At 37.0% G+C, this 140,921-nt stretch overlaps 3 protein-coding genes, 2 long non-coding RNA genes and 1 other non-coding gene across 7 annotated transcripts; 5 read left to right on the top strand and 1 right to left on the bottom strand.

Annotated features, from left to right (window-relative positions):
- Window positions 1-12,878: 12,878 nt before the first annotated feature.
- On the bottom strand, window positions 12,879-24,070 carry LOC140169989 (uncharacterized). The gene is made up of 7 exons (XM_072193303.1): window positions 23,936-24,070; window positions 18,508-19,319; window positions 17,386-17,457; window positions 16,640-16,855; window positions 15,588-15,902; window positions 14,769-14,943; window positions 12,879-14,138 (listed from the first exon to the last, which is right to left on the bottom strand). The coding sequence occupies exons 2-7, from the start codon at window positions 19,295-19,297 to the stop codon at window positions 14,129-14,131; spliced, it is 1,578 nt and encodes a 525-aa protein (XP_072049404.1). The 5' UTR covers window positions 19,298-19,319; window positions 23,936-24,070; the 3' UTR covers window positions 12,879-14,128.
- A 170-nt stretch (window positions 24,071-24,240) lies between these two features.
- On the top strand, window positions 24,241-42,818 carry LOC140169370 (mitogen-activated protein kinase kinase kinase 20-like). The gene is made up of 6 exons (XM_072192628.1): window positions 24,241-24,327; window positions 38,275-39,156; window positions 39,771-39,842; window positions 40,338-40,586; window positions 41,433-41,530; window positions 42,681-42,818. The coding sequence occupies exons 2-6, from the start codon at window positions 38,322-38,324 to the stop codon at window positions 42,816-42,818; spliced, it is 1,392 nt and encodes a 463-aa protein (XP_072048729.1). The 5' UTR covers window positions 24,241-24,327; window positions 38,275-38,321.
- Window positions 42,819-45,283: 2,465 nt separating this feature from the next.
- On the top strand, window positions 45,284-51,907 carry LOC140169981 (uncharacterized). Its single transcript, XM_072193294.1, has 5 exons — window positions 45,284-45,634; window positions 45,789-45,887; window positions 46,262-46,360; window positions 46,518-46,616; window positions 51,281-51,907. The coding sequence occupies exons 1-5, from the start codon at window positions 45,404-45,406 to the stop codon at window positions 51,389-51,391; spliced, it is 639 nt and encodes a 212-aa protein (XP_072049395.1). The 5' UTR covers window positions 45,284-45,403; the 3' UTR covers window positions 51,392-51,907.
- A 13,270-nt stretch (window positions 51,908-65,177) lies between these two features.
- Window positions 65,178-65,251, top strand: Trnam-cau (transfer RNA methionine (anticodon CAU)). Its single transcript has one exon. It is a non-coding gene; the product is annotated as a tRNA-Met (tRNA).
- Window positions 65,252-70,640: 5,389 nt separating this feature from the next.
- On the top strand, window positions 70,641-98,234 carry LOC140169983 (uncharacterized). Of its 2 annotated transcripts, XR_011861449.1 has the most exons (6): window positions 70,641-70,663; window positions 78,834-79,018; window positions 80,548-80,634; window positions 97,125-97,203; window positions 97,615-97,703; window positions 98,113-98,234. It is a non-coding gene; the product is annotated as an uncharacterized lncRNA (long non-coding RNA). The 2 variants fall into 2 exon arrangements; XR_011861448.1 differs by lacking the exon at window positions 70,641-70,663 and having other exon boundaries at window positions 78,385-79,018.
- Window positions 98,235-112,986: 14,752 nt separating this feature from the next.
- LOC140169006 (uncharacterized) lies at window positions 112,987-115,446 on the top strand. Its single transcript, XR_011861315.1, has 3 exons — window positions 112,987-113,383; window positions 114,697-114,832; window positions 115,352-115,446. It is a non-coding gene; the product is annotated as an uncharacterized lncRNA (long non-coding RNA).
- Window positions 115,447-140,921: the final 25,475 nt, after the last annotated feature.

Raw genomic sequence — 140,921 nt, forward strand, 5'->3', positions numbered from 1 at the left:
GGTTTGCAGACTTAACACGGTTTGGAAATAATTTCTTCATATTTTTTTGGTGTTATCTGTCGTTTACATATCATTCCTAAAACACCAAAGTACGAATATTTCCAAACATCTAAATTAGCTAAAAATTTAGGACATGTTACAAAACTATATTGTCTAGAATTTTAGAAGAGTACTTTTAATATTGGCCGGTTATTTTTCACACAGCGACGTTAACTAGACATATCCCCATACTTTTAACGTAGGCTATTTGTAGAGGTCACGCGTCAATGGGAAAGAGCACTGTGTATTATCAGTACGACGGCAACTTCGTGACCTCTTTTGTTCGATAGAAAAATTTTACGGGTTGGTGAACACGGGTTACGTAACTAAATGTTGAACATTTGGCCGGCAAACATGTTTTAGCGAAATAGCTCCAGAAATGGGAGACACGGGTCGTTTTTTGCTTAAATTGTGTACCATGATCACGGATAAGATACCAAACATTTGTGCAAAGAACAAAAAACGAGTAAAAGTTGAATAATATTGAAAATAAAGAAGCTTGAACATGTCCAAAGTGGCCGGGAAAATGAGAAAAATTGCATGTCACGATCACCAAAATGGTTATATCTACAACTATGAGCAAACTTTGCATCATTTCAACATATTTTCATGACTTACGGTATAATATTCAGTTTGTAAAGAATAAGAAATATGACTAATGGTGAATTTATGACTTCGCGATTTATCGTGATTTAATTAGTCATTTACGTGCATTACTAATTGATTACTGATTGAATGACTAATAAAATGACGAATTATTTATCAAAAATCTGACAAGTAATAAATCAACCACAAACATTTGAAACAAAACTATTTACAGTGCCAGTTTCATTTTAAATGAACTGTTCAGGACAATGATAAGATCAATTAAGTACAGCACAAATAGGTAAGGCCAAGTAAAATAAAAAACATGTTTCACGTCCGGGTTTTTGAAAAAAAAGGAGGAAGAGGGGGCTTTTTATTTTATTTTTTTATCGCAAATTCAGTGTACATAAATACCCATAATTAGAGCTGTTTTAGCGTATACAATAATGCCTGGAAAAAGGAGGAGGCCTCTTTTTATTTGTTGTTCTGAGAGATAGGCCCCTCTAACTATCACAAAATCTTATCAAAGTGTTTCTTGTATATTAGCAAGGCTATAGAAAGCATCTCTACTTCCTAGACATATTTTTTGTAAAGTTATAACTGAATTTCAAAAAATAAAAATAAAATTGAAGAAACCTCAAAAAGGAAGCGGGAGGGACGTGAAACATGTTTATTTTTTTATTTGGCCTAATCATGGTAAATAAAAGCAATATTACAGAAACAAGTGAAAAGGCTTACGCATCGAACACTGGAACTGGAACATAGAAACATTACCATTTTAAAACTTTGACCTCTGTATAAAAACGTTTTGACAGTATAAAGCCCTGCACTCTAAATTACAAGGATTTGAGAATAAATCCTTAAGGATTGTAATTAGGGACCAATCAATTTTAGATTTAAAATTAATCTTATAGATTTGAATTTTAAAATTTTAAAGATTTAATTTTAAATCTGTAAGATTTAACTTTTAATCTGTAAGATTTAAATTTAAATCTAATACTTGATTGGTCCTTAATCACAATCCTTTAGGATTTATTTTAAATTCCTTGAAATATAGAATGTGAATCATGATGCAGTCATGTCTACAGTAGAATTCAATTCGACCTTTGCAGGACTTAAACCCCATTAAAAGCTATTAAACCAAGATAACACTCATTGAAAACAGCTCAACTGATTAAATCATATCTTCTCTGGTTAAATACACACATCATATGTTTCTGCGTTTACACGTACAATGGAGCAATGCGCTGGGATTATAGTTTCAGTTGGGTGAACGATAAAGCGAGCGCTAGAGAACAATTGTGTGTGGTCTTTGTTTACGAAATGAGACAATACGTGCTTATTGTTAACCAGCGTTCTTGAAAATGAGAAACATGGTGGTTTGCAGACTTAACACGGTTTGGAAATAATTTCTTCATATTTTTTGGTGTTATCTGTCGTTTACATATCATTCCTAAAACACCAAAGTACGAATATTTCCAAACATCTAAATTAGCTAAAAATTTAGGACATGTTACAAAACTATATTGTCTAGAATTTTAGAAGAGTACTTTTAATATTGGCCGGTTATTTTTCACACAGCGACGTTAACTAGACATATCCCCATACTTTTAACGTAGGCTATTTGTAGAGGTCACGCGTCAATGGGAAAGAGCACTGTGTATTATCAGTACGACGGCAACTTCGTGACCTCTTTTGTTCGATAGAAAAATTTTACGGGTTGGTGAACACGGGTTACGTAACTAAATGTTGAACATTTGGCCGGCAAACATGTTTTAGCGAAATAGCTCCAGAAATGGGAGACACGGGTCGTTGTTTGCTTAAATTGTGTACCATGATCACGGATAAGATACCAAACATTTGTGCAAAGAACAAAAACGAGTAAAAGTTGAATAATATTGAAAATAAAGAAGCTTGAACATGTCCAAAGTGGCCGGGAAAATGAGAAAAATTGCATGTCACGATCACCAAAATGGTTATATCTACAACTATGAGCAAACGCCGGTCTTATGCTTTTCTGTAATGATAGATATTAACTAACTTGAGCTTGTATTAAATTTTCAGCGAAAATGATTGGTGGAACAATCGAGTCGTAGGTTGGAAAGTTACTCTCAAAACGGCCCGTGTCTCAATCGTGCGTGTCCCGTTAGTGACAAGTGTCACTAGCAAAATAGCAGCCGGCCTTGTCATTATATCGAATATTAATCGTCAGAATCGTCCAGTTGACTCCAGTGATATTTCTTTATTCAAGTAAAATACTGCATTGACTTACAAAATATTGAAGTCAATATAAAGAGTAATATCACCTCATTTGACTGAACTTAAAAGCAGTTTTAAAAATATTATTGTTGATCGAGTCCCTGAATGAGAAATAAGATACGAAAAAGATACGAGTATGTTACAGCAGGTTGTGATGGTCTAGTGGTTGACGCCGTGGTTTGAAGTGCGAGAGGTTGAAGGTTCGAATCCTACATCATTTCGATTTTTTTTAGCGTCAGCCATAATTTACGAATTTCAAACCTGATATTTTGGCATAATATTATTTGTAATTTTTACACCGTTCTTACACCATACCCAGACATACACATAATTGGAATCAGCGTTTCGTTGTCTAGAGTAACTTTAATTATCTTCAATAGAACACCACCACAAGCGGTCAAGATAAAAAAAATGCTTTCTTTCATTTTACCTCATTATTTCTGCTTCAAATGATCAGAAACCCTTCCTGAAAGTTGTTTTGTAATATCATAAATATTTTCAACAAAAAAAAAAACCCGCTATGGTAGGGTTCGAACTTCCAACCTCACGCACTTCAGACACGGACTTAGCCACTAGACCATCACAACCTGCTAACTTATTCTCGTACCTTTTGCAATCTTATTTCTAATTCAGTGTCTCGTTCAACAATAATCTTTTATAAACTGTTTGTAAGTTCAGTCAAATGGCTTGAAATTACGTTTTATATTGACTTCGATATTTTGTATGACAGGGCAGTATTTTGTATGAATAAATAAATATCACTGTAGTCAACTGGACGATCCTGACAATTATTAATCGATTATATGGACAAGGCCGGCTGTTAATTTTCCTGCTGACACTGGTCACTTATGGTCACGCACGATTGCGAGGGAAGCCGTTTTGAAAGCAACTTTCCAACCTACGACTCGATTGTTCCACCAATCATTTTCGCTGAAAATTTAATACAAGCTCAAGTTAGCTAATATCTATCATTACAGAAAAGCATACGACCGGCGTTGGCTCATAGCCCGGGGGGGCACTCACATTTCCCAACTATACGGGTATGTGCCGCGGCGCGCACACCGTCATCATCCCTATATCTTCGTGTTAAAAATTGCCGTGGTAGTACGATAAATCCTCACGTTTTTCAACAACTACGCATGGTGATTTTGTTCGAGATAGGCCGTGCGACTCAGGCTATGCATACAATTTGAGATTTTGAGAGCCGGCCACACTGTTTCTATTCTATGTTTTACGATTTTCGCATGATCAGTATATGGCTGGCCGTAACCGCCACAACGTGGAGCTGCTACGCGTAGCTTACTTTTCGCTTCGCGGAGCTAAATTGACCAATCATGTTAGATCTTTTCATTACGCGGAGCCAGTTGATGCATCATCGTTCCAGAGAGAAAACTCTTGCCAAAATTAATGTTTACTATGTGGATTTTAAATGAATCGAATGTAAATAAACCACCAACAGTTGTACAGGATCAATACCAACGTTTGATTAGTGTATAGTCAATGTTACCTTGCATGCATGTGCCATGTGTGTGGCGTGTTTGTTTGTTTTTCTACTGTGTCAGGCCAGGATCACTGACACCCACGGTACTGATACTGTCATACAATCACGGTGATCATATTGTTGAATGTTGTTGACTTTAAAATAATCATGATGCAGTCATGTCTACAGTAGAATTCACCACGCCCTTTGAAGGACTTAAACCCCATTAAAAGCTATTAAACCAAGATAACACTCAATGAAAACAGCTCAACTATGTTACATCAGATCTTCTCTGGTTAAATACACACTGCACTTGTGTCTGTTTTACCTGTGCAATGAACAATGAGCTGGTATTATAGTTTCAGTTGGGTGAATGATTATAAAGCGAACGCAAGGTAACAATACTGTCTGGGCTTTTGTTTACGAAATGAGACAATAGTCTGCTTATTGTTAACCAGCGTTCTTGAAAATGAGAAGCATAATGGTTTGCAGACTTAACACGGTTTAGAAATAATTTGTTCATATTTTTTGGTGTTATCTGTCGTTTACATATCCTTCCTAAAACACAAAAGTACCAATATTTCCAAACACCTAAATTAGCTAAAATTTAGGAAATGTTACAAAACTATATTTTCTAGAATTTCAGAGAATACTTTAAATATTGACTGGTTATTTTTTACACAGTGACGTCATATAGGCAATGGTATAATACTTCTAACATACACTAGGTCACGCGTCAATGGTGAGCGCACTGAGTATTGTGTATAGGAAAACGGGCAGTACCGTAACTACAGTATGTATGGCCTACTACTAGCACAAAGTAAATCCGAACTGGTTTGCTGAAGGTCGAATTCCGCAGGCCACGCCGCGCAATATGTACAAATCAGCTCCCGGCGATACACTGCAGATCGCAGAATTGTGTGCATGGTTTACCACCACTCTGCCTAGCTATATAGTTGTGTACAATACTGTATGAGTTTCTTGTGAGTGCATGTCCATCTTAATAATAAGTCGGTTCGTACTTTTCATAAATTACTTTTTGAATCATAACTATCGTGACCGAGGATATCTTGCAACTACGTGAAGCTCGTCTGGCAAATTCTTAATGACTAAATTCGCTTCACGTAATGAGTAAGTCGTACTTGATTGGTCAGTTTTACCTCCGAGTAATGAAAAACTCTAACATGATTGGTCAATTTGGCTCCACGGAACAAAAGTCAGCTACGCGTAGCAGCTCCACGTTGTGGCGGTTGCGGCCTACCATATCAGTATCCCATATGATATTTCTATTGTAAGAAAATTTTATTTGTTGTCACAGGTTTCGTTTAAATGTACTAACTGGAAATTAAATGTACTAATTAGTGAGGACCGGTATTTTGCTGTGGATATGTTTAACTGCAATTTTGATGTAAAACATTTGAAATCCGCTGTAAAAATTTTGATAATATTTAACTCTTTGAGAAAATTATTTTATAAAGGAATGCTGGTAAAACCAGGTGCAATACAATGTACATTATTGACACACTATCACGCTCTTTATCTTCGTCAATAATAGAATAATCGATTTCAATCGAATTGAATGCATGAGTTTGTAGTTGACTACTGAGCGACCTAAGCGATCGATTGCTAGCCAATCAGATAGAACTCCTTTTCTTGCGTTCAGTGAAATACCACTCGCCTGTCGCTCACTACCACTCGCCCGTCGCTCACCAACGGAGTATTAAATTTATATTTATCGTATAGGACGTCGACGGTGTGCGGCGACGACCCCCTTTTTCAGAGCCACTGGCCGTTCCTTAGACCCTCTGAATTCATGGTTTGCCCGCTCTGAAGCCCCAAAATTTTTCTAGCCGTTCCATAGACCCTCAGATCATCGATTTCCGCTCTCATCGGCATCTTGAGAGACATGTTTTCTGTCCTACTATTTCAAGCCCAAAAGCAGACCCAAAAGCTACTTTTGCGAGCCCAAAAACTTCAAAGGGAATTTTCCATTAATTTCTTCCCCATTGAAACACATTGTAAGGAATAAGGTGAACTTTGGGTGGGATTTTGGGCTCCTTTAGTAGTGGCAACACTGGTTGACTGATAATAAATAAACATTGCAGCAATGCCGATCGCGAGAGTCCAGCTGGTGAACATTTAGCTAGAAATAAATGATTTTGAGATCTCTTTTTGGAATAAAATTGCCAAATATGAGGAAAAGTACCTTAATAATTATGTACACATCCTTGCAGCTCTCCATAAACAATGAATTAAAAGGTAATTTACGATCTACTGGTCTAGTAAAATCGGGAGTGGAATGGCTGTCAAATTCTGCACACTTCACTCAATCATCTCATGGTATAAGCATGACAGTTCAATGTAGTCTAAATGTTTTTCTATTCGGCACTGAAAAAAATAATTCTTGTGGGTTTGTTTTTTATGGTGGGCTTTTGTAATGCTGCTATAATTATCAGTAGGCTAATAGCATAGATTGTAGGTCTGCAGGGTCTAGTAATTTTGATTTGAATGCTGTTTTGCTTTGTTGAGGTTTCCATCCCAGTAATGGGCCAAACCAGACCTATTTTGCATTAATGATTTTCCTGATTAATAATTTAATGCACAATTCAAAGTGAAATCGATTCCTTCAAAAATCTGTGGCAAAAACGCAACAAAATTGAACCCTGGTTTGGCCTGCGGGTTTAGTTTCCGAGATTTTTCAGATTTTGGCGGCCGATCAGTTCCCAAGACCCCCTTTTGGCCAGTCAATCAGTTCCCTAGACCCTCCTTTTTGGCTGGCCGATCAGTTCCTTAGACCTCAAGTTCGAAACAGGCGGTGGCACACCCCTACCAAAAAAAATTCGAGTGCCCCCGGGGCTCATAGTTGCAGATATAACCATTTTGGTGATCGTGACATGCATTTTTAAAAAATTTTTAGGCTACTTCGCGCACAATAAACATTCATTTTCTCCACAATAATTGGACTTTTACACGTTACTGTTTGCCTTATACTCATGTTTCATATCTTATCTATGGGCTCAATATGGAAATGAAGGAGAACCACTCGTGTATTCCATTTTTTGATGTTTTCTGAAAAACTGTATTTGCCACCTGATTTTCAACATTACGTTACGTAACAGCAAAGGTCACGCCGGTAAAAATTACCGGAAGTGAGCTAAGTTGCTGTCGTACTGTTATGTATAGACGAATCCAAATACACGCATTCCTACACCTGACTAGCAGCCTTTAGTTGGGTAGCCGTCGGCTACAATGCACTCAAAATGTGAAATGATTCGGCCTTGGCGGAAATTTTAAACTGCATTCCATCACCCGTTTTACACCTTCCGCGAAAACACAGGCACACAAAAGAATCACACAATACAGTTCCCTTCGACAAAACACACGGCATGGTCTATTCGCTGTTGAAGTGACATAATAATCGGATTAACTACACGCGGTATCTATGCATTGATGTACTTGCGAACAAAAGGACTATATGTATGAATAGATGCGACGAGATTACCTGCGGAATTATCTCCATTATATATATTATTAGCTATTATTCTATTAACCCTCCTCGTCCTTCTCTAGGTGTCAGGCGGCTTTTATTTGCACAATTGGACGCTCAAAGCACCAGGTTGGTGCTAGCGGCTACCCAAAGATGTCCGACCAAATCCTGACCATGACTTGGCTACTTGGATTCGTCTATAGGAAAAACGGACAGTAACTGCAGTATGTTAAGGATACGATACATGATTTACCAACAAGTGACTCATTTCGGAATGCGATCATGAATTTTGAAGAAAAAAAGTTTCCACAGGCTTCGTTGGGACTCGAACCAGCGATTCTAAACTTCCTTCGATTACGCGTCTAGCGCTTTACCGCTCGGCCAACGTGGCAGTTGAGCAGATGAGTGTAATGATAAAAGATAAATCCAGTCATAATGCCATCTTTAGCCTTTTGTTTACTAAAAAAAGACGCGTTTTGTAAAGATAGAATAGCCGTTTCATGCATAAATAGCACGAACGTTTGGGAAAGGTTTCAAACAAGTAATAAAGACACTGATGTGATGCTGAAATTGCGTAAGTCGGGAATTATCTGCGTCGCAATGTTTTGTTTTGGTTTTAGGAATTTGACCTTAAAATTTACGACTTCATGACATTATCATTCGAAATCAACAAAATATATTTCAACACTATATGTCCTCATTCTTTCTCTAGAATGTTTTGTACATGTATGTGAAATAGCTTCAACAATGGTTCGCTGCATAATGGTAAAAATAGCCTTGACCTGAAAAAGGGGCGAGAGGTACCATATTTACGGATTCAGGCTAAATTTAAAATTGATATAAAACGTTTGTTTTTGATCGATTCCAAAATTAATTTTTGTCGTATAAAGAAATTGTATCTGGCGTGAATTACACCACACCACAGTTTTTATTCCTAGGGCTCTTTGACTTCTTCAAATAATTTTTTTAATGATAGAGCATGGCCAACCATGGCCAATGGAAGATAAATCACTGTGATAGCCATTAACCATCACCTTTATCTGGCCCCTATTATGCCCCGTCCACCAAAGTACCCTTGCGGTGAATGCTTCAAAGCGTGCTCTTATAGTTACCGTGGCGCCAAGGCAAGCATCCTGTGTGAATTGTGCAACTTTTGGTTTCACTCTGATTGTGTGGGACTGTCTGAATCAGCCTTGGATATCCTTGGTCATAGTGATTTGCCATGGGAATGTCACAAGTGTGGAATGCCCAACTTTTCAACAGGGATCTTCAACTCCACTTGATAAGTCCTTGTCTGAGAGCAATTCGTCCAACTCTCGTAACCTCTCATCTAGTTCCACTTCCTCAAGCCATCCTGGTTCTCCTCTTGCCAAATCATCGCCTAGCAAGACATGTAGGCCCTAGCCAACGCTCCTTTCAGAACCTGCGCCTCTTGGAAGTGAACTTCCAAAGTGTTTTCTCCAAACGCTTCGAGTTCTGGCATCTTCTTGAAAAAGTTAAACCCGATGTCATATACGGGTGTGAGACGTGGCTAAACCCCAGCATATCAAATGGAGAGATCTTTCCACCTGGTTATTGTGTCTACCGCAGCGATAGGAAAGATGGCCATGGAGGCGCTCTTCTTGGTATTGATGCTACACTCGTTAGCCATCAAATTGATCTTGAGTGTGAAGTGGACTGAGTGACCACGACATCGTCTATATGGATGCTAATGTTAGAGCAAACAGAAGGAAACCAGTCCAGCGGAAAATTCTCCTGTGGAGGAAAGCTGATCTTGTGGATATTCGTCTGAGAGCAAGCACAGTGTCAGATAACTTCACGGCTGAACACAACACCTCAACACCTGTGGAGAAACTGGCTAGCGTGCTCCAGGAGGAATTGGACAAGATCATAGTAGACTGCGTACCATCTAAACTGCGAACATCCTTAACAGACAGTTCACATCTGTGTTCTCCAGAGATAACGGCGCTCCAACCCCCGACCTGGGAGACAGCCAGCATCCCTCTATGGATGACATTGATGCAAGTCTCAACGGAGTTATCAAGCTTCTAAGAAATTTGAAACCTCACTCTGCATCCGGACCAGATGGAATTCCAAACATGCTACTGAAGGAAGCAGCTGAAGAGATCGCACCAGCAGTTACTTTGCTATTCCAGGCGTCGATCAACCAAGGTAGTGTTCCATCCAGTTGGAAGAAGGCGCATATCGTCCCCCTCTATAAGAAGGGAAGTCGTTCAGAGGCTGCTAACTATCGCCCAATCTCCTTAACGTCTGTGCTGTGCAAATTATGTGAGCACGTAATTCACTGTGCCATAATCCGCCACTTTTCTACCAACAACATCTTATCTGATGCTCAACATGGGTTTCGTCAACGAAGATCGTGCGAGGATTTAGCCAAGGGGCTGGACAACAAGGCGCAAATCGACCTAGTACTGCTCGATTATGAGAAAGCATTTGATAAAGTATCGCATCGCCACCTTCTGAAGAAGATCGACCATTATGGTGTTAGAGGCCGGACCCTGAAGTGGATCACCAACTTCCTTCAGAATCGCACTCAATCTGTTCGTGTCGATGGCCAGAGTAGTACTGATTCAATTGTCTCATCAGGTGTGCCTCAGGGTAGCGTTCTTGGGCCCCTCCTCTTCTTGGCTTACAATAATGACCTGTCTGACTGTGTCTCCTCATCAACCACCAGACTCTTTGCTGATGACAGTGTTATTTATCGCTTCATCTCTACTACAGATGACTCTACTAGTCTTCAGCAAGATCTAGATGCCCTTCAGGAATGGGAGCGTAAGTGGCTCATGAGTTTCAATGCCTCCAAGTGTCAGGTTCTACAGATCACCAATAAGCGTAGTCCAATCCCAGCCAATTACACCATCCATGGCCAGAATCTTGAAGTTGTCAACTCTGCCAAGTATCTTGGAGTCAGTCTAGATTCTCGGTTGAGCTTCAATACCCATGTTGACACAATCACAAAAAAAGCTAACAGCACCAGAGCCTTCTTTTCAAGAAACCTGAGTCACAGCAGACACAAGGTTAAAGAAGCTGTGTACACTACCTTCATCCGCCCAACAGTTGAATATGCTGCCACCTCATGGGACCCCCACACACAGAGGAATACAAGCAAACTGGAGCAAGTCCAATGTAGCTCAGGTCGGTATGTCATGGGTGATTACAGCAAGTACAGTAGTGTCACCGCCATGCTGAAACATCTTAGCTGGACTTCACTTCAGGAACGCCGCCGCAATAGTAGACTAAACATGATGTACAAAATCCGGTTCAACCTGGTCGGCATCCCCTGGAACCACTACATGTCTCAGCTTACATCAACCACCAGAGGCCACAGCTAGGTTCTTTATTCCACACACCCACTCTTCAACGTATGCCAGCTCGTTCTTCCCTCGCACCATCCGGGAATGGAACCGTCTACCAGTAGACCCTGCTGCATGCCCATCCCTCAACTGCTTCAAGACTGCTGTGAGGGATGTTCGTCTGAAGTAGGCGCCACCAGACTTTTTACTTGCAAATGTTTATATTCGCACCTATATTCCAATTTTCTTGTCGTCTTAAGGTCCGTTCATACTACCACCGCATTTGCGATGCGTTGCTTTGCGATGCCGATATATCGATTACGTTTTGCCGCAACTCAACGCAACTCGTCGCATTTCCAAGTTAAAATGTATTTAAGTTCATTGCGATATCGCAATGCAGTAGTTTGCAGTACGATGCAGTGCGGCACCGCACCGCATCGCAAAGCAACGCATCGCAAATGCGGTGGTAGTATGAACGGACCTTTACGCGACGCATGCCCACAACACATTGTGCGTTTATTCTCGACCAAATGAGAGCTGCACAGTATTGGAAGGAAGGAAGGAAGGAAGGAAGGAAGGAAGAGTGACTCCCCTGGCTCTCTATAATTACGCACAAAAGATCGAGTCCCCTTAAGTACCGTACATTATGACAATTAACTTGTCTATTCCTAGCAACGAGAGAATCAATAGATACATTACAACATGATGGGGACAGGGAACCATTGTCAAGTTTTCGCCCCATATTGTGACATTCGATCCCTTGTAGGAAACCATATAAAAATGGAGCCAATCTTATTTTTTATCAGTTCATTATGTAACAAATAACACCTCAAATACACCAAACCATGTACTTTCGACATGTAATATGATTAAAGTTGATTACAATTACGATTATTCATTCTCAAAACCAAAAGTTTAAACGGTTTTGAGAGCGCTGTTCAAAATGTGCAGTTTATTTCCGTAACAAAGTCGGGCTTGTAAAAATTTTGTCGGGCTTGATCACTTTTTAAAGTAACAAACCCGACTGGCTATAGTGCCTCCTAATGCATGGTCCAGCCCTGAATTCTATGTTCTACGGTTTTCCGACGTTAGATTTATAGAGAAGTAAACCGAAGTCTTTGCCAACGTAGTCCTAATCAATAATTTAAACGCGTATCACTTGTTAGGAGGGAAATTGAATCATAATGTACGCATACTGAGATGTTGATCCATCTAAAGGTTCGTTCATACTACCACCGCATTTGCGATGCGTTGCTTTGCGATGCGGTGCGATGCGGCACTGCTCCGTACTGCAAACTACTGCACTGCGATATCGCAACGAAGTTAAATACATTTTAACTCGGAAATGCGACGAGTTGCGTTGAGTTGCGGCAAAAAGTAATCGATATATCGGTATCGCAAAGCAACGCATCGCAAATGCGGTGGTAGTATGAACGAACCTTAATGCATGAGGTCCGTTCATAAGCTTTCATATACCAACGCATTTGCGATGCGTTGCTTTGCGATGCCGATATATCGATTACTTTTTGCCGCAACTCAACGCAACTCGTCGCATAATTTCCAAGTTAAAGGTCCGTTCATACTACCAACGCATTTGCGATGCGTTACTTTGCGATGCCGATATATCGATTACTTTTTGCCACAACTCAACCAACTCGTCGCATTTCCAATTAAAATGTAACGAACGGACCTTAAAACGTATTTTTAAATAGTTAAAACTTTATTGCGATATCGCAATGCAGTAGTTTGCAGTACGATGCAGTGCGGCAACGCACCGCATCGCAAAGCAACGCATCGCAAATGCGGTGGTAGTATGAACGGACCTTAAGGGGGGAGTGCATTAGACGCATCAACATCTCACTACAAGTGCATTATTTTGTACCATTTCTCGAGCAACATGTGTACGCTGTTTTTTTATAGCAAAATTATCACTAAAAATATTGGAAAATAGAACCAAATATAAATGCATCCATCCGCCCGAAAATGAATCAATCCTAAGCGACGCGAACGAGTACGAAAGCACTACGAGTAGTATAATACTGTTAACACAGGGTGCCACTCCGCGTACTTTTTTAACCGCTTTTCTGATTGGCTGCTTTGATATAGGAGTGTATGAAATGTACGTACATTAACATGATCCAATATTTAATACAATCAGATATAAAGCACGAAATATTATATGTAAATCGTCATGGTTATCGCATATTGACGAATAGTAAACCGTCCATAACCACACTCATTTATATGACTACAGACTACTCTGTAGCAAAGAGGGCGGTTTGACCGATTTATTTTTCTTTTCAAGCTGCATGCGCTTGGTGAACTGTGTAAGGCAGTCTTCTCCGTTTTTATATCCTTCATTAATTTATACATTCTTGTTCATTGATTGGTTGAAAGTGTCTCACGTGATCACAAATAAATGTACATTGGCCTCCATACACAGCTAATAAGATTACGCCTTTCAAAAATGTCAAAATCTAAATGAATTACTAATACTAGCAAGCCATATGTATAAATGAGCCCGGTGATCAGCAGACAGTCGGTCATGCTAAGGAGTATTCGCCAGTGAAGTGTTACGTGTAATCCTATTTTCACCATGCCAACTGGATCACGCTTTTGAGTTCTGCACCACGATCGAAATTATCGCAACACAAAGTCTATGGCATGTACTACCAATTCCAAAAGGTGCGTGATCCAGTTACCAGGTAGTTACGTAACCACTTCGCTGGCGAATTCCATAATTAGTCTTATAATTGATATTCGGTATTATAACGATTAGAAATACATGAATTGATTACAGTAATCAAACGTCCCGCGCGAAATTAACTGTCGACTGTGGCGCCACAACTAGGGCCAAACACGGGAAACGTTCATCAGACCTTAAGTCTCTACTTCAATAATTGCATACACGTCGAGTGATAGATTCCACGAATATAGTAGACTCCTTTCTGACAGCTACTTCACCTACCAGTATCTGAAATTAATAAGATTTTTGTCATTATTAATACTGCGAAATCACAGATAATTATAGTTCTACCGGGCTAGTAATATTTTTATTGGTTACCTGAACCACTGGTAGTGAAAAAAATCGGTATACAACAAGCTCCGTAATTGCCCACAATTGTAACAGATCAAAATAATATTGTATAATTTAATTGCCTCAATAATTTTTGTAATTATTCCGTTTTTCACAAAAGGGTAATAAATAAAATCAGAAACGGTCTCACCGGGTTTCAAAAAACCAATGAGATATAGTATCTTGTTCAAAGATACAACACCGTGTTGGCTATGTCAGGGTTCGAACCCACAACCCTTGCCAAAATGGGTCTTTCGCCCTAACTATTAAACCACTGCGTGCTCTCATAAATACGTATGTGCGTACTTTATGTGTCCTACCTTTATACATCCCGGTTTTGTCTTCAAGTTTCTAACTGGCACGGTTTACTATTGTTTCGAAATGCAAAAATCTGAATATGGGTGAATTGAAGGGCGTTCTGACACAGGAGAAATCAGTGGTTGTCGCTTGTGAAATTTGCTTAAAGTGTGCACCTATCCACCGAAGTATTTAAAATTTTCAGCGATTTTTGTTCATATACGTTTTTACCTATATTCAATGGTAGTCTCGTGTGTGATCCCATAGAAGCCCAATGACTTGCCATCATCGTCAAGGGCTTGGTCTTTGACGTACAGTGGTAACTCGTAGTTAACAAGACCAAAGATGTGCTTCAAATCGCTGATGGTCAAGCTTGGTACGACAAGATGGGTTCTATGTGGAGACCCTGAAAATTATCATTAGTACAAATTTTTGGATTTATAATTATTGTGTATAGTCCTACATAATGTAAAATTCAAGTGTTCTCATCGTTTATAAAACGACACGTTCGTTTATTCCCCAAATCGGTCGAAAATACGGGAGCTGAACTTCGTTTGCATTTTGATTGTTGTATGCAAAATTTAAAAAATTCATCTCTCATGAACAGCATGTCAACTCAAATGTTGCTTTTAGTGTACCAGTAGGGCATATGGGTAAAAAACACCAACACGCAACAACAGAACGTAGAAAACTCGGGAACAGCCTGTTTGTACGAAGGGTCATTATAGTCCGAAAAGGGTTGACGTTAGAGTTTAGGGTGATTAGGGTTAGGATTAAGGTTAGAATTAGTGTCATTGTTAGGATAGTTAGGTTTAAGATTAGGGTTAAGGTTTAATATAGGGTGAGGATTGAGGTAAGAATTAGGGTTTATAACGAGCCTTAATGATTCTTCGGACTATCGCCCTGTAAGCGAAATTTCTACAGAAAATATACGCTAGTAAACACCTCACACAGCCCACTTACACACTCACACCCAATGTGCACACCTCACGCACACCCCCACTTCACAAACATTTGCAAGTTACATTATAAGAATTCAATGTGACTTACAGCCTCTTAGTTCATGAAGTTCAAAAACACACCGTGTGTCAACAAGACACAGAACATCATTGAGCTGCAGCGCATTCACGGCAGACAAGGCAGTAGAATCACTGATCGCTGCAACTTGAAGTTCGCCTGACAATTTCTCTTTGCCAAGTGGTTCTTGTGAGAAGCGTGTCTTTTTGAATTTCCCAATAATAGCAAGCAGTGTATCTCGACCAATCAGATGATGTGTATCACATGGAGTCCCAGTCTGTTGCTGTATCGTTTGTTTAACAGCTGCCACAGTTTCACTTGGGGAAACTTCACACTGTACAAGTTCACCTGTAACCATAGTAACGATTTATTAAAAAGAATACCAACTTCCCAAAAAGTTCATTTCACGTATTCATACTTCATTGCCATTGGTTGTTTTGTGATATATTAGGTCTGCTATCGACTCGTAAGTATAGAATGCATCTTATTTCACTATGTTTATTCTTTATTCTGCTAATTATCACTGCCGCTCCCTCAGGGTTTAGGGTTAGGATTAAGGTTATATGGTTTGGATTAGTTTTAGGACTAGGATTATGGTTGGCGGCAGTGATAATACAGTTGCTTCGTAGTATCATACGTAATTGAAAACATCGTAATAATACCCCTTAAAACAGTCTGATTAATCTGGTTAATTTCCATTAAAACCATATGATATGATAATTCTATAATTAATCACATTTTACATGGTATCACATTTATTTTACGAGCTTCTATCCTCGCAGGACAAAAACCTTCAAAAATAGTAACATATTGCATTAAAAACATATTGCGAGATGGAAAAAAATTAAATTAAAAATGCAACGTAATTCATTATTTTATCACATACAGACGAATAGTAGATAACTATAAATTGCTCCTTTCTATCATAAGAGGGCGGCGTGCAATCGTTTTAGCTATTGTCGTGAGTAACGCTGCCCGCTAGGGCCCACATGGCGTTTCACGGGATGTATACCATAGAGATGGTTTATAAGAATTCGTTATTCGTCATTTTGTGGACATCGTGGCGATAAAAATTAAGTTCATACCAGTCTCATTTCTGACGTGTAGATCTATGAATGGTTTGAATTGGACTGTGAACCCATCATCTATACGGTAGTCTGATAACGTGCGGTTGTTGTCTAATTCCAGCTCGTTGTGATATGCTTTCATCTTGGCTGAAGATACCATGGGCGTCTGTGGCAGCATACTCTTGATGCCTGCAATCGTTGTACCATGGTATACTTGTAGTTGAGTACTAGAACCTGTTTGTTTTAAATAATGATAATGATGATGATGATGATGATAATAATAATAATCTACTATAACTAAAATAACCAGCGAAGTGTGTCTGTCTGTCTGACTGTCCGGCTCCGGGTCCGGCTATGCGTTTCACCACACTTCGACGCATCGATCCGATATTTCGGATGAGGTCAAAGGTCATCTAGGGGGGAAATGTAAATGATTCCCTCAATTGGATACCATGAAGCAATGAAGCAGTGCATAAAAAGAAAAGTAGAAATATTTGGCCACCTGTCCCAGCTGTCAAACATTTCACAACAGTGACCACCGCAATGTCTTCCAAGCATTCATAGCTGAAAATGATTTCTAAATTTCAGACCCATGTCATCTAGGGCCAAAGGTCATATAGAGGGCATTTTAAAACCACCCTGTACTGCATAGTGTTGATAACGTTATCGAAGAAAAAAAAAAGAATCCAGGTTACTCCAAATCCATGTGAAGAGAATGATAAATTCAAGACTCATGCATGCATTTGGCTTTTTTTCTGACTCACCGCCAACTTTCCCATTGATCCTTGTGTATGGTAGTATACTCGGTAAGTCAGCTCCTTCGTTGACATACTTTGCTGTAATGAACAAGAAAATATTGATATTGAAAATCTAATGTAATGGACCTTAGAATAATATAATAATATTATTTTGAGTGACAATAAAAATTATATCTTCCTGTCACAATGGACGTAAGCGCAAAAGTTGCTCGTTTCATCTGCTGCGTCTGAACATGTGGAATAAATTCGACTGTTGAATTCGACTACTTACGCAAATGCTAACTTGCACGTACGTCAGGTAATACCTGACGTACGTGCAAGTGACAGGTAAATCACTCGAAAAACAATGATTTAATCGTCGTATGCGTACAAGTAAGCATTGGCCTAAGAAATTGTAACTTCTCATTACGTTTCACTACCTGGAGAGAATTGATCAAAAATTGAATGCCCTCCTGAGGTTTGTATCTGTCAATGAGTTGACCAGATCACAAGGATTTCATTATAGCTAGAGGCAGTTTATAAAACACAAATGGGTCAATGAGTTACATAAAAATGACCTTGTGTGGTATTTGGTTCCCAGGAAGTGAGTTTTGCCGTAGGTAATTTGTTAAAATGTGCCTTAAGTAATTTGTTAAATGTTGATCCCTCACTACAAGAGTTATTACCGTCGATTTGGTTGAAAAAGGAGGTGAGACATGATCAAATCTCTCCGGTAACAAAACGTAATGTCAATTATGCACTAAAGACCTTCTTGCAGCTGACGAATTTAGGGAACAAACCAAAAGATCGATGACGTCTTATAAACGAAACTAGTTTCGTTTAGGGGGAGGGGGTAAAAATACTCGATTACATTTGTACAAAAACATCGGTCTGAAGAATGTGTTGTTATTATTATTATTATGTCAAAATTTTCAACATTTCATTATTACGTTTCTGGCAAGGAGGGAGGGGGTCGGCTGAGAAACGAAACTATAGTTACGTTTATAGGACGTCATCGATCTTTTGGTTTGTTCCCTTACTTTGCACGGGGCTGAAACGAAACTTTGTCAAAGTCTCAGGTAAATTACGTTTCTAACATGTCTTTCTCATATTTGTGCGTTTGTTTGAATATCTTGTTTAATCACTGACCTTGAACTTTGAGTCGGTAGTTGCATACAATGTGTATGACTTCTGCAACATCTGGTCTTTCACGCCTATCTTCTTGCCAACAGCGCTGAAGCAATATCGATATCTCTTGAGGACAATTTCCTGGGATTGGTGGCCGTTCTTTCTTGGTACACACCCTAAACATGATGTTTGGATACTCAACACCGGGGAATGGGATTTTCCCCGTCAGAATTTCCCACAGCACCGTCGCGTATGAGAATATATCCGACTTAGGTGAAATGTGCTCTTCTGAAAAGACTTCTGGCGCCGTCCATCCCCAGGTTCCTTTCACTTCTGTCGTCACCGTCTTGGCAGACGTCTTCGATATTCCAAAATCACAAAGCTTCAGATTCTTTGACTTGAGATTAGTTATCAAATAATTACTGGATTTAACATCCCTGTGAATCACGTGGCATTGTTGAAGATATTCAATGGCTTTCGCAGCTTGCTCTCCCCAGGACAAACATAGAAGTTCATGAACGGGAATGTTGCTCTTTTTGTTCAGGTAATCTCGTAAAGAACCACCATCGCACAACTCAAGAACCAAAAAGAAATCAGGCCGTTGATCAACAACCCCATGGAGACTCGCAATATTTGGATGTTTCAGTTTAGACAAAATTTGTAGTTCATTTGTATCAGGGCGATTAAGTCTCTTAATAGCGACGGGTGTTGTATTCCATTTCCCTTTGTAGACGGTACTATAACCACCGTGTCCAATTGGATCACGATTGAATTCAATATCTCTTCGACCAATCATGAACACGTCAGACATTATTGTTGCGTGTATAACTTATCTGTTAAAATTATAGACATAACATATTTTACATTATTTGATTTAAGATGTCTTTTGGGGGCTCCATCTACGGAGGGCCCCGTTATTGTCTTGAAGTTGACAATTGCTGCATTGTTGAAGAGGATAATAGGCTTCTACCTATGTCTATAGAATTCTTTAATAGATCTAGTCTTTGTTTGCTTTGGCTAAATCCTTTTCAAGTGGTGGGTTACAAAGCATTGTATTTTGTCTTGATATGTATAACCAACAATTAACAATGAGAGGACATTTCTGAACCTCGTTGACTCGGGGATGATTTGAAATGACAATTATGACTGTTAGATATTTATTACCAGCAAATGTGGGAAAAGAGACACATGATTAATTGGTGATAAACATCAGAGTTTCCCCCACTGTAGATAGTTTCAAGAGTAACCTAAAAACTCACTTGTACTGATTGTTGCTGTTTTTAAGCCCTTTTTTTTTCTTTTTCTTTTCAGGTATTACATGTTTTTGTATCTTTTGTTTAATTTGTATCTTTGTAAAGTGCTTTGATCAGGTTGGAAAAGCGCTATATTAAGTGCTGTTATTATTATTATATTATGTAGAACCGAAAAAGGTACCATTTTGTTGAAGGAGCAAAGTTCAACAACAAACCATATAAACCCCGCTTCTGGATATCGTTTGAAGTCAAATGATATACCATTTTTTTAAATGGTAAAGCTTATGATATATATTTTCTAAACACGAAATAAAACAAAATTGACCGAGACCGATTTTACGGCTCATTCGTGGTGTACGATCACATAATGTATGAAAACTGTTTCTTAGTGTTCAGAACACCTTCTTGTACTATTTGTACTTCACATTTTGGGTAAAAACGAGTCCAATGTTATACGTCAATATGTAAAAGATATGAAAAATACCATAAACATAGGATAAAGTGTTTCACATAGGGAAAAAGCGCATCACATAGTGGCGTCCCGGGGGCACTCCAACTTTGGAGGTGACGCGTATGTAGGGCTGTTAAGGCAGCTGTGTACTCTCAGACATGCATGTAGTAAAAGTGCCATAACTTTGTAATTATTCACGCAAGACATATAAAAGCATACATTTTTATAAAGGCAATACATCAATGAATCTTAATATAAATACAGATTTGGTGTAAAAACAACAATTATGAAGAAAATCACAAAAAAGTGAGTTTTTGGCAATTTTTGTTCGGTACATCATAACAAAAAAACACTCTTTCTTTTCTTAATCTTGAGACACCATTCCAAAAACAGTTTTTTTAGTTTTTTGATATTGGCCTTATTTTTGAGATATTGACCATATAAGGCATCAAAATGAACTTTTTAAAATTCACAAACGCCTATTTGCACAAAATGATGCCTAAAATCGGAAATAGACCAAAATATAAAAAAATGAGAAAATCGTTTCTTAAGTCGATCATGCTTTTTATGATGAGCATAATTGCTTACCTATAGATGATGTATTTATTGAGTTATCGTGTACCTAAATCGTCATTTTACCGAGAAAATGAACATTGAAATAAAGGCCGTTGAAGTTTAAAGTGGTCACATTTTGCACTTTGATCGAAGCTCACAGGAGAATGCGGCAGTTCTCGTTTTTCTATCTTACATTACTACGAACATCGGGTAAATCCACAGCCTCTTGAGAAGTTTGGGCGAAATCTATTCATATCTTGATATTTAAATCGGGGGAAAGAACTCACATTTTATCAGCTAAAACGGAGCCATTTGACCGCTAGGTTTTTATGAAATCAGTGCTTCCGTGGTGCTTCCATAAGATGCGCCGCGCATGCAGATAAGCGTTGCGTATGCGTAGCGTATCTGTGCGTTAACAAATTTCGCGTCTACAAAACGCGATGCGTTGTCGCGGGCGTATACCCCGATGGTACAACAAAGATTTTCTTTCCTTTTAAATTGCGGAAACGAGTGAAATAGTGAAATAAAATCCATAAAATAAAGCAGTTGGAGTTAAGGGATCCAAAATGAGCGTTTATTGCGTTTCGACAGTATTTTTTGTGGGACATGAGAGCACCTCAGACCTATCGAATTGCATTCTGAATACGAAGCATGTCTTTCTGATATCAAATAATTTTCATTTTTTTAAATCACAATATAATACAAATTTTATGACAAAAGTAAATACATTTCAAAAAGCTCAATTTCATGAAAGAAACAATGTCTTGAGTACACAGCCGCGTTAAGACCCCTTTTTCAGCATCGCTGTCACCCAAAGACCCTTACAAGTTCAATTTGAACAGCAACTTTCATTGATTTTGTTACTTATTTCTTTAAAAACAATGACATTTGAAGCCATTTTAACTAGAAATTCGATTCCATTTAAAAAAAGGTCACTTATGTTCTCACCCAATGACCCCATATTTTTTACATTTTGCTCTCACCGAATGCCCCTTAGTGCGAAAGTGCCAGCCCTACACCTATATCCATTTCATATTGAAGTGTCCCTCCCCCCTGATTACGCCACTATGTGATACACTTTTTATTTGTTGCTCGAGAAATTGTACAAAATGATGCACTTGTACTGAGATGTTGATATGTTTAATGCACTCCCAACTTCGGGACTCGTGCATTAGACGCATCAAAGTCTCAGTACGCGTGCATTATTTTATACAATTTTAATCCCAACAAGTTATACGCATTTATTAATCTATCATCATGGCGTTGTCTTTTTAAGACAGTTCTTGTTCACGCTAATGTACTAAAATCTCATGATGCAGTCATGGTCCATGGCAAAGGCGATTCGACCTTTGTGGCATTAAACCCAGTTAACAGGAAATTAATCCAGTAAATCGATTCAGTAAAGCAAATAAGCTCATGCATTCGATCACTAACGGCAACCAGCTTCGGTCGATTACCCCAGCTGCAGCGTGTGTAAACTCTAATTTGCATAGAGGCTGTACGTGAAATTATTGATTGGCTCCAAACAAAGGATTTGAACCGATGCACGTAATCATGGCGCAGTGCAGTCCATTCAATCAAATGTTGTCATCAACCTATTTGATCGCAGTGCATTGTTATGTGTGAGACGAACTGTCGCGGTTGATTGCAATCAAACAAACGATGTCTTATGTATTACTTTGTTCCGTGATGAAAATCGTGATGTTTTATTTAATCACTCTCGAAAAATGTATTTCTTTTGTAGGCCTATTACTTTGTTTTGTGATGAAAATCGTGATGTTTTATTTCATCACGCTTTAAAACAAACGATTTCTCATGTATTACTTTGTTTCGTGATGACAATTTTGATGTTTTATTTCATCACTCACGAAAAATTGATTTCTTATGTATTACTTTGTTTCGGGATGAAAATCGTGATGTTTTATTTCATCATCACGCTCTAAAACAAACGATTTCTTATGCATTATATTTGTTTTGTGATGAAAATCGTGATGTTTTATTTCATCACGCTCTAAACAATAATTATAGTTACATGCATTTCAAGAAAAAACTTATTAAAACGGTAGGCCCTATGTTGTTTAGAAAAAATGTAGAAAGTGATGATGATGATGATGTCGATGATGATGATGATGATGATGATGATGATGATGATGATGATGATGATGATGTCTCCAAAAGTGTCCCGGTTTGTTTTTCTTGCCCTAAATCGTGCGTATCTATTAATAAGGCACTTCAATAATCAATAATCAGTCCCGTGACGGCCTCCACTAACTAGCTACTAACTTGGGTTTATGGGCGCTGATATTTCATGTTCACTGTCACTTATTTATCAGAAAAGTGCGACCCTTTGTCAATCACCTACAGTACCCAATTTCGGCATACTATATAAGAAACTCATCATAATGATTGCCAGAGAATAGCTAAAATGTAGCTTGTACCGTTTTTTTGTGGCATCCTTCAGTAGTGAGCGGTCCGATACCAATATTTTCGGTCAAATCTCCATTCAATTAACACGGGAGTTGGCTAGCTATGCCTTGCCCTCACTCATATTTTACAAAAGTGCGACTATTTCTGAACATCTAACCTAGCTGTAATTTTAGGTCATGTTAGAGAAATATATTTGCTAGAAGTTTGGAGAATAGCTAACATATTGGCTGGTTATTTTTCACACAGTGATGTTAACTAGGCAAGTGCCCATTCTTCCAACGTACATCATTTGTAAAGGTCACGCGTCAATGGTGAGAGCACTGTGTATTGTGTGTAGGAAAACGGACAGTAACTGCAGTATGTCACGCATTGTCAAAATGTCAGTTAGTTGTAGTCTTTTTACCGGGACTTTTTACCCCTAGATTAAGGCGTGAATAGCTGAAAGCGCCAACAAATCAGAACAAAACAAACCAAAAACAAACATGCATATGTTTTGAGTAGAACTCATATAATGTAAAACAAAATCCTGAACCAAACGGTGAAAAAGCTTAAAAAACGCTATTGGACCAATTGTCCATTTATATAATCTCGGCCTCGGGTTGAATGAACGCAACATTACACTGACATAGCATGATTAGTAGACCCACGTTACCCGGTCTCTGTGTTATTTCAGTGTTGTTTTTCATGATAGTACAAATATATTAAAGCTAATGTAAATGATAATATTACAATAAAACGTTTAATATAATTTCAAATCACTTACTATTGTTAACAATAACACTACAGCTAAAATACACCACACAGCAATTTCGAATGTATTAAATGAAAAAGGAAACAATGGGGAAATCCGATATCAAAATAGAACAGGGATTTTTGTCAATTCCAAAAATCCCGTACAATACAGTCGTGCACTTTAACCATGATAGGGATTTCCCATTTCTATTTGTACATGGCCTTCAACCTCGTCGATTAGACTGCTTCAACAATATTATATTCACAAGTTCATTATTACAAAACGGAATGTGTGTTCGTTACTCATCATATTATGCGCGGAAGTGGTAGCTGATACATGTACGGGGATTTTGAGGATAAATATCATTGTTAGAGATATTCATAATCAAATAAATCCAGCAGTTTAGACAAGCTGAATTTCAGGTAAGTTCATTAACATTACGTGAGTATTGTATATAACTGGTACTGCCAAGCCAATTAAAGCAATATTATAACATTTTCATACAAAATAGATTAGCATTTCTTTGCCATAAAATGTTAGTGTTTACTGTCAGATATATCCCCTTTTATTTTTGAGCCGAACAACTACGGCAAAGCAAAGAAAATTGGAATTTACCACCAGCGCATATCATGGTCGCCAATACATACCACTCCTTCGGTCATGTTATGGTACGACCCTTTGTTGTGTAGATCACCGTCCCGCACGCCGTGTACGTACTGTGTATTATGAACATCGTGTACGCGTTCGACTAATAATTATTCCATCGTAATAATAAAACGCCGAATCCGGCGTTTTATTCAAAAGCTCGGATTTTGACAAAACTACAGCACCTAGAGTCTTGATTTTTGCAGGGTATATTGGTTTAATAAAAGCTAATAAAGTACAATATAATCGTGTAAAAAATGAATTTAAAAAAATCAGTGAGGGCGTCCTCCTAAGCAAATGTTATAATATGGCTTTAAGTGTCTATGGTATATTATATTAACGAAGGCAGGAGTATTATACAGCCCAAACATGTCATTTGTTTTCATTTTGTTGTTGTTGCACTTTTTTGGTAACATTGGACACATGCTCATTCCAAGACAGGTCAGCAGACAGATACCTGAACCCCAAGGAGATGTAAACTAGAAACTTCTGAAAGCTGGATATCCGTTAACAAAACATTGTATCTTTATATCTTGATGAAATGCATTATTTTGGGGATTTTATTCAATTTTAAATTTTACACGGTAAATCATGGTCAACAGGTATCGTACCATTAATATGAATAAATGTTAATCATGGTAACTTCCTTGGTGATAATTATGATTTGATCTTCCCTTTTAAGGCCATAATCATGATAATTGCGGAAAGTAAAAAGGCAAAAATATTAAGGTACACCCACTTTCTCAAGCTCTCACGCATCGTCAAAATGTAGTTTTAGAAAACCGAATTTTTGTTCCTATATCCCCCTAGAGATAAAGGTTCAAATAGCTGAAAGCGCCAACAAATCGAAATAAAAACCAACAAACATACATGTGTTTCGAGTAGAGCTCGTAGATGTAAACTTATGACGTATGACAAATGCCTGGACCAAACGGTAGCGCGCCAATTTTTCGTAGAATTGTACATTTGTGACTACACCACGAATGAGCCGTAAATGTCCTAAAGTGTGTACAGTGTAAAATGTGCATGAAGGTCGTATTCATAGGTACCTCAAGTTGGTGTGACATGTATCTCATTTTGAACCAATCAATAATCCTATTGTTGAAGAGGATAATTGGCTTCTACATTAGATGTGTATAGAATTCTTAATAGCTCTGGTCTTTGCTTTGGCTAAATCCTGTTCAAGTGGTGGATTACAAAGCATTGTATTTTGGGTTTTTTAGGTGTGTATAACCAACAATTAACAATGAGAGCACATTCTTGAACCTCGTTGACTTGGGGATTATTTGAAATGACCACCAATTATGACTGTTTGATATTTATTACCAGTAATGTGGAAAAAGAGACACATGTAGAAACGAAAAAAGGTACCTATTTATAACTCGGTACGGGTTGAATGAACGCAACGTTACTATTATATAGACCTAGTTAAGTTACACGGTTTCTGTATCAGTGTTATTTTTACGAAGGCTACTGATCAAAGAGCTTTTAATAAATATAGAGTGGCAATAGATTACGTAATGCTTTGTTCGTTTGATACCGATTAGATTTTGCGACAGGCTGTTCATAAAAGTGGTACCATTGTTTCGAACAAAGGAAAGAAAGAAAGAAAGAAAGAAAGAAAGAAAGAAAGAAAGAAAGAAAGAAAGAAAGAAAGAAAGAAAGAAAGAAAGAAAGAAAGAAAGAAAGAAAGAAAGAAAGAAAGAAAGAAAGAAAGAAAGAAAGAAAGAAAGAAAGAAGAACTTGAAGAAGGGAAGAGAGAAGGAGGGCGAGGGAGTGATAAAGTTAGTGCAGGCCTAGGAAAGAATAAGTACGGGGAAAGGAAACAAAGGAATGATAAATAAATGTAATAATAATTATTATAGAAATTAAACACATTAATTAATGTCGTTATGCGTAACGTAATTAAAACACCCATTCAGATTTATTTCGCACCTGCCAAACACAAGTCACCCAATTTCGAAAACTGGACGTCGAATGAACACTCTCATGAATTGGCACCATTTTCCAATATGTCAGCGCTCTAATCGGAAACAATAGAACAATAAACCCTGTAAAGCGTTGCTAATGATAATATAACATAAACAAGATATTCCTGAAAAAAATTGGTGTCAGTTCAAATTTACAATGTAATTATTATTTGAATGTAATGTTAAAGATGGAATTACATGAGAAGTTTTGCACTGCAGCACTGACAGGAACATTTAGTGGTAGTTCATTTAACATTAAATAATTATACACTTACATACGTGTTTTGGCGCAGTGTCAGCCTTCTATTCTAGCTAAAAACGTTTTAAAAATTAAAAATATGCAAATGAGGTAGCTAATTTGCACATTTTGCGACAAAAATCACATGGGATATACCATTGCTTACCACCATCCCACCAAGTTAAATCTCTATACGCCTCACCAGTTCTAATAAATGGCAAAAAGCCTTTTAAAAATAAACAAATATGCAAATGAGGTGGCTAATTTGAATATTTTGCGACAAAAATCACGTGGGATCTTAAGACTGCCCTTTACCACCACCATACCAAGTTACATCTATATACCCCTACCAGTTCCGAAAATGGCAAAAAGCGTTTTTAAAAATAGATAAAAAAGGAAAATGAGGTGGCTGATTTGCATATTTTGTGACAAAATAGCATCTGATCTTAAGACTGCTCTTAACCATCACCCCACCAAATTACATTTCTATATGCCTCACCAGTTCCGAAAAATCGCCAAAAGCAATTCGACAAATAAAAAAAATAGGCAAATGCGGTGACTTATTTGCATATCTTGCGACAAAAATTGCATCGGATCTTACGACTGCCACTTACCACAATCTCATCAAGTTACATCCCTATACGCCTCACCAGTTCTTCGAAATGGCAAAAAAACACCCAAAAACAATTTTAAGTTAAATATGCAAATTAGCTACCTAATTTGCGCCAAAAATTGCATCAAGTCTTAGGGCAGCCACTTACCACCACCCTACCAAGTTATACCCCAATACACCTCACCAGCTCCGAGAAACTGCCGCTTACCACAACCCCGGGACCACAACCTCATCAAGTTACATCCCTATACGCCTCACCAGTTCTTCGAAATGGCAAACAAACAAAAAAAAAAAAAAAAACAATTTTAAGTTAAATATGCAAATTAGCTACCTAATTTGCATATTTTGCGCCAAAATGCATCAAGTCTTAGGGCAGCCACTTACCACCACCCTACCAAGTTACACCCAGATACACCTCACCAGCTCCGAGAAACTAACCTGGAAGCCAAAGGCATGCAAAAACAAAGTTCACACAATACAAATGTATAAGACCCCATTATTTTATCATGATTAATTGATTATAGCATAAGGCAATTTATAAGTCATTTTAAATGATTTTAAATGTGACGTATAAAATTTGTCTATAACACAGGGAGATATAAAATGTAGGGATTTGGGTACTTTTTGTTCAATTTTCACAGAAATTGAAGGATTTTGACCTATGTTTTTGTTTGTCTGTTTACCCCTGGGTCGCTGAAACAAAGAGTTATATTTATTAAATCACCTAATTTATAATTAATAAAGGACAAAGAAAGATAAAAGAAAAAGTGTGCTTCATTTAGTTAAAACAATAGTAACATCCCTGTTGTGTACAAAAATATAACTCTATACGACAATGCAAATCAGGATCAATTCATGGACTAAGTGCACAGGGAAATGTTGAGTATGTAAATTAAATGGAACAGCCAAAATGCTAATGGGTATGTAATTTAACTAGAACCGCCTTAAATTGATATCGATATTAATATTGACGTCACAGATTCGATTTGTCACGTGATCGTCAAACCTGTACTAAAGGTGTCAGTTCTGCAGGAACTGACACAAAAAATTGTAATTTGAAATCACTTACTATAGTTCAAACTGCAGCTAAAATACACCACACAAAGTAATATCGAATGTATTCAATGAAATAGAAAACAATTGGGGAATTCCGATATCAAAATAGAACAGGGAAATTTGCCAATTCAAACAAACCCGTACAATACGTAGAGTCACACTTCACTATGATAACACGGATTTCCTATATCTATATTAATTTTTACATGACCTCCAACCTACGAAGCGTTTAAAGTGCCATTAGATGGCAACATATTTATCTTGACAAGTCGACATATTATCAACATTATGTCGACATAGTCACATATTTTTCTCACCTTCTTGACTTAAACAGTTTTATTAGTCGTCATGGCGAGATAGAGATCTTATCAAGTAGACTTCACAAAAAGTACATGTCATCATGGCGAGATAGATTATCTTGCCAAGTTGACCTCACAAAACGTAGATGTGGTTATGGCGAGATAAGTTGACTTCACAAAATGTAGATGTCGTCATGACGAGATAGGTTATCTTGCCAAGTTGACTTCACAAAACGTAGATGTGGTCATGGCGAGATAAGTTGACTTCACAAAATGTAGATGTCGTCATGACGAGATAGGTTATCTTGCCAAGTTGACTTCACAAAACGTAGATGTGGTCATGGCGAGATAAGTTGACTTCACAAAAAGTAGATTATCTTGCCAAGTTGACTTCACAAAAAGTAGATGTCATCATGACAAGCTAGATTAATTTGCCAAGTTGAATTCACAAAAAGTAGATGTCGTCATGACAAGGTAGATTAATTTGCCAAGTTGAATTCACAAAAAGTAGATGTTGTCATGACGAGATAGATTATTTTGTCAAGTTGAATTCACAAAAAATAGATGTCGTCATGGTGAAATACATTATCTTGCCAAGTTGACTTCACAAAAAATAGATGTCGTCATGGTGAAATACATTATCTTGCCAAGTTGACTTCACAAAAAGTAGACGTCGTCATGGCGAGATAGATTATCATGCCAAATTGACTTCACAAAAAGTAGATGTCGTCTTGGCACCGGTAGGTGGTCTAAAAACCAAGATGCGAGGTAAGTAATATTTATTTTTAGTAAGGCCTATTATTACTATTTTAATGCCTCAAACCAAACCAAGTGGTACGCCAAGTCACTTGCAAGTCATGCTTGACCGAAAAATAATAATTTTACATCATTGATTTTGGTTGCCCCAACCCACCCCCTTCATATCAAAACACTGACTACGCCACTGACCGGAAACTATTTGTTTCTTTTTAGGTCTAAGGTTACTTGTAATATTAATGAGGCTAAAAAATGTTTGTTTCCGGTAGCAAGCTTTAAAAGTTAAATGCGAAATGCGGGTTTTTATTTCTATTTTTGTTTTTAAATTATAATATTTAAATTCCACTGCCATTTTTTTACCCAAGCACAGCACACAGGACACCCGTACGGCCTGTAAAATGTTGCCCGAGGTGAGTGCTACTGGGTGATATTCATTTTGTCATTTTTCAGCACTGCTGCAGTCCTGACACAATTCACCCAACGCCCAATGGTGCTCAGTTTCGGTGCTTAAAGCAATTCTTTGTTTCCATATTCGTTTGTTCCTGGCTCCAGATTTTTTAAGTGATGAAGGAAGAAAAAATAAACAAATGCGCAAGAATCAACATCAAAATGACATTCACTTTTTATGAAGACAACTTGGCAAGATAATCTATCTCGCCATGACGATATCTACTTTTGTGAAGTCGATTTGGCAAGATAATTTAGCTCGCCATGACGACATCTACGTTTTGTGAAGTCAACTTGGCAAGATAATCTATCTCGTCAAGACGACATCTATGTTTTGTGAAGTCGATTTGGCAAGATAGTCTATCTCGCCAAGACGAAATCTTCGTTTTGTGAAGTCAACTTGGAAAGATAATCTATCTCGTCAAGACGATATCTACTTTTTGTGAAGTCAACTTGGCAAATTAATCTAGCTTGTCATGACGACATCTATTTTTTGTGAAGTCAACTTGGCAAAATAATCTATCTCGCCATGACGACATCTACGTTTTGTGAAGTCGATTTGGCAAAATAATCTATCTTGCCATGACGACATTTGCGTTTTGTGAAGTCAACTTGGCAAGATAATCTATCTCGTCAAGACGACATCTGCGTTTTGTGAAGTCAACTTGGCAAGATAATCTATTTCGCCATGACGACTAATAAAGACGTTTATGTCGACATGACGAAATAAATTATCTTGCCAAGGCAACTTAGCAAAGATTGTATGTCAACATGAGTCTGCTTAGCAAAAAATTGATGTTGACATGGCAAGATAAATGATATTACTATGTCAACATAATGTTGATAATATGTCGACATGTCAAGATAAATGAGATAACTATGTCGACATAATGTTGATAATATGTCGACTTGTCCAGATAAATATGTTGCCATCTTATGGCACTTAAAACGCTCCGTAGTTTACAGTACTAAGTCAAATCATCATAATATAATCTATTGTTAAGGATACGATACATGATTTACCGACAAGTGACTCATTTCGGAATGCGATCATGAATTTTGAAGAAAAAAAAAGTTTCCACAGGCTTCGTCGGGACTCGAACCAGCGATTCTAAACTTCCTTCGATTACGCGTCTAGCGCTTTGCCGCTCGGCCACCGTGGCAGTTGAGCGGAGGAGTGTGATGATAAAAGATAAATCTCATAATGCCATCTTTAGCCTTTTGTTTACTAAAAAAAGACGCGTTTTGTAAAGATAGATTATCCGTTTTATGCATAAATAGCACGAACGTTTGGGAAAGGTTTCAAACAAATAATAAAGACACTGATGTGATGAAGAAATTGCGTAAGTCGGGAATTATCTGCATCGCAATGTTTTGTTTTGGTTTTAGGAATGTGACCTTAAAATTTACGACTTCATAACATTATCATTCGAAATCAACAAAAGATATTTCAACACTATAAGTCCTAATTCTTTCTCTAGAATGTTTTGTACATGTATGTGAAATAGCTTCAACAATGGTTCGCTGCATAATGGTAAAAATAGCCTTGACCTAAAAAAAGGGCGAGAGGTACCATATTTACGGATTCAGGCTAAATTTAAAATTGATATAAAACGTTTGTTTTTGATCGATTACAAAAATTAATTTTGTCGTATAAAGAAATTGTATCTGGTGTGAATTACACTACAGTTTTTATTCCTAGGGCTATTTGACTTCTTCAAATAATTTTTTTAATGATAGAGTGAATCCCCTGGCCCTCTATAATTACGCACAAAAGATCGACCCCCCCCCCTTAAAGCTGGCCAGTCGATGAGGTTGGTACGGAAGCGTCTAAGTGCCATACGACATGGCGAGATAAATTATCATGACATGTCAACTTATTATTAATATTATGTCGACATGGTCAGATAAATTATTACGCCAAGTCGACATGCCAAAATTGTCAACATACAATTTTTCCATAAAATAGAACAGGGAATTTGTCAATTATCCACATACAAAAAAGTCGCAAGTCGTACACTTAAAGCCATATTATAACATTTGCTGAGGAAGACGCCCTCACTGAATTTTTAAAATTCCGTTTTTTACACGATTAAATTGTACTTTATTAAACCAATATACCCTGCAAAAATCAAGACTCTAAGTGCTGTAGTTTTGTCAAAATCCGTGATTTTGAATTAAAGGCTGATTCAGCGCTTTATTATTACGATGGAATTATTAGTCGAACGCATACACGATGTTCATAACACACAGTACGTCACGGCGTGCGGGACGGTGATATACACAACAAAGGGTCGTACCACAACATGACCGAAGGAGTGGTACGTATTGGCGACATGTGCGCTGGTAGTAAATTCAATTTTCTTTGCTTTGCCGTAGTTGTTCGGCTCAAAAATAAAGGGATATATCTGACAGTAAAAGCTAACATTTTATGGCAAAGAAATGCTAATCTATTTTGTTTGAAAATGTTATAATATTGCTTTAACCATATATGATAGGGATTTCCTATTTCTATATCAATTTGTACATGAATTTCAACCTTATCGACTAGCCACCAGCTTCAACAATAGATATTCAAAGTTCACCGATAGTATGTACGTTACTAAATTATGTGCGGAAGTGATAGCTGGTATACGTTACTAAATAGAGTTTGGGGATAAATATCATTCATATTCACAATCAAATAGAATCAGAAGTTTAAACTGAATTTCAGGTAAGTGCATTAACATTACGAATATTCATGAATATTGTATGTAATTGGCACTGCCGAGCCAACTAAGCAATAGAGAGCCATCGTAAGTGTCTTAAAAAAGCATTAGTATATATATACAGCCATATATCAATGCAACTTCTTAGAGAATGGAATGAATGAGCATTACATGGGGATGAGTTGTAATTTCATGTATGATTATGAAGTAAATAATGGGATATGAAGCTTTTTTAGCATTTAAGTTTCCCACGATCATGATGATCATAAAAACTTCAACTTCAATGACTTTTAAAGTTTGTCTTTTGTAGAGTTGGATGATGACTTGTGTTATAGAGGTTATGCGTGAAATTATCGATTGGCTCCAAACAAAGGATTTGAACCGGTGTCCTTCACCGTAATCATGGCGCAGTGTAGTCCATTCGATCAAATGTTGTTATCAACCTATTTGATTGTATTGCATTTGTTATATGGGTCTTTTTATCTTTTCAGTTTCGGGAGCTCTATTGTTCAGAAACGAAAACGCAAGGGATTATGTGAGTTGATCTGTAATTTGAATTCATTGAAGTTTGAAGTATCAGTCAGCTTAGGGAACAAACCAAAAGATCGATGACGTCCTATAAACGTAACTAGTTTCGTTTCTCAGCCGACCCCCTCCCTCCCTGCCAGAAACGTAATAATGAAATGTTGAAAATTTTGACATAATAATAATAATAACACATACTTCAGACCGATGTTTTTGTACAAACGTAATCGAGTATTTTTACCCCCTCCCCCCTAAACGAAACTAGTTTCGTTTATAGGACGTCATCGATCTTTTGGTTTGTTCCCTTAATATTTCAATAGAGGTAGATGCCTGCTGTCAATCAAGGCTGGATAAGACAAGATTATATTTATAGAACACACATGTGGAACACCTGTGTTTTTAGTGGTCTAGCGCCCCTCTCGCTTTTATGTCCTCTAGTACCTATAATAGGCATTTGATGTCGTTAAAGTGGTTCACATTAATGTGATAAATTGCCAATTCGAATGAGGGTCTCCACATTTTCTGTAAAAACTTTGAAAAGCAGCCCTTACATCACAAAAGGTCCGCTTTTGAGCCGATCGCACCCAAGAAATCCTGGCTACGGGCCCGTGTCGCCCTTCCCTCCTGACTTTTTTTGAATGTAGCACTTCCTCCCTCCCCCCTCCGAATCAGTATCCCCTCTCCCTCTCCGGCAATCTCTCTTCTCTCATTCTCCCTCGCCTCTCCCCTGCCCGACAAAAATCAGCTCTGCAAAAATAAACATTTAGAATAAACTCGAGTCTCGCATATAGGTCCAACCAATGATCAGATTAGCATTTGCCATTGTTACGAACGAATAGAATAAATTATCGTCACCAATGCAATTCTTTTGTATTGCATTTCAATAAAACATGATGACCAAATCGCTACTTGCACGCCTCATTGGGATATATTTGGCTATTTCAGACGCTCGTTTCATCGCCAATATGAAAGACTTTTGCTTATAACATAGCAACATGGTCAGTATATATTTCAATGCTAGGCTATTTTCACGAGCCACTCCCGCCAAGACGGAAGTGCCTATACACCAAACGCAAGTCAATTGAAGTCAACTTATCGCGAATTTACAACCGTAAAATTTAGACACTTCTTTTGTCTAGATTGGCACCAATACAACCCTCCCATCTCACGTTTTCATGTCAAAATAATATTAATATAACTCACCAAACCGAAAACAGAATTGTATTCGTTCAACTTTTCAGTGAGCAACAAAAGACTAGAATAAAAGGATTGTTCACACGTACATTGAAACAGGAACCGAAACTGAATAGATAAGAAGACCCTATGTGTGAGAGGCACTGTCGCGATAGATTGCAATCATGCTTTTGTTAAATGCATTTGAGTAATCCGCCATATTTACGACATATGCACAGCCTCTATTATGTTCTGACTGGTTTTTGTAGCTCACAAAATTTGAGAAGCCCAGTTTTTCCGTATTCCGACTCCCCCAGTGCTACTGTAAATCATGAATCTGTTCACCTTGAGTAAAGCATGAATGCTATAAACGACGTCTTAGTTCTAAGATATCCCACATGTTATGATCAAGTTATTTTTTCCAACTCAAGTCTTGGTTGCACATCATATGTGCAAAAGGCAAGTCCTGTGCCAGTGATTCTTAGCACAGATATTGGAACACAATAGCATCTTCTACTCTTGGCTCATCACAAAATCACAGCCGCTCCCGCGATCCCGTGGGCAGGGAGTGGACTTAAGAGCTGATGTGACGTAGGGCCATTCCATACTCTGTGCTGCCATAGTGTTTGAGGAGTTGTGAGGCTGTAGTAGCCTTGCGCCAGCAACCGTAGCTTTCCAAAATGTTTTAACATTTAAAGAGATCGAAGTCCAGTCTTAAACTGAATACTTGGCTCATAGTCTAAAGTAGCCTTGAGGCTTGAGAAGCCAACTGTTAAACCGCGCGTCATGCCTTTGGTTGGTTCGTAACTTTATAACAATTTGTATTGTTACGAGTCGTACTTGACTCAAGGCCAAAATCACCTTTTACCCGAACTCACACGAATGCACAACACAAATACACTGTTTGATTAAGCTAACAAAGCTAATCTAAGTCTTTAATTGAAAGCAAGTTATGATTGGTACAATATATGACAACAAATGCACATTGCACATACACAATAATCAATTATAATCACTCTTTAACTATTTAGTACTTAGCCAGCATTCTTTTTCTTGGTGATCATAAAGAGTTCTTGCAATGTTCTGGACGGCTGATGTATATCCTTATTCTCTTGCCCTGCGAAAATCAGCGAAGTCCTTTGTACACTTGCATTGATAAATATCCTTGCGAATAAAATCCTCATACAAAAATGGCGTTGCTGTCTCCAAACCGTTATCTCCTTGCGCTGCTTTCTGAAAACTTAACTCCTTGCGCTGCTTTCTGAAAACTTAACTCCTTGCGCTGCTTTCTCCAAAAGTTGTGCTATTTCCACCTTTCACACAATATCTCCAGGACTGCGATGCAGTTGTCCCCACTTATATTGACAGTTGCGTTGGATAAAAAAACACCAGACTTCAGCAAGTCGACAGAAGATTATATATTCCTTTCTTGGAAGAAGTACGTTCTTTGACGTATTCTAGATCTTCTCCGACAACACTGGCAGGCAGTAGTACATTAACTACAAAATATATTTCTGGTTTGCAATTTCCTTTCTTTGAAGGAATTGGACTGTCCGCAGTGAGACCATATGTCTTACTTTGGTCCATTTTCGTAGCTCCGAAATAATAACCGTAATCTCAGCATGTCGTTGAGGACAAAACAATTGCCGTGTGGGCAAACAACGGTATCCGCACTTGACGAGGTCCATCTACATAATCTTCATCGCTCAAAGGCTGAACTTGCCACACTTTGTAATACTCTTTGAGTATCCAGAATAACTGGTTAACATTAAATACTCTCTTTTTGAGAGCTATAGCTACATCCATCCACATTACAATCATATCGATACAGGTCTGCCTAGAATTATTATTAACATTGTGTTTTATCCCCCATCTGGGATTTTCCCAATGTTCTAATAATAGACATTGCCATCATTGTTCATTATTACAACATACTGATACCAGGGGATTTTCCCCATGACATAAATATAGTCTTGATTAATGATGTTGTTATTGCCATTATAGGGGTTTTCCAGAAAAGTCATAATAAACAAACTATTGCATGATTATAAAGGTAACTTCCCCTATTTCATGATACAGGATTATACAGGGTACATCACAGTATGTAGGGCCTAAGTGTCATACATAGTTTCTAGTTCACCACGAAACCTATATACAGCTACATAGAAACAATGTGTTGTTGTTGTTGTTGTTTGTTTTGGTTTTTGTGTTGTTTTTTGGGGGGTGGTCAGGAAATCAAAACGAGGCTCACCCTTCATGGAGAATGATATACCTACACAATGAACCGGTCAATAACTATAACTTGTCAAAACGATGGTTTACATTATCCGAAGGTCGCAGGTTCGAATTCGGCCGCGTGCACGTGTATATGCGCCGACGACTATGGTTGGCTATTCGGGTCATTACGTGTATTAATACGTGTATTCGAAATTTCGAATACGCGTAATAGAATAGGCCAATCAGCGTTGAGTTTCGAGAACGTGGGAGGGAATTTTTAAAGCCCGTGTATTTAAATCGAGGCACGTAAACAACCTCGTTCACTGCAGATAAAAATTCGGAAATGATTTTAATCCTCACCGTGCTACATCACGCCGTTTTTTGTAAGAAATGACGGGAATGAACAGAACATGCTAAAAGATCAGAGAATAAAGTCGTTTTTGGTATTTTCATATCTTTTTAGGGGAGAAGGGTTAAAGGTAGGCCTATCGGCTTCCTTTATACAAAATGCTTTTTCAAAAATTCTCTTGGGGGAATTAAAATGCATTTATTCCGTGTTGAAATATTTTCTAATGTAACAAATAATAGATAGGATACACTCCACTATACCAACTTATTCCGTCCTGGAATAAAAACATTTTAAACAGCGGATAGTGTATGTAACAAATGAATTAGCAATATCTGTATATATCTGTCTCCACACTGAATCCTAAAGTATTAGGCTAGGCTACATATAAATTATAATAGGAATTATTCTTTGAAAGTAGAGAATATTAGAACAGTGACCGTATCCTGCCCCTAAAGCGGCCGATACCGAACAACACATACACAGCCATGCCCTTGACCTGCATGCGGTTCTCTAAATTCTGAGGGATTTGCATGCTGGTCAGGTACAAGATAAATATACAGAGTGACCTTCAACTTCTCCGTGTTTGGTCAGACCTACTGTATAGGCGTATGCTGCATGGGGTATATCCTGCATAAGTTAGTGTTCATGTATGTTCAAACCTGAAACTAGTATAGGCCTACCTCAGGTTCAAACACATGTTTCACACTTAAGTGTACGCTGCATAACTGTATGTTTCTGTTTTCAGGGATAATTATCCTAATGTCTAATAAATGATGGGGGACAGTAATTTGGTAGTATGCACCCTTACAACACACATCGCGCGGTGTTTCTTATGCAAAATAAAAGTTATGCAAAACATCATACTTTGTAAGTATGTAGAAATGAATGCTATATCGGGTCCGTTTCAAAAAGCTTCAAAATAATCTTCATTCATATTCTTCTGCCGCTTCTTATAGTTTATTCTTATGATAATTATAAGCTTTTTGATTATTAAGTGAAGTTTGTTATTAGTGCACGAGGACAAGTGCCAATTACGTTGATATCACATGCGGGCAGTCTCACGAGGTCGAAATTGTAACCCACGTTCTCGAATCTAAACGCTGATTGGTTGATTCCATTACGCGTATTCGAAATTTCGAATACACGTATTAGTACACGTTATGACCTGCTTAGCCAACCATAGACGACTTTGGGACAAGATGCTAAAAACATGTAAATCCTAATCACGCAGGACACTATTGTCTTTATCTATGCCATATCAAAGTTAGAATAACAACAAGCGAGATTTTACTCTTTTAAGTAGTCAACAAAAATATTAAAAATGTAATAATATTTATTAATGTCATATTTTATGTATTTCATACCATTTACAGAGTATTTACTTTGTCGACTAATGTTTATCTGATCAATTCGGTGTCTCATGGCACTCCATCAAATCACATATTTGAACAGAGACGACTTAGAGTTCATAGATCAAATTGGCGAGGGTGGATTCAGTACTGTATGGAAGGTTAAATGGAACCGTAAAGAACGTCAGGAACCCTCAGATAATTTAGTTCACTGCAGCAGACAGCCAATTGAAGCTGCAGCTAAAATTTTAAACAAAATCAATACACCAGAACTTCAATTCTTGGCTAAACTCGCACATCCACATGTTGTCAAACTTCTTGGTGTTGTTGACGAGGTCCCGGATTTTCATCTGATTCTAGAGCTGTGTGAACGTGGGTCTTTAGATTCTTATCTTGAAAAGCGTGCTGATGAGGACCTCCACCCTTGTCTACTGTATTGTTGGGGTGAACAAGGCGCAAGGGCAATAGAGTATCTCCATAAGATAAATGTTATTCACCGTGACATTAAATCGGCCAATTTTTTGATCACCCTGAATCTGAACATAAAGTTATGCGACTTTGGTCTTGCGAAAGATGCTGATGGCACTGTTACCACGAAAATTAAAGGAACATGGGGTTGGACTGCTCCCGAAATATTCCAGGAAAGTCATCTATCTCCATACTCGGATATATTTGCATTTGGCACGGTACTATGGGAACTTCTGACTAGGAAGATTCCATTTAAAGGAGTACGATTTCAGGAGGTGAAACGAAGAGTGTGTAATGGAGAGCGTATGCCCATACCTCAAGAATGTCCTCAAGAATTCCGTGAATTGATTGAAGCATGCTGGAGCGGAGGCCGCAGGAATCGACCTGATATTACTTATGTTCTTCAGGTTATCTGCAGAGTCAGAGCTAGAAGCTTTGGTAGGTTCTATTTTATTATTAATATTATTTCAATAACGTAATAATAATAATTGATGAGATAACATCATGTATCATCAATTTAAAAAATAACAAAATAAAAGGTGAATTGACCGTGTAGTGAACTTCAAAATAACATAATAATTATATTCTGTGAGAAACACCATTAAAGGAGACACATGGCATGTATGGTGAGAAGAAGAATATAATATATCCAAATACCTTTTAATTTGAAGTTTAGATTTACCATAATTTTATATCAAGAATTAGTAGTTTGACAGTAGATTTTACTTGTATTTTAGCAAAGGAATTGTGTCCCAGGGTATGTCACATACAGCCCTATGAAAGAGCTTGATGGCATCACCAGTACAGCGCTATTGTTGACCAGGCTTCTCATCCGTCCGCCGTTAACGCCAGGCTTTAGTTAGAATTTGTTTTTATGAAAATATATTAGCTGGCATTGGTATGAATTTTGAATTTTGATAAAAACTTCCAATTCATTTAGCATTTAGATACAGTTGGATCATGGTCTGAATATTTATTTTCATAAGCTCCTCGACCTTTAAGTGTACAATTGGATAATAAATAAGAAATATTGTTACTGTCTCGTCTTGCAGAAATGTGCAGAGTCAACCATAGCATGAAGAAAGATGTACCATTCACTAAGGTTTACATTACAACATCACAAGGTAATAGAGTAGTTTTCTTAGTAGTTAATTAAAATCTTATCCGAGAGTTCAGTTGTTCCGAGAAAAAAGTGTTTTTCGGCACACCCTAATGTACAGATCAATAGAAACTAATAATGGTGCTTGAATGATGAATCAGGTTGATGTCTTTCTACTGATAGGCCTAGTCAACTAACCCCGAATGCAATGTTGACATTTGCTCCTTGATACAGACAGTTGAGAACTTCTACAATATTTCTAGTCGTACATGCTGTGGTCAATCTTGGCAATATATCTGAAAATTGTTGTTAAAAATATAGTAGGAATATGAACATGTAGTTTGGCTTAAAGCCAAAGCCGTAAATCCAAAGACAAAACTGAAGACCTAAAAATTATCGAAAAATTTCAAATAGAGTATATGCATGCAAGCATCAACTTAGGAGTATAAACCTATTAAAAAATCATCCTATAATAGTATATCCTAACTACTTCATGTTATTGAAAAATAACTTTTCACAGGCGATTCTGGTTCTCAGGGATACCAAGTGTCCCTTGATGTTTGTCATGGTGCTCCTGTGGCAACCATCAAGTCCCGTCTACTAGGATCAAGCGGTGCTCTGGACCACGAGTACCAACTATACCATGGACACCGAAGTCTCGATGACAACATGACTTTGTTAGATTACAATATTTTTGATGATGAATGCCTGTTGATAAAACCAAGCAAGAATTACACGACTGTATCTGGAAATGAAAGCACAAATGAAGGTATGATGCGTAGGTTATTTGTAGGCTAAGACTTACTGAAGGCAGCTTTCCAGTCTTTATAAGGCCAAATAAAAAATAAACATGTTTCACGTCCCCTCCCGCTTCCTTTTTGAGGTTTCTTGAAATATATTTTTTATTTTTTGAAATTCACTTATAACTTTTCAAAAAATATGTCTAGGAAATTGGGATGCTTTCTGTAGCCTTGTTAAGGGGGTACTACACCCCTCGATAAATTTGTGTCTATTTTTGAATTTTTCTCAAAAACTAATAACACAGTTGTAACAAAAGTTATGTATATTATAGGGGCAAGGAATCCAATTACTACACTGGAATTTCAGTGACCCAAGACAAGCGGTTTGGTATTTATGATCAGAAATAAGGTACCGCTAGGATGTACCTCGTTGCCTATCATATATACTGAACCGCTTGTCTTGAGCCACTGAAATTTCAGTGTAGTAATTGGATTCCTTGCCCCAATAATATACATAACTTTTGTTACCAGTGTGTAATTTTTTTTTGAGAAAAATGCAAAAATAGTCACAAATTTACCACATGGGTGTAGTACCCCCTTAAGACACAAGAAACATTGTATGTACGCTAAAACAGCTCTAAGTATTGGTATTTACATCAATTTTGCAATAAAAATAGAAAATAAAAAGCCCCCTCTTCCTCCTTTTTTTTGAAAACCCGAACGTGAAACATGTTTTATTTTTTACTTGGCCTAATACAGACACATTCCGCAATACTTTGGTAAGTTCTCAATCTATCTATTATTGTTAATTTTGATGATAAATAAATGATGCATATTGTTCATATTCCTACTATATTTTTAACAACAATTTTCAGATATATTGCCAAGATTGACCACTGCATGTACGACTGGAAATATTGTAGAAGTTCTCAACTGTCTGTATCAAGGAGCAAATGTCAACATTGCATTCGGGGTTAGTTGACTAGGCCTATCAGTAGAAAGACATCAACCTGATTCATCATTCAAGCACCATTATTAGTTTCTATTGATCTGTACATTAGGATGTACCGAAAAACGCTTTTTTTCTCGGAACAACTGAACTCTCGGATAATTTTACTAAGGTAGGGGAGACCTGGGCAAAATATTTTTGTCAACCCCAAACAAGGCAGGGCAAAACTTTAGGTTTATAATCTCTATCTCACCTTAGGACTGCAACGAACAAATGACATTAATAAAGCGGTTTTATTAAATGGCGTCACTTGAAAAAGTCGTTCCGCTTTGCCCCAGGTTTTTTGGGCTGGGATAGAATGAAACGAGGAGAGGGCTTTATAGAAATGCATCCCCTTCAGGTGTGCCTTCATTGTCAACACCACTTAGGGCCTACCTCCTGGTATATCAGTATACTATGGCCGGATACATTTGTATTGCCTAGTTCTGAGTGGGGTCAGTTTTAGGTGTTCCACTTTGCCCCATCTATTTTGGACTATTGTCCACTTTGCCCCGTACCACTTTGCCCCGACCACATGAGATTTCTCCCGACATGCATTACTCTCATGTACGCTTATGTATGCTAGCCCTGTTACCGTGCATAGAGTAGGCTTAAGGCCATTTGTCATAAATATGGCTATCGAAGTAATTCAGCAAAAGCACAGTGCTTTGGCAGATAATTATTATATATTTTAATTTCTATATATTTTCAGATTAAACATATGAAAAACAACCATTTCCTGTAAAAAGCACAAATACCTGACTCACACGGACACCGCTATCACAAACAATGCTTGATCCATGCTGTGTTCTAAATACATGAGTTTGGGGATTGAGGGCAGCATAATACATAAGTTAATGGGTGTTTCGTTTTGCCCCTTGGTCCACTTTGCCCCGGTCTCCCCTACATACTATCGTGCTGAACTGTGAGTAACATTTGAGCATGTATCCCCAAGGCAGTAGATTTTCACAAAATCCTTACTTATTTGCTATTTCTTACTGTATGCAGAGAAATCAGTAGGAACAAGCTGGGAAACGTAAGTATTCAAATGACATCATAGCCAATATTGAACACATTGGGTACTTCTTTCAGACCCTCAGGAATTACTAGTTGTTATGTTTTCATTATATCATAGGATGGTGATACTCTTCTTCACCTAGCTGCCAAGAATGGACATCAAGAAGCATGTGATGTGTTATTGAAAGCTGGCGCAGATATACATAGGAAAAGCAGGGCATGTATAACATATATAACCCTAAATGAAATATGTTAAGCACTATGAAATTATATTATTTACCTTACAAGCAACACTTATACATTTCCTGCACATTATTGTGCCTTCAACACTCAAGCTGGTGCAGTACATAGCAAAAACAAGGCGTGTACACATATCATATGTGATCCTTAAAGTAATATGCTATGCACTGTAAAATGTATATCACTTATAACCCTAAATGGAATAATTATGTGAAGCACTATGAAATTATATTATATATTTAGCTTACATTCATCAAGCGACAATTACATTCCCAATGCATTATTGTGTGTTAGACAGTTTATTTACAAGCTGTATGTTTTCATTGTATCATAGAATGGTGATACTCCTCTTCATTATGCTGCCATGAATGGACATCAAGAAGCATGTGATGTGTTATTGAAAGCTGGCGCAGATGTACATAGCAAAAGCAAGGCATGTATATATGATATATGTTAAGCACTATGAAATTATATTATTTAGCTTACATTCATCAAGCAACAATTACATTCCCAATGCATTATTGTGTGTTAGACAGTTTATTTACAAGCTGTATGTTTTCATTGTATCATAGAATGGTGATACTCCTCTTCATTATGCTGCCGAGAATGGACATCAAGAAGCATGTGATGTGTTACTGAAAGCTGGTGCAGATGTACATAGCAACTATATGGCAAGTTTATCACATACCCCTAAATGCAATAATATTAAGCACTATGAAATTCTATTATTTAACTTGCATTCAATAAGCAACACTTATACATTTCCTGTACATTATTGTGCCTTCAACACTCAATATTTACAAGCTGTATATATTCTCGTTGCATCATAGAATGGTGATACTCCACTTCACCTTGCTGCTGGGAATGGATATCAAAAAGCATGTGATGTGCTACTGAAAGCTGGTGCAGATGTACATAGCAAAAACAAGGCATGTATACCATATGTGATCCTTAAAGTAATATGTTATGCACTGTAAAATGTATGTCACTCATAACCCTAAATGCAATATGTTAAGCACTATGAAATTATATTATTTAGCTTACATACATCAAGCAACAATTACATTCCCAATGCATTGTTTGTTAGACAGTTTATTTACAAGCTGTATGTTATTAATGTTTCATAGATTGGACGTACTCCTCTTCATTATGCTGCCGAGAATGGACATCAAGAAGCATGTGATGTGTTACTGAAAGCTGGTGCAGATGTACATAGCAAATATATGGCAAGTTTATCACATACCCCTAAATGCAATAATATTAAGCACTATGAAATTCTATTATTTAACTTGCATTCAATAAGCAACACTTATACATTTCCTGTACATTATTGTGCCTTCAACACTCAATATTTACAAGCTGTATATATTCTCGTTGCATCATAGAATGGTGATACTCCACTTCACCTTGCTGCTAGGAATGGATATCAAAAAGCATGTGATGTGTTACTGAAAGCTGGTGCAGATGTACATAGCAAAAACAAGGCATGTATACCATATGTGATCCTTAAAGTAATATGCTATGCACTGTAAAATGTATGTCACTCATAACCCTAAATGCAATATGTTAAGCACTATGAAATTATATTATTTAGCTTACATACATCAAGCAACAATTACATTCCCAATGCATTGTTTGTTAGACAGTTTATTTACAAGCTGTATGTTATTAATGTTTCATAGATTGGACGTACTCCTCTTCATTATGCTGCCGAGAATGGACATCAAGAAGCATGTGATGTGTTACTGAAAGCTGGTGCAGATGTACATTGCACAAACAAGACATATATATCACATAGAACCCTAAATGCAATATGTTAAGCACTATGAAATTCTATTATTTAACTTGCATTCAATAAGCAACACTTATACATTTCCTGTACATTATTGTGCCTTCAACACTCAATATTTACAAGCTGTATATATTCTCGTTGCATCATAGAATGGTGATACTCCACTTCCACACATTGCTAGGAAGGCGTGTAGTGGTACCCCCGGTGAGAGCCAAGAGCTCACTTCTACTATAACAACCCATTATATCAGTTTCACAATCAATAAAGATTTGTATTGATGACTTCAGAGATAAATTGTCAACAATGAAATTATCTGTCCCATCAATTGATGTTGTTGATAGAAAAGTTAATGATGTGCGACTGACTCTGTGGGTACCCAGTACCCATAAAAGAGTAGTTAGGAGTATTAACAACCAGCTTCTTGTACTAGCCATGGACAGTGTTTAGATCAAATCCCAGAAACAGTAGTAAACAAAAATCACTTTCCTTTAAATTCTGCTAAAAAGACAGCACAGAAATCTTCCAAAAGTGACCAGTAGATTCCTTGATGTTACTGCTGAAGCTCTGTAAATGCAGTCTAGACTAAAGATGGTGTAGTCCAGAAAAATGGCCAAGTTTGTCAGGAGGGGCAACCAAAAGTTGCACACAGCAACAAAAATCAATATGTTTCATAGATGTTTCATAGATTGGACGTACTCCTCTTCATTATGCTGCCGAGAATGGACATCAAGAAGCATGTGATGTGTTACTGAAAGCTGGTGCAGATGTACATTGCACAAACAAGACATATATATCACATAGAACCCTAAATGCAATATGTTAAGCACTATGAAATTATATTATTTAGCTTACATTCATCAAGCAACAATTACATTCCCAATGCATTATTGTTTGTTAGACAGTTTATTTACAAGTTGTATGTTTTCATTGAATTACAGTTTGGGAATTATACTCCTCTTCAACTAGCTGCCATGAATGGACATCAAGAATCATGTGATGTGCTCCTGAAAGCTGGTGCAGATGTATATAGCAAAGACGAGGCATGTATATCACATATACCCCTAAATGCAATATGTTAAGCACTATGAAATTATATTATTTAGCTTACATTCATCAAGCAACAATTACATTCCCAATGCATTATTGTGTGTTAGGCAGTTTATTTACAAGTTGTATGTTATTAATGTATCATAGATTGGGTATACTCCTCTTCATTATGCTGCCAGGAATGGACATCAAGAAGCATGTGATGTGTTACTGAAAGCTGGTGCAGATGTACATAGCAAAGACGAGGCATGTATATCACTTATAACCCTAAATGCAATATGTTAAGCACTGTGAAATTATATTATTTAACTTACATTCAATAAGCAACACTTATACATTTCCTGTACATTATTGTGCCTTCAACACTCAATATTTACAAGCTGTATATATTTTCGTTGTATCATAGAATGGTGATACTCCACTTCACCTTGCTGCTAGGAATGGATATCAAAAAGCATGTGATGTGTTACTTATATCACATAGAACCCTAAATGCAATGTGTTAAGCACTATGAAATTATATTATTTAGCTTACATTCATCAAGCAACAATTACATTCCCCATGCATTATTGTGTATTAGACAGTTTATTTACAAGCTGTATGTTTTCATTGTATCATAGATTGGGTATACACCCCTTCATTATGCTGCCGAGGATGGATATCATGAAGCATGTGATGTGCTACTGAAAGCTGGTGCAAATGTACATAGCAAAAACATGGCAAGTTTAACATATATACCCCTAAATGTAATGTATGAAATTCTATTATTTAGCTTACATTCAATAAATAAGCAACACTTTATATACATTTCCGGTACATTATTGTGCCTTCAACACTCAATATTTACAAGCTGTATATATTTTCGTTGTATCATAGAATGGTGATACTCCACTTCACCGTGCTGCTAGGAATGGATATCAAGAAGCATGCGATGCGTTACTGAAAGCTGGTGCAGATATACATAGCAACAACCAGGTATGTATATTGCATATAACCCTAAATGAAATATGTTAAGCACTGTGAGATTATATCATTTAGCTTTGCAGCATTTTTGGCAGGTTGAAATATGTGGCAAACGATTTTTAGCACGGGTAATTTGAGTCATCATCATCGGTCGGCTGCGGAGCTTACAAGCTTTCTCCAACTATTGCGGTCTTGCGCAAGCGTAACAATTTTGTTTGGCTGCAGCATCCCTTGAGTATCTCCCAGGATGTGCTGGACATACTGTAAGTACAGTGTGCGTGGCCGTCCCGGTTTCCTCTTCTCATGTGATGGAATATAAAGGGCATATTCTTGCACAGGCTCTTCAAGACGAGAAATTTGAGTTGATGAATCTTGACTCTGGCAACAAGTGGAGTAATGTTGGTCAGATTGTAGATGGTTTCATTTGGAATCCGATCCATACGCTTGATGTTTAACATGACTCTGTAGCAAGATGATCTTGTTTTCCATGACCTTGGTGATTACATATAACTCACACCCGTACAGAAAGACAGTCTCAAACAGCTTGATATTTGTTTGGCAGGGATGGGCTTCTCCAAAGGCGTTCCAGTTTCCAGAAAGCTGCCCAGGCTAGTGCTTTTCTTCTTTTTAGGTCTCCAGCACTGGATCTTGTTGTACACTTTTGCGGCAATGTACATAAGCGAAATCACGGTCATGAGAGAGAGGTCGCCTTTCTTTGGTGGAGAAAAAAATACATTTGTGACCCATTGACGTGGCGGTGTCAGCGTTGAGAATACTTCCATACAGAATTCGAGAATCATATAAATCATGCTATCCCTCCTCCCTGAAGTGCTTCCGCAGTTATAGCACAGTCCATTGCTGCTGTCTTGTTGGTCTTCATGGCTGCTATTGCTTCGACTACTTCAAGGGTTGGGGCTCAGTGATGATAGGAAGATCTTCAACAGCTGGTGCAGGAAGTTCTGAAGCTGCTGTACCATTGTAGCTGTTAAGGAGTGAGCTCAAATATTCCTCACATTCCTCAAGCAGTTCATTGTCACTGGTTGCGGCTGTTCCATCCCTCTTTTTAAATTTCACTCCTTTCCTTGAGTTCTTCCCAAAAAGCGAGTGTATGATTTTCCAGGTGGTGGTGTAATTCCCCATCTCGTCGGCCAGCTTCAGGTCTTCCATAATCTGCCTATTGCGGGTAGCAAGCTCGTCAACTTTATAAGAGATGTTAAGGCTGGTGTTCAAGTTCCTCCATCTTTCTCTAACTTGACGAGACTTTGAAATGGAGCCCCGTTATTTACCTCATCCCTTTTAAGTTTAAGTCTGATGGTTGAATCTGATACCAACGTGGCAGTCCGCATGGCTCTTGCTTTGCAATAACTTTCCCAGCAACTTCGCGTACCGCTGTTTCAAAGGTCTCATACCTATCAGAGATGGGTGTGGCGTCATCAATTTTGGTCTCTTGCAAGGTTTTCCTTTGCTTCTTCGCAGACTGGCAGCTAAACCGACGCTCACAATACGATGATCGGAGTCCACTTCTACTGAGTTATTTTATCGACAGTTGCGGAGAGAATTTACCCACTTGCTGTTAATTAGAATGTGATCTAACTGTGCATGGGTTGATCCAGCTGGATGGGTCCAAGTCCAGAGACGGATCCTGGGTTGGGGGAATCTCATCTGGGCCGGTCTGAGATTGTACTCCTGGCAAGTAATGACCAGACGCTCACCATTGTCATTGTTTGAATCATGGTAGCAGTATGGACCAATGACCCAAGGCTGGGAAAGATGATTATCTGTTCCTATTCTGGCATTAAAATCGCCGAGGATGAGATGCATGATGTGCCTTTTCATACCATCTAGGTGGTCAGGTAGAGATGAAAAGAATTCTTCCTTGTCAGAAGATGTTGAGCACTCAGTGGGTGCATATACAACAGTGATGCTAAGCTGAGGGTTACCATGGAATGTTGCAAATATATAGTATCCTCTCGGAAACAGCTTCAACACTCTAAAGACATCTGTGAATGTGCTTGGACGTGACCAGACCCACTCCTCCGTGCCTTTGCTTGGTAGCAGAACTGAATTTTAAAACCCAGTTCCTATCGTCTGACCAAAGTTCATAAGTTGGGCTTAGTGTAATGAGACGATGTTCTTGAATTCCGGCAATGTCAATACCTGCATCAGCACAGCCCATGAATAGCTGATGGATTTTCCCTTGTTGATTAACAGTACGGACATTACGACGTATAAGTAGATATTACAAGAGGTTTGAAGGTAGACAGGCGACAATAATCAGGGCCAACAGTTCGTGATGGTGTGCCGAGTTCCCGCTGGTCCGTCATGAAGTCAACAGTAAACTCCCGCTCATCTACCCTCGGTATTTTTGAAGATTTGCTTGTAGTTTTCGTAATCGTAGAGTTTGCTGGGAATTTCCCTGCACTGGGGGGGGGCAAATAGACTATTTTTGCCAGGCTGCCCTTCTCTCCTCTCTCTCTCTCTTTTCCTCTTTCTCCTCCTTTTCCTCTTTCTCCCTCCTTTTTCCTCTTTTTTCCTTGCACTAGGGGGCGGGGCCCAAATAGACAATTTTTGCCAGGGCAATTTTTGCCCCCCGGCAGCTACGCCACTGATATGCAGTAGTTCACCCCTGATCTGGAACATGTTGGTCAGTGTTGGAAGGTTGACCCAGATTGAAGGTTGACCAATTTGAGTATCATTTCGATATTGCGTCTTAAAAGTGTAGATAAATGTTAGGAACATATTCAAATATGACAAATTTCCCGGACGCTGCCCTTGCATCACATTTTAAAATCTTAGGAAATTATAATTTTTACACCTGAAAAGTCAATTTTGATACGCTACGGTAGACAAGTGTCGACTTTGACATCTGACGAAATTCATAACTGATGCCTGGCAAGATTGAGGGCATGTTCTTTAGTAGATTTGAAAGAAAGAAAAAGAAAGAAAGAAAGAAAGAAAGAAAGAAAGAAAGAAAGAAAGAAAGAAAGAAAGAAAGAAAGAAAAGAAAGAAAGAAAGAAAGAAAGAAAGAAAGAAAGAAAAAGAAAGAAAGAAAGAAAGAAAGAAAGAAAGAAAGAAAGAAAGAAAGAAAGAAAGAAAGAAAGAAAGAAAGAAAGAAAGAAAGAAAGAAAGAAAGAAAGAAAGAAAGAAAGAAAGAAAAGAGAAAAAAGAGAAAAGAGGAAAAGAGAAAAAGAAAAAAGAAAAGAAAAAAAAAAAAAAAAAAAAAAAAGAAAAAAAAAAAAAAAAAAAAAAAAAAAAAAAAAAAGAAAGAAAGAAAGAGAAAGAAAGAAAGAAATTTAAAAGGAACATATAATTAATTTTCCTTCAACACACATTCGTTAGAAGATATAGAGGTCATGTTCTTGAGTAGATTTGAAAGAAAGAAAAGAACGAAAGAAACGAACAAAAGAACGAAAAAAGAAATTTAAACGTAACATATAATTGATTTTCCTTCAACAAACATTCGTTAGAAGATATACATGAATTGAAATAGATTGAATAACGAATAATTGTTGAACAACTATTTTATGTGGAATATTGTCGAATATTTGGAGTCTGTGTGGCCCTTGCCTACTTCTGCACTCAATATATATCCAATAACCAATATATCTCCTTTCACTTATTTATTACAGGATTTCTGAATGGATTAAAATATTGCTGGTAATACTAACGAATGGAGGTATATGTCGGTGTGCACGAGTGCCCTCTTTGATATAAACAAGCATTCACATGTATTATTTAAATATAAAGTATTTACCTTATAGACGAATCCAACGAGCCAAGTCATGGTCAGGATTTGGTCGGACATCTTTGGGTAGCCGCTAGCACCAACCTAGTGTTTTGAGCGTCCAATTGTGCAAATATAAGTCGCCTAACACCTACAGAAGATGCAAGGACGAGAAGTACATCAAAGCATGGATACCGCGTGTATAGTTAATCCGATTATTATGTATTAAGGTGTAAAACCTGTGATGGAATGCAGTTTAAAATTTCCGCCAAGGCCGAATCATTTCACATTTTGAGTGCATTGTAGCCGACGGCTACCCAACTAAAGGCTGCTAGTCAGGTGTAGGAATGCGTGAATTTAGATTCGTCTATAGACGAATCCAACTAGCCAAGTCATGGTCAGGATTTGGTCGGCCATCTTTGGGTAGCCGCTAGCACCAACCTGGTGTTTTGAGTGCCCAATTGTGCAAATAAAAGCCGCCTAACACCTAGAGAAGATGCAAGGATGAGGCGGGTTAATAGAATAATATATACAATAGAGATAATTCCGCAGGTAATCCCGTCGCACATGATCTATTCTTATAGTCATTTTGTTCGCAAGTACATCCATTTGTAGCGTTTGATATGGTGTATGCATAGATACCGCGTGTAGTTAATCCGATTATTATATGGCACTTCAACAGCGAATAGACCATGTAGAAGCTGTGTGTTTTGCCGAAGGGAATTGTATTGTGTTGTATAATCATTCATTTGTCTACCTGTGTTTTCGGGGAAGGTGTAACACGGGTGATGGAATGCAGTTTAAAATTTCCGCCAAGGCCGAATCATTTCACATTTTGGGTGTATTGTAGCCGACGGCTACCCGACTAAAGGCTGCTAGTCAGGTGTAGGAATGCGTGGATTTGGATTCGTCTATAGAATAACGTTTTTCCTTTATTTTGTTCTGTTGCAGGAAGGAAAAATGCCTATTGATGTAGTGGGACATGGATGGCGCATTTTGTCTCAACACAGATTTGAGAAATTGAAGCAAACACTTCAAGTGGCAATAGACAATACTCACTGATAATTACCTCTAAAGTTAACAAAGGATTAGAAATTAGAGTATCCTTTAAAACAAATTGAAATACCATAATGGGCCGATTTATAATTGATTTGCTTTTTTACAGTGAATTTTTGAACAGTTCTTGTTTTTATGCATTCAAGAGTTGAAACCATGTCAGAAACAGTACACTCTCAGAAAAAAAAGGTGTTACTTAGAACCTTTTTTTGTCCTGTATGTAGAACCCTAAGCAGTAATGAGGTTCTAAAAAGAACCTTAAAAAGTTCTATAAAGAACCATAACGATTTAAATAGGCCTGGGGACATTCTAATTCATTCATTCAGGGACTCATCACAAAGTTAAGAAAAGTAAAACGTAGTGTTAACCCTTTTTGGTACTAAAAAACCTTTTTTTCTGTTCTACTAAGAACCCTTTGAGGGTTCTTTCTTTAAGATTCCTTAAAAGTTCTTCAAGCTTAAGGTTCTACAAAGAACCCCTTTCTTGGCTACAGAACCTTTTTTGGTTCTACAAAGAACCGGCATCGGGTTTCAATTGGGTTCTTTGAAGAACCAAAAAAGGTTCTGTAGCCAAGAAAAGGGTTCTTTGTAGAACCTTATTACTGCTTAGGGTTCTACATACAGGACAAAAAAAAAAGGTTCTAAGTAGCACCTTTTTTTCTGAGAGTGTATCATAAGCCCGGGGGATCACTCACATAAATGGTCTGTACGCATGCTGACCAAAAAAATAGGGAAAAGGGGGTGTTTTTTTTAGGCAAGGCAAGTTACTCGCGTGACGCGTTTAGGGTCTAAAAAACAGTGATTTTCAAGAATAAGGGTAGTTTTCTGAAACTGGACAACTTGTTTAGGGTACCTTTTCAAATTGTTGGTCAATTGTGAAAAAAAAAGGGTACATTTGTTGCATTTTCACCAGCCAAAAACTCATTAGGGGGTAAATTCTACACTAAATTACCTTATTAAGGGGCTAAATTTGCTGGTAGGGTAAAACTCGTTTAGAAAAAAAAAAAAAAAAATTTGGTCACGCATGCGTACACTGTCATATTTGAGTGCCCCCCCCCCGGGATCATAAGTTTGCAACCCAGGAAATGTTACTTTATCATCCATTTCATTTCAACTATATTACACCAACCAACTAAAATATGCACCTCCTACATCATTGTACAGGTGACATTTCTTTATATAATTGCAAGAATACATCCCGGAATACATTGCCCATTTTCATAGATTTGTAGACATAATAGCTTTGTTTGTGCTTGGTTTTCAAGCAGCAGTAAAATGTAAAGAGTTTGTATCTGAAATTGGAATGTGTAGTTTCCAGTAATACAAAACATCATCAGCCTCTTCATATTATTATGAAACCAAAAAAAAGGTTAGTAAATATCAAATGTTTGTATGTAGTAGATAAAGGGTGAGAAACAGACCATTACCATAGATAATCGGTGTCTTGTTGAGGTATGGTGAGCATGTTAGTCGCTCGGAAGGCGAGACCCCGAAGGGGTCGAGCCTTCAGAGCGACTAACATGCGAACCATACCTCAACAAGACACCGATTATCTATGGTGATGGTCTGTTTTGAACCGTTTATCTTACATATACGGCGAGCAAAAATAAAAGAATTTGTTGTAAAAGACTAGCGTATTAATTTTCCAAAAAACAAAATGGAAAAAACTGATGTATTATTTTGTAAAAGTTGTGGGTTTTCCCCAAAATAAAAACACCTCAAGATAGTGTAATATTCTTCCCATGTGTCCTGCGTGCGAGTCTATTTAATGACAAATGCAAGAGATTTAATCAAATCAATACAGAATTGATCTCAATTGACAATTGTATTTGAAGTGGTTTGGTAGGTTATTCACTTGCTTTAATCCGCTGGAGTTTATTCACCCCGTGACCATTGTTATTCAAATGATTAATGAATAATGCAAATTATATAGAGTTTGGACTACAATCTGTTTCAACACCATGAAATTTATATCTTAGAAAAATGTGAGTATAAGCAGATATTTGAAAGACCTAGTAACGTTGTGTCCAATGGTGCTCCCCATTATGGGTAGGTCAAAGTAAGGTTTTGCACCCCCAGCCTCTTGACTTGTAATGAGTACCGCAGGTTAGTTTGCGAAGCTCCCCTGGTCGGGTACTATCCGGGGGGTTCTTGCCTAGCAGCTGATTTACATGGACCGTTGAGCGTTTTGGGTTGGGCAAGGATAAAGGCAGATTCCCTTCTAAAACCAATGGCAAGTTTATATACATGTACTGAGTTTACATTCAACGAAACGGTTACTTTTTATTTATGAATATTTACTTCGTTATGCTAATTAAAATTTAATTTGCATAAATCTAACTGAGCACCAGTGGTGGTATATGAATTACTGTTATACGGACTGCAGGAGCCCTCTATAATTTTCTCTTGCCATGTAACATTTGCATTTAAATCGAGCTGTAAATGCATTTTTTTCCAAAATTCTATCTGAGACTAGTAACCAATTCAGATTCTACATGTATGTTGTGATCCTTTCCATAGTGTTTCTAGAATGCCCACAGGGAACCTCTATCATTTTATATCGGGAATTTCCTGTTACACATGATCGCACACAAGGTCGTAGGCAATTGGTCGGACCTCATCTGCCCAGAACATATTGACCCAGGTCAGCATACCGCCATATCCTTCCCGACATGCTTAGTAGCCAAGTCCGTAGAAGAGTGGATCCACACACTGCCTCATTTCAAATATATAGTTTTAGTTTTGGTTTTGGTTTTGGTCACGTGGTTTCCTATTGTCCTGCCTAACCACTTGAATCATAAGATATCGAACTCATTGTTTCTACCTTTTGTTTAAAACCGAACATTTGTGTCAGTCAGTTTCGGTTTTGGTTTCAGTTTCTTATAAGTGGTGTGGGTCGTTAAATTATTAGATTTGAAGTTACCTACTCTAAGTATACAAAAGAAATGTTTAAATTTCGCAGTGCAATATTCACGAGCAGAGAAGTCGAACAAAGCAGTCTACATTTGAAAGCATTGATTTAGTTTGAAAGCATTGACTTGAGACTACGAATTAGCCTAAGCTGATTTCACTGTGAAAATATGTAGACCATCGAAATATTTCCGCAGACATTACAATAGCCACTTGACAGATTATGACTTCATTGATATCAACACTATTATACATAACTCTATTTATGTGCATGTCGCATGACGGAAGATCAATATCATAGACAGCTGGTTTAAACTAACTTTTATTCAATTTATTTATTGGAGAATAGAGAGAGAGAGAGAGATAGAAGAGATCGCCAGGGAAAGAGGGTAGGGGTGTGTGTGTGAGGGGGGAGGGGGTAAGGGTAAGGGAGAAAGAGGAGAGAGCAATGGAAGTGGGAAGGGAAGGAGGGGGAGAGGGGGGGGCTCAAGAGTGGAGTGGAAAAATGGAAGAGTCGATATCGAGTGTGGGGAGGGGGAGGGAGGAGGTTATATATAGGTGGTGGAGGGAACATAGGTAAGAGGTATGGGTTGTGCTTTCCGGGGAATAATCTAATTCATAATCAAATCATCTACATCATCATGCATCGTTTATATTTCAGACAAATAAACAAAACACCCCCCACCCCTCAATATATGCACATGATTTCTACAGGTAGGCCTAGGTCTCGTATATATCCATCATTTGTGTCTCAACGATGTGTAATTTTATGGTGTCATGGAAGTGTGCCACCTACGGCAAAAGTCGCCCGCGTTGATAGATATCGATAATGAAAATGTTAGCACAATAGGCTATTATATACGTATGGTTATAGGCCATTATACTTTTGATTATATATACCCTCTTGTGTCCTCCCAGCACAATAGTGTTATGATTGCATACCAGTTCATCTCCATATTTTAATCCCTTGATTTTTGGTTTCTGAACAATAGAGAAACCAAAACTATATATTTGAAATGAGGGACTATGTACACAAATATACATTTGGCCACATTTTATTATACGATTAATACGAATTTATTAAACATGGTAACAAATATTCTCTAGCAAATCGGTTATAGATGGAACTGGTAGGCATATTATAAATTCGGGATATTAAATATCTTCCTGACCAGCCAGATCTGCGCATGGTCAAAGACGACTATCAGACCGACGCAAACTGGCTTAGTCTCCACATCAGCCAGTTTGGTTCCGCCCCTCCACAGGGAGCGTAACCTGTGTAGGAGACTCGGTCGGACCTGGTCGGACCTCATCTCTCCCCATCGATTGTGTCCTATAATCCCCGACATTGCCCTTATGAAGTCACATCGCACTGATGCCCATGGTATTCCTTTTGTTTAGCTCGCTGCCCGAGACCGTTATCTTGAGCTATTGTGTTGATAACGGTCTCTGGGCAGCTAGCTACCTCCATTACTCTAGGTAATGGTCGAGGCAACGAACCTCAAACAAAAGGAATACAATGGATAATCTGTGAATAGAAAAGGGCTAGACGTATATATATAAATAATATGCAAATAAGGTCAATAATATTCATAAACGTACAAATAACATGGTACACGTTATACAGCATGCACAAGAGGTGATCATATACTCTATTATCCTACTTAGTTAATCAATAATAAGTGTAAGTTGTACTCGCTATTCCAGAAAAATACAGTACTAATTTTTTGGAATTAAAAACAGTATTATCTTGTTTTGCCAAATGAAATTTTGCTAAATTCTTATCATTTAGTTAGTTATAACCAAAGAGCTTTTAAATAGAAATAGAGTCGCAATAGATTATATAATCTTTTGTTCGTTTGATGCCGATTAGAAGTTGCGACAGGCTATTCATAAAAGTGGTACCATTGTTTCGAATAAAGGGTTCCGCCATTAAATTGGTCACTGATCCGGCATCATATTAACGCTCTACACAACAGGTGAGTATCAATAAGTGACCACACTACAGTCATGTGTAAGGGCAGTCGTGTGTAAAGTGGTACCATTGTACTCACGTATCCCAAATGTGTGCTTGTGTGGTTCTGAAATCTATAAGGAGGCTTTATCTGTCGATGCAATCATCTTTACCTCCCACCTGACGTTAGGCGTTTCATTTAAATAAATTGAATGCTCTTGTTGATCGATTACACATTAGAATGTATGAAGGCTGCCATGTCCAGTCCATATATCTATATTACACTATAATGGTAATCGCTATACGTACAGGGTGTATCAAAATGATTGGTACCGACGACTTTTCATTTTTTGCCGAATTATTTTACTATTTTGTGTACAAGTTTGGGGTTAATTGTTTAAATATTTGTAATGATAATAGTTTTATCTAAGAATTTTAGATCATAAAGATAGCACATTCTTGTCAGAAGTTACGTGATTCTAAAGGAAAGTAGGTATTTTTACATTTTCATCGCAACGCTGGATCAGTAGCGCACCATTTTCAAAGCTCTATTTTGCTACAGATACCTTGTGTGAATGATATGTTGAAAATCATGGAAATGCTTTTTTCCCTTAGCTATTTCTTCATTCATAATATTATATAAATGTTCTAATCATTGGTTGAGAGTAATATTATTGACTTTGTGTATCAACGGCTTCCAGGGCGGTAATTTAAATTGTAGTATTGAGGTTACTAAGTAGATGGTGTGGCAGAATGGCTATAGACTGTAGACAGTGTAGGTTAGGTTAGACCTGGTAAAAGTTATTGGAATGGCTCCACAGTATTCCACACTTCAGCATGCTTTCATAGTAAAGAATCACTGGTTGACACGAAGCTATGGAGGAGTGCAGAGAAGATTTAGAAGACAGTTTCCAAGAGCAAGGAGTATCCCATGCAAACTTGCTATAATTTGCAATGTTTCAAAATTTGATATGGGCAGTTACAGAATGGATCCATCCCAGGTGTTAAGATCATTCAAGATAGAGCTTCACCTCACACTGCCAGAGTCGTAAGACAGGGACTTCAGGAACTGTCTTTCTAAAAGCATGTGTAAAGCAATTTTATGTTATGTAGACTCAGATATTGAAGAGCATGAATGCAATAAATAAGCAGTGAACCTATCCATTTTGTGTTGTGTAAGTAAAACCATGATTACGTCGATCTTCGTTTAAATGACAATAGCTCCCAGATGCATCAACCTATCATCTCCATATTATTAGATCGATAAGTTAACATATGATCCTTTCTATTTATTGTAAAAAAACTATATTTATTAGCAATTTTATATTTTTGATATATTTTTGAAAATGTCACATAGCCCGGTACCAATCATTTTGATACACCCTGTATACATATAAGTATAAGTATAGGCCTATAAAGGTTGTTTTTAAGAAATGTCCATTTAATTTTATTTTAAGAAGGAGATTGGTATAGAAATAGTGGCGTACCCAAAGAGGGGAGGGGGTTGGGGAGGGGCAGATTCATCTCTGTGAGAAGTCTTGGGAGGGGAGGAGGGAGGAAGAGGTGATGAGGGGATATGGAGAATGAGAGAGGGCTGGAGGAAGGGAGAAATAAAAAGATATAATAAAGACAAGTAGATAAATAGAAATATAAGGAAAATGATGGGAATGAGAGAGGGAGGGTGAGAGGGGATGGGACAATGAGAGCGAGGGAGTGATAAAGTGTAGGCCTAGGAAAGAATAAGTACAGAGAAGGGAAAAGAAAGGAATGATGAATACATTTAATAATAATTATTAGGCCTATATAATAACTAAACACATAACAGCACTTGGCAGCCATTCGATGATTTCAATGCCTTTATTCGTTACGTAATTAAAACGCCCAGTCAGATGTATTTCACACCTACCAAACACAACTCACCCAATTTCGCAAACTGGACGTTGAATGTACACTCTCATGAATATTGATTGGCAACATTTTCCAATATGTCAGCGCTCTAATCGGAAACAATAGACCCTGCAGAGCGTTGGTTATAACTGCCAATAAAAGTCCAACTTTAATATTTAGACAATTTGAGGGAAAATGCCTAGTAATCAAAATCTTGATTATAGGGTAATAGTGAGCTTAAAATTTTAATATTTATGTTATTTTTGATAATTGGTTATTGAAAATATTATAAAATTAGAATGCATAACTTGAAATTAGTCTCTATAGAAGTCTTTCGACTCACAGCATACGAAAACCACTCTAAAACCCCCCGGGGGCACCCATTTACTAAAAGAAGGGGTGTTTTCTAAGGACGGTCCTCGCTAGGGTAGAAATTTAGAGTTATGAATGAGAGAGTTGACGAAAAGTTGTAAGAGTTAAATTGTTATGGAATGGGTGTAAGCGCGAAAATATTGAATGTCAGATCAAAGTCATCCGAGGTGAATTAAGTATAGATTGTCAGATTGTCGATCACAATTCTGTGCCAAAAGTGTTAAAGGTCATCTGAGATCGACTAAGTATATATTATTGCATTGTCAGAATTTTCAAAGTCGTGTCATAAAAAGTAATCACAATTAAGCATTAAAACCATCAAGGTCATATCAAAGTTAACAGTTACTGATAATAGATATTCGGATTGTCATGACTGGTTATGATCACCGGCAGCAAACATTCTTAAGGTCGTCTGAATATAGATTGTTGGATTGATACGAAACTCTGTGGATGTGATTTACATTGATCCCTTTGTTGTACAAGTATAAATTAAATGTAGACCTATAGCACACACTTTTCAATTCAGCTTTCATCATAAAAATTCTTAAGAATTTCCTATAGCATGTCATTGGTGTTAATAATAATCCCACCCGGTTAGTTGTATCGGAGCCGGCTTCAATAGCGCCAGTTTTAAGCTTACCGATATCATCAGTGTCTCTGAATGACACTCTACCGACACCCGGGACCGACATCCGCAATGTCTGTCCTTGTTTAGGGCAAACTTCAAATCAATTCCTCACTTTTTATATTGTCTATCCTTATTTAGGGGTCAATATCAAACCAATTCCTCGCTTAGGGTGTTTTTATTTGAGTAAAATCCTTGTTTAGGGTTAGTTTGACAAATTTTCGACATCCTAGCTTAGGGTCATTTTTGGAAGTCAATTCACGCGGATGCTTACAATTTTTACACATGAGTGGCCCCCGGGCTAAAAACGCATGTTGTGGGCCCTTATTTCCAAAAATTGACCACACATTAAAATTTAACTTCCATTGCCAGTTAGAACTAAATAAAGGATTAGGATTTAGCTATGTTTCATTTGGCAAAACGGGATATAATATTTTCTTAATTGAAAGAAATTAGTGCTGTATTTTTTTCTGGAATAGGGAGTAGAGAGTAATTGAATTTCAGACAAAATATGAGAATAACTTGAATAAGCCCCGGAATAAGCTCATTAAGGTTACACGAAGAAACGTATAAAAGACGTATAAAAGACGTATAAAGTTGTTCTCTAAAACCGCGTTTTCTCAGGAATCAAATATCGCAGTGAGTCAAATGTTGGTGCATGGATGTATCTTTACATTATTTTTGTGTGTTTATACACATTTTAGAATCCGTTTGAAAATCCTTCGTTTAAATCATTTTTACGCACCATGTTCACAAGATCAAAAACACGTTCCATGCAGTTTTTTTCAAATGTTCGCTCCGTATAAAACCACGCAGAGTGATTTTTTTCTCCTTTTTTGTATTGTACTACAAATCGACCAAAGACATAATGTTGCCATGGGGAAGAACCAAATACAGTACCGATTAAATTTTATTAGCCCGTTTTTGGGAACAATTTTCGAGAATCTTATACCACAAAACACGAATATGTTACATTATCGATATCTGGATTGTGGAACGTTAATTTTGATTTCTAACTGCCTACATTATTTCTCAAATGTCTATCCCTTACTTTACCATTTGAATTTCACTCTAAATTGAAGCTACTTTTGCAAAAAACCGAGGTTTTTCGCCATCGATACCTCCAACATTTACAGCGGTGATGAGCTTGTTTATCATAAGAGCCTGTTATGCACTATTCCATAATAGTCAGTTTGAGATCAATCAATTTCATAATGTCCCCCAATGGCTCAATCGGTTAGCGCGCTGGACTCACGTTTGACTATATAATACTATAGTTTTGAGCTGGAAAACTTTGGTACGTGTTCGAGTCCCCATGTGGTCCATTCCATTTATTTTATTTACCTAGCTGGGGGTTTACACCCCCCAGCTAGGTATTGTAATCGTTCGGGTTCTTCCGCTGGCAACAAACCACTGTAATCTTCCCGTTTTCTTCCGCTGGCAACAAAGTGAAATTGCACATGTTTTACCTAGCTGGGGGGTTTACACCCCCCCCCAGCTAGGTATTGTAATCGTTCGGGTTCTTCCGCTGGTAACAAACCACTGTGAAACCCTCACTTTATGCTATGTAAGAATTATTATATCTTGTGAAGATATGGTTTGGCCTTTTTGAATCATTGTTTTTAGCTGCGCGTGTTAGCTGCGGGTAGCAGCTCTATTAATAAGTCACCATGTCTCTCCGTCTGTTAGTCCGTCCGTCCGTTAGTAACAAACGCTAAAAAATGCTGTTACGTCTACATTGTTTGTCGCATGGCTATGATACTTGGTGAGGGGGAGGGCCTATACCGGCCCCATACTGGAAAAGAGTTTCGTCCCGAAATTTGGGAAAATGAGGGGAAATTGAGGGAAGTTAAGGGAAATTGAAGAGAATTAAGGGAAATTGGGATTTTTTTTGAAGAGAATGAAGGAAATAGAAATTTTTGTTCTTTTTTTTCCGTTTTTTTTTGAAATTGTTTTTTCCGAAATTATTTTTTTTCTGAAATTTTTTTTTCCAAAATTTTTTTTTTAATTTTTTTTTCCGAAATTTTTTTTTTTGGTGAAATTTTTTTTTCCGAAATTTTTTTTTTCCGAATTTTTTTTTTTTTTTTTTTTTTTTTCCGAATTTTTTTTTTTTCCGAAATTTTTTTTTTTTTGAAATTTTTTTTTTTTTTAATTTTTTTTTTTTTTTAATTTTTTTTTTTTTTAAATTTTTTTTTTTTTTTTTTTTTTTTTTTTTTTTTCCGAAATTTTTTTTTCAAATTTTTTTTTTTTCCGAAATTTTTTTTTTTCCGAATTTTTTTTCCCGAATTTTTTTTTTTTCCCGAATTTTTTTATCAAACTCAGTGACAATAAACTTGATGAGAAGAGTAACATTTTGGAATATTTTGCATGGATCAGGTCAAAGGTCAGCTGGGGTGAAATCTTCGAATTTCAATATCTGGACATCTGTAAGGGTACGGGGCTCAATCTCGGCGACAACCTCATGACCAGGGGAACATGTTGGAACATTTTGCAGGGGGCAGGTCAAAGGTCAGCTGGGGTCAAATCTTCGAATTTCAATATCTGGACATCTGTAAGGGTACGGGGCTCAATCTCGGTGACAACCTCATGACCTGTGGAACATATTGGAACATTTTGCACGGGTCAGCTCAAAAGACATCATTCTGGGGCCAAATCTTAGAATTGCGTTATCTGGACATCTGTAAGAGGTACAGGGCTCAAACTCGGTGACAACTCATGACCAGGGGTGAATTATGGAACATCTTGCAGGGGTCAGGTCAAAGGTCATCTGGGTCAAATCTTAGAATTGCATTTTCTGGACATCTGTGAGGAGTACCGGACTCAAAACTCGGTGACAACAAGCCTCATGACAGGGGAACATTTTTGGAACATTTTGCAGGGGTCAGATACCTCCACAACACCAACATGCCTAGCTAGGTTTGTGGTCTATGACCACCATTTGCCTCTAGTTTATTTTTCTCTCACTTTTTTTCTTTTTTCTTGTTCGTTTCTTTCTTTCTGACTGCAGCGATTGATTGTTTTTGCCCGTTTTTTTTTTTTTCAAATATAATTCAGGAATTTTTAGGCTAAACTATAGTCTAAATAGGCGCGGCCTATGAATATATTTTTACAAATTATATTAACAAAATATTTGTTGTTGGTTTTGTTATTGTTGTTGTAGTTATTATTGTAGGCCTATAGATTGCATAATCATGGTATAAATAGGCCTACTAGGCCTATTATAGCCTATAGAAGCATTGATTTATTTCACGACAGATATCATCCAGGATAATTTTAAAAATTGAAAATTTAGAAAATCCAAAGGAAAATTGCCGAAAACGGCTACCCACAATCAACCCATATGGTCCTATCATGGTCGCCCCCTCCCTATCCCTGCAACATATAGGATGACTTACGAGCTTGTCCGTGGCCCTAGTTCAGATTGATACACTATTGTACGCGTGAGTTTATTCTTTTCTGCATGGCTATTTCCATTATTAACTTACGCCCCTCTGGAATCAAGCCTTGAAAATCAATTGCATTTAACCTTAATATTCATAAACATGCAAATAGCATGATGAAAAATTATAGAGAACAAAGAGGTGGCCATACTTACTCTTATCACCCCCAATAAGTTGAGAAGTCATTGCATGTAAGCTGCAATTTGATTAATGATGGCGCTTCCGCCCAACCGGACGGACAGACAGACAGCGAACCAATCTACACCATAACATAAGGCAAACAAGACGCATTGTTGTGGACCCAAACACTCGGGATCCAGGTTTTATTAATGTCAACCATAATCATCAGTTATCAATATTTAGGTAACGCTGACAACCAGGATATAATATAATACTAGTTCCTGCCGAAATACCAGTAAATACACTTATTTTTGCTACGATAGTTTCAAGACACTGCTTTGGTTTAATAATAACTCAAAATTATATTTTCCAAGTATCATTCTATGTATAAAAGCTTATAGAACCACCCTTTGGCTTCACTGAATAGATTCATCAGGTTTGAAGATAAATAAATATATAATTTCTTCTAAACAAAACCAAATTTACTCACTAGTTTGACGGTTTCGCTTTTCATGGTCGAAAAGCATCATCAGAATATTGATTGTTGATCACTTCTTTCGGTTGGACGATTCCTGACCACAGAGGGTGTAGAACTGTCACTCAGTAGAGTCATATACATGACTTCCGCGGCACTATTTTATAAACAACGATTTGGTGCTGCGATGAGTAGTCCCGTATCCCCGGTTGTAGCCAATCTCTACATGGAGTTTTTAGAACAAAAGGCCATAGCATCTGCCCATAAACCGCATCTGCATAAACCAAGATAACACTCAGCTCAACTGATTAAATCAGATCTTCTCTGGTTGTGCACAAGTGTCTGTTTTACATGTGCGACATCGCAATAAAGCTGGTATTATAGCTTCAGTTGGGTAACCGATTATAAAGGAAACGAAAGGAAACAATGGTATGTGTACCTTTGTTCACGAAATGAAACAATGACCTGCTTTTTGTTATTAAACCAGCATTCTTCAAAATGAGCAACATAATGATTGTTGACTTAACACGGTTTGGAAATAATTTCTTCATATTTTTGGTGTTATCTGTCGTTTACATATCCTTCCTAAAACACAAAAGTGCGACCCTCTCCAAACATCTAAATTAGCTAAAAATTTAGGACATGTTACAAAACTATATTTTCTAGAACCTATTTAGAATAGTTTAAATGTAGCTTGTACCGTTTTTTGTGGCATCCTTCAGAACGGAGCGGTCCGTTACCAATATAGCTCAATATTTTCGGTCAAATCTCCATTCAATTAACACGGGGAGTTGGCTAGCTATGAGCTAGCTATGCTTTGCCCTCACTCATATTCTACGAAAGTGCGACCCCTTCTGAACATCTAACCTAGCTGTAATTTTAGGTCATGTTAGAGAAATATATTTGCTAGAAGTTTGGAGAATAGTTAAAATATTGGCCGCTTATTTTTCACACAGTGATGTTAACTAGGCAATGCCCATATACCTATAACATACACTGTTTGTAGAGGTCACGCGTCAATGGTGAGAGCACTGTGTATTGTGTATAGGAAAATGGACAGTAACTGCAGTATGTTTTGTTTGTTTGTTGGATGGTTTTATTAACAAAAGAGACAAAAGGCAGACACCCTCCACAAGAATATTACAATAGATTGAAACTGAAAAAATAACATCATAGTTTGCTTATTCCCGTCGAAAAAAGCCACTGTTTTTTTATGTTATGTTCCTCTACAGTGAGGACGGCATTATTTACGTTTGTCAAGCCCGAGCCACATTGGGATGACTTGCACGAAGGAGGTAGGGTTAAGGGATCTAAAATGAGCGTTTATTGCGTTTCGACAGTATTTTTTGTGGGACATGAGACCACCTCAGACCTATCGAATTGCATTCTGAATACGAAGCATGTCTTTCTGATATAAAATAATTTTCATTTTTGAAAATCACAATATAATACAAATTTTATGACAAATTATAAAAATTTGATATTTTTCAAATTTTTGATATATAACAGTCCTTAAAGTAAATCATATAAATCTAATGATATATTCTTAAAGTGTATGTAGCACGGAGGAAAAGCCGACGGTCAATTGAAAATTTTGACCGTTCATATTGAAGATATGGATTTTTTCCCAAAAGACCTAATTTTTTTGGTGTTTTGGGAAAAAATCCATATCTTCAATACGAAAGGTCAAAATTTTCAATTGATCGTCGGCTTTTCATCCCACCTACATACACTGCAAGTATAAATCATCAGATTTATAAAGTTTACTTCAAGTACTGTTAAATATCAAAAATATCAATTTTCAATGTGATTTGCCATAAAATGTGTATTAAATTGCGAATTTCAAAAATCAAAATTATTTGATATCAGAATGACATTCTTCGTATTCAGAATGCAATTCGATATGTCTGATGTGCTCTAATGTCCCAAAATAAATACTGTCCAAACGTTCATACCCCAGCCCTTAAGTGACCGCTTATAGCTGGAATTCCCAGTCTGCCTAATCATGAAGCTCCCGTGGCCAAGTGGTTAAGGCGCTGGTCTCATAAACCAGAGGTCCTGGGTTCAATTACCGGGCGGGATCACTTTTCCTATTTCCTCCTTTAACCCTCGACGGCGAAACTGAAAAAATTGTATCATAGTTTGCTTATTCCCGTCGAAAAAAGTCACTGTTTTTTTCATATTACAATAGATTGGTCAGCCGCCTGTATCAATAATATAGTTGCTCGAACTCCAAGTAATGTTTTTGTGGAGGGTGTCTGCCTTTTCGTCTCATTTGTAAAAACCACTCATTTATCGGCATTATATGCTTGTAGGTGGAACTCTACGATATTGGAATTTGTTGTTCCAGTGTCACACCTTTTAAAATAAGTTTTATAATATTTAACGCTTCAGTATTACCTGGAAAAATACTTCGTGCTACTTTTCAACCAAATGATCACAAGCATTTGGATCACTCGATCATGGCAGCTCAGGCTTACTTTGCAAATGCAGAACATCTACTGCGAACACACGGCATGGTCTTATATTAAACGTGATTTGCCTTTGAATTAACATAGCAATAAATTGATCATCCTATGATAGCTAAAAAAGAGAGTCCGGTATTTATAATTGAACACTGAAGTAAAAAGACTAGTTTGCGTATGACGTCCTGTTAAGTAGACCAAATATACTGTACTGCGCAGGTCAGCAACAAATCAAACCGCGCCTTTGCCCTGACGTCAGACGCATGCTTTTCTTAAACTTAATGACAAGAACACGGCTAATGCATGTGCGATGTTTCGTTTTGTCATCGTTGCTGCACACACTCGGTGCCACCTATGACATTTATAATAATAAGATTTTGTCACTGTGAGAACAAGAAATGTCTTTAAAAAAGACAATGCCTCCAAGATACCAGTGGGCACCTTTTGTTATTAGTTAAGGAGACACTTATAATGCTAGCTTTAAGGTAACGCTATTGGATATAGATTTTTGTCTGATTGAAATATGTGAGTCCATTCTCTCCTGATTACAAGACTGAAAATTTTATTTTAATCGGATATTCGGTTACCAAAATATATGGCCTGTCAAAATGGCGCGAAACCAAGAAGTTGGCAACAAATTTCTTTTATTTTTGATATGCAATGATGTCAGGTAGGCCTTATTTTCTAATTATATATGCAAGAATTGTACAAAGTAGAATGTTCAGATCGGCTACAAAATAAGATATAAAACCCATGAATGCCTTTTTTCCATGCAAATTTCCATTTGCATAATTAATTAGGGCCCTAATCAACTTTTCTAATAAGTGGCCCAAATTAATTATGCAAATTGAAATTTGCCAAAACGCAACCGTAATTTTGTAGTAGGTCTACAGTGTGTGTTCTACCCATGTACCATGCCTCAGTAGGCCTACTATAGCTCTTTTAATTGTATCTGAAATCTTTACTTTGCATAATTCATACATGTAATTAGAAAATCATCTGGCAACTGGACTTGTCAAAAATATAGAAAATAAAAAGAAAGTTGTTGCCAATTTTTTGTTTTGGGTTCGCACCATTTTGACAGGCCATATCTCAAGAACCGAATGTAATCTACAGGGCATAAGCTTTAACATATTATTTAAATAGAAAGAAAATCTAAATTTGTGCATTAGCCAATAGGGCCACGGTCACCTAAAGCCATCTTGCAATCTTGCAGATAATTCTGATGTATGAAATAAGACCTTCAAACTTTCAGATATGAAGAGTTCCAGATGCAGGCAGCCGTTTCTGTTTTTTAAATGCATATATGCCTAAGTTGTAGGCCCCTATCAAGAGTCATTTCTCGTGGATTTTTTGACTGAAAATTACGATTGTAACGTTTCAGATTTTTTTAATGCTTGTTTATTATATTTTGTATTCAGGACTAAAATAATATTAATATTATTATATTTAGGGGGTCTTTTATAGGTCATTACTCTTTTGTATGTGTAGATTGAATAAAAAATAAAAAACATTGTTTTGTTTTGTTTCCTTCATTTGTGCTTTGTCTTGCATCGAAAGGGCCAATATCAACACCTTGTTTGTAAGAAGTATTGTGTGGGGAAAGATGATTCTTGCATTTGATTTTTGATTTTTATCTTAACAAACAAAAAGCAAATTTCTCAGTCAAAGTCTTGAAACGGTCATGGGTATGCATGCAAAAATATTGCAACAGTACTCAGTAGAACATAAAACACAACCACGCATGGGAATTGGGGAAGCAAATACTTTAAAACGAATTATTCCGAATTATATCAACGCAATAAAATTGCAATACTTTAGTACATGTATTTGAACAGCAATGCCCGGGCAGCAATGAAGCCGGCCATAGGCGCGGCTAGGCGTATCATACCATACATTGCAGTTCAAATGCATCGGATCATGATTGTGGCCTAGTCGAGCCTAGCATGCATGCCAGTCGGTCTGCTGACTCGCCGTGGCACAAAAATACCTCCAATTTTGCACAAAACAATCCATGATGTCAAATTATCACATCCAAAGTGTCGCCATGAACTTCAGCTTCAACTTCTCCAGCCAAAGTTTTTGCATTAATAATCAGGTTTCATGTAATCATGAAATTAAACCTTGTTTGAGGTGTATTCCCATTGCCACAGCATAACGGTTTTCCAACTTGTCTTCAACGATAAAGCTGCTGATCACACCGAAGGCATTGAGGTGGTGTGGCTGCTGATGAGCGCTGAGGCTACAACCTATAATTAAAGACAGAATTAAAAAAGACTAGTTTGCGTCTGACGTCATGACAAAGGCGCGCCGTGATTGGTTGCTGACCTGCGCAGTATGGCATTTTTGGTCTGGTTTACAGGACGGCATACGCAAGCTAGTCTTTTTTAATTCGGTCTTCAATTATACAACATATGAGTTTGAAAATATTCTAATGCATAATTCATTAACTTGATAGACCCACGCCATTGGCGCCACGTGCTAGGCGTTTCTAGAATCCCTATAGAATAAGATTAATTTTAAAGCTAATTTATTGCACATGCTGAGGAAGCGTGATTACCTTTTTGAACATTCGGAAATGGCGATAGGCGAATTTATGTATGGCGCAAAGAGGTGGGGGATATATATTGGGCTCTCGATATTGGGCGGAAATTAGAGTACTTGTCAGAATATAAATTTGTACAATCGGCCTACATGCCGCGCAATGTGCGGCATTTTAGGTGTAAATTTCAAAGCATACTACCTCCTGCGGAGGCAGAAAAACCTGCAATGATATATGCCAAACCACCATGTAAATACAATAAACATAAATACACATCCAATTTCTCACTGGATGTACTCTGGAGCTACTCCGAATTACCCCCAGGGCTACTCTGTAGCGGTGTACCGTAACGCGAGTCAAAAATCCGTGGACTACTCCTATCCGGTTTTCCACTGTGTACCTCCCGTAGAGACAGACTATAGCGGAGTACCTCTAGAGGTACTCCGTAAAAAAAAATGAGTGATGATCTGTTGCCAGATTTAATGTTATTTTCTCAATTTAGCTTTATTGTATGCTTTTATTAGGCTATATTAGGGAGTTTTGTTCTTTCTTTCTTTCTTTCTTTTATTATTTTTCAAATATATGTTAATAATATAATAACAGAAAATAATAAACAAGTAAATAGGCCTACATAAATACATAAACAAGTTCAGAAATAAGGAAGTAAGTAAAAGTAATGATGTAAATAATTGACTAAATAAATTTATCAATGAATAAACAAGTAAATAAATAGGTAATTAAATTAACAAGTAAAAACTACACAAATAAGAAAGTAAATAAGTAAACATGTGCATTATTTAGGCCTAAATTTAAAAAAAAAATGAATAGTACTCGTAGGCCTAGGCCTATGTAAAATAAACTTTGGTTGTTATTTAGCTTTTTAATTTGATTACCTGTTTGCTTACTTGTTTTTTCATTTGTTTGAGTAGGCCTGCATTTTGTATGTTTTTAAGCATTTTTTCTTTGCATATATACTTGAATGATTGGTCATTTTATAGCTAATATTTATTTTAGGACCCCACAATTTATTATTAATTTTATATTTATTATTTCTTTATATGTATTATATTTTACTTATTTACTATTTAATTGTTTAGTAAGTTATTTAAATATTTACTTTTTACTAAGTGACCAATCATTCAAGTATAATAAGCAAAGAAAAAATGTTTAAAAAACAAACAAAATACGGCCTACTCAAACAAACGAAAAAACACATATCAAACAGGTAAGTCAAATTAAAAGATGAATAGGCCTAACAACCAAGTAAAAAAATATAAAACTGTGAATAACATAAATGAAAGATGAAAGACTAGTATAGGCCTAAGGCCTAGCCAAACGAATCAAACTGTATTGCAAGAAGGTGTATTATAGGCCTATAGGCCCACGCCTTGCAACAGTAAAGTAAATGCGGTGCAAAATGTTAGGAAAAGTATAAATTATGAGTAAATTTTAACTGTAATAATAAACCCGGGTACGGTAAATAAACAAACAACATGAGAAAGTGGAACCGCGAACCGCAGTAATGGCAGTATGCACACAGGAAAACAACGTCACACAAGCATCTCAAGTTAGCAAAACTAAAAACATTTATAACAAGAAACACAAAATTAAATAATGATTAAAAATGATTTTAAAAACAAGTTGAGAAGAAGTCGTACTGGTACTGTCGTTAAACAAAAGAACACGTTTCTACAAAGGAAACAACCACTAATCACGGCGGATCCAAACAGAAAAATGGAGTGCGCCCGCATACGTTCGATATCAACTTTGACTCGGCTCAGCACGGGGCATTGCCCTCTCGGTCAACAGAGCGGATTCGCTAATCGGCGCAGTGGATATAGGAGTCCGATTTTACAGGGATCTAATACGTGAACCAAGAGCTTTAGGTAAACCTGTATTATCCGTCAATTTCTCCGAATTATGTTGAACAAAACTCATTAAAATTCTAATAAAAATAACAATAATGGTGTCAAATGTGTATTTTTAATGTATAAATTACTGTTATACCCCCACTGTCATTAGAAATTGCCTATTTCCCCCCTCTATCGATCGCTAAAATGATAAACAGAGGGCAGTATCATTCTATTAATAAGAATTAAATACTGCCCTCTGTTGGCGACTTCGGCGACAAAGCAGCACATCTGCTGAGATCACGGCTGAGATGTTATAATTTGAATGTATGACACTCTTGCATGCCAAATTTGCTACGCGATTTTTCACGACTAAGAGTTACACAAGAGTTACACTGACGTCAGCAGCATCTTACTTACCATACTATAATACGAAGGGGTATGAAACGTTTAATCACGTGACCCACTTTGACCAATCATATTTCGTGAAATACATAACTTTATCGGTTGATTTTCTGACAGTTTTGTCACGTTCCATGACCTTTTTTCCGCGCGCGTCATTGTGAAAAAACCCGCAAATTTCAAGGTCATCGAGGGGATGTAAACAGAAAACACGGGGAAAACAAAACTAAAGGATTGGTGAGTACTGTCGGTTTTATTCAATATTATTATTATTTTAGTAAAATCTAAAGAGGGTGCAGATGTAATTTCAATGGAATTTGGGCCTCGGTAAAGTTGATTTTGAAGGCTTTTCGGCGCACAAGTCATGATCAATGGCATTGCCATTGGATGGTCATAAGCTTACCATGTCCATGTTACTTCATGAATAACAGTACTTCACATTCAGTGTTCATCATGTTCAATGGGTTCAATGTGCGTGTGTCAATCATGCATGCATGGTGTGCATTGAGAACTGTGCTGTATTAATTTTGAGGTTTAAACGCTTGCGAATTTTGCTGGCACATTTAGGGAAGTGGTTTGGACTCCCCTGGCATGCTGGTATATTCAAGGTTATTAATTTTGTCAACAAATGTGACGACATCACCACATGACCAGGCCATGTAATCATGGTATTAAATGATGTAGGTATGAAAGGTGAATTCAAATTTGCCATCAAACCGCATCATTTTATATATCATATTAAAGCCCTTGTGTAAAACCAAAACTGACATGACTGAAAACCGTTTTGTCATAGCACTTTCCATAGCAAAGTTACATCTTGTCAAAGATTGACTTTCATCAAAAAAATTCAGCCAAAATGCATCAATTAAAAAACGACACAGCATAGTCTCATGATCGATAGTGCAGCTTTTCTATCATTGTCTATGTGGAACTACTATCACAATCCCTCTAAAATTCCATGTGCGATTGTCTCATCACAAAAAAAATCATTTCGGGTAAAGTGAAGTATAGACAACATAAATGTTTTTTCCTTGAAAAGGTTTCCTTGAAAAATCTTTTCTTTTATCATGCTATTCGCCACTTGCACGGTTCCGCCATTATGCACTATGTGCGGGGAGAGCCTCGAACTGGCAGCATACATGAATGGGAATTGAACCAGTCATATAACATTCTTATTCAATGGGTGCGTCTTGTAAAGAATTCACGTAATTTGATTGGTTTTGGTGTATAATATCTCACAATAGTTGATAGTGATATTAGTCAGGGTAGCTGGCCGCCACGCAACGGCGTGCACGCTTGTTGCTCCTCAATGATCGCAGCGATAATGCGTTCGTGTAATACACGTGCGAGAACTAAGAACGCGATTCGGGCGGCTTAGATGTTCGTGATGGTTTCGTTCATTTAAAACAACGGGATGTCCTAACAAAAGTAACTTTATTTTTTTTGAAAAAGGGCAGTTTTTCTCGCAAAAATTACATTAAAACTGAATAAGAATGAGAATAAATGATAGGATTTTGTCTTTTGCCTATCCAATATCGTGTCATAATGGATAGGCTGGCCAATATTTTTTATCGTAGTGGATACCGGCTGCGCCGGCATCCACTACTCAAAATATTGGCCAGCCCATCCATTATGACACGATATTGGCTAGGCAAAAGACAAAATCCTATCATTTATTCTCTAATTCTGTGTAAGGTTACGTAATTCTTTTTTTTTTTTTTTTTTTTTTTTTTTTTTTTTTTGCTTTTTTTTTTTTTTTCAAACGACCTGTTAAGGAAGGGGCGGCAAAATTGTTTCTTCTTCAGCCCCCCGGGGTTGGGGCAGCCACGGTACGCCACTGGCTATGCTATGGCATGCAGCTTCTTTTGGTCGATTGAGGTGCTCATGTGATGATGATATATCATGGGAACCTGACCGGGCAAACGAGGACACACACATGATTTTTCACCCTAAACTGCGGACTTACTTCCAACCGAGGACAGTTCGCAATCTCAAACTGCTGCAAAAGACCTCAAATGCATGCTAAATGCTTTAATGCTATTTGCCTGAAACCGAAGACCACACGTATACAAACTACCGTCTGCAGGTGATGGCTAAAATTCCGTTTCGTATTTATACACACAAAAAAATCAGCCATTTTAGTCCACGGTTAGGCGATGAAAACATCATAGCCTACACACGTCCTCGGATAGATAGCATAACACAATGTCCTCGGTTGGCGACAAACACACACAGGGGTGTGTGTGTGGGGGAGGGAGGGGGTTTCCAGGGTCCTTGAAAGTCCTTGTTTAGAATGTCATAAGGATCATTGCATTTAAATTTAAGCTCAATCTGAGCATTTTCGGTTAAAATGACCTTTTTTGACCCCTGTGACCCCTGGATGACCTCTAACGTTTGGAAATATTTTTATTATATTCTTTATGTTTTCCTCTTTCATATGACACCACTCATGGGGTCATACCTTCGTGATATATAGAGAGATATTTAGAGATATGTCCATTTCAGACCAAAAGGTTGCCGAGTAAGGAAGGGAGTAAGGAAGGAAGGAAGGAAGTAACATAGACTACTATAGGCTGACCATTTCATGGTTCAGCAAAAAGGGGCAAAATATTCATCCATCATCATCAGTGTATGTTTCCAACCAGTGTCCGAAATAAGGAAAATGTGGAGGTTGTCCCGAGGACAACTTTAAGCATAAATTCTGCTTGTCCTCAAAACATTTTGGTTGTCCCCAAAATGTTCCATATTTAAGAGGTAATATATAGTGGTTGTCCAGAGGATAAGTACATATCTCAAAATGGTTGTCCCCAGTGATTTTTGGACAAGAGGACAAGAGGATAAGTGCTTATTTCGAACACTGTAATTCCAACCATGTTTCAGATTTGCTTGTACCCGGTAGTTCGATCATAAACTAATATCACAGTTTGCGTGTTGTAGAGTAACTGGGTGGGCGCTTATAGGGGCATGGGCGGTTATTGTCCATGAATACGGTATAATTTTGACCAAATTTGGGGAGTGGAGAGGAGCTGTCACTTTTCGTTAGTACGCAGCTTTTCGTGTTGTGGTAATGCACATATCAAATGCAACCGGGACTGCCAAAACCCCGGGAAATTGGCCTGGGACTTTACCGGGCGAGGGCTGGGATTATGTCGAATAACTCGCCCAGGATTTTCCAACCAGTAAAATGGTCCGTGATTGGCTCGTAGCTAGTAATTAAGGATGCCCGCATTTATGGGCTGGGGAATCCTATCACTTGACCGTACTTGAGCCGTGGATGTATATTAATAATCCACTGAGTCGCCACATTAATGTTACTGTTCATATAAATCCATTAACCCTATAAACCCGCCTGAATACTACAAAATACTACTCGATATATGCGCTGTTCGTGCATGCATCCCACGTGGTGTGATGACGCAATCGCCCTAAGTGATATACAGGCACGGTTTCGCTGGCCAGCGAAGCCAAGACCCGTGGCAAAGTGTCCCCGACCGAAGTGCTTGGCATGCGAGGGGTCTCGGTTCGAATCCCACCTAGAGCAAACAACTTCTTTCCTTCTTTTCTCTGTTTATTCTTTCCTTCTTTCCCTTCCCTACCACTATCGAAACTCAGTATAGGCTTCCTTAACCCTAACCCGCCTGAATACTACAAAATACTACTCGATATATGCGCTGTTCGTGCATGCATCCCACGTGGTGTGATGACACAATCGCCCTAAGTGATATACAGGCACGGTTTCGCTGGCCAGCGAAGCCCAAGACCCGTGGCAAAGTGTCCCCGACCGAGTGCTTGGCATGCGAGGGGTCTCGGGTTCGAATCCCACCCAGAGCAAACAACTTCTTTCCTTCTTTTCTCACTTTATTCTTTCCTTCTTTCCCTTCCCGTCGCCAAAAAGCCCTTCTAAAGGGGGTTAGGGTTAACAAAAACAAAATCTTGGCTGTTGTTTCCACATTTTGCATTAGGCCATGTATCTGGTCATTTTCACGGTAAAGGGTGTAACTTTGGATTTTTAACATTTTAATCCGTAGTGTTCTAATAAAGCCACAGAATTCCATGATTTTTGGCCACATAAGTCATCTAGTTAGCAGCTACCTTGGGTAGCATAATCATCTTCAGGAGTTACTGCGTTCAGTTTTAGCAGGCTTAAATGTACCTAATATTGCCATTTTGAAAAACTATAAAAATAGTAACATTTTTGTAAATCCCTGTGTTTTTTTCAGTTAGTTCATGGATAATTTTTCTTATCCTGAAAGTACAGTCATATGTTCAGTAAACACTGCCACATTAGATTTAATTGTGAACAGCCCTGTATTTTTTTTTTTTTTTTTTCGATATTTGTCGTTTCTGAGGTTTCATTTTCCGTTTACAATTGTTAACATACTTTGTGGGTGTAGCTTTGGATCATAATTCTTGGTTATTTCTTCACTTCTTCTTGATTCATAACAATTGTTATCTTAACTTGAAATTGGTAACAAAAATTAGTCGATTTGCAAGCTTTTAAAATTTTTATAAAATCTTGACTTCAAAGAGCCGTTTTTCCGTTAACTTTTTTGAAACCTCCGAAACAAACTGTTCAGCAAGCTTGTGCAAATATAAATAAAAGAGCTCATCCAATCTATTTATCAAAATGTAGCAAAGTAGATCCTCAAGTCACATGTTTTTAAATTGTGGAGATATATATCATCGCTTGAAAATGGGACCCAATACAAACTTTCCGTTAACAATTGAAGCCTCGAAACAAATGAAGCCTCCGAAACAACAATAAGATTAATTATCATCTATGCATATCTAAATTGGTGTGTTTCATACTGATATTTGCATTGTAATTATTACTTGATATGTGCAGAATGTCATAAATTAAAACATTTTTTGACATTATGGTTAATGTTTGAAAAATATACTGATACCGTAAAAAGTCTGTTTCGGAGGCTTCACATGCAAAAACCACCATACTAAACAAATGGGTGAACAAATTAACATGTGATAAATCTACAATATCTGCCGCATAGAATCATTGATCCAATACACACAAGAAAATAACAGCTTAGATGATCCCAACACTGTTGTTTTCAAAAAAACTACTTCTGCAATGATTAACAATTGTTAACATGAAGCCTCCGAAACAAAAAAAAATGACTTGCTGTGATAATTTAATTTTTGTCACAACTGAAATTCAATACTTAGAAGCAAAGCATGAAAATTGGTAATTGTGATATTTTTGACCTATTTTTTTATGTCAACTTGTAGTAGTTAGCCAAATATTTTACTTTTATGATCACCTGTGTAAAACTGAAGCCTCCGAAACACAAATCGCTTGAATTGCCAATTCTAAAAAATTACTCCAATTTCTGTGAAACTTGGCTGGGAGGTTCCTTTCATCAAGTAGTATTTGTACATGAAGTTAGACATTCAAATTATTTTAGGAACCCAATTAAAACATAAAAAATATGTTTAAGGTTTGGAAATTTCCATTGTAAATGACACTTGATGTTAAAAATTTTCAAAACTGCAATTACAAACATAGCAAAACATGGTATAAAATTTAACTTATATCTGTTGACTTACTTTGGAATGGGATTTCACATGTATTCCAGCTTTCATGTCATAATTTTCTGAGCTTATGTAAAATACATTTTTTCTTAGATTTTAACCAAAATGTTATGGAAATGTCAAATTTTTATTAGAAATCAAAAGGTTTAAGCCTTGAAACATTATTTTACTGGAATTTAAGTTGCTTCTATGCATGATTTCAGTAAACAGAAACATATTTAAGTGGTTTGAAATTTTGACCCTAAAAATCAAAAGTTACACCCTTTACTGTGAAAATGACCATCTGCAATTTAGCGGGGCTCTAAAGTTAGCTTGATTAACCAGACCACACTGGCTTCTTGACATGCATGTGCAAACGAGAGCCTGCTATACGCTTATAAATTATATATGCCAGATGTATTGGTTTTTATTTTTACGTTATTTTTTTTAACCACCCGCCGATTAATATTTATTGCTGGTAGATTCTTTGAAAATGCCAAATTGAAATCCCTACTCATTATTCTATAGTAACACCATAGAATTTATATTTTAAGTTTAAAATAAAAATTTGGTAAACGAATGTTTTGACAAGAAGTTGAAACCTGTCCCAAAAAAAGAAAGAAAATTAAAAATTAAAAATATGTACTCTCAATTGTTGTCTCTGCAGGAAACTTATTTGGGTGATTCTCTGAAAAGAGTAACTTTTAAGTCCCGCGACTTTCGGCGCTCATAAAAGTTTTAAAAGCGGATTTTTTTTTTCTTTTTGGCTTAGTCATGGACTTTTGTATGTATAAAAATAGTTAAGAACATCCAAGTAGGGAAAAATTAATTTCTTGGTGTCAAAAATTCTTCAATATCTGACGACCCCCCTGAAAACCGCATGTCCCGATGTCACGCATCGAATTTTAGTGATTTTGTAGTATTTTTGTGAGCAAGTGTGGGAAGTGAAAATTACCACTGACTGGGGTAAATATCATGTCTAAGAAGGTTTAAATGCTTAAAACCACTTCTAAAGTCAATATTATGGAATAATTCAAAATTTGTGTCAAAAATTGCTGTCCCTTGGTTTTGCATCATTGCCGTCACATTGGCATCAAAACGACTGGAGGTGAAGACCAAATATCAGAGGTCAATAATTTGACCCTGTACGCTGCCTTTACAGACGCGAAAAACATCAACCCGAATAGGTGCACATTGGCACTCTTTTCCTGCCAATTTTGAGGGTATCTTCAAGTATACACGTGCGTGCCTTTATTCAACATCATCTCCAAACGTTTCTGATCAATTTGATATAAGTCTTATTGTTGAAATTTTCCGGAAAATAATGATGGTTGAATATGTCCCACAAGCTGTTGTGGTGATATGTAACACGTGGGTAAGATTAACCCTGCTATTAATCGTAAGCAATGTCTGAACCATCATCTCCGCTACATCAGTTGGCGTCACAATTTGCCGTGGCGGAGATGATTCTCTATAGGAATTCGTGTAGAAATATCATCTCCGTCACATCACCATCATCTCCATCACATCACCGGATCTTGAGATACAGCGAAGTCCAGTTTAGTTTATCAGAAAATGCTTACCAATTCTAGACCTTCTCATCTGTATGAATTTAATTTTCAAGTAGTGTGAAAACATTACTGAAATCAAATGTCTGTGACGGAGATGATTCTCTATAGGAATTTGTGTAGAAATATCATCTCCGTCACATCACTATCATCTCCATCACAGCATTGTCATCTCCATCACAATTGTTGTTGACCTTTATTTGACCTTTGACCCAGACAACATGGAATTTACTATTTGGAAATGTAATTGATATTGTATGTGTTTACTATGTCAATAGAAATTTATTTAGTTATTTCAAGCAAAATTATGAATATACTTAAGTTTGTATAAAAAAATACTAACAGACATGACATTTTCCGTACAGCCTGCCTCTCATTGTCCCAACTAAATGACGAAAGTACAAAATCATATTTTTTTAAATGAAAAAAGCAAACATGAATCAAGCAACTTACAAGTTATCCATAAAACTCATAATTAAGAGTTTTAACAATTTTTTTGTCCTTATTTCCTTTTTGGCCTAAATGTGACGGAGATGATGCTCACCTGGCACAACCTGCAGATTACGCCTCTATAATATAGAGGCGCCCTAAAGATTGCGCCAAATATTGTTTTCATGCACTAGAGACTTACATCCTTACAGATATGTAAAGGAAACATTTTTATAATCATTTTCAAATTCATATTTGCCTATCTTCAAATAGTACACCTTTTCAGAGAAATACCCATTTGTTTACATTTCTAGCTGCTAGCTGTGTTTTCCTGTAAATTTCAAAATGTGTAAAAATCTAGCTTTCATAAGGAATAATTTGGAATTGCTAAATCAGGGAACCTATTATTATTAAGGATCACAAAAATATAAATATTGCGCCTCTACTATGGAAATAATGATGTATATTTAAAGTGGCAAAAAAAGTTAACAGGTCAAGTTCTAATGGCAATTGCAAATCGAAAAAATCAAAAACTTGAAATCAAATACGAATTTTGAGTTTTATTTTCTCCTTTTTGTAAAAAAAATAATAAATAAAAAGATTAAAAAAATGAATTTCTTGATTTTCAAAGAGGACAACACGCACAATTTTACTAACGCGCGCGGCAACTTTGAGACACAGGATTTAATTAAGATGGCCTTAGGAAGATTTTCAACATGGGGGTGGGGTGAAAATTGAAAAATATTTGGTGAGGCACCCTGGGGGTGCCCAAGAAGGGTTTCCCCCTTGGAATCAGAAAATTTGTTCAAAATATAGGTCACAAACACCAATTTTCCCTTTATTTTATCAATTTGTTTGTTTTAATGTTTGTTTGCACATAGAGATATTGACATGGCCAAGGAAATCAACCCTGCACTCTTCTTTGAGAATCTGCAACAGAGAATAATTGAGCGGCAAATTCGAAACAAGAATGCCTTCAGAAAAAGTTGCTGGAAGTGGAAATGGGTGCACCAATGTATGTGGCTATGGCAGAGTCCATTTGACAATTGGAGGGGACAGTGTCTTGGTGAGTGCACACAGAGCCTCTTACATGGCTTTCAAAAGAAAGAGAGAGAGTGTGAACTGCCATATGCCAGTGCCAGTGGCTATGTGAAGCACTTGCAGCCAACTACACTGCATCCAGTAACAATTTGAGAAATGATATAATAGTTTGCAACTCTCATATACATGCATGTAGGCCTATAAAATGCTCTTTAGTTATGCTGCAAGTGCTTCACTAACACAATTTAAAAATCCCATGTATATTGGGGAGATAGTGGGTGTACAATATACCTTGTTTTGAACTCAAAGTATGTATGCAATACAAGTCCCTTCATTGGACCCCCACTCTATACAAATAAACAAAAAGTACACAGAAAATAGATTCAGGCATTTGTTTTTGAATTCAAGCAATATTTTAATACAATTTTTCTATCATTCAGTGTATAAAAACATTGAACAAATGAACAATAAAATGTAAAAATGTTACAGTGTATCAAGCTATTTAAGTGTGTAATTTTGTCATTGCTATCAGCAGTAGATAGCAAAAAAGGCTAAATATGATACCATGTAAATTAGCTTAAATTTGCATAGTAAAAAACCCTCAAAATTGAATCAAACCTGTCTTATTATGTTTACCAGTATCCAAATTTATGATATATTATATTAACATGTAAACATAAAAATTCTTTAGAGTGTACACCAGTGACCAGTAAATAGGAATCTCCTAAAATGTACATTTCAGAGACAGCAAGCTATTTGTGAGTCGCCATAAAGCTATATATTATATGGGTGATCTAGTCATCAATTTTCTGAAAAAAACCTGATGGACTTCGTATGATTTCTCTGGACTAGATGTCTTCAGCTGACCTTCAACTTGCAGAAAGTGTAAGTTTTGAAGAGCTGAGTCGCTCTGAAGTCAAGAAAATGATGTTTTCCCGGACCATGTTTGTACAGAAAGTCAATGGAGGCGATTTACTGGTGTGCTGTGTGCACCCTTAATATATCAGTGTAAAGTTTATTTTGAGCAAAATATGCTTGTCCAATATCTCACAAAGTGAAATTGCCGCCAACAGCCCATTTGTTGGTCTACGGTCACATAGCAAAAAGAAACATTTTGTCTCAAAAAAAAGAGATTTATAGTTATTGTGTCTCACTGATACCATCATATCATCACACATCCTATCTAGCACCTTTAGCAATATGGTGCATTATTGTACTGATTTACCATTTTGTGTTTCAAATTTTAAACAACATATGTGATGCGATCAAGCAAAATCAGTCGGAACTCGGAAATATTGATTTTGAAATATAGCTAAACAAAGAAAATATTTCCTTTTTTTCCTCTTGTTTTGGAAACTCCTTAATTGCTCATATCTTTGGAAATGTTCCGACTGATTTTGCTTGATCGCATCACCTACATTGCACTGGCCTGGGTATATGTAGGACATCATGCCACAAAATGATATGTCTGGTCCTCACCTCATATACTCCCAAAGTAAAAAGTTAATTTTTATGCAGTTAATAATCACATTGCCCATGTTCTTATTATTTCAGATCTTCATGACTAGCTCAGTCAATTGAAGAAAGTTGACAAACATTATACAGAGACAGAGAGAAATTGCTGAGGAACTAAAACAAAAGGTAAAGTCAAGGGTGAAATTAACTGCTTTTCGTCCAGAACTCAGTTTTGGAGAAAAAAGTGAGTCATGGACCTGGTTCACCAAATGTTAGCTAGAACCAGGATTTACTCTGAGCTTACCAGGGGTCTATTTCACTAAACTAAAGTTACGAAGCTTCGTAAGTAAAAGTTACGAACTGTTCGTGAACTGAAAATCAAACGTAGCTACTTAATCGTTGTAAAATCCATTTCACTAAACCCTTCTTACCCACGAAGAGTTGCGAGTCAAGTTACGAAGAGTGTTTAGCGTTTCAATCTACAAATGAGACTATTTTTGGCACACGACCTTTGACACGCGAAAGTGAAAGTGAAGACGGAGAAGATGACAGCGTCCATAGAGATGGATATGATGACAGATGAGATGGGCAGTTTATCGGGAATATACCCCGAAGAAGGTAAGAATTATTGAAAATTTGATATAAAATGCTTACTAAAGGGATTTAGAGTCCCAATACGTGGGTTAATTGTCAGAATTTGAGTCAAATAATGTCAAAAAGACGCGAAAAAAAACATGACGCTAGTCTATGCATGTGAGTAGGAATGATTGACTGTCATGATTGTGTACAAATTATCATTCCATGAAACGCATAACACATTAATTAAACGTGAATCATGATAAGCCCATCGACGGTATCATTATCATGCCCAAACAGTAGCATGCTAATTATGTAAGCCTATTTATATATGGCAGTGCCAGTGTGCACGTTGCAGGTAATCTGAAGTCATATAATAATAAAATCGTTGTTCATTATAATTTACTTTTTATTAAAAAAGGTAGCACTAGCAGGATGTAGCTCGATACTGCTCTGCTGTCATCATGGCAGGCTATCATCGTGAGTGTGTCCAGTGAATGCCGTCCCTCGACTTTTATGCATGAATTTAGCACTCCCAGCAGCAAGTGGTGAAAAATCTGAGAGTCATTTTGGTCCAAGTATACAGCACGTATAAGAAGAAGTGGTATGGTACTGAGAGGCTGAGGCTAGTGTCTGGTGCATGGACTGGCCATGGCCATGACATATTGACAGAGTCAATCAAGTATAATAAGCTTGCCTTAAGAATGCTCTTTTTTCCTCTACTGTCATGACTGTCGAGGGATACTGTAAAAAGCAGTTGTGTGAACATTCACATTCAACAGTAATAAGATAAGTATATGTACTCGTAGTAAGATGTTTAAAATTGTAAATAAACCGTAACATGTGACATGATGATGAACACTGCATCTAGGTATGCCAGGCAAACACATTTGCTAGTCAGCCAAATTCGCCGACAATGTCAATGCATTTTTACATAGAAATTTAAAACAACTGGTCAAGAAAGAAACCTACATAAATATGTTTTCTATACTTCACTTGACCCAAATATATGATTTTTTATGGTGATAAGTCACTCGCACATGGAATTTTAGAGGGATTTTGATAGCAGTTCCATTAAAAAAAGCTGCTATCATCATGAGACTATAAAGATCTAGAAACACCCCCGAAATGCCGTTTTGGGGAATTTTGCCAGCTGAATCTTTTTGACATTGTTTGATGAAAGTCAATCTTTGCATGTTTGACAAGATGTAACTTTGCTACGGAAAGTGCTATGAAAAAAAGGTTTTCAGTTTTGGCTTTGTTTACTCAAGGGCTTTAATTTTATATATAATTTGATGCACTTTGATTGCATATTTGAATTCACCTAGCATACCTACTGCATCATAATCATATGCCGTTTTAATTGCAATCCTGTCCCAGTCCCTTTGACCCTGGCAATAGTGGGGCTGTAGCCAAGGATGGAAGGTCATGTAACAGCTCATAGCAATGGTCATTATAGCTGTGACTTTACTACGTGTATTCTTAAGGGATATAATATTATAATGGGATATACACAGGTTGATGCAAGGTACCATAGAGGCCTGTGTATAGCACTGTGCATGGCAGATTTCTGTTACAGTTGGGACCCAAATCCATCTCAATTGAGCCGGGCCCCTATTGGATCCCAAGCTCCAACAAGTGTCAAGTGGATGTGTGTCAGGGGTAGCGCTAGAACTAAACACTCCAGTGTCCGCAGGGACCCCCAAACTTGCAGAAAATTAAAAAGTCGGGGGTCCGGAGTAGAGTTTGGCAAGTCCAAGTTGCACAAATGCAGCATAAATAGTATGTCTACAATAGCGCTAGATTGAAAAAACTGGGGGCCTGCAGGGACCCCTGAACTTGCAGAAAATTTAAAAATAGGGGTTCGAACTCTATTTTGGTGGGTCCGGGACCCCAAAAAGCAACCTAGCGCTACCCCTGGTGTGTGTGTTGTTTTCAGATAATTTAAAAATATACCGTAAAACCCCGTCTACAAGCATATATACTGTTTTTTATAAAAGCTTAATTAATTCGAAGCAAGCGTTAATATACCAATACAATTGATCGGTCTTAAAATAATACTTGTCTGTATATGCTTGGATCCGTAATTTATTTGCTCAAACTCCATAATGGCGACTGGATTAATGTAGCTTTCATCAGAAGCACTATATGCTTGTAGACGGGGTTTTACGGTTACAAAAATTATATGATATTTTAATGAAGTATTTATATAGCTCTACATAGATGTGATTATTTACTATAAAGGTTCATTCAAAATGTTGCTGTACTACAAGGAGAAACAGAGAGAAGGCTGATGCTATGAAAGTGCTCCTTCAAGCTGAAAGTTGTCCCGTACCGGTGCCGCATAATTTGTGTCATCATGGTCATGAGATAAGTCCTAGATATTTAGATAAATTTCTTTTCAATCTTTTTACCAACGTTTGAAATAATATAGTTGAAGTAGTGTTGAAATTAACTTTTTTTTCTTTTCTATAGGATAGCATTCTTGCATGTATATTATACTAACATTTCTTGTCCTTTGCTCAGTGGATGTATTGAATATATGTATACATGTACCGTACCAGTGCCACACAATTTGTGTCATCACTCATCATGGTCCTGATGAGATAAGTCCTAGACATTTAGATAAATTTCTTACCAACATTTTAACCAATATTTTAAATAATATAGAAAGTTGAAGTAGTGTTGAAATTTACTTATTTTCTTTTTTATATTATTTTAGGATACCGTATCGTTCTTGCATGTATAATATATTAACATTTCTAGTCCTTTGTTCAGTGGATGTATTGAAGATATGTTTACATGATTGCAAATCACTCTTCCAGAAATCATCGGCGAGTCTGACAACATAGCTCTTCTTGATTTCCAGCTCTGATTTGTCCTGTAGCACTTGACATGCTTTGCACCTCAAAATAATACAATTTATTCACAGTTTGGTTTTTACATTATTTTTCTAACTTTTACTTAAATTATATTTGATGTATTATTGAGAAATGCTTCACTAATTCTGTATGTTCCTTTATTTACTTATGTTTAACTGCATTAAACATATGCTCAACTATTTTCTTTAAAATTTGCTCATCGCAATACTGGTATACATGCTATATATCTTCCATGTACAATAATTGTGTCTCTCTTTCAGATATCACAGTACAGAAAGTCCGGGATTTTAAGCTCATATTATTTGCCTATAATGCATGACTGAGCAGCAGCCTAGATGCAACTATCAGAAATTAACAGATTCATTTTACATTATGTTTATAAATTTTAACCATGATCGTGTTTGAACATTGAAGTAGCATAGAAAATTGCTCCACTAATTCTGTTCTTTCATTATCTTATAAAGGGTGGTCTTAACCCTACAATTATGGAAACTTTTGAGCCACATAACTACTAAATTGTTGGTCTTCAGTATCTAAAAGTATTTTAAATACAGAATTGAATACGTTTACATAACTCGATATAAATATCTGGGACATGTTTTTATTTTTTTTTAATTTATTTTTATTTTGATCAACTTCACACGAAATATTTGAAATTTGGGCAAAAAAATCATGCTTGTTATGATTTTTGAGCAAAATTCAGCATTTTTAACAATTTGTGATCAAAATTTCTCTAAATTGGTCAAAATTTAATTTTTTTATTTTTAAAAACAGGTCCTATATATTTATACTATTTGTTTGTTTATTTGTCTGCAGAAAGAGGTCCGCGCAAAAAATTGGGAGGAGGTAGAGGTGGCAACATTGTTGCAATTTTACCGCACCAAAAACTAGATAAAAATATCTAGGGACGGTTTTTTTATTTTTTTGAATTTGGACCAACTTTGAGAAATTTGCACCAAAATTGTCAAAAATGCAAAATTTTCAAAAAACCATAAAAAGCCTGATTTTAGCCCAAATTTCAAATATTTTTGGTGAAGTTGGTCAAAATTCAAACGTTGCACGAAAAAATTTGGGCCAAAAAACCCGTTTTTTGGGATTTTCTCCAAAAATGAGCATTTTAGTCCAAATTGGACCTCACAGATGAATTCATCAAGTCATTTCCATTCTAAAAATGTATACTTTTATATTGTTTAGACTAATAATTTAGCAGTTATGAGACCCGAAAGTTTTCATAATTCCAGGGTTCAGACCAACCTTAAACGGGATATTAAAGGCATGCACTCAGGCACTATTGTTCAAATTTATGCAGTTCAATCCAGTATTCCAGAATACTGTATGCAGGGTATACCAAAACACAGTACAATCCCTAATGAGTAAATATTTTTAAACAAAACAAATGTAGTGGATTATCATAAATATACCAATCATATAGATTCCAATCGTATTTATAAACAGATAATTATGACTTTTCTAATCCATTTTTCTTGTGTCATTCAGGATGAGAGCCGTCGTCAGAGGAAAATGAAAAAGAAGAAAAAGTCAAAGAAACACAAAGATGTGGAGTTGTTAGAATTGAATCAAAAATTAGTGGGAGCGGAAGCAAGGAGGTTGGTGTTGGAGGAGAGGAAGTTGCAGGTGGAGGAGGAAAGGCTGGAGGTGGAAAGGAAGAGGTTGAAGCTGGAGGAGGAGAAGGTGGGGTTAGGGTTATTGCAGGCAGTGTTGGGGACAGTGGTAGATCTGTCGGCCAAGGTGGGCACTCCAACATTTGTTGACTTAATTCAGTCCATGCAGCCAGAGGTATGATTTTTTAAATTGGAGTTCAATAACATAATCAATATTCAAATTAGGTGTCATTCTTTATTTTAATGTAATTTAATGTTGAATGCACACCTTGGCTGAAATGAGTCACCTCACAATTCAGTAAGTTCAAATATTCTTTATTTTAATGTGTTTTGATAATAACTTGTGATTAGTGCAAAATGAAAAGTTCAGATGCAAAAACATCCATTTGCCTCATTTGATATATTGCCAAATATAACTCATCAAAAAGATAATAAGAAAATATGTGCTGTTTTATCATATTTTCAAAAATATACATTGTATTTTTAAAGTATGGTGTCAATTACAAGCTAACATTACAGGGCAGATATTGGTGTTGATTTTATACTGCAAAAATTTTAAATGGCGTTTATCAGTTTTTGCATCTGAAATAGCTTGCTCGAGAGAGAAATCGGACAAGTTAATGTACTTGGCTTAGATGTTGATGTATCTAATGCACTTTATACTCTCTGCTGGGCTTGTGTATTAGACACATCAATATCTTAGTGCGGGTGCATTATTCTGTCCAATTCCCCTCAACCAGATATACACAGTTAGTAATTAAGTACCTTACAATTGTATCAATGTTAGTTTTGATACCTACATTGAAGGTACCTTTTGATATAAGAATAAGTAGAAGTACTGATTACCTACCTACATGTACATAAATTCAAAATCATAAATTTGTTGTTTCATTAATTACATTGTATTTACAGGATTGAAACTGATTTATAAGACATTTTAAAATGTGTAATTTATGGAGGTATTATACACAGCTAAATTTCTCCTCTGTGTAGACATAACCACCGTCCCTGAGAATTTGACAACGTTTAAAGTTTTTATGCCATGTCCACCCATGGTGTACTCGATAGCTGGAGTGAAACTGGTTGCAGCATACCCTGTGTCATAAAAGCATGGTCAGACAGCACTGAAGTACATTTTATCTGGTAGTCCCTCATGCCTTGTTCAGAAGAGTTTAGCTGTGTAAATAGTATGATTGCAATCATTGTAAATCATTGTACATAAGCTATTATATAATCACTGAATAATTTTGAAAAGTAACTTTAGAAAAAGTTACTTCATGAATGTTTATTCTGTCGCCATCTTTGAATGAAAATAGAACAGAGATGTTCGCCTTAAAGCCAGCACATTAAATTTGAAGCCTGCGAGTTGACATTTGCAAAAGCTAAGTGGTAGCTGTCATGGTTATGGAGTGTGGATCTTCCCTCATTTTCATTCAAAGATGGCAAAATTATGAATAGAGCCTGAATACTAACTTTATGTGGTGAGCATTATATCAGTGCAAGGAGAATTTATAACTAGAAATCAAAACAGCATTAGATTGTATTATGTCAAGGGCTTTCAATGGACATAATAGAGGCCAAATTTCTTTGGAAAATCTTGAGCCAAATACTCCTTTCTTGCTATGTTTACTGTACATAATAGAGCTTGCATCTACTGACAACTGTTAATGAGTGCCAACCATTCCATGGTGTATTTTCTAAATCTCAGTCATGATACCTTTTGCAGAAACATGAAGGCACCCTGTACCATGTTCATGAAATGGGTGGTGTAACTATCATTAATATACAAGAATCCATACAAAGCTGGTGAATTTTGCCTGTTTCCATTGGAGATGTTACTTTTATGTATAATGTACAATTAAATCACATTTATTAGTAATTAAAGTAATTATTATGTATTGATTGTATATATAATTGCCCAACATTAAATATATTTATATATCAGATGTTTTTTAAATCAAAAGTATCCATACAGTGTATGAAAGAAATACAGACTTCATTAATATAATTTACTAGATTTATGTCTACATATATTATGTAGAATATTTAAGATCTTACAACATTGAGTGCTCCTGGAGAATAGCTTCTTTGCTAATCTCTAATTGGTGCTATTCATGATATTTATTCTGTAAAGTTATCAGATCAAAACATGCAGAACAAATCTCAGTATTGCATTTTTCAGATAATTATAATAGATCTGAGTAGAGATTGAAAACCATGGTCGGGTGTGGTCGCTACCTGGCTTGATCTGCATCAATGTTTTTTAAGGATGTGCACAGTTTTGATGATGTTAATCAAGCACAGGTTATACTATATCCTGATACTATAGAATTTCATCTGCAAACATGTAGTGCCTCTAAGCAAGTGTTTTTATTGATGAAAGGGTGACACCCTCCACAAAAACTATGTTACTGATACAGCAGCTGTACAAACATGTTTCATTGTAAGACCTATCTATTGAAATGTTTATTAGGATTTATGATATCTGCCTTTTTTCTATTTCATCCAAAAATACGCATTTACAGACACACATGTTTATAGATTGAATTCTACTGGCATTTTAAATGTAATTAAAAAGTAGGGGGCATAGCGGCGCAGCGGTCTAAGACTTAAAATCATATTTACGAGGTAGCTCGAGGTTGTGGGTTCAAGTCACCGCAACGTCAATGTGTTGTGCACTTGGGCAAGGCTCTTCACCGCTTTGCCTCTCCTCACCCAGGAGTACAAATGGGTACCGGCTTTATTCAAAGCTGGGAAGGTAACAGACTCACTGTGGATGGAGTGTAGCGATCCCATGCAGCAACATTATATGTGACCTATCACCTCAAAAGCTACTAGTTGTCTTCAGAAATGAAATGGAGATTTTAAAAGTATGATAAATTGCTACTTTCTAGCTTTAAAATTACACTTTGTTGAAATCAGAAACAGGAAAATGTTTCATGAGGCAAAACAAGCTAAACAAGCCATATTACATCTGCCATCATCTTCTGTTATTATTATCTGCGAATGAAGCTAGCCAACAACTGGTCGGTTTTGATGTGATGGGTCATATATGAAGGAGTCTGGCCCAAACGCTTCAAAAGAGAGATGGGCACTCTGGCCTGTGAATGCAGGTTCATCCCTTTACCTTTTTTTCTGAAATATATTGAATGTAAAATGAAAGCAATATTTAAGAATAAATTTGGTTGTACTAAAAAGTTTCTCAATAAAAACTTTTAGCATATATTTTATCAATTTGTTGTGTTATCTTGAGCGTCAAAAACAATTAACACTACTATTAGGTGATAAAACTTGTTCAGGGATAGATTTGTGACACGATCTGGTTCACGGGGGCCAAGGCGGCAAATTTGAACCAGAGACAAAGGTAAAATGTGGAGTAAAATTCGATAAATTACATAAGAAAATAGACATCAAAAACTTCATAACTTTAGAGCCAAGTATGCTAGATCTTTGGTGTTTTCAGTAAATGATAGCCTATTATATGTGTAATGTAATAATTCCAGTAACTCAATTTTTCAAAAATGCCTCCTTTGGCCCCCATGGACCAGATCGTGCCACGTTTAGGAAATGATAAAGTGACAAGAGAATGAATATTGCTACTCTTTTTGACATCATTATGATTTATACTGCTTTTTCTCTAGTGTAATCAGTGATCACAATGGTTGAGGAAGTGCTTTTCGCATGTGTGCATAATCTATGTCTTTAACATGTGCTTTGGTTGAAGCTGGACTTATTGCAATGCGCACAGACTGCATTGGAGAAAAATCAATATAGTAAAAAATGAAAATCAGATTCCAAAATCGGGTTTCCTTGAATTTGTCCTGAGACGACATTCTGCTACTTTGGTAACAATGGAAATTACTCACATGTTTGGTGGGGGTGTTAGCTATGAAAGACAGTTAAAGGTTAGTGGACCATTTCATGAGCTTTGTCCTTTTAGTGTTATTATATAAGATTCTCATTGCAGTATGAAGAATGAAATAAGAAAAATAATTAAGCTCTCCTGTTGTTGGATATGATTATAGCCATACGTGCCCTAGCAGCATTCCCCGTTCATTTCCTGGACCATTATAGTCTGGTACTTCCACATCAACTAATGGACGCCAGGCCTGAGATGAGGCTCTTTGATGACTTTGGCCATTTGGAATAGCACGGAGCAAGCTACTATCACTCTGCAGGCGCGATCTGGTGCCATCCTTATCCCTCTCCTCATGCACGGGAACTTCTGCTTGATCTGCCCATTGACTTGCTCAATAACTACACGTCCCTTCCTGTGTGCTCTGAAAGAGAATAATGAAAAGGCATGTCTATATTAGTGTTATTGATTTAATGTAATACACGTGCAGGGTATGATAGGTTAATTCATGCCCCGAGTTAGTATCTTGGCAGTGGCGGCACCAGGAATTTTTATTCGGGGAGGGGGGGCAAAGTGAATTTCAGGGAGGGCAAAATCTACAAATTTGGCGCAAATTTGCTGCAAAATGTGGGAATTTACGTAATTTTGGGGTTTTTCCTCAAAAGTGGGGGGATGGCAAACTGGGGGGGGGCAAGAAAACTTGCCCCCCTCGTAAGCACCGCCACTGTATCTCGGGCCGACTTACTTTCTCGGGACCCCAAATTACTATCTCGGGTCCAAGTTGATATTTCAGTGATCTGAGTTACTATCTCAGGAAGTACCCGTAAGTTAGGCTGGTCCGAGATATTAACTTGGAGTCCTAATAGTAAATAACTTGGGCCCAGAGATAATAACTTGGAAGTCCAAGATCGGATCCGATATAGTTGGACAGGGCCCGAGACTGGAGACCGATTAACTTGAGACCGAGATAGTAACTTGGACCCCAAGATACTAAGGAACCTTTCACAAACACTTGTTACGGGCCTGATGCAAAAAGGGGCCCTGAAAAAAATTACCAAAATTTTTCATGGGAAAATTAAAACATAATTTTCATGTCAAAAAGGTCTGAAAAGTGGGGGGCGAAATATTTTCGTGATGAATTTTATTTGCATCAGGCCCCCCACAACCAGTGGTTGTGAACAGTCCCTAAGTCAGGCCCCATATTCCTAGCCGGGGGACCGATTTACTATCTGGCTACCCCAAGTTACTATCTAGGGTATCAGACCCGACTATGATATAAAATTCGGTCGATTGAGCCCATGTTTATTGGTCGAGCTGAGCTATGAGTTTTAAAATATTGGACGAGAGACCAATAAATATTGGCCTTAAGAATCAAATTTTATCATTGTTATGTTTTGATGGATTCAATTGTGTGAAAATATTGGATCCAAAACATAATAATGATAAAATTGATGCTTTTACGCCGATATTTATTGTCTCGCTATGAGTTGTAAATATTGGACTCGACTCACGCCTCGTCCAATATTTTAAAACTCATAGCTCGATTCAATAAATATGGGCTCAACCGATCCAATTTTATATCATTAGTATGCGTTGGCTTCTATATTTTCACAAACTTGGATTCATCAAAACATAATAATGTCCAAATATGGGGATGATTGTATGACCCACCACCCCTTAATTTTGGGAGGGTGATTCAGCCATTCCCCACACCCCTGGGATTTTCGTCTATGATTGTCAGTGGCGAGGCCTACTAGTGTGGGACATCACACTGGGGAACCGCTGGGGGGGCTCTGGGTCTGATGAAGGGGGGCACAAGCCCTTTTTTGGCAATTTTCCTATGGTATTTTTAAAAATTTCAGATCGATTGGGAGGGGGGCTCATGCTGTCCCTATGACACTACGCCACTGATGATTGTGTATAACATTTATCACGCTGGACAGTATTTTGAAAAATAATTATAGACATAAACACCACTGACGTGAGAGTGGCTTTTTAGATAAAAGGTTTATTTTATAGATGAAATGAATATATTTAGTTCAAAAGGGCCCAGTAGGCCTATTCCTACTACATGTAGGAAGTAATATGAAAGAATATGACCCCCCCACTCCCGTGAAAAATCTCTGTCAACATTGCATAGCAGTTTGTGTCCGTGTGCAGAGGCTAAATTATTGGGGGCCCAATGGCGCATGGCCTAAGTTATTGGGGAGGTGGGTACTAATTACCAATAGCCACCAAAATTTTGGAGCCCCCCTCCGGAGCCACTGGTGTTTTATTCATTTTAGACCTACCACGTTATAATAATTATGATATGAGACCACCGACGCAGTCATGACATACACCGCTTGAATGTTTCGCGTTTCTCAAGATTATCACGTTGGGGAGACTGTATAGTGAGCCATCATACGTTGGAATTGAGAGAAGAAAACTTTTTAATGATTGTGATTGGACGAAAGTTTAGATGTCCGTGAATAGTCAAGAGAGGGTGCTTTGAATGTCTTCCTTTTCTCAGGCGGTATTGGACACGCGACATGTGACATACTAGGCTGATGAAACTACAAGGCTGACAGCCCGCTCAAAAATACACGGTTATCATAATTACAAATTGAAAAACAATGTATACATACAGTGGGACACTTTATCATGCCCAAAATGTTTTAGAATAAATAAATTATTTGCTTTGACACCACAAACCATATTTTGTTTGTGAATATTTCATAATTAGACCTATACGTGTTTATTCAATGGCGATGTCAAAAATGGCGACATCGCATTCGAGACCTTGCCTTTTCACGTATCTTGATACAATTAGTCTTCTTTGCTTTTGTGAAGCAACAAACATGGAAAAAACCTTTAATAGAGGCCTACTTTCGGGCAAAAGATTTGTCTCATTGATGTTTATTGATGCGGAGGGGTATCTATCTAGGCCTATGTCAAAATCATGCCACGTTACGCTAGTGTGGCAAGTAAATTTTGCCATCATGCATTGTACCCGGTCGAAATAAAGTGACCATAGCGCGTCTATAGGCCTATGACTATTAAATTGGAATATTTGATGTCTAGGGTCATTATTTTATAGGCCTACAAAGCTACATGTGCATTATATTATTTTAAAGAATGATAAACGGACTTTTACCTGTTGTATCCTTTCTCCACAGCTGTAGCGGGATTCGCAAATGGAGTCATCAGCCAGTGACTCTGAGCATAGCCGGAGTCCCCCAAGAGCAATCCTCTTCCATCCAGCTCCCCTCTCTGATACGCCTGACCTATAGCACTGTTCTGAATTATTCTAGAGTCATGTGTGCTCCCTGGCTAACGGGCTACCACATTTATTATGTGGTATTTGGCGCTCTGGCGATGAGTTGAACATTGATGCTGTGGAAGCCCTTCCTGTTCACATATACATGTTCATTCTCCCCATAGGGGCATGAGTCCAGTCTGACATGAGTACAGTCTACTGCTCCTATCACTCGTGGAAAGCTACAAAGGCCGATAAACTCTGCTTGCTTGGCTGCAATCTCCTCATCTGTATTTGGCCATACAATGTGGTCGTCTCTCAATTCCACTAAGGTGTCTGTCACTACCTTGATCACTCTACAAACGGTTGATTCCGAGACACCGTGATGGTCTGATCCGCTTGTGTATACCGACCCAGATCCATAGAATCTTAGGGCAATGAAGACTTGAAGCCGTGAATCTACTGCATGACTTCTCAAAGTTTGTCTCCTTTGGTCTAGTTCTGGCACTAGTATGTTTAGCACATACATCATACCGCCCGTGTGAATCGGGTAACGTTTATACATCTTGTTGTCATCGTATAAATCAAATGGATTGGTACGATCACGGAACACTCTTTCTCTCTTTAATGCTCTCGTTGATGATGTACATCAAATGGGCAGCCATTTTGATGTAGGCTACGCTTAATTTGGGGCGAAATTGTATGTTTTATATGCCTATTTGCGAAATCATACTTACCATACTTACCGTGCTGAGTTTACGAAGCTTCAGAGGACTTACGTCTAGTATAGGGTCTTCGTAACTTTTCTTAACTTACTTAAGGGTATTTAAGAAGAGTCACCCTTCGTAAAAGTTTAGTGAAACGGAAGTTACGAGCGTCGTAACTTTACGTCGGATTTTGCAAGTTACGAACGATTTCGGGACTTACGAAGTGAGTTACGAAGGGTTAGGAGTTTAGTGAAATGGACCCCTGGACTCACTTTTGTCCATGTTTTTTAGGGAATTTAAAATATTTGGAAATGCTATCTAGACAAACCATTGCCAGCCAGGGGTAGCATTAATGTCAAAGATTAAGGGATCCAAATGGACCCTTACAGTAAATCCAAAATTAAGGGTCAACGGTAAGCAAATTTTAGGTTCCAAAAACTGTTCAATATATTTACAATTAAAAATTAACTTAATGTGAAATGCATTGTGTAAACTAAATCAAACCATCAGTTGAGCTTAGCTAACATGCGGTTAAAATCTCGACATATTCTGCTCTGTATTTGTCAGGAAATACACGGTATTAACAGTGGCGGCACCAGGAATTTTTTTTTCAGGGGGGCATTGGGGTGCAAAGTGAATTTCGGGGAGGAATCGACAAATTTTGCTGCAAAAAGCGGAAATTTATGTAATTTGGGTTTTTTTTTTTAAAACTGGGGGAAAGAAATATACTGGGGGGGGGGGCAAATGCCCCCACTTCCCCCCGTAGAGCTGCCACTAAGTATTAAACAATGTCTTTAATGCTTGGTTGGTAGGTATGGGGAAGAAGAATTTTTGTGGAAATTTTATTTATGTAAGTTACTAAAATTCATTCCAAGAGTCAAGAGAGAAATATTCACATGCGGTGATGTGACTGGGTTTTCCGAAATAACAGAGGACCAAAGAATGTATAGAGTAAAGTGAAGAGGGGTAAGGTACATGGTGGGGAAATAGTGAGGGTGGTGGGGTAATGGGGCACGAGGATAAGGTGGTGATTTAGGATTCAATCATGTTTCACCGTTGTTCGTCACCGATTAACAACGATGCGTCCAAAACAAACTTGTGCTTCAAACTACATATTAATATTTTTAAGTTGCCCATAACATGGTGTATTATTTCTTTAAGGGGATACTACACCCCTGCCCAATTTTGTGCCTATTATTGCATTTTTCTCAAAAATTATAGCGCATTGGTGACAAGTAAGATATGTATATTATAGGGGCAAGGACTACAACTACTGCACTGGAAATTTTATTTCAGCACAGACAACAGTTGTGGAGTTACAGTCAAAAATGAGGGAAAACCAATATTTGATCAATAACTACTTGCCCTGAGTTCCTGAATTTTCAGTGTAGTAGTTGTAGTCCTTGCCCCTTTAATATACATATCTTAATACCTGTCACCAATGTGCTATAATTTTTGATAAAAATGCAAAAATAGGCACAAATTTGGCCAGGGGTATAGTACCCCCTTAATGCATTGCAATGGTTACAAGTCATGATGTAAGTCTCAATAATATGTAGTTTGAAGCACAAGTTTGTTCCCAATTCACATACACATCGTTCATCCTGTCAAGTTTGTTTTGATCCAAGCGAGGTCATTTTAAATGTCGCGCCAGTCTAATTGGACTGCTCATGCACATTAGGTACAATTAGTTATTGAGCAGAAAATTGGGTTGCTTGATCTGAGCATGCATGCACATAAATCCGTAACAGACCTGGCTCATTGCACACTGGTGAATTCCGATCCCCTTTTTTTTTTTTTTGTCTGAGGTAATAGTAGATGGTGATGTGGTTATATAATAGTGGGTGGCGGGGGTAAGGGTGGTGATGGAGTAGGGTTGTTGCCTTGTCAGGGTAAGTTGGTGGCATGTTAGGGTGGTGCGGTAGGGTTGTCTGGGTGGTAATAGTGGGTGGTGATGTAAGGTTAGTGGGGTAATAGTGGGTGGTGGTCTGTGGAGTCATAGTGGGTGGTATTGTAATTATAGTTGGTGGGGTCATAGTGGATGGTGGTTATATTTCCCCCTACATGTAGTCCATACTTGACATTCTAGTCAGAACAGATCGAGAAGCCAACACATGACTCAACCAAACAATTTGTGACACTCATGCATCAACTTAAGTTGGTAAGTTGGTGGCGGGTTGTCTGGGTGGTAATAGTGGTAATAGTGGGTGGTGGTGTAAGGTTAGTGGGGTAAAAGTGGGTGGCAGGTTAGGTGGTGGGGTAGGGTTGTCTGGGTGGTAATAGTGGGTGGTAGTGCAGTAAAAAAAAATTTGCCTCAATGATGAGTAAAAAAAAATATTTTCCCTACCCAGCTCTGTACAAAGGTATACATTAAAATTAAAATTAAAATTGAAAAAGATAAAAGATAAAATTTGCTTCCAAGTCAGCGAAAAAAAAATTCTGCCTGACCCAAACTCCCTAGCCCCGATAATATCCAATGGTGCCCCTAGTGGGTTGCAGGTTAGGGTGGTGGGTAGGGTTGTCTAGGTGGTAATAGTGGGTGGTGGTGGTGTAAGGTTAGTGAGGTAATAGTGGGTGGCAGGTTAGGGTGGTGGGGTTGGGTTGTTTGGGTGGTAATAGTGGGTGGTAGTGCAAGGTTACTTGGGGGTAATAGTGGGTGGCAGGTTAGGGGTGGGTTGGGTTGTCTGGGTGGTAATAGTGAGTGGTGGTGCAAGGTTAGTGGGGTAATAGTGGGTGGCAGGTTAGGGTGGTGGGTGGGGTAGGGTTATTTGGGTGGTAATAGTGGGTGGTATAGTGCAAGGTTACTTGGGGTAATCGTGGGTGGCAGGTTAGGGTGGTGGGGTAAGGTTGTCTGGGTGGTAATAGTGGGTGGTGGTGCAAGGTTAGTGGGGTAATAGTGGTTTGCAGGTTAGGGTGGTGAGTGGGGTTGTCTGGGTGGTGGTGGTGGGGTAGGGTTGTCTGGGTGATAATAGTGGGTGGTGGTGCAAGGTTAGTGGGGTAATAGTGGGTTGCAGGTTAGGGTGGTGGGTAGGGTTGTCTGGGTGGTGGTGGTGGGGTAGGGTTGTCTGGGTGGTAATAGTGGGTGGTGGTGCAAGGTTAGTGGGGTAATAGTGGGTTGCAGGTTAGGGTGGTGGGTAGGGTTGTCTGGGTGGTGGTGGTGGGGTAGGGTTGTCTGGGTGGTAATAGTGGGTGGTGGTGCAAGGTTAGTGGGGTAATAGTGGGTTGCAGGTTAGGGTGGTGGATAGGGTTGTCTGGGTGGTGGTGGTGGGGTAGGGTTGTCTGGGTGGTAATAGTGGGTGGTGGTGTAAGGTTAGTGGGGTAATAGTGGGTGGCAGGTTAGGGTGGTGGGTAGGGTTGTCTGGGTGGTGGTGGTGGGGTAGGGTTGTCTGGGTGGTAATAGTGGGTGGTGGTGTAAGGTTAGTGGGGTAATAGATCTAATATTTGTAGCTTATAATTGATGATATTGTGCTCCAAATAATGCACTGATAGAGACTTTATGAAAGATTTTCAAATATCTGTGAAGCCAATGGTGGCGAAAGCGCAGGCAAGACTAGTGATTCAAGTACTGTTTATGTGCAAAAAGGCTGATGTAGTAAGCATGCTGACAAGCACCAATAAATCACACAAGATTGGGTGGATTGGTAATTGTGGTCAATCCTTAATAACATATATTAATGTGTTTTATTACACATATGTCAATACAGCATGTATTGGACTCGCTACACTGTGTTTCACGTTGCTAAAACGATCATCAGGCTTAAATGTGTTTAATGTTTTTACTTTTTCTGTCTACAGAAATTACATTGAATGCGAGTACTACTTCAGGCTAGACAGCTGGCAGCGAATGCAAATGTATTCTGTTATGCCAAAGAAGGTAGGTAAATTTTAAAATTCAAATTTATCACAAAAGTCTGGTGACTTTTTCCTCAAAATGTAGTCCGAACAGTATGCTGAAATGGTACTAGATCTAGCCAACACACAGTCACCATCAAAAATGTCAGCCTTTTACGTAAGGTTGGCTTGAAAACAAAGGCAGACCTGAAGGGGAGAATCTTGAGGGTACATGCCACAAAATAGCTTTCCATAGACTTTACGTGCAAAAGTAGTTTTGGTATAAAGGGTATAAAATAAAAAGGGTGGGTTGTATCACCACTGCCAACTATGTGTACTGACTTAAAAATCTCTTTAATCTCAAATTAACTGACTGCAATGCAATGTACTCTTTATCTAACATATCTCAAGAAGAAATTCCTTTCATCAAAATAGTCAACTTTTTTTTTGATAGGTAATGCTGCACTTTGTTCTACTGGTGATTTTGTTACTGTGAAGGTGCCCCAGCTGGGTCACAACAACAATTATCTATATATAGCTTGTGTGAGTATAATGACTATCATGATTCTTAAATGATCTTAGTAAATTTTAACAAAATATCACTATAATATTAAACTGTGATATGTTTGATGCCACCAAGAAATTGATGTATTAAATGATATGTATCTATATTGTAATTAAAAAGAAATAACATCATCCTTTGACTGCAATTATATTTTGCCATAAACCCAAATACCACAGTATCATGTCATGTACGTACACACCGGCATGTACACAAGAGAAGTTCTTCATTGGTTGATCACCAGGGCAGTGACCTTCAGAGCCTTATTTCACCATATCAAGATGAGCACTAAATAATTGCTGAATGTATTAATGTAAATGTAATGGCTTATTGTCACATTTGTAAGTTTCTAAAGTGGTGATATTCTCATTTTTCTGTATCTGTATACAGGTTGTGAAAAGGACAGATGACACAGTCCAGGTCAGATGGAGAAAGTAGAGATTGGTAAATCCTTAAATTGGCCACATGGAGCAAAGGGAGATTATCTCTAAAGCCATCAAGTGGAAGATGTTGTTTATCTTTTGCAACCTCCAGCTATTGCAATGAAAGGCAGGGTTGTAGAAAATATGTTGCTGGTCAATTCTCCCTGATAAAGCAAAACAAAAGAATCATATTAATCAGACAATGAACATAGTAATGGATAATTATATGATTATATAAATCAAGATAATTTGTACACTGCACACAAATTTTGTTTGAAAAGAATTACATGTACTGGTCACAAATTATGTAAACAGTAAATTTATGCTGAACCTCATATATGTTGCTGTGCATTATTACTCTCTATTCCCCATTCCAGAAAAATACAGAACTAATTTTTTCGGATTAAAAAAAATATTATCCTAATCCTTTAGTTAGTCCTAACTGGCAATAGAAGTCTAAGTTTAATATTTTTGCAATTTGTCCAAAAACATGCAATTTTGCATGTTTTCTTACAATTATTGTAGTCACAAAATTGTAAGTCCTGGCACAAGTCTAAGCATACAAAATCTTGAGTGTAGGGTAAGAGTTAGCTCTTAATTTTAATATTAGGCCAACAAAAATAAAGGTTTGTCTCAAAGCTCACGGGTGGTTTGAAAACAAATGCGAAATGCGATTTTTTTTTTTATACCTGACTTCGTATTTTTATGGTATTTTGAAGGGAAAAAATCTGATTTTCGCTGAATTTTTCTGGAAAAAATGAAAAAAAAAATGAAAAAAAAAAATAAATATCAGCATTTCTTTTTTTTTTTTTCAAATCGCGATTTTACAAATCTTGCTGCGAAGCTTTGAGACACTGACCTTTTTTTTTTGGCCTTATATGTTATTTTTGCTAATTGGTTACGAAAAAGATTGAAAAATGTGTTTTCCAAAAATTAGAATCAATGCATAACTTGAATTTAGCCTTTAGCCAAGTCTTTAGGCTTGATTGTTGACACAGAATAAGAAAATGTTCAAAAACGCCCAAAAATGCATGTTTTTGGCCCTTGTTTCCCAATATTGACCAAATATTAAAATTTTACTTTCATTGCCGGTTAGGACTAACTAAAGGATTAGGATTTAGCTATGTTTCATGGATAATTTTCAGGATAATATTTATATAAATAAAAAAAATTTGTTCTGTACTTTTCTGGAATGAGGAGTAGTTTGCTGTTTCAATGATATATTTTTTAACGAATTCACTTTGCAGGAACCAGTATAGTACCGTAAAAACTCAATAATTAGCAGTTTTTCAAGTAAAGTGTTTGGATGAAACGTTAGACCAATAGGCCTATAAAATAAAGCGATGTTGAGGTCTCATCAGTCTCGAGTTCCAACATTTCTAATTTTTACTGGGGCAAAAGCACTGATGAAGACCCAGCATCGCTGGATTTAGATGTTTTTGCTGACTCAACTTTTGCCATGTTCAAAGACTTTTGTCTGACACGCGCTTATTTTATAGGCCTATTGGTCTAACGGCTCGCATCCAAACACTTTACTTGGAAAACCACTTTTATCACCTACTATGCGTGCCGACGTAGCAACCTTGTCTTCTATCAATAATTAGCAGATGTGCTTATTATATCGAGCACTTTTGAAAACATGAAATTGTATGAAAGTCAGTCCTGCATTTTACCAACTGAGCTAATGGGGTTGAGACACACATTTGCAGGTTTACTTGTTCGTATAACTATGTGAATCAATGATTTTCTCAAAAACCCTTTACACTTTTGTGGATGAGGCTTTTCATGTTAGCATGTTTTATAAGCGCTCTCAAGTTTTTACGGTATGAAGGTGGATGAAAAACAACAACATTATCATATTACGAGGACATGTTCTTAAAACTTATACCCCGAATAGCCAGTATCGGGATAATAAATTTTCTTTCCCTGATCTTATTTTCACATAACAGGACAGGGCTCCAACCAGAGCTCCAACCAAGACATGTGTAATAACCCTTGCCCTTGTCTACCCTGCTGACAGTGGTATTTGAAAATAAGATCAGGCCGAGCGGAAAGAAAGTTTATTCCCCCCCCCCCGATACTGGCTATTTGGGGGTAAAAGATTTTAAGGGTATGTCCATGTAAATTAATAACTTTTATGACTCATTCAGCATTTTTCTATTGGAATGCCGGCTTTTATCCGGTTTGGGGATTAAAGATTACCAGTAGAAAATGATGTCCTCCGGTATTTGGCCGTGAATGCCGGTTAAATTTTCTCTGCTATTTCGCCGGCATTTATGCTAATAAAACTAGGATTTTTTCCGGAGATGAAAGCCGCCTTTCGTCAATAGAAAACCATGCACAGCTTCCGTATTCCGGTTTGCCACAGTGCAGTGGAGTACTGAAGCTTTGACAGGTTTAATCACGATGTGGGGGTGTCAACCGCAAATATGCAAATGACATCAGCAGTATGCGGTATTTAGCGAAATAGAAAATCACGGTGAACAGGAAGATTCCGGTTTAATCTCTAACCAGAATGATTCTTTATTATACCGTAAGTTCAATAGAAAAACGCTGATTGTAAAGACCAATTAAAAATGCCATGGCCTCTTCCTATAGGGATTCGAATGTTTTGAAATAAAATCAAGGGTCAGAATTTTGTTGATTACTCCGAGAACCCAGAGAGATTCTTCTGAGAGATCTGATCCAAAAATTCAATAGGGTTCATGTAGTGACTGCCAAAATTCTACCCCTAGATGTCATGGAAGTTGAAAGGTCACCAGCTTGAAAGTGAAACAGACTGGGAAATTGTCAAGCATATTGTGCAGGTCTAATATATCATAATGTGCTTTTTATTCTGCCATATCGTTTATTGCTTGTGGACATTCTCCCATCTCCTTCATTTCCAATTTGGTATTATTTATAGTGACCACGACTACTCAAGCATTGTCAAGTATTAAACTATTATTTAGCTCCAGGCATATATAGTGGCATGCTTTGTGACTTCAGTGACACATGCCGATTCATTTATGTGCATCTCACTATCCTAAGTAGTTGTAGAAAAGGATGCAAGTGAAGCATGCAATTTTTTTTGCCATTCAATTTTTGGTTTATGTAACCAAAAATCAAGTTAGTATCTTAGACTTTCAAAATAAGATAGAACCTTCCAAAATTGTAGATATCTTTTGTAGCTTAAGATTGTAAAGCTCATGTTCATTTTAGTAATTTCATAATACTTGCTTCAATGCTCGAGCAGTTTCGGACCTATTGTTAGTGGGTTAGGGGCAAGTCTATGTGTGGTCCTTTGACATCATGATGGAAGTCAAAACTACTATATAGCTCATCAGGTGGTCGCACAAGACCCTTCGCCAACTATATGAATTAAACAATATGAATTGGACACAAAGGAAGTTTCAAATCTTGTTAATAATATTAGAAGTGAATATATCAATAACCAGTGCTCGAAATAAGGATTTCTCATTTTGTACCTCAACTTTCAAGTTGGAGTGCCATTCATCCAATATTTAAGTATTAAACCACCATAGTTTATTACTTACTTATGTAATCTGTTTTGCAAGTTATATCATGATATGCAATTTTTGAGGTGCAAATTACGATACGGCTTATTTCGAGGGCGGCTGATATTAAACAAAGAGTTAACAAAACATTAATATTAGAAAATACAAATTCTTGGTGAAGTTGTACAAATGTACAATAATGCAAAAATAAGATCTATCAAAACAGCATGCATTTAAATCATAAAATTGTTAAATTTTAAATCTGAAAGTGTAATATTAAAGCAATTTAGGTATTATTCACTTACAACTGATCAGTAATTGCTTTAAACAAGAAAAGATCCTAGAACTAGGAACTAGGACAATACAATTTTTATGTGTCCCAGTTATGCGCAACATGATTAAGAGTCGAGATATGCAAAATGTGCATTACTAATCAGTTTTTATTTCCTAGATTCAGTTATCCAATACAAAATGTAGCAAATGGTCTGTAATAAAAAGAGTTTGATCCAGTGAAGGTATTTCTTGTTTGTGATTTTTTGTCATGTTGGAAATTTCATTTTAAAGTAAAACATTTTGATTTAAAACATATCTTGTTTTAAAAGTTCTTGAAACATGTCAGGTGGGAAGTTTAAAAATGATTATGAAATTATAATATTTTGCAGTAAACCTTTGATGAGAGCGTATTTTAAGCATACATCACATATTTACTGTGTTGAAACACACTAGTCTCTGATTGGCTGCTGAGGTGATCTACTGTTGCCATATGGAAATTTATGAATGAACTTTGCACCACACACGTTGTTAGCTCTGACTTTGTACTAGTAACATCACGGTATAATATTTTGCAGTAAACCTTTGACAAGCGTGTACTACCGTGATGTTGCAAAGTCAGAGCTCACAACGCGTACGGTGCAAAGTTCATTCATACCGTGGAATCATGGCATATTGCCTATCTGCGTCAGCAAACACACAAATTGCCAGGTCTGAACGATGGACCGCGCCAGCTGAATTCGAAAGTACGCTTGGAGGGCACAGGCATGGAAAATTCCAATCTGTGTGTTTATTAATCTGTGTGTTTATTAATCTATGATTAATTTCCACTCGGCAACAGCAGAACGCCTAAGCAGCCAATCAGAAAAGCGCATTTCAACACAGTAAATATGCAATATATGCTTAAAATACACTTTTGTCAAAGGTTTACTGCACATAAATTATAGTAGATGCTTGTCAAAGGTTTACTACAAAATATTATAGAAAAATTGGTAAAAACGATAGCAAAATTGCAATTGCTCATACGCGGAAATGATATTTAGGTTATAAAAGTTGATGCAGGGAATAAAATCCCTGTTTAGCGTGTGAAAACAGGCTCGTGTTACCTGTTTAGGGTATCATTTTAGACAAGGATTAAATCCTTGTTTAGGGTGCTTTCATGGGTGGTGTATTGAAATAACTTACTAATAATGCAACATGTTGGTTGTACGACCCTCAAACACCAGAATCGATTCTCGAGAAAATGAAAATAATGTATGAAAATGCAGTACTTTTAATTAAACGTGAAACAATAACACTGGAACGTGCCCGGGGGGGCGCTCAACACAAATGACCATACGGGTATACTCCCCGAAAGACCCCCTTTTGGGTTTCGCAGTCTCAAAGACCCCTATATTTGACCAAAATAAAGTCGAAAAGACCCTTGATTTTGATAATTTCAGCTCTAAAAGACCTAAAAATGGCTCATTCCTCATATTTCTGGTTTTTTCAGGCGATTTACAACAAAAAGCCAAGAAAGACCCTTGATTTTGACTGTTCGCAGCTCCAAAATACCCCATTTTTACTTGTTCACAGCCCGGTTCGCAGCTCCGAAGACCCCTTTACCGCACGCCGTCAGCTCCCAAAGACCCACCACTCAAAATTCGGGGAGCATACCCACCAAAAATTATTGATGTGCCCCGGGAACGTGCAGGAAAAAAAAATCATGTCATGGTTGAAAAATCAACACCATAGAATATATATATACGTAAAAAATGTTTCTTAAATAACACACAAGAACACTTCTGATGAAGTGTTCAGTAGAAGCTGTGCCACTTGAATAAGAATTTTAAATAATGATAAAAGGAAAAGAAATGAAAACACTTATTTATCTGTAGATAAAGCGTGCAGTTTCACAGGAGTGGGGAAATTTAAGGGATCTCAATACCATAGCATTGTGTAAATATATATTCGCTCTTTGCAAGGATCCCAAATCGAGGTTCTCCCTGCCCTGTAAAAAAAAGAAGGCTTTTGCAAAGAGTATGCGGCATTTTTTTTGCGGTGGTAGAACCCTGGGCACTACCATATATTGACATACGTCATGTGCCCACAAAAAGACCCCGACAAATCCTATACCCAATGACCCCTTTTTTTTTCAGTAGCCTACATTGAATGACCCCCTTTCTTTAACAAGTAGTCCTCAAAATTTAAATTTCGGTGCGCGGCACACATTTTGAGCAAAATAAATGAGTTTTGTCTATTTTGTACTGTAAAACTGGGTAAAAAGCTATTTTTGATTGTCGATGATTTGAAATTTTGGGCGCGCCCATACAAAATCACCCCATTTTTGAGATTGTCGACATCGAATGACCCCATTTTTTTTCAGAAAATTTCTACACCAATAGTGCCAAAAATCGCTTGCCCCTTGGCTTGCCAAAATTGCTTACCACCCCCCATTTTGGCTGGCTAAAAGATGCTTCTAAGTTTTTACCATCCCACAGTGCTCATAATTATTGCACAGTCCCTTATGTAATATAAATACCACGCTAATCATCTATCTACCCGGGATCATCCAGCACTCAAAGGTCGGATCTATATAATTGTGATGTCATATTTAGTGACTAACAAGAATAAAATGCTTTTTTGTGGAGAAATAGCCAAGGAAACACGTTAATCACGCTATTTTGTGATAAAGACCAGACTCGCAGAAACACACACAAACACCATAGAATGTATATACAAATCCTAACTCTGGTTATTAATACACATCGAAAAAAAAATTCCAACAGGAACAGAATTAGGGACGGACGATTTGATATGAGTAGTTGAGGCTGTGACAATTATTTTTTTCAAAATAATCCGGATGAAATTTGGTGGGAAACGAAAAATCTACATTTTGCCTTTGAAACCCAAGGATATTCTAAGTCCAAATCAAAATGTTTAGATTTTTCACAATGCCGAACACATTACAAAATGTACTACGTACGGTTAACTTATTTTAATAAGTTAAAACTTCATTCATAACCATCACTTTCATTCATAACCATCACATCACTTCACAAAATAATAAAATTTTACTCAAAATTCGCAAAAATAAACAATTTCCTTTCCAAAAATCAAAAAGGCTAAAACAGTACAACCAATAACATTCGAAGTGCAAATCACAATTTGCAAATATGGTAAAGTGCAATCCAAATAGCGGCCACCACTCGCAGTTTGTTCGGCGCACTAACATTTACCTGACGGCGCAAAGGTCAACTTGAGTCTTGAGATGAATACTCCATAAGTAAGCTGACGCTTGTCCTTGGAGAATGTGCTGTGCAGAAGTGCCTCGGGTGCTCAAAAATTACATTGGTGCAAGTAAAAAACCATGGCTGCCTACAGCTTCTGGTGGGTGGAGGTGGGTTGCATCTCCCTCAGCACTGGAAGGGCCAGCGTCTGAAACTGTTGAATATTAGTAACCACATTTCGTGTTTTGGTAAATAAATACAAATAATTGGATCACATGTATTCATGAGGTTATGATTAAATATGAATGTCCTAAATGCGATGCGTGCGATCCAATTATATTTTGTTAATTGTGAAAACGCGAATGCAAATCGAGGTAATTAATATCTCACAATTGACCACAAAATGCGTAATTGTTCAAAAGTAAACATTCATAACCTCATTAATAAACGCGATGCGTGCTATCCAATCACATTTAGTTATTTGTAAAAACGCGAACGCAAATCGAGGTCATTAATATGATCTCACAATTGACCGCAAAATGTGTATTGTTCTAATGTTGTACACAATTGACCGGCGTTTGTGTGTTGTTTCTTAATGCGCAAACAAACACGCGTAATCACCGCGAGTAAGCTCGCGTACTTGTTGATCGTAATTATGAGAGATGCAATTATAGGCCAAACTTTCCCTCTGGTGTGGCACTGACGTCAACACGTTGAGGCAGCTGTTTCGCTGAAATTCGCTCGCGCATATGCATTCTGGGTTAGCGTCTTTAAGGTAATTAGCGTCTGTGTACATAGTACGCCAGCGTTGTGAGTGAACGCTAGCAATTTGAGGATGCGGCCAATTAAATGCACACTGACGTCACTGCCGCATCACACATGCAAGGTGAAAAATGGTATTACATAGACATAGTACCGTACTACTAAATAAGTCATTCTTGGCCAAGCTGGAACATGCGTGTTGCGTCCATGTAGGGTACTACACGTATAATGGGATTTCAATTGAAAGAAAACACAGCTTTCAACAGCTGTATGTGACCCAACCGCAATTGTATATCGCATATTTCAAACAACAAGGCAAACGCACGACCTTGGATACAATACGGTACTAACCAATCACGAGTGCGCTGGCATGGTAGGATTCACTTCCGCATAACGCACACCCGCTGGCATACATCGCACATTGTACGTAAAAAATCGTCACGTTACGTCAGGCTGTGTTCATTCAATTGAAATTCCCAGTGCAGTATAAGCGTATAAGCGTGTACATAATCAGAAAATGCAAGGCGTGTGTATGCTTTCTTCTCTACCGCGCTATGTACGCATGTTTTCATAGCGTTCTAGCTTGGCCAAGAATTACTAATTTACCTGTAACTTAGTTTGTTCGGCTTATTTATACAAGGCGGAATTTATTTGGCTTTTGTTACGTACTGCGCATGCGTCAATAAAGTCCCAACTCAGCCTCGCGTAAATTCACATAGTCATAGCGTGCGCTAGTCACGCAATTACACAATGCACAACTAGCGTAAAGATGACCGTGCGTAAGCAGTTGAAGGACTGGTGGATCAAGTCTAAATTAGCAGATAAAAATCTGTGCCGTTGCACACCCATTCGTATTTAGCAGTAAACCCCGATAGAAATTGATGACGTCATCGTAATTATTCCTTGATTTCATCGGCATCAAGATTCTGGTCTCAAAACTCCGAGGCTGGAATTTGGCGATTAATCAACAACAGAGGGCGCTATGTAGAGTAATTAACGACAGGGGGTGAAAGATCAGCTTCACGATATAAATCAAAGAAATACGATTTACTGTGTCATTGGCGATGACTGTATTTAAAATCATTGGTGTTTTTTTTAATCATGATTGTTTCAACGTCATGCATACGTATTGTAGCACACATTTGACACCATAATTAATCAGATATTATAATTATTAGTATATGTTCTACAAATTGGAGAAAAATTAACGGACAATACAGGTTTTCCTATTGCTCATGCGTGAACCAAAGCATAAAATGACTTGAAATCAAAGATTACCGTACATTACAAGGTGCTACGTCTTTGGGTAAAATGACATCAATTCTGCTTTTTCTAAATTTGATGGAATCAAGTTTGTTTGTGAACCTTCGGAATGACACATACATCGTCATGATGCATATTGTACAATGATGCTTGTTTTGGAACACCGATATTATTACTAAGTCCCCTCAACAGAGACTTGAGAAACATGCTATAGTCGGAACAGGGCCTAATATAACCAAGGAACACAAAATCTTTTCTAGGCCATCGCAATTTGTATCAGAACGGAACGCCAAAGTGCGGTCATTTTTCACCAGAAAGAACATCTGCACGGCAATGCAGCCGTAGCAATGCGTGCGTAACACGGCAAGAGATAGGCATACTCATGATACTGACAGAACTCCGGGGGACAAGCCGGCAAGCTCACTGAACAGGACCGCTGCGTAGGACATTCACTCAGTGCACTGTGGAATATGCATGTATACGGTAAGTTTTATGATGTTGTTGGTGTTTTGAGATGTAAATTATTATTTTATACTTTATTGATATCCCATAGAACTATTATATTATCTATTTATTTGCTGGTTTAACTGATTAGGCCCATCTAATAATAAACTGGGAATTGGGAAGAAATACCAACATGAATGATCAATTCATAGAATTTACAATAAAAATTTCGGCATCATATTTGTAAGTGATTGGGCCTATAGATGCAACAAGCCGCAGCCAACTTGCATGCTTGTAGGCCTAATGATAATTGAATATCCACTTTGGTCTGTTTTAATTTCTTTAAAAAAAAAATTAATATAGGCCCTACTTTTTAAAAAATCTATAGAAATCAGCTACATGTTATTTTCTGTCCTCATTGTCATTTGAAGCTCTAGTCTACTGTATGTGATAATTGTATGAACAATTTTTTCCTTGGTATAAATCAAGATAGATGACTCTTAACTATTTTATATATTTATGTTTGTTTTGTTTTTCTATTCTTTTTTTAATTTTACAGAGGATCTAGAAAGACAAGAATTGGGCTTATTGGATATCTGCTGGACAAACGGGACAAATGAAAATAACGAGATTACAGGACAGCTTTGTTGAAGCCTGAGACGGGTTTAGAAAGTTATAATATTAGAATGGTTTCAACCATTCCTTGTAAGGAAGGATTATAAAAGGAGAGAAAAATTCCATATTGCTCATTTCAGAGCTACAATAAATACAACGGCAAATTAAACAAATTCATCCGATGTTGATGTGCAATATAATAAATATAATTATTTGAAACTGATAACCTCAAAGAGAGAAATTGACACGAAGAAAGACATTTCTGGATGTTTGGAATCCTCAAGGCTGCATGATACCTTATAAATCATTGAAATATAACAGACAGTAGTTCAAGTGCTGAATCATTTGGTAAGTGTTTTAAATATAATTTTTGTTTACAAAGTTTTGAATCTTGTGTTTACAAATTATCAAAACAATTTTATGTTCAAAAATTTTCTAATGAAATGAAGACCCCGTGAAATGTCAACAGAATGTTCATAACATTTTAAAACTGTAAAGTGATCACCAAAAATCTTATAAAAATAAAAAACACAGAAACATAAAAAAAAAAAAAAAACTGTACAGTGATTGAATACTATACAAATTACAAAGGCCTTGCATGCTTGGTAGGAAATTCATTTCTTTTCAAAGAATAGGCCTACAATAGCATGCATTTTTTTATGTGGACTTTTATTTATATTTACATGTAGATGGAAATATGAATTATAAAGCAATTTGTTTATTGAGAAATTATTTCATATATCAGAAACAAAAATGTAACCAAGATATTTAGGCCGTGTAAAATTAATATTTTGGTTCTCGTCCCTCCTCCTCAATTTCTGGGATTTGTCAGATTTTTTTTTTTTTTTAGATTTTTCAATTTTTTTAGACTTTGAATGATTTATGAAATCTTCATACATATAAATAAGTTTATTAGAGAACAAGCATCACTTCCAAGTCTTTTTGTGGTACTCTAGAGGGTTTATCACTCAGAATCTCACATTTAAAAAAAAAAAAAGGCCTCATCGTTTCCTCGAGCACTGTTGGAGAAGACCGAAAACTACTGACAATGCTAATTTTACATTGAAAAAAAAAAAAAAAAAAAACACCTCCCTCCCTCATCAATTCATGAAAATCCTTCGGACGAGAACCAAAACATTAATTTTATACGGCCTTAAGAAAGCAAAATAAAGTTTCTATAAAACAAACAATAAGCAAACAAAAAGCACATTGTGCATGGTCTATAAAAATGCATTTATTAATAGTTTTTCTTCTTTTCATAATTTAGTCATTTATTGATGAGATTATTTTTCTTCACGTGATTTATAATAAAACTATATGAAATCATTATGTCAACAGTGACTAACACAATGAATTCCATTTGCATTGCTTTGGAGACTAATAAAAACAAACAAACAAACAACAATCAAACAACCAACCAACAAAAAACAAACCAAAGAAAAAACAAACCTTTGTATTGATTTTAAAATAAAAACAAACCACATTTATAATATTTATAAACTGACTGTGTTTGACTCGTAATATTTTGTAACTTGTCTTGTCAATAGTTGTCATGTGTATTGAATACCGCATGTGGTACATTTTTGTACACTCATGCTGTAGTGCTTGTACATCATGATGCGCGCATCTGTACTATCCTAGGGGTTATCAAGCGGTCAGGTTAGTGCATTGACTGTCATGTGCGCGTACTTGTACCATAACATTGGGGTTATTAGCGGTCAACTATGGGTCATGATCACTGTCATGATGTGTGTTCCAATATCTGTGGTGTAACCAATTGTATGGAAATGATGTTTGTAAACAAAGAGTGATTCTGAGTCGAAAGGAAAAAAAGTGATTCTGATAGATTTTGCAAATTCAAAACTTGAACATGTTTTAAGGCCAAGTAAAATAAATAACACGTAGGCCTATCGTCCCTGCCCTCGCCGATTTCAAATTAAACATTTTTGTTATGTTTCTTCTTTGTTCCCTTACTTTGTTTCTAAAATTGTTGGAATGAAAAGACATGTTAAAAAGCTCTTGGTTATCATTTATAAACACATTGCATATACATGTTATTACAAGTTATACACATCCAGATTCTCATTCACGGTTTACCCCCGCGGCAGATTACCTTCGCGGCTACACCTGGTGTAGCCCTGAAGCTACACCTTAATAGAGCTACTCTGAAGCTACTCCGAAGTAGCTACACCTTAGCAAACCCCATAGTGGATACACCATATCAGAGCTACTTCGCTGTTACTCCATCCATTGTCTGTCTAGAAGCCAACTCCGGTGTACACTAGTGCCAACTTCTGGATACGCCATATCGGAGCTACTCCAAAGGTACTCTTAAGAAGCTACTCTGAAGTACATCTGATAGCTGTCAGCCACGAGCCAACCCTGGAGTAACACCGAAGTCAGCTCCGGTGTACAACCGCAGCCAAACGGGTCATTGACCGGCAGCGGTAAACAATTCGCCGAAAGCATAATCGGCCGCGTACTAGTGCGCGTACCTAGCTATTTTTAGCAAAGCGAACGTTTGTTGTTTTGATTAATTGATTGACCATGTTTGCACGTTTGCATAGGGCGTCATGAATCGTTTTCAGCCACACAGAGCGAGAATCACCGTTGTCGATGTCACGGAGACATTTTGTTTCTATTTAGTGGTTGTTTCCTTTGTAGAAACTTGTTCTTTTGTTTAACGACAGTACGACTTCTTCTCAATTTGTTTTTAAAATCATTTTTAATCATTATTTAATTTTGTGTTTCTTGTTATGTTTTTAGTTTTGCTAAACTTGAAATGTTTGCGTGACGTTGTTTTTCTGTATTTTAAAGAAAGTGTGCATACTGCGGTTCGCGGTTCTACTTTCCCATGTTGTTTGTTTATTACCCAAGTTTATTATTAGGCCCACAGTTTAAATTTATTCATAATTTATACTTCTTGAATTTCTTGTTTTCACGCCGTTTTCCTAACATTTTGCACCACATTACTTTACTGTTGCAAGTCGTAGGCCTAGGCATATAATATGCCTACTTGCAATACAGTTTTGATATTTTATATGTTTTGGTTAGGCCCTACTAGTCTTTCATCTTTCATTGATGTTATTCGCAGTTTTCATATTTTTTTTACTTGGTTGTTATTCATCTTTTACTTTGACTTACCTATTTGATATGTGTTTTTTCGTTTGTTTGAGTAGGCCGTATTTTGTTTGGTTTTTAAACATTTTTTTCTTTGCTTATTATACTTGAATGATTGGTCACTTATTAAAAAGTAAATATTTAAATAACTTACTAAACAATTAAATAGTAAATAAGTAAAATACAATACATATAAAGAAATAATAAATATAAAATTAATAATAAATTTAATAAAAGCGTAAAAAATAATAAATGAATAAAGTGGAGTCCTAAAATAAATATTAGCTATAAAATGACCAATCATTCCAAGTATAATATGCAAAGAAAAATGCTTAAAAACATACAAAATGCAGGCCTACTCAAATAAATGAAAAAGCAAGTAAGCAAACAGGTAATCAAATTAAAAAGCTAACAACCAAGTTAATGACAATCATTATCATTCTATTATTGATTATTTTACATAGGCCTAGGCCTACGAGTACTATTCATTTTTTTTTATTTAGGCCTAAATAATGCACATGTTGACTTATTTACTTTCTTATTTGTGTAGTTTTTACTTGTTAATTTAATTACCTATTTATTTACTTGTTTATTCATTGATAAATTTATTTAGTCAATTATTTACATCATTAATTTTACTTACTTGCTTATTTCTGAACTTGTTTATGTATTTATGTAGGCCTATTTAGGCCTACGTGTTTATTATTTTCTATTATTATATTATTAACATTTGAAAAATAATAAAAGAAAGAAAGAAAGAAAGAACAAAAATCCCTAATATATCTTAATAAAAGCATACAATAAAGCTAAATTGAGAAAATAGCATTAAATCTGGCAACAGATCATCACACACTTTTTTACGGAGTACCTCTAGAGGTACTCCGCTATAGTCTGTCTCTACGGGAGGTACACCGTGGAAAACCGGATAGGAGTAGTCCACGGATTTTTGACTCGCGTTACGGTACACCGCTACAGAGTAGCCCTGGGGGTAATCCGGAGTAGCTCCAGAGTACATCCAGTGAGAAATTGGATGTGTACAAGTAATATGATGAATATAGCCAGTGTATATGCGGTGCATCAACAACATGCGGTGCATCAGCAAATGCAAAGAACTAAAACTAGTATGTTGAACTATGCCCAGTCCATGGACCAGGGTTGATTTCGTAAAAGTGATTAAATATTTTTTATATTTAATATGCTGTAGGATTTCATAATACAACTGAGTTCTGACTTGGATTATTTCTTTCTTGGGCGTCCGCGTACAAGATGCTGTAAAACATGCGTGTTCAGTAGGCCTACACTACAAGATTCCTGGCGACGGTGTACCTCTGCTGCACTGGTACTTTGCAGGTACTACTGCTGCTACTACCGAGTACCCCATCCGTGGTAGCCGACGTTGGTACTACACCAGAGTACCAGCGTCGGCCACCATACTGTAGATACTCCCGTAGTTGAGTACCTATGTCGGTACTCCACCATGCGTCACCTCCGAGTCAACTGCGGTGTACCGAGTAGGTGACTTATAGGCACACCATAGTGTGGGTACTTCTAATAGTCCTTCCATGGAAGTACCTGCACAGTAGCCGCACCTACTGTGTACCCATGTGTCACCTACTGTGTACCTCATGTGTCACCTACTGTAAAACCCTATGTGTGAAGTAGCAATGAAGGTACTCTTGTCGTGTTTTTGCATTCCTAATCGAATCGCCCAGCGATCACCGTGATGCGCGTACTCACTCATATTTGGCCGTGACGACGAGTTACGAAGAAACATCATCATTTTCTCAGTTTTTAAACCAAAAAAGTCAAAATTTCCTGATGTTTATGTCTTCAAATGTTGTGCATGTAAAGATTTGCTGACTTAGATCATATTGGGCACACAGTAACTCTTGAATTGTAAAAGATTTTGGAAAGAAAGGTTCGCCAAATCACCGTAGATAACACACGCAATTTTCCTATTGGACTGTACGTGATGTGGGTTGCATACTCCGTGATTTTCCGTTGGTGTTTTTGGCATTTTTCGTCAGAGTATAACCACTTCAGTTGTCTCGAATGTTCGGTAAGTAACTGAAGCCGATAACTTAAGTAAGCTTTATTCTCAATTCATCACCAGTTTGATATTAAAAAACGTGCTAATTAATATTATTTATAATACCATGCATGCATGAATACGTGGTGCTTTGTTAGTGTTAACTGTATGTTGACAGATGTAAAATGCACATTATTGCCAGGCTAGCCTAGCCTATAAACATGATAAAAACTTTAAAGCATACTGTCACTGTGATTCGAGTCATCCCGGGGAGTATTCTCTGTTCAGTGACAGTTTAAATGTGTATTAGGCGTAATTAAATATCTGGACATGCTAGACTAAATTAAATAATAAAAAATGAGTGAGAGGCCTATCTATGCCGGATTTGTCGCCCTAAAAAAAGGGACACGCCTGTGTTAATTAACATTAGCATGTGTTCCTCACGGACCAACCTGGGTAAACAAACAAACAAACAGGCCGGAGTGCCCATCTCTCTTTCAAGGACAAGGTGATTGGGGCAGACTCCTTCCTTCATGTAATGTTGCTGGGGGAGGGTCAAAGTTTTAGGCCACTGTACGTGTGCCACCTTGTCCGTGCCCCTCACTACAGTGCCACCGTGGCCTAGCAGGGCGTATTAAAGACAATGCGAGACACAAATGATATATGTGTGCGGATTGGACATATACGATGCAAGCATAAGAAATTGTGCAAAAAACTGAATATGATCGGGGCAAACTGAGAGGCTGTTATTAAATCGGGGCAAACTGAGAGGCCGTTATTAAATCTACTAAAACTTCAGTTCAGAATATAAATAAACACGTCATAGTCTGGCAAACAGGTGATACAGTATAAACATAGCCTACGATCTGTGCCTAACTTAGGCTAGGACTATTCTAAAAGGGTCACCTTTTTGTATGATTTCTAGGCTATTACAGCAATTTTGGTTCACATTAGGCCTGTCAGTGACAATCAATGTATATGTGTGTGTAGTCTGGATCAAAGAAGATACACCTTGTGTAGAGGGCACATGCCTATGGCAGCTAGGCTTGCACAGATTAGGCTTCGAATAGGAAGTTGAGGCCGGGCTTACTATTTTAGTCAAATGACATGTCATTAAAAGATTGAAGGGTAAAAAACGCTGAGGCCTAGGCTATTAAATTGATAAATAATAGGGCGGGCTATTATATAAGGCTTAGGCCTATCTTAAATTTTTAAAGACTATTCAGGTCACGGGTCAGGTCAGTATTAAATTCTGAAAAGTTAGGCCTTTCTATCGGCTTGGCTAATAAAATAACAACATACCGGTACAAATCATGTTTCTTGTACTTTCCTCATTCAATTAGGTCGGTGCCTTGAAGTGAACTGTTGCAGCAACTTAGCCACATGATAGTTGTGAGGAGAATGTGTCGATGCAACTAACGTCTACGTCTACAGAGTTTAGTGCAGAACGAACAGATTGTGTTCCATATAAAAGACCTGGTATGTGTAAGATTTTTGATTTTAAGGCACATGCTAATATTTTGATTTCATGATGTGGTAGTGGTACAATCATAATTTCACTAAAAGACAATGATCCCTGCCATGTGACAAGGCACTAAACGATAATGTTCCACGTGACATGCCGAAATGACTTTTCCACTACTTTTGATGTGTGTATGTAGGGTCGCCATAAAACTAAATTTGTATTTACAATAAAACTCAAAATCTCTTGAATGTCCCTTTAATAATAATAAACAAACAAGTGCCCTTGGAATGCACAATTTACTAAAAGATGATTATGATCTCATGTGACTATATGAAAACGATCTTTCCTGAAAATCTTAAGAATCATAAAACTCAGCATCTCTGAATGTCCCATTAATGAAATAGTAATACAAATACTGAATCAAACAAACATCTTTAAACAGTCTTTGTGCACTTTCCATTTTAGACTTGTTTTAGTTTTTAGTATTAAAATGTCTTGTCTAAACTTGTCTTTAATTATGTTCCTTTTTTCAGATGAAAATTTGCACATTGCACAGGAAGGAACTGGCCTATAAAGCAACAAGCTAAAGACCAGAGAATAGGATGGATGATCGTCCCTACATGAAATATCTTCATTTGCCAATTGGATATTGTACCACAGTGAAACCATGGTGAAACTGACCTATAGGGCACAGTTGCACAATATCAAGACATCAAGAACCCAACCCATCAGCTTTAATATCATACCTCAAAGAATAAGAAAAACTTTGGTGACAACAATGCATCTTGCATGGTCAGAAAAGAATTAAAGGTTAAACAGGCGTCAAATTTCATATCTTGTTAAAAACCACACCAAAGTATTCCTCTGATCATAATGAATCTGAAAAAGTTTTGTTTGATCTATAAAAGCACTATGTTCTCTATTTTAATATAAACAAAAATTTCAAGGGTCACATATTTGGCTCCATGGGGATAAAATTTCAAACACTCTTTAAGATTTTCCTAAACAGTTACTCTAATTGTATGGTTTTTGATACCAATTCAAATAATGAATAGTTTGCACCATCTAAGATGTTTCGTACATGATGACATGATGAATACTTTGTAGGGCTTTTAACGTTTTTCTGAGTAAGGTGTATTTTTTCTACCAAAGTTTTTCTGATCCCTTAAAGTCTTAAAGAACTAAATTGCAAGCTCCAACGACAAATATCGCACAATGTTTGAAATTCATGCATCATTTATCTACAAATGTTGGAGGGAAACCATGACTGATAAAAAATTAAATTTAATGAAAAGAGTCATTGAAATATAAAGATGAATATTCAGACCAGGGGTCTTACCTAAATGGTGGTGTTCCTCAAGGCAATGTCATTGGTCCTGATTCATTCCACTGATGCCTCGGATAAGTATGTGGTTGATTTGACTGTTGGTGAGAACAGAGCCTATGATGGCACCAGCACAATACAAGCCCCAGTCTATGATGTTATGTACACTTTGACTGATAAAAACAAATGGAGGCTGTCAGGTGTTGTTCAAGTCGTAGTTTCCAATCTATAGGCTTTGATTTGTTTGGGCTCCCCATATTAGCATTTATCTGACATTCCCATTTGAGAATAATTTCTTATTATCTTGTTTTATCTTTATATGTTAAAATGTTTTTACATATTTCTAGTGTGCAATTAAACATGTTTTTCAGTATTGCAATTAGTGTAAAAATCATGTAGGCTAATTCAGCCACTCGGCTGCAATATGAACCAATACATAATATTGAAATTATTATACTTAGTTCTCTGGGTTGATGAGATGTACACATTTTAATCTTTTCCCAGAGCAGCCAGTGCACAGAGCAGCGGCGCACATCCTTGAAAAAACCCCACCTATAGCAAACAACTATAATCTGTATACCTTCCTCGAGTCAGTAATTTAGGTATTGCTTTTATTGTATCTCTAAAGGTAATGATGAGAAGTATACAAAAGTATAAATTTTCAGAAAGGAAATGATGCAAGGAATCCAACTAGCATAACAGATTCCTGAAAAATTAATAGTTTTTGAGAAATTCTCAAAATTTTATTTCACTTTACTGACTCGAGGAAGGTATATGGACTATAGTACATCTGGTCGGGTTCGAACCGGCAACCTTCGTAATACTTGCATGATGCCTAACCAACTGAGCCACAGAGGCATGTTGCAGAATGGTTAGAGCGTCGTCATAGTATTATGAAGGTCGCCGGTTCGAACCAGGCCAAATGCACTATTTTTTCAACGTTTATGTGTGCTGCCTGCTCTAAGTAAGGCTAAGGGCCTGTGCAATAATTATGAGCCCTGGGGAGCAAGAATTTTGGTTGGGAAGCTAAAAAGGGGCAAGTAATTTTTGGCAGAAAGGGTCCCGGACAAACGATTTTAGTTTAGACACACATTCATGAGGAACGCACTAAACTTAGGAAAACAGTACGCGGTACGGAAACGTGATAAAAGATTTCTTTTGAAACTTTTGCACTATTGATGCGATCAAGCAAAGTCAGTCGGAAGTCTGCAACAGGTCGCATGTCACAAATAGGTCACCCAAAAATGGAGCAGCCGTAACATGAAAACGCTTTCTTCACACTTCAAGTTAGGTTTATTCTAAAAGTATAATACCGATTGTAGAAAGTTTGGTGTCATTTTGTAGATAATTATGTTCTTTTTCAAATACAAAAAACCCCAAGTCAATTGGACAAGTACTTTGAGATTTATACCTCAATATGTAAGATGTGTCAATGGAGCAGCCGGTTCGGGAGAGCCGGTTCGGGAGAGCCCCATAGGGTTATACACAAAATTGTGAAAATATGGCAAACTTCAAACCTTTGTATCTTGAAAAGTACAAATAGCATGGACCTCAAATTGCACATATATCATCCTGGATTGTAGATCTACCTCATAGTACATCAACTGTAACAAAAGATGTAACCAATTAATTGCCTAATTAAATGCTAATTAAGACAGTTTTCCCTATATGTTACTGTACAAAGTGTGCATACTATGCTCCGACATTTCTAAATGGACTATCTCTTGCCTGAGTCACCCTGCTTATTCAAAAGAACACATATTTTTAAGGAAATTTTATGAGGAATTCAATTATGCTATTAGTTTTAGTGCCAGAAATGGAGGAAAAAATTTTTGATTGAAAAGTGTCATAAAAATTGTGAAATTATTTTACAATTTTTGACCACCCTGTATGTTTAACGCAAGGGATACTAAACTCTTTCTTCCTAATTTGTTTGAAGGACCCATGCAATGTCTTTCTGAATCCATATTTATTTTGATCTACATAGCTTTCAGAAAAGGAAAAATATGGGGTTCACCATGACAAGAAAGATGCTAATTTTGTTGTTGTTCCACCCTGTATATTTCTCACCCACCCTGTATTATGATGTTATGTTTTGTTGATTTGGCATCCTTGTAATATGAGCTTTCCAGAAATATATACTTATAATGGTCTAAAATGTATTCATTAAAAGTTGTGTTGAATTGAATCAAAATTGGTGATATTTTTCTCATTTTACATTATGTTACACAAAAGATGACCAATTCATGACATGCGACCAACAATAAATTTTCAGTTTTGTATACGATAGTAAAAAGCATTCTATACAAAGCTGAATTTTGCAGAACACCCCATTGAAATTGAACATGCAGTTCCAAAGATATGAACAATTTAAGAGTTTCCAAAACAATAGGAAACAGTTGCTTTGTTTGGCTATATCTCAAAATCAATATTGCCGACTTCCGACTGATTTTGCTTGATCGCATCACAAATGGTTTCGCCTATCATGGTCGGTAGGCATCATCAGACTGATGTTTGTTGATCCTTCTGATGTTGTCTACAACCATGATAGGCAAAACGGTCAATAATGAGTAAATGTTTTGGTTTTGTTCAAAAGAAATCTTTTATGTTTAACAACAAATCTGATGAATCTACTTAGTGACGTACGGAAATATTTTTCTGTTCACCGCGCTCGCATTATGTATCTAGACCATAAAATTTTAAGGTTTGCAAATCGGGATTCCCAAAATTTGGCATATATGCGGGGGGGGCAAATATATTTTGGCTGGTCAATGGAAGGGGGGGAGCAATTTTGGCACGCCCATTTTACCTCCGGGGCTCAATTACATGACAAAATGAGCCAAAATCATGGAAATTTCTGGTCATTTTAATATTTAATTCATGTGTATATCCTTTGTTCGTAATACTGTGGGGCTGGAGAATCTGGCACTTACCCGTCAAAATAATGACTGACCCCTTTATAGGCGATGATAAAAAATTCTCCAAAACGCAAATTCTGGGTCGGTCGCCCGGGCCCGTAGAACGGGGTTCTTTTTTCGTTGTCGTACGGAAGATTGAACAAAAAAAAATCAACATCCAGGAAAACTAAGGACCCCCTCTCCCACTGACTGTCGGTCTGTAAAATGTATAGTAGGCATAGACCCCATTAGGCCTACACCAAATTAATGAGTATAGAGGCCGAGATGCCACTTTTCAGGTTTTAGCCAGGTTTTTAGTGAGTCCAAATTCCGCTTTTTTATTCATTTTCAGCCCGTTTTGGGGCTTTGTGGCCTGCATTCACATGCTTTTTCAGGTTTTTCTCACCAGTTTCAGGTTTTTTGAGTGAAACTGAGTTGCATCTCTGTAGAGGTCAAAGATAAACAAATATTCCGGTGGAGTATAATTCTGGCCCGGTTTTTAATACTCGAACAATTGTGAGAATATTTTCAATGTTACACTAGCCACAAATCAAGGTGAAACTTTGTGTTTACTTGGCCAATTTGCAGTTTTTACAATATTTTAAAGCCCCCAAATCAATGTGTTTGTTTATACTAGGCTAAAAAGGGAAAAAATAAGATTCACAGCAATTCTGGTGATACGAATATACCCGGCGGAGTGCAAATTTACAAGGGGCCCATATTGAAAAATGATCCATCCCCATCAGTCATCCAAAATGATGTTTGCCATATTGAACTGTCTTTCTGGTAACAAACCAGTAAATATACACCCATAGACACCTAAAGACACTCGCAAGAGTGTTGCAAGTCCGTCACGTCATAGGCCGTCAAAAAAAACATTTTTGAAGGCCTATGGGCGTCGTGAGAATTCTAAATTTTAGAAAGTGAAATTGCATCTTTATTTGTAAACTTGACGTCGAATGTTCTATTTAGTATTTGTTGAGTGGTTGTTTCTTTTGCCTCTGCCGATATAGCTGTATTCCGTGTTTTGGATTGAAAAAAAGATTTTTTATTAAAAATTTCTGACCCTGACTCGAATTCCGTGTGAACCTTCGCAAGCCAAGGGTGCAGAATAAAAAATTTGACGCTTCCATTTTTGGAAGGTATTCGATTCTTGATTTTGTTGCGGTCGGATGTTATATCAAGCACAAATATATTAAACACAAAATTTTAAATGATTTTACCACCAAACCTCAGTATTAAAAAGTCTCAAATCGCGGCGATATTGCATTGTGATTTGAGTGACGAACTTGCAATTCTAAGTTAGTCCACCCCGAGGACGGGACGCATATTTTTTTCCAACCATAGTCGTGGGCCGTAATACGCTAAACCCTAAACCTAACACTTAAACCGAACCGTGCGCCCTAACCAACCCTAACCCTTTCCTATGTGTTCTGGGTTGATAATATTTTGCATCCCGTTAAATTGGTTGCAGAAAAAAAAAAGCGTCCGGGACATTCTCCTCCAGCCGACGGCCTCCCCATGTCTTGAAATCAAATGTAAACACAATGTTAGAGCGCACATGGATGTCAAAGGTCAAGCTTATGTGCGGGGTTTCTGTGCCCTTGAATCTTCTTCAGTGTTCTTTTTCAGCTCCAATGTTATATTTAAAAATGTTGTTAAAACCCATTCACTGATTGAAAAAGAAAAATAAATCTATCTATTTTTATAACTGTAATAATTCTGTACATTATAATAAGTTTTTCTATATAAACTAATGTGTATTAAATACGAAATTCAAAAGCAATAAATTATTAAATATCACGCTACTGATAAATATCCGAGTTTGAACTCTTTATTATCATAGTGAAAGACTAAGTTCCATATATCCACATATAAAAAGGAATTTTACTTCTATGATGAGGTTAAAAGGTTGCCCGAACTCATGGGTGACGTCATTGTTTACGGCTGGAGTACCGACGTCGGTACTCAGCTGCGGAGTACCTGGCAGGTGAGTACCAGTGTCGGTACTCGGAGTACCTTCAAAGTACCTACGCCATGAGGTATTCGCGAGTTGCAGCCGGCTTGCTGGGCCACAAGGGTCTGGTGGCCGACGTAGGTACTCGAGAGTAGCAGCGCTGCTACTCACATGAGAATCCCGTAGTGTACTCATGCATCGCATGCATGCAGCGGTCGCCGCAGCCGAGTTTGTGCGTGTTTGCGGCAAACACGCGCAATTAACAGTGAAAAGGGGTGATTTAATTAAGTGATATCTCTTCATATTCTGTTGGCCTAGTTCTAATTTTTCAAAAGTTAGTTAATAACACGCCTCATTTTGTAGTAACATACATTCCCACTGTTTATTGAAGTGCCAGTCTTGAAATATCTTTGATTCTACATTGCATGTTTAGACAAACAATAAAATCAATGTGAAAGGGTGCAATTTTTTTGTGATTTTATTGTAAAAAATTTCAAACTTAAAAACATTGTTTTATTCCAATAAATGACAAAAACATTGAGTATTATGTACCTTATAAGGCTCCTTACTTGCTTTCTGTTTTGGCACTGTTTTATCAGAGTTTGAAAGCAACTTTATCTTACATGGCGCACCGCTTCGATTATTGCGTGCAGTACAGCGATCGAGCCGTGGCGTTTAGTCAATTTCGTGCGTATTTCATCAGTGGAGAAAACAAAAACTGAACGCACGAATCGGCAAACCTAATTATCGTGTTTCAATGGGAGTGAAACTGCCGTGTAATATAAAGAGAAACAAAATGTCTCCGTGACATCGGCAAGTGATTCTCGCTCCGTCATGACGCCCTATGCAACGTGCAAACATGGTCAATCAATTAATCAAAACAACAAACGTTCGCTTTGCTAAAAATAGCTAGGTACGCGCACTAGTACGCGGCCGATTACGCGTTAGGTGAGTTGTTTACCGCTGCCGGTCAGTGACCCGTTTGGCTGCGGTTGTACACCGGAGCTGACTTCGGTGTTACTCCAGGGTTGGCTCGTGGCTGACAGCTATCAGATGTACTTCAGAGTAGCTTCTTAAGAGTACCTTTGGAGTAGCTCCGATATGGCGTATCCAGAAGTTGGCACTAGTGTACACCGGAGTTGGCTTCTAGACAGACAATGGATGGAGTAACAGCGAAGTAGCTCTGATATGGTGTATCCACTATGGGGTTTGCTAAGGTGTAGCTACTTCGGAGTAGCTTCAGAGTAGCTCTATTAAGGTGTAGCTTCAGGGCTACACCAGGTGTAGCCGCGAAGGTAATCTGCCGCGGTGGTAAACCGTGAATGAGAAACTGGATGTAAAATTTGTCAAATAATTTAAGTTTCTATTAGTATGCGAGTCCATTTGTCTTATTTATTTCTGGTATATCTCACTATCTATCTACCCATCCATCTTTCTACCCTGGCTACGCCACTGAATGGCGTAGCCAGGGTTTTGGAGTCACAAACTTGTGAATGTGGCGACAACAAAATACATTATACCACCATGGTAGCCCGGTGGGTTCAGTTTGTATTTAAAGGTAGGACGTATGACCGTTCCAGGATTTGAAAATGACCCCTATTTCACGGGGAATCGAGGACATTTGCAGCAATTTTACCCCCTATTTTGCGCGAAATCAAGGAAAATTTGCCCCCAAATACCTCCCCTATTTTTATCATTTTGAGGACGCATTTTCATTTCACCCCCTTATCACGAGGAATCAAGGACATTTTTCTGAAATAAATACCCCTATTTTTACCATTTCAAGGACGCTTTTGAATTTTCCCCCTATTTCACGGGGAAATGAGGACAATAACGAAAATTATAGCGGTAAAACGAGGACGAAAGTCCTAGAAATACACCCTATTTTTCATTTCAAGGACAATTTTGCTCCAAAACACCCCTAATTTGGACAATCGCGAACAATTTTGTCCTCGAAAATTCCGCGGACATTTCTTGAAAAGTACCCCTAATTGGAACCATCATGCGTACACATTGTCAGTGAAGACTGAACCCACCGGGCATGGTAGTACCTTTCCCCACCCCTCAGCGCCATACCTGCCAAAGATTGATAATGACTTTACCTTGGTAGTGCACAAGGAGCGCTCAAAATGCTTAAATTTGCCCAAATTTGGACAATGTTCGACTGAAATTTTAGTACGCTTATTCACCTAGTTATGCCCCCCCTATTATTTTGTTCCATTATCCATTGTACTTTTTTTTTTAAAGTCTGATCAACTGTCGAATGTATCAAGTAATGTGAACAGGTCAAGATAATCTCAGTCAGGTCAAGATAATCTATATGGTCAGGTCAAGATAATCTTGGACAGGTCAAGATAATCTTGGACAGGTCAAGATAATCTTGGACAGGTCAAGATAATCTTGGACAGGTTAATAAATTTTGAACAAAAGAAATACATGCTCATATTTAGAAACACTGCATGGCCACATTATCTTGAGTTTTTGGACATTTCAACAAACTTAAATTGCATCGAAGTTCCGCATTCATATTTTAGTTATTTGGATGGAACGATCAAACTATAGAGGGCTCACAGCGTCATCATCCCTATATCTTCGTGTCAAAAATTGCCATAGTAAGGCGAACCCACTAGCTCTTCAACAGCCACGCACCACTGTTTACGATTAAAAAAAATACACGTTTCTTCCCCCATTACGAATGTGGCGTTTCTAACATCACTCATTTTTACGATATATCTGCGCATGCTCATTACCCACTTTATCGTTGATATCCCGATTTGTTGTCAGGTTTCGTTTTAAATACACTAACTGGAAGTTCAATACACTCAGCTGTGATTGCGATATTCTTTCAACACATATATTTAACTACAATTTCACCAAAATGTTTTTAAATCGTTCAAAAATAATGTGATATATTCAACTGTTTCGGAATATAGTCATATCAAAAGGATATGACACCATCATGCATAACTCGGAGCTACTCTGCTACTCGGATAGCCCATTCAGACAGCACGTGCTGACAGCACTGATTTCGCTGGCTATAGAACATATTTAAATGGGGTTGTCAATTCTATAGTACAATGAAGCATAAACAATACAATTTTCTTTATTTTCTGCGTCAATAATAGAAATTGAATTGAATAAGTAGTTTGTACTACATCACTGAGCGATAGGGATCGGTTTCTAGCCAATCAGATAGGACATTTTTTCTTGCGTTTGGAAAAGCGAGCTACCTTATTGGTGAAATACCAATCGCCCGTTGCTCACCAATATATTTTGTAAAGTGACACTTAGTGGTGTTGTTACAATTCCACGTGATTCGTTGTTAGAAAAATATAATTATTTACCTGCTGTGGACCTCTACTTTAGAATTTATATATTTTACACCATTAGCGCTAGACTTTTCAGTCTATTAAGTATATTAAAATATGTTAATCAAATTTATGCTAAATAATATTTAGATGTATTGCATAATAAACACCTCAAAAAAGTTTGGAAACTTTCCAAAACGGCTATATATCAGAAATATTTGAAATCTATTTCCATATTGTTTTATATCAATAAAAACGTTGTTCTTTCGTGTCAAAAATTACACCAAATTTTTGACCATAATTTATTCCATGGTTGAGTATTTGTCTTTGAAAGACAAGGAAGTCTCAAACAAAATGTGCCAAATTTGGCAATGTCTGCGTCATTTGCATCAGTAAAGTAAGGAATATCATACTGTTCATTAAAAACGGTTTCAAAGTGCTGCCAGACTGATGTACCTTTGACATCTCGAGTCTGACAAAACCTGGCTTTTAGCTAGCAGGATATCATACTGCGGGAAACTCCAACAGTTGCCGCAACTCGATTCTAAGGTACGCCAGCCTCAAGCTGACCAAAAGCTCGAACCTTATCCAGATCTGATAATCGAACTATGGTTGGTTAGAACTTTCTTGCAAATGACCACTATCAGTCCTGTACTATGATTTTATATAGTCGATAATATATTATCGAGTAGAGCTCATGGAGGCAGCCATTAGCAGACCACCTATTGTCAAATGGCTGGATGATTTTCAGCTGCACACACAAATGAATAGGAGAATTTTGAAAATGAATCATGACTTTTTGATAAACCGCTTACGGCAAAAATTCTGAGCACTGGGTGATTCTAAATTTCACATAAAATACACCAAACAATATTTGTAAAATATTTGTCGAGAGATTTAACAAGTTATCGAGAGAATTTTCTGTAATATTGTTTGAAGTTAGCACAAAATTCAATTTTCTAAGCAGAAAAATGGCCACAGTTCCTATCTTGCCATTGAAAACTACAGGAAGACCACCGTACCTGCAGAGCTTCCAGCCACATGCCAGACAACCTGGCGCCAACTGCAAATGGCTGCGCCCATGTGATGTAAGTCGATAATATATTATCGACTTTATAAATCATTGTACATGACTGACTATGAAGAAGTGACCAGCAAGAGAGATTAACTTGCGTTGATCCATTAGAACTGTTAATCCCATCATAACACTTTTCATTCAAAATGACATACTACAAACAACTTTTCATTCATTATGTACCGGTCTTCTGCAAAGCAATGAGATGAGCGCAGACAATGGTCAGTTTGACACCTTTTCTTTGAGACCTCTCAGTCTTTTAAAGAAAGTTACTCAGCCGTGGAATAAGTTAACGTCACAAAATGAGGTGTCATTGTTGACAGGAAAGAATAATGGTTCTTTGTATCTGATCCAGAATGTTCACTTACTTGTGTACGTTTCAACAATACCTGTTGTCTTTATCAACACTTGATGGGTATGCTACTGACAACCGACTCTAGAAGTAGTTTCAGCGTTGATCTTGGAGTTGCCAGTTGGTTTTCCTCCAAGGGATTTTTAGATCCGTTTCAGAAACTCATCAAATATGTGAGATAGTTGGTACTGTCCTTCGTCCCTGTTCATGGTGGTGCCCCTCCTCTTTCTTATTTCTATAGCCTCTTTTATCCAACGAGTGTATCTATTTTGCTCCGTGCCGATAACCTCAGCTTCCCCCAGCCAATGACGTGATTCTTGTCGACGACATGGTCAGTAATGGCCGACTTGTGCGTAGTTGATAGCGATTCCTTTCTACCTGCTCTGGTGGTTACCGTTTTGCTCATTTGTCCGCTCCCCGCCCCCTCCCCACTTTTGAGGCAAAAAACCCAAAATTACGTAAATTTCCACTTTTTGCGGCAATTTTGCGCAAAATTTGTCGATTTTGTCCCACCATCCTAAAATTCACATTGCAATGCCCCCCCAAAAAATCCTGGTGCCGCCACTGGTGCCAAAATCCAAAATCAGAGGTCATATATATTCGTCATCCTAATCTTTCACATGTTTTAACCATTCAATATAGCACAATAAAGGGCTTGGTACTATTGTGCTATTGACTGGTTCAAACAGGTGTTCAAGAAAGATGACATGTAAACTCAACAAAAGTTTGGAAAGTTTTTTCAAGCATCTGTATCTCAAATTATGTGTGACATATTCATATCGTGTTGCATATCAATGGATAGCTACAATACTCCCCTTTACAATGACACCCCATTTGAAACAATAACATTTTTCACGGCTGAGTACACACCTTGTGAATGTAGTGGGGTCTCAAACATAATTTGCCAAATTGACCATTATTCTGTGCTCAAGCAACGCTAGCCACTAAATTCAATTCAGCATCGAAGTGGTTACGTAATTCTCTTGGTTACCGGATCACGCTACTTTGGTATGCCTTCGAGTGCCATATACTTTATGTGGTGATCATTTCGATCGTGGTTCATTACTCTAGCGCGTGATCCCGTTGACATAGTAACATTACGTAACTTCGATACTGAATAGCGGGTGGAAAAACCACAGGCAGCCACAATAGTCAGGCACCTCCTCCTTATGCTGCTCACCGACCTGGTTACACGTTACGGCATTGCATTCCATTCTTCAACAAGGATTCGTCGCAGGTCATTCAATGGGCTTCTCTGGCACGTACAGCACGATCACGCTGGTCCCACAAGGGCGCACACCACCAATACAGCGTCCCATTGAAACACACGTGAAAACACACCTTTTCCGTGCGCGATTTTAGGCCTTTTCGGCAACAAATTGACTATAAAAATACTACCAATCGATTGCAAATCGATGAAAATTTAATATAATGTTTCAATGTACGGGTAGTCTTGTGATTAATTTCGAGATATGGGCGCTTAAACAGCACCATGACCATTTTCGACCCCTTCTATACCCTGAAAACCCGTTTCTGGCCATTTTTCAATCCGCGGGCCTACTTTATTCAAAAATTGTGTTTTGCACCTTTTGGGGCGATCCAAGTTCATGTATAGGTCTCAATGTTTTATTTAAGCTATAACATGCTTCTCCTTTTCCTTACAAGTCCACAGAAAGACCCAAAGTACCTCTAAAAAGATTTCGAGATTACCGGAACTCATCCACATTACATCGCTCGCGGAGTGATTTGGTGGTGTGCGCCCTTATAAAAGACATAGTTTTAAAATCGGTTCTCTTTTTCATAGATTTAGAAACTTTCTTAACTTTTGAGTTGAATCCTCAAGTTTTATTACTCTAGGACATATAGATTTAGAAAAAATGACCTTTGTAGTCATGCGTCCAATACAGAAAATATACAGTTTTTGTGATTTTGACCATTCTAGCAGGGATGACCATTTTCTTCAAAAACGTCACTCGCATGAGCGTCTTTTGAGTGGTATATTTGCATTTTTATTTCTTTAAACGTAATAAAAGTAAGTTTATACATTTTCTACACATTCGTATTTTGATATTAAGTTTCATTTTGCCCCCCGAAAACAACTGCCATTTGACTAGTTTTAAGGACACGTGCTCAAATTTAAACATGATATTAAATTAATCAAAACTCACTAAAAACCGAATTTGTTAACTTTTTAGCTATTTTTCATCACTTTCATGAACTTTAACAATCCGAATTAAGAAAATTAAATCATACTTTCACTTTAAAGAGCTTTAAAATCATGAAGTGATTTCTTAAGAATTAATTCAGACCATAAAATCGGAATTTTACACATATGTATCCTGTTTTTGACCTGATTTCTATGACAGGCCTAATTCCGGCCAATATGCCTTATAAAAGACATAGTTTTAAAATCGGTTCTCTTTTTCATAGATTTAGAAACTTTCTTAACTTTTGAGTTGAATCCTCAAGTTTTATTACTCTAGGACATATAGATTTAGAAAAAATGACCTTTGTAGTCATGCGTCCAATACAGAAAATATACAGTTTTTGTGATTTTGACCATTCTAGCAGGGATGACCATTTTCTTCAAAAACGTCACTCGCATGAGCGTCTTTTTGAGTGGTATATTTGCATTTTTATTTCTTTAAACGTAATAAAAGTAAGTTTATACATTTTCTACACATTCGTATTTTGATATTAAGTTTCATTTTGCCCCCCCCCCGAAAACAACTGACATTTGACTAGTTTTAAGGACACGTGCTCAAATTTAAACATGATATTAAATTAATCAAAACTCACTAAAAACCGAATTTGTTAACTTTTTAGCTCTTTTTCATCACTTTCATGAACTTTAACAATCCGAATTAAGAAAATTAAATCATACTTTCACTTTAAAGAGCTTTAAAATCATGAAGTGATTTCTTAAGAATTAATTCAGACCATAAAATCGGAATTTTACACATATGTATCCTGTTTTTGACCTGATTTCTATGACAGGCCTAATTCCGGCCAATATGCCTTATAAGGGCGCACCAATACAGCGTCCCATTGAAACACACGTGAAAACACACCTTTTCCATGCGCGATTTTAGGCCTTTTCGGCAACAAATTGACTATAAAAATACTACCAATCGATCGATGAAAATTTAATATATGTTTCAATGTACGGGTAGTCTTGTGATTAATTTTCGAGATATGGGCGCTTAAACAGCACCATGACCATTTTCGACCCCTTCTATACCCTGAAAACCCGTTTCTGGCCATTTTTCAATCCGCGGGCCTACTTTATTCAAAAATTGTGTTTTGCACCTTTTGGGGCGATCCAAGTTCATGTATAGGTCTCAATGTTTTATTTAAGCTATAGCATGCTTCTCCTTTTCCTTACAAGTCCACAGAAAGACCCAAAGTAGCCTACCTCTAAAAAGATTTCGATTTTACCGGAACTCATCCACATTACATCGCTCGCGGAGTGATTTGGTGGTGTGCGCCCACAAGTGTTCAATCGGCTTGAGGTCTCATGTATGTAATATACCGTATTTCATGAGTTTACGCAGAAAAATGCGCATGCGGGAAATGGTGATATCATGAGTTTGCGCATCCCAAAGCTGCTCAAACCCAGCAATTCCTTGATATGCGCAGCTCTTAAAAGCTGCGTCCTTTTGGGATTTCCTGAGTTTGCGCATCATGCTCAAACTCGGGAAATCTATGTTTTGCGCATCATGCTCAAACTCGGGAAATCGATGTTTTGAGCATCTGCGCATTCATGGGAATTTCCTAGTTTGCGCACGACCTAGTCTCTTTTTGCAGTCGTTTTATAATACTGAAATAAATTAGTATAACCATGTTGAAAGCTCTGATGACGTTCAAAGACTATACGAATGGCAAATTGTTAAGAACAAAATTTTTAAAAACAAAACAAGAAACAGTACCGTTTGCGTGCATCGATTCATTTTGATATATCATATATAGGCCCTATATATATATAGGCCCTATCCCTAGTAGGCCTATATTGGGCCTACACACAAATACCCCCACTCCCTATGCCTACATCTATGCATGCCGAGGTTTACAGGTTGATGGTAGAGTCTTTTGATGAAATAGCCGGTAGGCCTAAATGTTGGATAGTGAAATATAGAGATAATGTCATATTCAGACTAAAATAGCCAGAAGGGTTATTTCACTTTAATACCTTGTCATGTAGGCTTTTTTGAGTTATTATCGATATCTGTATTACTAATATTATTTGAGCATTTCATTTCAAAATACTTAGTGGATTATCCGATTTGTGTATAGGCTAGTGTGATAGGATGCATCATTATAACCATATAATTTCGGATCGTGCTTGTGTGAAAAACGCACGTACTGAAAGTCAAGTTTGCCGAGTGTCATGTCATGATCACGAGTCTTATAGGGCCTACTTTTAGGCCCGATGCTACTTTGCCTTTTGAAAGATCAAGCACAATTATCAATAATATTATCATCATATCCTTTGTTTTCAAAAATGCTGATAATTTTTCATCTGATCTTTTGAATCTTTTGAGGAGTGTAGTATAGGGTCATTTGGTGAAAAGCTCAAATCCTCTGACTCTTTCAGCATGTTCAGAGGATTTGAGTCCTTCTTTTAATGTTTTGAAATGCTAAAAGTCTATAGGCCTAAGTATATCCTTTCCTGTGAGTCCTTTCTTAAAGGAGCATACCGGTACGTATTGGAACAAAGTTGTGCATATTTAGACCATGGTCTAAAACATATATTTTGGGTTTTTTCAGGGCCATGACATAATTATGATTGACAAGTTACATCGGCGTTCTGGACCATCTCCTCCTCACACTGTGATGAGTTCCCCGGTCATTGGTTACAGCTCGATATAGGCTATTATTAGGCCTATATAGCCTAGTACGTACGTGCAGTGTCATTTGGTGAAAAGCTCAAATCCTCCAATTCTTTCCTCGAGTGTCCTTCTTTCTTAAGTTTCTTTCCTAAGGTCTTTATTTCTTTCCTTTCTTTAATTTCTGTCTTTGATTATTTCTTAAATTTCTTTTTCTTTCTTTCTATTTCTCTTTCTTTCTATCTTTCTTTTTCTCCTTCAATTTGATAATGGTGTGCAACTGTCATGAGCCCGGGTCAAGAGATGAAGTCATTAAATGTAGGTCTACGATCGTTTTAATGTTTTTCAATACTGCCTCATGCGGATTTTTGACATTATTTATAATGTCTAAACAATGTCAAAGCTTCAATTGGAATCGGTCAACTTAATGTTTGAAATCACCGGAATAGACAGGGAAATCTTTCTTGTTTAGCATTTAATTATGTTTACGAATTGATCGACAATAACGTGTTTAGTGATATAGGGCCGGTTTTGATTTTATTTTAAACTCCAGAATTCGTTATTTTTCCTGTTCACGCGCGACAATATAGTCTTCCCTATCTAGGTATATCAAACACTCAGATTTGGAAGCTTAGTGCCTATAGTAGGCCTAGATGTAAAAAAACAGGAGTGTGCTTTGTTAGGTAAATATAGCACCTGTATAATAGTTGATGAGGCGTTTGTGATGCCAGTTACATAGTGAGCTCAAAATGTACTTTTCCGCATTATGCGCTCAACATCTATCATATATGCGCACAACAATCAGCATGAGGCAGGGTTGAAAAACATTACACGATCGTAGGCTAGGCCTACATTATGACTTCATCTCTTGACCCCAGGCTCTTGACAGCTTTATAAGAAATAAATAAATAAATAAATAAATAAATAAAAGAAAGAAAGAAAGAAATAAAGAAATAAACTTAAGAAAGAAGGACACTTGGTGAAAGAATCAGAGGCTTTGAGCTTTTTACCAAATGACCCTATGTTTACAAATGTGGTGCAAGACATAGTGTTTAGCAGTGCAGTTTTCAAAATCTTAAATATCAGGGCGGCAAAGGGGCAAGACTTCTCACGGGGGTGGGGAGGGGCCTGCCCGCCCTTGGCTACGCTACTGGTGCCTATAGTAGGCATAGATATGTAAAAAAAAATCAGGAGTGTGCTTTAGGTAAATAAAGGACCTGTATAATAGTTGATGAGGCGTTTGTGATGAGCTCAAAAGGTACTTATGCGCTCAACATCTATCACATGGCATAGGGCATACGCCGTGATTAGCCGCAGAGTCAGTATCAGCTGATAATGGTAATTTCTGCCGAGGTCATTAGACCTTTCCAAAGAAGAAAAAAGCTCCTTCGAAAAAGGTATTACAGGACAGCTAAAGAGAATAGTGTGTGTTTTATGAGAAATTGCAAGAACCCCAAAATGGTTCTTTCTGGCCTTTGCAAAACCTTTTTCATGTCATGGTTCTTTCTGGAAATGCATATAGGCACTACTATTGAATATAATTATACTTGAAGTATTTCACACATCCAGATTTGGAAGATTGCTTTTTTTCTTTTCAAAATGCACATAATTATCATGATCATTTATGGTCAAATCACAATTTTTAAAAGATTGTCACGTTCAAATATTTATCATGTTCTTTCTTTCTTTCATGAGGCCTATAAAAAAAGTAAAACCAAAATTACGATAGGCAAATGATTGACAGATATAATTAATCTATGTTTCGTCTGTCAATCATTGTCAAATCAATGTTGATTAAAGGGATTAACATATTTCGGTAAATGGTCAATTTTGCATAAATTAAAGGCTGGTAACCCTGATTGTCTTTTTTTCTTTGCAAATTACTGATTTCTAGCAAACACCACACCTATATTTATTATAATATTAATCACGTACTTATTTATGAAAAAGGGTACAATCTAACTATTCTGATGATTGACAGCTATTTTGAATATACCAATGGATAGGCCTATTCTACACGCGGCATTGCGCGGTGCTCCTTTATTAAAAGGGAAATCCCTGTTTGGACCTTGGACACGGTCAACATGGTCGAAGCGCTCATAAACCAGGCCTAATTCTTTGTTGAATAATAGTATTTTCACGTCACGTGCCCACATAGGTCTTCCATATCTGAGTATATCAAATACCCAGATTTGGAAGCACAGAAGTTGGTCGTTTTATGCCGTGTGCATGGTCAGGCTGTAGACTGTATAATAGCATCCTTTAATTAGATAATTAATTAAGATCTTTGTAAAGGGGTGACTTTCGTTTCCAAATAAGAAAATAAAATATATTTCTTATTTTCTTATTTTCTTTCTTTCTTTCTTTCTTTCTTTCTTTCTTTCTTTCTTTCTTTCTTTCTTTCTTTCTTTCTTTCTTTCTTTCTTTCTTTCTTTCTTTCTTTCTTTCTTTCTTTCTTTCTTTCTTTCTTTCTTTCTTTCTTTCTTTCTTTCTTCTTTCTTTTCTTTCTTTCTTTCTTTCTTTCTTTCTTTCTTTCTTTCTTTTTCTTTCTTTCTTTCTTTCTTTCTACACTACAACATGTTCAACATTTAAACATGTTAAAAGTGATTGCAATAATGTGTTTAGCGATATATTTAATTTTAAACATCATATAACCCGTTATTAATTATTATTCCTGTTCACGCTCTCACATAGGTCTTCCATATCTGGGTATACCAAATACCCAGATTTGGAAGCATAGAAGTGGGTCGTTTTATGCCGTGTGCATGGCCATGCTGTAGACTGCATGCCCTATAATAACATCCATAAGGGGATGACTTTATTTTTCAAATTAAAAAATAAAATATATTTCTTTCTTATTTATTTTCTCTCTTTCAGTGACTTTCTTTTACTTTTAGTCCACATTTTTAACAAAACATTGCTTTGTCTTTTTGGTGTTTTTTTCTTTCTTTTTAAATACTATCCTTCAATATACTCAAACATGTTCAGCATTCAAACATGTTTACAAAGTGATTTCATTATATAATGCGTTTAGTGATAATATATATATTTCATTTTAAACTTCATAACTCGTTATTTTTCCTGTTCACGCGCCCACATAGGTCTTCCATATCTGGGTATATCAAATACCCAAATTTGGAAGCACAGAAGTTGGTCGTTTTATGCCGTGTGCATGGTCAGGCTGTAGACTGTATAATAGCATCCTTTAATTGGATAATTAATTAAGATCTTTGTAAAGGGGTGACTTTCTTTTTCAAATTAGAAAATTAAATTATATTTCTTTCTTATTTGTTTTCTCTCTCTCAGTGACTTTCTTTTTATTCCACATTTTTTGACAAAACATTGCTTTGTCTTTTTTCGCGTGTTTTTTTTTTCGTTCTTTCTAAACACTATCCCTCAATATACTTTGCAAATTAGAAAATTATATTTCTTTCTTATTTGTTTTTTCTCTTTCAGTGACTTTCTTTTAATTTTATTCCATATGTTTTAACAAAACATTGTTTTGTCTTTTTTAGCATGGATGTTATGAGTTATTGTATAATATAAACAGTTTTGAACTGATTTTCTTTCTTTCATTTGTTTTTCTTCCTTTCTTTTCATCTAAAATCGGACTAATTGTTATATTTTCAAGGGCGGATTCGTTTGTTTCCTTTCTTTTCATCTAAAATCGGGCTAATTATTATATTTTCAAGGGCGGGTTCGTTTGTTTCCTTTCTTTTCATCTAAAATCGGGATATCGGAAAGACTGAATGGACAGGGATCCCATCTTTTTTTTATTCCGCAAGTTTCTTTCTTCCTTCCTTCTTTTTTTTTTCTTAGTGCTATAAGCACTATCCCTCAATATACTCAAACATGTGAAACATTCAAGTTTAGTGATATAGGGGCTTAGAAGTGTGATTTCATTTTAAACTTTTTTTAAAAATCTTTTGACAGCCATGGTGTTACCGTGTCTATGATTTATTAAACATTTTCATACAAAAGAAAGATGGCTGATTTTAATTTTTTTTTATCAATGATAAGAATCTGGTTAAATTATAGAATCCATTGATTTTATATATATATACAGATTCCATTGATTAATAATAGCACACCAGTCAATGATTAATACCAAAGAATTCAATATCCTAGCCATTCAGCTATTGTTCCCATTATATAACGTGACATTGCGCTAATCACCTTGTCAAGTGGACAATTGTTATGATATCCTTTCCTGTATCGTTAATCATTATTTTATTATTATAACCAAAAAGGTACTTATTTTGTTAGATGAACAACTAAGTAAATAATAATAAATCAATAAATGATAAAATATGTTATGATAATAAATAAATAAACAGCCTATAAAAGATACATTATAAATACATAAGTAACAGAAGAAAGAGAATAATAATATAAACAAATTAAATTCTCCAATGTGACTTTTATTATAATACAAATAGTCCGGCTAATATCAATAATAAAACCACAGTATATTTATAATAATATTAATAGCACTAATAATAATAATAATAAATATAATAATAATAATAATAATAATAATAATAAGAATAATAAAAATAATAAAAAAATAATAATAATAATAATAATAATAATAATAATAGTAACAGTAATAATAATAATAATAATAATAATAATAATAATAATAATAATAATAATAATAATATACAATTCTGATGATAGAAAGCAAAATTAAATCTTCAGAGGCTAGAGCGATAATTGCGCAGGCTGCTCAAACTCGGAAATTCGGCTGTTTGAGCATGCGCATGTCAAAGAAATTCACAGTTTGTGCACGCTGCTCAAAATCGGAAATTCGGCTGCGCAAACTAGGAAATTCGTTCAAATGCGCATCTTAATTAATTACGTGCGCAAAGTCGAGATATCACTGAAATGAGCATGCTCAAAGTCAGGAAATCACTACTATGCGCATGCGCAAAACGGTGCGTCCTTTCTTGATATCCGGGGTCTTACATAGCTCGAGGTCTGGCCCCCGGGTCTGGCCTGATGGCAGACCATTTTGGCTCTACTCCCATATTCTGTAGGTAGTCGTTGACTACCGTGGCTCTGTGGGGAAAGCTGTGTCATCTTGGAGGATTGCATTAGGTCCCAGATTGTGAAGATATGGGAGTGCAGCTCAGTGTTGTAAAGAATAATGCTCAATTTGGCCAATTCTATTTGAGATCCACTACATTCACAAGGCGTGTACTCAGCCGTGAAAAATATTATTGTTTCAAATGGGGTGTCATTGTAAAGGGGAGTATTGTAGCTATCCATTGATATCCAACACGATATGAATATGTCACAAATAATTTGAGATACAGATGCTTTAAAAAACTTTCCAAACTTTTGTTGAAGAGTTTATTTAACCTGTGATTTTGGTTTTTACAGGTCTTTCTGCTTTATTTTTAAGGCACTGTCCACATAATGCCAGATGCAGTTATTATTTGTTACATTTTAAAAATGTTTGATCATGTTTACACAGCAAATTTCTTTGATTGTGGCAGGACATTGTCACTGCCAGTTGTCCGACATGTACTTTTATTATTATTCTAATTTAATTTCAGTCCTTGCTTGTCATTTTTGCAGCTTTCTTCATTTAATTGCAGTGCTAGTGCCAAGTAGAGCTTGTTTACAATTGTATTTTACCTAGTAAAAGGGGTAGTTTTTATTCTCCGAAACGTTGGTCTTTTTACTTTTTAACCTAAATTTTTAATATTGTTAGTGTTTGTACATTTTAAACAGTTTTTAACATTCATTTTCACGTGGTTGTGTACACTTCTTAAATCTTTATAGATCCATTCAAAGTTCCCCTGCTGTTCAGTTAGTACTGTTTTAGTTTGTTTTTTAGCTATTAAACAAATACTATCCTAAAGCACTTACCAATTTGAAAAGACTTAATAAAAATGCGGTAACGTAAATGAGCTAACGTAAATGGCTTTCCCATACAAATTAGGCTACATGTAAGCTTAAATGCAAAAAAAAACCGTAAAGAAAGCAGCAAGTTTAAAAAGTTCCCACCTCGGCTCACTTTTTGAAACATGCATTGGCCTCATTTGTATCATATCGACTTAAATATTTTCAGAAGTGTTATGTTTCTTTGATGTGCAGATGCGGTATTAATTTTTCAGCTTTCTGCAACACATGCAGGTACTTCTTTTGAAAATCCTAAACAAGGTATATCAGTCGTTGATATGATATGCAGTTTATAGAACACGGATAACCTCTATTAAACGAATAATAAGTAGGCATGTAATGGTAGTGATGCTATTGTTAAAACGTTATCTTGTTGGAAACGTTGTATTTTGTTGAAAATAAAAAAAAATGTATTTGCTGTTGATGCTCAAAATGGGACCAAGTTTCAAAAAGTGAGCCGAGGTGGGGGCTTTTTAAACTTGCTGCTTTTTTTACATTGTCAACGGTGTTTTTTTTGGTAGATTTCCTTTCTTTTTATGTATGTAGCCAAGCAGCTCCAAGCTTGGAAAGTCATCAGGAAGTCGTCAGGAAATACTTTTTAACCTACATTTTTAATATTATTAGTGTTTGTACATTTTAAACAGTTTTTAACATTCATTTTCACGTGGTTGTGTACACTTCTTAAATCTTTATAGATCCATTCAAAGTTCCCCTGCTGTTCAGTTAGTACTGTTTTAGTTTGTTTTTTAGCTATTAAACAAATACTATCCTAAAGCACTTACCAATTTGAAAAGACTTAATAAAAATGCGGTAACGTAAATGAGCTAACGTAAATGACTTTCCCATACAAATTAGGCTACATGTAAGCTTAAATGCAAAAAAAAACCGTAAAGAAAGCAGCAAGTTTAAAAAGTTCCCACCTCGGCTCACTTTTTGAAACATGCATTGGCCTCATTTGTATCATATCGACTTAAAATATTTTCAGAAGTGTTATGTTTCTTTGATGTGCAGATGCGGTATTAATTTTTCAGCTTTCTGCAACACATGCAGGTACTTCTTTTGAAAATCCTAAACAAGGTATATCAGTCGTTGATAGGATATGCAGTTTATAGAACACGGATAACCTCTATTAAACGAATAATAAGTAGGCATGTAATGGTAGTGATGCTATTGTTAAAACGTTATCTTGTTGGAAACGTTGTATTTTGTTGAAAATTAAAAAAAATGTATTTGCTGTTGATGCTCAAAATGGGACCAAGTTTCAAAAAGTGAGCCGAGGTGGGGGCTTTTTAAACTTGCTGCTTTTTTTACATTGTCAACGGTGGTTTTTTTTGGTAGATTTCCTTTCTTTTTATGTATGTAGCCAAGCAGCTCCAAGCTTGGAAAGTCATCAGGAAGTCGTCAGGAAATACGAAGTAGTCTGTGTAATAACTATGAAACGAAAAACGAAAAATAGATGTTTGAAATTATGAATTCCTTGATTTATGACAATAATTTATCAAATTAAACTTTAAAGTCGTTTATTTTCAAAACTTGCTGATCACAGCTACCGGGTAACTCTTCTAATATAACGGGTCCCAAAAAGAACCCCCTATAATTACAAAACATTCCTTCGCATAACTTGACATGCATTTTGTTGATTTGAAAACTTTAAAAAGTGTGAATAGAGGAAACATTTTTCTATCCTCCCAAAGTTTCTCCTTCTCAAAATCATTTTTCTTTAGTCAAAAATAATCACATTTTCCAAAAATGATGCTTTCAGAAAAAGTTGCACTTTTCAACATCCTATATACATGTATACAAAAACGTTCTCGATATCAACGTGGTTAATGTTTTTATTGATTTAATTGTTTGTTTGTTTGTTTTCTTTAATTTTATGTGTCCGATAACACAGTCACCCATGCAATCATCTTTCAGTATAAAATTGGACATAAAATGGGGTTTCTTTGAAGTTTTTATTCAGCAGGTACGTGTTTCAAAAATGGTAACATCACTATAGGAGGAGAAATAAGGTTTGTAGTTCTTTGACAAGAAGAGATGTAAATTATTATTATTTATTATTAAAGGATATTTCTATTGCACTCTACATATAACACAGCACTTTTGCTCCAAAACAAAATACATGGAAAACAAAATGAAAAACAACAACAATAAATTACACATTAGGAAAAAGGTATGTCTTCAGAAGCCGCTTAAAAGCAGCCCCAACTTCCGGGGACCATACATTTGTATAAGAAAGAAATATACCATCTATATACAAACTCCCGTGTTATTCCAATGAACATTTTGCTTCACCGGGCCGCCCTGGCTTGGTCACATTTGCAAGAGGGGTATCACGAAACCGCAATAGGTACAAATTTAGTACTTTCTGTCAATCAAGTATGGTTTATTCTATACATGTCAATCTTTGAATCATTAGCATAGTCCTTATAATAACGGTGGACCGCCTTGATGAGTAAATCTGAAGACAGCAAACTTACTATAATGGTTTAGTACTGCATATCTCGCTTTAATCTTCACTAAGCGTGTTTATGGTTGGACAGGTCACGGTGAATTTGCCGTGGACCTAAGTGCACTATGTCATACTATTTGTTTGCTAATGTCAATTAAGTGTAAGAAAAACATAAACAATTTTTGCTTTTGTTCTTAAAATCTTTTCTTTACGGTACACAGTGTCATCGACCCTATATCTTCATAGCAGGAATCGCCATGGTAGGGTGAATCCACAGCCACGATTAGCCATTTGGTTCAAACCTTTAAAGCTCTTTAAAACTAATAATTAGTCGAGGGACATAACTAAGGCTACTCACAATAGTCGGGTAATTGATCTTGGTTGTGCGTGAATAAGCTTGTATACCCCATTAAGGTCAATGGTCATCGACTTTTATACTGCCTACAGTGAGTGCAGCTGTACTACACGCTGCACGCTGTAGTCCATATACAGGACCAACGCAATATAAAATGGTCAAATTTTGAGTTCAAAGCGCACGGCCAATTTTCAAAGCGCATTCTAGCGACTATCATATCTGTTCAACACGTATTTTCAAGTGTATGAGACCACATCTGGTTTCTTGAGAAAAATTCATTTGCGGGAGATATTCATCAATTTCTAACCCAGTATCGGAAGATTTTCGTCTGATATCAAAATCGTGCATAGCAATTCACGTGTATCGATCCCGTGTATTCATTTTAGTGTCTCTGCTCCACCAAATAATTATTAGCCAGGCGGTGTCGGTGTGCGGTACAAACTTGATACTTGCAAATGGCAATGGTCCAACTCGGGTGATAGGTAAACTCGGGCGTAGCGTTTGAATCTGAACTAGGAGAGAAACCCAAATTTTCTGTTAGTCAAGATATCATACTGATTCGACCGCATATCACGCCATGACCCCTTTTTTCCTGAAAAGCAAAAATGTAATTGCTCATCATGAGAGTCAATTTTACGCGGAGATGCAAGCTTGATACGCGCGAAAATGTCAAAAGTGGCCCAACTCGTTTTCTGGACGATTAAGTTATTTTGAGCGTAGCCTTCAAGCCCGAACCAGAGGATGATTTAATGAAGCCCCATCATGCACTGCGAAAGTGTAATCACTAGAGTTTCAACTGCCACTTTACTTTTCAAATCCCGTTGAACTCTGTGCAAAAGATGTTGTTTTAGAATTGTGCGTGTGTCATTATTACTGCACAGTAAACCCAGTGGGGTGGTGGGTAGTACTTTTAATCATCCTCTGAGCCCAAACTAGTCTAGTAAAGAAACCAAGTAAACTGAAGTTTTTGTGTTAGCCAAGATTGTTACCGTAAAATGGGGTAATTTCGGTCAGCGGGGTACCTTAACTTTGGCGGGAACTTTGGTCGGTCATTTTGTTTTTTAAATGGTCATATCACTCTTAAAAATCCCTAGTCACTTTTGACTAGAAACTAGTCAAATTTGACTAGATTGCGGGGTGCAATAGGATCTTAATAGATTCTAGTCATTTTGACTATAGGATAATCTAGTCGACAGGAACGACTAGGAGTCTTGTCAAAACATGACCAGAATATCTAGTCATTTTTTTTCACTTTTGACTAGAAACTAGTCAAATTTGACTAGATTGCGGGGTGCAATAGGATCTTACTAAATTCTAGTCATTTTAAATTCTAGTCATGTTAATATGGGGAAATGCATCATCTCTTTTCCGCTTCACGCTCAGAGAGGAACATAACGCCTCAACACTGTGGTGTTAAATAGCCATCAAGCGTATTTTGATAGCATGGTGACACGTATTACAGAAAATTACGGTCTTAAAAGAGAGCAGAAAATTATAATGTATTTGCTTGAAAATAAAAAATCTATGGTGTTAAATAGCGTTTGCCCTGTGTTCTTCATCCGTGGTTTTGTTTCCTATTATTTCAACTGAGTATAATATTTAGGATTTAGAGAAGGTCCTCCAAACACTAGCACTCATCACAATAAT

Source organism: Amphiura filiformis, chromosome 14 (assembly GCF_039555335.1).
Source record: "Amphiura filiformis chromosome 14, Afil_fr2py, whole genome shotgun sequence".
NCBI lineage: Eukaryota > Metazoa > Echinodermata > Ophiuroidea > Amphilepidida > Amphiuridae > Amphiura > Amphiura filiformis.

Coding starts and splice junctions, on each gene's coding strand:
- LOC140169989 (XM_072193303.1), bottom strand. CDS start 19,297: ATGTCTGACGTGTTCATGATTGGTCGAAGAGATATTGAATTCAATCGT. Junction 16,856..17,385: donor GATCAATGGGAAAGTTGGCG/GTGAGTCAGAAA, acceptor TAAAACAAACAG/GTTCTAGTACTCAACTACAA. Junction 15,903..16,639: donor ACACGTCAGAAATGAGACTG/GTATGAACTTAA, acceptor CTATGGTTACAG/GTGAACTTGTACAGTGTGAA.
- LOC140169370 (XM_072192628.1), top strand. CDS start 38,322: ATGGCACTCCATCAAATCACATATTTGAACAGAGACGACTTAGAGTTC. Junction 40,587..41,432: donor AAATGAAAGCACAAATGAAG/GTATGATGCGTA, acceptor AACAATTTTCAG/ATATATTGCCAAGATTGACC. Junction 41,531..42,680: donor ATGTCAACATTGCATTCGGG/GTTAGTTGACTA, acceptor ATTATATCATAG/GATGGTGATACTCTTCTTCA.
- LOC140169981 (XM_072193294.1), top strand. CDS start 45,404: ATGCAATATGTTAAGCACTATGAAATTATATTATTTAGCTTACATTCA. Junction 46,361..46,517: donor ATGTACATAGCAAAAACATG/GCAAGTTTAACA, acceptor GTTGTATCATAG/AATGGTGATACTCCACTTCA. Junction 46,617..51,280: donor ATATACATAGCAACAACCAG/GTATGTATATTG, acceptor GTTCTGTTGCAG/GAAGGAAAAATGCCTATTGA.